Raw genomic sequence first — 144,179 nt, 5'->3', positions numbered from 1 at the left:
GACTGCTCTCTGGGTCTATAGCTTTACTGCTCTCTGGGTCTATAGTTAATTCATTTCTCTCTGGGTCTATAGTTAATTCATTGCTCTCTGGGTCTATAGTGTTACTGCTCTCTGGGTCCATGGTTTTACTGCTCTCTGGGTCCATGGTTTTACTGCTCTCTGGGTCCATGGTTTTACTGCTCTCTGGGTCCATGGTTTTACTGCTCTCTGGGTCCATGGTTTTACTGCTCTCTGGGTCCATGGTTTTACTGCTCTCTGGGTCCATGGTTTTACTGCTATCTGGGTCCATGGTTTTACTGCTCTCTGGGTCCATGGTTTTACTGCTATCTGGGTCCATGGTTTTACTGCTCTCTGGGTCCATGGTTTTACTGCTCTCTAGGTCCATGGTATGACTGCTCTCTGGGTCTATAGCTTTACTGCTCTCTGGGTCTATAGTTAATTCATTGCTCTCTGGGTCTATTGTTTTACTGCTCTCTGGGTCCATGGTTTTACTGCTCTCTGGGTCCATGGTTTTACTGCTCTCTGGGTCCATGGTTTTACTGCTCTCTGGGTCCATAGCTCACACTGTACTGGAGAGAATACACATACCTGTGTTAGTTCATTCAAAATAACACAAACTAAAACATAATAATCTTAATAGTCATGTTTCTGACACTGACCATGCCTTACTTAGGCCTCTCTCACACAGTTAAAACTCTCGTTTTATGGCTGCCTTATGCCTTACGTGAAGCATAAGGCCGTTCCAATTCATTACCTATGGAAGTTACGTGGTTTGATAAGGCCGTTTTTCCTTAGGGGAGGGGGGGGGGGGTAGAGCCAGAGGGCCGCAAACCACACATAGAGCAAGGCAAACATGTTCTAGGCAAAGGACCGGAAGCAGGGCGGGACTTCAGACGAGGCAGAAGGGTAGGATTTAACAGCCAATCAATAGGTAGAAGGGCCATGTTTAGATCCCACTGGGCGGGGTTTTGCGTGTAGTCCTCTTGAGTGACACAGAACAGAGCCTCGAAACGAAAATGATTATAAGTAAAGTAAAAGCAGACCTAAATGATTAGAACATGCTTAAACATTTGAACATTAAGGTCTAATAATTCTAATATTTTGTACAGTGAAACTACACAGAGTGATTGAATGAATGTGCTATTCTTTAAAAACTCGGAGCCTACTTTTTGTCATGTCAATCCGGAATTCAAAGAGTACAAAAGTATTGGTATCAAAATGTACCAAAAGTAGAAAGTACTGTACTCATTATGCAGAATGTCCCATTTCACAACTTTTGAAATAGCATATCTACAAGATCACTATGTGTCGCATCACAACGCATTGCAAGCTTGTATGGGCTATTTTCAAATGGTCGCCTGAATTAAGTGGGTAATGTATGTTTTGTAATAATAATCGAAATCTACAAAGTAACTTGTAACTAAAGTTTTCAAATAATTGTAGTGGAGTAAAAAGCCCTACAATATTTGCCTTTGAGTTGCAGTAGAAGAAGTAGTGCAGTAGAAGTAAAAGTATTGAAAATTGGAAGTACAGTTCAAGTACAGTTCTTGAGTAAATGTACTGTAGTTAATTTACACCACTGCTGCTATATCAATAGCACCGCATAATTTATGCTCAATTATGATCAAACATCACCACTGGATTTGTTACCTCCTACAAAAAACTACCTTGATGACAACAAAACCAAAACAAACCTTGTGAGCTTTGGAAGTTACTCAACAACCAACTAGGCTGCAGCAAAAAATTGAAAACCAGGTTTGCAAACATCAGCCTCAAGGTGAATGACACTCTCACTACAGCAAATTGGGAAGTGAGTAAAATCCTCAACATCTTCTTTACGACCATAGCCTCAGAACTGGTTGAAAAACTCCCCCCTCACTCTGGGAGCTACGGTAAAGAGCATGTTGACTCATTTTACGAAAAACTAGGTGTGCGCAAAAATGATTTTAAACTCACCAGGTGACAACAGATGAGGTGTTTAAAAAATTGATCGGGAGGACGCAGGCGGAGGAGCAGCAGAGGCAAGGGACGGCTACAAGTCTCCTCGCCGCCGCCGTCGCTGGACGCAGGCAAGGAGCATCCAGGTCGTCCTCCGCCAGGATCAGTTCCTGGGAACGTCCCTGCGGCTCCTTCGGTGCGGTGGACGTGAGGCTGCGCCAGGACGCCGAGACCCCCCCTCCGATCAAACCCTCCCGAAAGGGCCTCGGGACCGGTCGCAAAGGGAGGGGCAAGTGACAGTCTAAAGCTGATCCCGTCACGGCCACTTGGCCGGCATCATGCGGGGTCAGCTCCCCACTTGGGGACCAGAACTGGCGCTCTTCCTGCCCCGACGGACAGAGCCACGGGCGGCTCTGCGGGAACACAGAGACTATAAGAGACGCTAAAGACAATTCAATTGCCATGCTATCCTTTCAGTCTGATGTGTGTAATGTGCTTTGTGTGTGTGGAATAAACCTGTTGCCGAAACCACAAATGCTCATTTCTTCTCATACTAATGTTAGAGGCGGATCGCACCCCGGTGGGGTGCCCTGTCCTCGAAATTATGTTATGAGCCCTCAGTGTTCGGTTTGCACCCTGGACGGCATTCCGAACACTGCAGGGACAACTCCTGTGCGTGCCATGAACATGATGAATCAATCGCAGTACTACCATTTTCAGAATCTTATGTCACCAGAGTGTTGTTTTCACAATGTGAAACAGGGGCTTTCTGTGAATAAAACATTTCTATCTGCGGTCGTCAAGAGGCGGAAGTTGACGGACCAACGGACCCTGGTGTTACCCCTTCACCTCCCCCCGAGAGGGACGGGAGTTCCGTTCCGGGTAGCAATTCAACCGAGTGAGGGTTCCGCTGTCCAGTCGAAAGGAGTGTCGACGCCTCCGGTTCGCATGGAAACGGACTCGTCCTCCGAAGCGGTGAGTCCCTCGCGTCTGTCGAGACGCAGACGAGGGCCACCGCTACTGCCCCCCGTGGACGCCCTCCCACTGGCTACTACAGTCAGGCCAGCAGTTTCATCGGTTACCTTGGTAACGGGGCAGCGCTCTTCGGAGCTGATGACGTCATTGACCCCCTCCAAACCCACGAACCCTCTGGCTCGTTGCCTGGCGCAATGGAAAGATTATGGGGAGTGGTCCCTGAAACAGCAGGTGGCGAACTGGATTTGGTCCAGGTTCGGTCGGGCTCAGGTTGACCTGTTTGCGTCTGAAGAAAACGCAAAGTGTCCAAGCTTTTTCTCCTTGAGCCACAAGGATTCCTCCTTGTGGGTGGACGCGTTGGCACACGTCTGGCCGGACGTTCTGCTGTATGCTTTCCCTCCTTTGGAATTGATCCCTTCCATTTTGGAGCGGGTCAGGGTCCAGGGCAGGACGGTTCTGCTGGTGGCCCCGGCGGGGGGAACGTGGAGGTCAGGGATCTCTCCCCTCCTCTACGCTGAACCTTGGCCTCTTCCGCCTATCAGGGACCTCCTGAGGCAAGGCGGTAATGAGGTGTTTCATGAATCCCCCAGGGATTTGGGCCTGTGGGTGTGGCCTGTGAGGGGTCGGTAATGGACCTGAGATGGTCAAACCGGTGGTTCATGTCCCTTGTGGACATGATCTTTACTGCCAGTTGTCCGGCCTGGGGCCTTCGCTGTGGTGTGGTCTCTGTGGCTCTGATTCAACCAGAATGGCACCTACGGTGCCATGCATGGCATGGCCTGATTGAGGATGTGGTCGGGGACGGTTGGCACTAGTTATGGCTAGTTTGCCCTTCCCCTAACTGATGTTTCCTTTTTATGCTCCCTTGAGGCCGTGTATGTGTCCCATAAACGCTGGAAAACTAGGGGTTACGTAGGTAACCCCAGTTTTCTTAGTTTCGTAGTAAGACACTTACCAGAGACCCCCCTTCTGTGTGCTTCAGCTAGCAGGCAGAGTGAAGGGTTTCAGAGGATGAACCCTGTGACGCTGGGGGCTTTATAGCCCAACCGGTTTCCAGTTTGCGTCACAGAACCCTGTCCAATCGAAGATTGTTCTCGGTCGTGTATGTGTTGTGCTCTGTGCATCGCCAGAGGGCGATGATATCCCATAAGTAAGTTTCTTACTACGAAACTAAGAAAACTGGGGTTACCTACGTAACCCCTAGTTACTAGTTACTTTGTAGATTTGGATTATTATTACAAAACACACATTAACCACATCAGCCCTATATACATTTCGGCCATTTGAGTAGATCTGCTATTTTCAAAATATTTGTATACATTTGAAAACATGAAATGGGACATTCTCTATAATGAGTACTTTTACTTTTTGTACTTTAAAGGTAGGGTAAGTGATATTTTTTGGTTAAAACAAAAAGTATTTTGTTAAAAGGTGAAAGCACTATATTCTGATAGTAATCATTGCTATAGAGTGTTTGTTCAGTAACAGGAGTCTCCCCGTCTCTCCAGCTCTTTAATAAACAGAAAATACATTTTCCGGTAGGTGTCAAAATCTCAGCAAATCAGGAGAAAGTACCCATTTTTAAGCTTCATTTTTATAGTGTTCCAGTTCCAATTTCGTTTCTTAGTGTCGTCACTTCCAATTTCACTTGTTTAATCTATATCCTGATTGAGTTCTCTATCCTGATTGGATAAAATTGGAAATCAAACTGAAACTGAAAGGAAAATGCATTTTCTGTTTTATAAAGAGCTGGAGAGACAAGGAGACTCCTTTTACTGAACAAACACTCTATAGCAATGAGTACTATCAGAATATAGAGCTATTTAACACTTATTTTAACCAAAGAAAATCACTTACCCTACCTTTAATTACATTTTGATGCCAATACTTTTATACTTTTACTCAAGTACGTTTAGAATTTCGGACTTTTACTGAAACAGAGTATTTCTATATTGCAGTATTGATACATTACATTGCATTACATTACAGTCATTTAGCAGACGCTTTTATCCAAAGCGACTTACAATAAGTGCATTCAACATAGGTATGGAACAAAACTACTAATCACCAGAAGCATTAAGTGCATTCTCTTCTAAAACAAGCAACCAAGAGTATACCTAGCGCTAAAGTAAAAGTGCAATATATCATCTACCTACTTTCATAAACAGATGAGACAAAATAGGAAAATCAAATGAGCAAGAGCTAAAACAAATAAGTGTATTAAATAAACAAGATCCAATAAAACAATAAAACAAGAGTTCGTACTTTTACTTAAGTAAAAAAAAATAGTACTTTTCCCACCACTGGTTTCGGGACATACAGTGAGTAGCCAACAGTACAACTACAAGAATAATAATCATTCTCAACAGTCAACTCATGGACACTTCAAACCATGGCCATTGACAGGAATCGAACCCTTGACCTTTGGGACTCATATGCTGGCACGTTACCAGCACTTTACCGACTGAACTATTCGATCCACAGACAGACAGCAGTGAGAAAGGAGCACACAAAGATGATTTTTGTGTCTTTCAAACTGCTCAAAATGGCAGAAGATCTACCATTTGCTGGTTGCTGGTTGAAGAGACAGATGTGTTCCTCATGAGTCAAGGCACATGTGTAAGCAAGTGTCATGGCTATCGGCCAAACGTTTGGAATTTCAAACGATTGCTATAGCACCCTCCTTTGGCCGATTGGAGTAAGATCGGTTTCAGTGACATTTGGAGTGACCCTCTACAATACTACAAAGTTTCACAAAAATATATATGAATATGCATTTATGTGTTAGGGGCAGAAGAATAATTAAGAGAGAGATAGAGAGAGATAGAGAGAGAGAGAGAGAGAGAGAGAGAGAGAGAGAGAGAGAGAGAGAGAGAGAGAGAGGCAGTGAGAGGCAGTGAGAGAGAGAGAGCGAGAGAGAGAGAGAGAGAGAGAGAGAGAGAGAGAGAGAGAGAGATAGATAGAGGCAGTGAGAGAGAGAAAAAGTGAACATGCATTAATTAACAAAGTCAAGATTTTTGTTCAGTAAATTATATTTGGACTGGTTAAATTGGGGTTTGAACCAGGGACCTACAGACTGGCAGGTAGACAGTGTACTGACTGAGCCAGTGGATAGACAGAATTGGATTTCATGTGTGGTAAGTTATCATACAGCATGGATCTATTATACAAGCTCATAACGTGTCACATTGTAGATTGGCTGTATGTGGTTACTGTAGGTGTTATATTAATAATTAAGTAACTAAAGCTGTCATATGCTGTAATTGTAGTAGTAGAAGTGACAAAATGGAAAGTAAAGTAAAAGTACCTCAAAATTGTACTGTGCATTGTAAGCATTTGTATTGATACTTGAGTAAATGTACATAGTTACTTTTCAGCACCATTGAGGAGCCAATGACTGACAGGCTAGATATCACCAGGTGCACTGATTGCTAGAGTGCAGAGGGACATGGGTTGATATTAATGGTCTTAACTCAAAATGTATCACACAGCTTAGATTTTTTTGATTAAATCTGACAGTGATGTAAAAAAAAATCTTTAGTTTAAAAGTTTCACGTTCATACAATATGAATGTATATTGTTTCTTGTGTCTGGGTAGCTCAGTTGGAAAAGCTCTCAATTTTCAACCGCAAGGTCATGGAATCGAGTCCTGGCAAAAGCAACACAGCATATGAGTAATCTGATTCCCTGTTGTATAGAGCATTGTTACAGGTATAGGCTCATGTGTTTGTTAATGTTGCTACCCTTTAAATGGCCATGGCCAAAAATGTGGCATTGGGCGCTTAAAGTTAAATATTTGAAAAACTACACATTATTTCAAAGAAAAAGCCACCAGGCCACTAATGAGTTGTGAGTGAAGACAGGTGTGATTGGTGATGAGTGAGAGCAGGTGAGAGGGGTGGATCCAATCCATGGGAATAGGGGGAAGGTTGCTGACTAGATGACTCTTTTCTACACCCACCCTCACTAACCTTAACCTCAGTAAAACAACGACCTAAACTCAAGAAACACTATTTGTAAAATTAAGAATTCCAAATGATGATAACCTCAACAAATTGTTGGGGACAGGGATCGAACTAGCAACCTATGGACTCAAAGGTCCTCTCTTCTCATTGAACTAGAGATAAGGCCTCCCTGATGGTGTCTGTTGATCTATAACTTTTTCTGTCCGTTATGAACCAAGCCTCTGTTTCGCTAACTACTCTAGATCTCTAGTTCACAAAACATTTACCAATAAAGATTTTTTTTGTCTCCTCGGAATGGAAACTAGTGAAAATAGTTGATCTACAAGCTCACAACGCGTTCTGAAAGGTTATTGTAGATCGGCTATTTTCACAAGAAAGTATGTCATACATAAAAAAAACAACTACTCTCATTAAAGCATTTCATGTTTTTTTTTTTTAAATTGCACATGTCTTAATTAACAGGGTCATGTTTTGCAAAATGCAATTTAAATGTAACCTGTATTGAGTGGGGTTTCAACCGGGGACCTTCAGAACAAGAGGCTAACACTTTACTGATTGAGCTATTCAATCCACAGTTTTAGTCAGTGAGAAAGGAGAATCCAACAAAACAAAACAAAAGGGGGAATGAAGTACGTCATACATTGAAAATAACTGCTCTTAAATGCATTGTGTGCAATGCAATTGAAACTAGACGCGTCGCAATTCAGGGCAATTGCAGAGTGTGGTTGCGCCGACGCGAGTCGCGGATCGCTGCCGCCGGGACTCGAGGAATACGCTGGGAGGAATACCATCAGAGTCTGCGCCAATTACATTGTCACATAACTCCTGAGATCACTTGCGTTTCATTTTGAGAGGATTGATCCCCCCAACATAAGGTTTTTGCATCAAACGGTTACAGTTTGAGCATTTGTGGCGCCCCCTATGGATCAAAGTGGAAATGCTTTTGGGGATTTGTTGAGTAAACCACCCTTGACATGTGATTCAAATTTGGGATTGACTGGACGTTTCGTTCGTGATTTGTGGCCTTTTTTGTAAAACGGGCCCCTTCCGCTAACTTTGGAAGCCATTTACGGACGAACGGTATGGACTATCTGTTTCGGTCCAGATTATCGCATGGGTCCAGAGATCATGTGTACCGATTTTTGTGAAATTTGGACAAAATATATGGGAGGAGGAGCTAAAAGTGTGTTTTGAAGAAAATTCAAAATGGCGGAAAATCTATCCAGACGCAAATGGGCGTGGCCTATAGTTGCGTAATGACCCAAGGAATCCAGGGAAAAAGAAATTTTGATTTTACGACCTACGGTTCAAAAGTTATAGGCCAAAACGTAAAGGGGGCTGTTATAGCGCCACCATTAGGCCGATTGGTTTAATTATTTTTATAATTTCCTTTATTCCTCCAAATCTAGTAACTCTAGCTCTTACGGTTTCTGAGAAAAAAATACTTGAATTTGAGTTTTTTCACTTTTACATTAAAGTGGATGGGGCAATTTAATGCACTAATAAATCAATATCAATAAAACTATTTAACCAATCTCTTAGCAAAATACAAGCACACGATTCCCGGTGAGACCGGTCATTTTGACATATGGCACTAAATTGGGAAAAATAAACTGTGGGAGGAGATGCGGCTGAAAGTATTGTTTATCTATAATAATAATAAGAATAAAGTGTGAAGATATCTGTAGTCTGGTTGCCATACTAATGAAGTCTGCATGAGGTGGGACTTGAACCGGCAACCCTGTGGTTGCAAGGCAGATGGTTTAGCAATCAGCCATTGGACCAACAAATCTAAGGGCAGAGCTTACTGGTCAAAATGATAGATGTGTTCCTCATGAGTCAAGGCACATGTGTAAGCAAGTTTCACGGCTGTCGGCCAAACGAGGCATGACTTTTGCTTGTTTAAAGTTTGCATTTTCAAAAAATTGCCATAGCGCCCCCCTTTGGCCAATTATGGTTTCAGTGATATTTGGAATGACCCTCTATATTATTGCAAAGTTTCAAACAAAATTTGAGTCTGCATGTATGTGTTAGGGGCAGATGAATAATTGTTATAAAACTGCATTATACATTGGCTTATAAAAGCTTAACGTTTTCACTTAGAAAAAATCCAGCTGATCACATCTGTCGGCATAGGTCCAAAGTTCATGTGTAAAACGTTTCGTGCAGATTGCTCAAAGATCCCAGGAGGAGATAGATTTTGACTGTTTTTCATATAATTCAAAATGGTGGGAGATCTAAAGGTCAGAGGTCAAAAGTCAGAGTATGAAAGTTGTTAGGCATGAGGAGACGCATGTGTGTATCGAAGTTTCATGGCTGTAGGTCAAACAGGGCATGAGTTGCCCTGTTTCAAAGTTGGCATTTCAATTGAGTGCTACAGCGCCACCCTTTGGCCAATGGTTGTGAGTTTCGTGTCTTCGCCGTTTAGTGGGGTTCCGTGTCAATGCAATTTTTAATTTTCATTTCCGATTCTTGTGAAAGTTTCGTCTTCACTACTAATTTGAAGGTAAGGGTCTATAAAACAATTCTGGTCGAAGATATTTTCACCCAGATAAAAAATTGGCCTCTAGGGGGCGCCGGCAGTTGCCAGCCCTAGCAAAATATGTTAACTGTTGTAACTTTTGATTGGATTATCCGATTTGAACATATGAGATATGTATGCAGGATCAGGAGTAGTATTTGGTAATTCAAGCATATTACCCATAGCATCAATTTCATTTTCCAGTATTGGCGCATATCGACAAAAATAGATATAGTAGGGGACCGAGTATGGGTAATTTGTTGTTTTAATTGGAAATTGATGTGAAAGTTTCGTTTTCACTACTAAATTGAAGTTAAGGGTCTATAGAACTCTCTCTGGTTCGAGTGTCAAGCACTCAGATAAAGAAAATGGCCTCTAGGGGGTGTCAGCGGTTCCCAACCCCACACCAGCCATAGAAAAATATGCGAACTGTTATAACTTTTGATTGGATTATCCAATATGAACATAATGAGGTATCTATGGATTCAGGATCAGGAGTAGCAACTGGTACTTGACACATATTTCACAAAGATGCAATATTTCTTCTGCTATCTGCACATTTCCACAAGAATAGTCAGAAGAGGTCTATGCGCTAACGTATGTGTCGGAATAGAATTCCATTTTTGTCTCCACTACCCATATATCTACTTGAATAACTAACATTACAGTGTTTTGCTATGTCAATTATTATTAGTAGTATTACTTTCAATTTTAAGATAAATCATTCCAGAACAGCATGTTAAATGTCTTTCAATATAGGCAGGATTTCTATTAATTTATGGCATACATGTTTTTTGGGGGTATTAAGTGGTACTGAATCCAAATCTGCTGTATGCCCAGCTCAAAATTCACCATTTAAAGATGGCGGCCACCACTAGGCTGAAATATATTACGTAAAACATATTTTTGACTACACAAGGCAGAAACTTGATTGAATTTAGCTTTTTAGGTTTTCATATATGGGGAATCCAATCCCATATTCTGATTTGAGATCAAATGTGAGGAACGTGTTTAAAACATATATTGGGAAAATTGTCATTTATAGGGGATATTACAAACAATTTGGAACAAATTAGGCCTAAGGGAACCCGTGACAGCTGGAAGTCCTGGGTTGTCCCCCTTCTCCCCTGTACAGTTTTGATAAGCTCCAGATTTGAGGGCTGAGCAGGGCCATTAAGGGTATAAGTTAGATGGGCTCATCAGTGGGGATACAGTGAAGAGGCATGGAGAGGGTGTGGAGATCAGTGCAGAACTGTCAGAACATACAGTGTACTGGGTGTCTAGGAACGGGTAGAGGCGGAGTGTAGCAGGGATAGGGTTTACCGTTGCTTTTTATCTGGAGCTTTTTAACAGCTTTAGGGGAAAGGTGAACAGTCCATGATGCCCTGTGCTCCATTCTCCTCCATATGACGCATGGAGGTCCACTTGGGATGAACGTATCCAATGATCCAGACCGACATAGGGACACCCCTGTCGGCCGTACGGATAGCCATGCACTACATGGAGTTCTTAGAACCACCATCACTAGCAACCGACTCACATATCAACACTCTCTCTAACCGGCTATGAGCACTCCTCCTGGGCTCACAAGTGCCCCACTCTACAGCATTATTTCTTTAGCAGCTGTTATGAGATGGGAAAGGGAATCAGTGATGGAGTGCTTTCTTGGTCCCCATAACTTTGATCTTCCATGCTCCAAGTGCCCAGGGATCTATCCAGTGACCCCCATACTCCCCTTTACCCACCTGAGGGGCATCCTATGCTCACTAAACTCATAAACCAGACCCCCTATTACCTCCAAACCCACCACCCACTCCATACCCCCCTCTACCCACCTGAGGGGCTCCATAGTCCTGTTACACTCATCCAGACAGTGGGTTCTGATGGCTTTGCACCAACCTTCACACCCTGGCCCATAATAGGCCATGTCTCTTCACTGTATCCCCACTGAGTAGCCCATCTTCCCTATACACCTGATGGCCCAGCTCAATCCCCAGGTCGGGAGTTTTTCAAATCCATATATTGTAAGTACTTATTGTAGAGCAGATATGTCATAAAGTAATGGGGATAAAGTTAGTTGGAAAACCTATTCACCAATAAATGACAATTCATATTTTATCTCTAATCAGAATATGCCATTGTATTCCCCATATGAAAACCCAATAAAGCAAAATGCAATCCAGTTTATACCTGGTTTAGTCAAAAGTATATGTTGTTTTAAATATATTTCAGCATAGTGGTGGCCACCATCTTTAAATGGTCAATTTTGAGCCATTATCAGCCATTTCTGAACCATTTCTGAGCTGGGCATACAGAAGATTTGGATCCAGCACCCCTTATTACCCCTAAAATCATGTATGCCATAAATTAACACAATTTGCCTTCATGGTTAAGATTTTTGGAAATCTGACCTACTTGTAGACTAATTTCGATTGTTGCCATTTTGGAAAATGGGTAAAAAAAACAAAAACATTTCAATCTGGTTTCTTGACACTCAAACTAAAATTGTTCTATAGACCCTTATCTTCAAATTAGAAATGAAAACTAAACTTTCACAACAACTTGAAATGACTGACTGTCCAGGCCTAATAGAAGTTAGGTGTAATTTGAATTAATTTGATGACAGCCATCTTAATTTTTTTCCATACCAGAATATTCAAAACATCAATATTTTAACTCCAGTTGATTCCTCACACAGTATTGACGTGATATAACAATAAAAAAGAATATTACACAGCAATTGTGGGAAAATTAAGAAATTGATCAAAACATCATAATTCCGATTTTGGCCATTTTGGAAATGGGGCAAAAACAATATTTCTTTTTCAATCTGGCTCATATATCTTCGAGCCAAATTGTTCTATAGACCATTATCTACAAATTAGAAGTGAAAAATTAACTTTCACATGAATTTGAAATGACTGAGTGTCCTGGCACCCCACTATCTACCATATTGCCGAGTTTTGTAAAAAGTGACCACACGGTTAGGCCAGGACAGAAAAAACGGCGGAAGAATAGTGAAAGCCAACAGTTTCAAAGAGGTTTCGAGCCTTATAGGCCTCGAACCCTCAATAATAATAATAGTGAAAGCCAAGAGATGCAATAAGGCTTCGAGCCTTATAGACCTCAAACCCTTAATAATTTAATAAAAACCTTTATAAATTCATTTGATTTGCCATCTTATCCGCTCCTCACTTAAATCCAGTCGCTGCTTAATTTAAGGAGAGAGATAACTCTCAATGATACGCATTGGGAGGTGGACGAGCGTTTGAATAAACATTTATTTGAAAGATTGCAAACTTTGTCAAATAATCGATTCAGGGAAATATAAGAAGACATACAGTAATACACATTGTTTTCTGATACCGTGTTTTTCGATGTGCTCCCTGCTCAATGTATAATTTTGTTATACATTTTATTATTTTAAGAAATTATCATTATCTTTTCAAAATTACAAAGATAAATCTTTAATAAGATATATGTGGCTGTCATCGTGAGACTGCAGTTGTTGACCGCTGTAAATAGACAGTCTAGCGATGACAGCTGAGTTTTTTACCGTAGTTAATACGTTGTAGAGTGGACAGAGATATTTTTGTAAACGGGGCCGACGTGGACCTTTTCAAAAAACTAAAACAAAAAAGCTAAGTTTAAAAATATGCCTGTGAAAGTATGAACGAAGCCTTAGTAGCCAATGAAAGAAAGTACCATGTACATTGCCCCTTCCAGAACAAATATGTACAAATTCACACACTGCATCACATAAGACACAGTTAATTTATATTGCTTTGAAAGTCTTGCGGATGGAGATCTTCGCTCTTTAGAGTGCACTTTTCAAGTTTCACTCTGCTCTATTGTTAAGTACAGTTCAGTATTCAGCCTGATTAGTAAATATGGTTGTCAATCCCAAACACTGGCAACAGCTTTGTAACATGTGTTACTATAGGCTACTAGGAGTCTTTTTAATCAAATCGTAACTCCTAACTTTCAAGATTACTTTAGATATCCTACCACCGGACAGTTTCCTTGATTTTAACCAGTCCTGTAGAGTTGCAAATATGCAGAACTCTTAACAGTAAATAAAACAGAAAATACATTTTCAGACCAGGATACCAATTTGATACAATCAGGAGAGAGAACTCATACAGGATACAAGATAAACAAATGGAATTGGAAGTGATTAAACACTAAATGGGTTCTCTCTCCTGATTGGATGAAATTGGTGTCCTATCTAAAAATGTATTTTCTATTTATTTAAAAGTTGAAGAGATAGGGAGACCCCTGTTACTGAACAAACACTATATAGCAATGATGACGATTTTAACAAAAATATGACTTACTGTAGCACCTTTAACGATTTAACTTAAATCATGATTCATGTCACATGACTTATATATACTTATACAGTATGTAATACAACATGATAAAAGTAACAACAGTAGTAAGTACAAAACAAACCAAAAAGGTAAAAAAAACTATAACTATAAATAGTAATGATATGCAGGTTGATACTTACAGTCACCTTGTTGTCTAACCTCTGCTATGAATGGTATAGAGAACCTCTCTCTTCCTCTGGCTTTTATCTGACCAAGGTTGAGAGAATGAAATCATTTATTCGGCATTGAGAGTGTTACACCCAGGGATGCACCTACCAGAGTGCACCAATTTTACGACATGTGTGCGGTGTGCGCACGTCCAGTTAAGTAGTGGTTATGCAACCACTGTTCCTACTGTGGCAGATTTACATACATCATAAATCAACTATTTACTGTATAATTGACCACACAATCAAATGCTACACTGACTTTATGAACAGTGATATGAATAAAGAATATTATTATTGATAGTGCAATTTGACAAATATGAAAACATTATTCATTTCAGCTGGTCTTTAATAGTGAAATTTGTCATATACAGATCCTGCGTGTAAATTTAGTTTTCGCTGGATTATTTGGATCATCACACAACTCAGTATTGTGAGTGCATGTGACAATAACAACTTTGAACCTTAAGCCTGCTCCAAATTAACCTGTATGAGACCATTATCCTATAAAACCATGTTATCTGCTGTCTGCTGCCACGTAATGAACAACAGTGTGTACAAAGAGTATCTTGACACAAACCAGATAATGAAATACAAATTAATTTAACTTTGTAAGGTTGCATTTATGGGAAATGGGCTGAGAGTCCATGTCTCTTAGCATTATTTAACAATTATTATACCATTCCTGCTTTGATCTTTCACTGCATGGTTCGATTCCCTGGCGAGCTGGAATTTACTGCATGCCTCTACACCACTCTCTAGCCTTTCTTGTCTCTCTACACTGACCTATTAAAATTAAGCAGAAATGAAAAAATAAATAAGGAAAAAAATGAGAACATTGCTAAATAATGCCATTGAGGACCATGTCATTATTGACTTAGTACAATCCCTGTCTCTTCATTGAGTGGCAAAGTCAGAAGGAGCGAGTGCATTCTCCGGCAGTGGCGTCAGACGCGGCATTGCAGGTAACTGCCAACAACCGTGGCAGTTTCCTCAGCGCGGCAGTGTCTCCTAATCCGCGGGACCGCCGCATATATATATATATATATATCCAAAAAAAATAAAAAAAATATAAAATATATATATATATATATATATATATATAGCAAAACATTGTTCTGTTTTTATTAACATATTCGAAATAAACATGACTAAACTAATTGCTGTCCTTTCAGTGAGTGCAAATGTGTGTGTAAACTGCGTGCCATGGGTTAAGGGAATGAACTGGTACTTACTGGGTGTCATTCAACATACAGGTCTTGATCGCAGCTGGTGTCAGTGATGAATGAAGTCACCTGAACAGAAGACAGACACTTCAGTTACACCATCTTACACACAAAATGGACCTAAAGATTACTGTAAATGATATAAACTGTGTAACGTAATTGGTCATCGTTTAAATGTAGTCTAATGTCTAAATGTATGTGGGATCAGTTGCTCTAGCTATATTATGTGTCTCCTGTATGCGTACATCCTTATTATCTAACATAAAAGTCAAAGTGAATTCTAGGAGCCCCATACTGTTGGTATTATTCAGGTTTAGGGTTAGGGTTAGGTAAGCGGGGAACATATAGAACCCGGGGACATACACTCCCTCATTAAGATGAATATTAGGTATGCTTGTAAAACCTAATATTTTCTACACTATAAACCAAGAAAATTACGAATCATCTTAAGTGACAAGATTGTACCACACCGCACACATACATTAAGTAAAAACTACAGATTACACCCTATTAATTTATTTATACATGTAGACAACAAATTAGTGATTTGCTACCGCTATCTTGGATGGTATTGTCAAATATTTTCCCTTCCCACAGATCAATTATAAGAAGCTCTTAGTGACTTACTGTTTTCTGTTGGTGCTCCGAAACAAGAGATGAGGAAGATGTTCTCTGCAACGTCTTTATAAAGCCAGAAGAGAAAACCACTCCTACTCTGACGAATTGATAATTTCTCCCTTTCAATTGGGCCGTGGGACATTTTTGAACAATGTCCTGCTTCGCACTCACACAGTTATACCCATCAACACCTTGGAACTCCTCAGTACAACACTCCCACTTTGTAAATGTTGGTGCACCTATAAAAACATTTAAAACTAAAACATTTAGGGGAAGAAAAAAAAACGTTATGCCCAGTCACTACACTGGACCCGAGATCCTTTTTACTTAGGCCAAATCGAAAATAAGAATTGAATACATTAGATATCAATACGAAGCAACTGAAAAAATATATACATGTTTCTCAATGGTAGATGGAGAGGGACCAAGTGACAAACCTGAGAACAAGTGACCAAGATATGCCTGCATAATAGACTAGTATCAATCAAAAGAAAAGGTGGCATGGAGAGGTACAGGAAGAGTGCCAGGGGGGCTGTGAACAAAACAAAAACAATTCAGCTCTTCTGTTATTTTTTTATTCATGCACTGCATTGCTATTATATTGCCAGTTGAACAAATGTATTCAAATGGCAATGTAGCCAAATTTAACCAGGTGTGAAAAGGTCTCTACAGAAATTATGTAAAAAATACCATTTTACATCTTGAGAATGAGATGACATAAGGAACAAGCTGTTAGGAATCCATATGAATTCTACTAAGAAATAGTATACGTTCTATTCTCTCCGCATCTCCGACGTCTGATACTGTATATATTATATGATATCCTAGGGTCGCCAACACCTGCTGCATGTATATATTTTAATGTTTTCTTATGTTCTTATTATTATTTGAACTGTAATATGTGGGTAGCTTGTAAAAAATAAGAAAAAAAGGAAATACAAATAACTAAAGTGAAGTTGATTTGTGTCTGGCCAACAGAAACCTCATGAATTTTTCATGTGGCCTTCATGGAACATTATTGACACCCCTGATCTATGCAAACCTGTGCACTGGTGATAGAAGTAGAACTAGGACTACGCCAAAGTGTTTCAAATCTCTTAAAGGAGACACACCATGAATTTAAAAAATATATTTGATATTTAATATCATATGGTGTATGTCCCTCAAACCATTTTCAAAAGGTTTGAGCCTAAATCAACACTCAGATATACTCATCCAATTCTCTCAGGCTTATAAAGCACTTTCAGCTGCAATACCAAAACGTCCTGTTGGGCAGAGGGGTGCTACTGAGCAATTCTGTCTGTCAAAATACAATGGGCAGAAAGTTTCGTGATGTAAGCAAACTTGCCATTCTGAGAATGGCCTGTTCAGACACGCCCATTCTGAAAATCTCTGAAATGAGAATGAATGACTGAATGTTAAAAAAATATATTTTTTGGGGTACAAGAGACACTGGGGAGCCCAAAAAATACAAAAAAATGAAATTCATGGTGTGTCTCCTTTAAACATGTTTGTAATACAAGCTCAATGACAAGTAGGTTAACAATAACGAAGCAAATCATTGACAGCTTCCATGGGAAACAAAATTCTTTATTATTGTCTCCGCCAGGCCGAAGGCATGGCGAGAGAGTATGTTTTACCCCCTGTCCGTCCGTCCGTCCGTGTGTCCGTGTGTCCTGTCCGTCCGCGAGCAGCTAATCTCCCGCACCGTTGGCCCGCTCGCTGAGAAACTGTGCACACACACTCCCTGGATGCCAATTCAGAACCTCTGCCCCACATTTTTCACATGGGCCTGTTATAGCGCCCCCAGGAGGCTGACTTTTGTAAAACACATTTTTTGCTCTTACTCCTTCAGATTCTGTCCAAAAATCACACAGTATCTCTAGTCATGTGATCAAGACGGATGTGTCCGATATTTCATATTCCATCCTAAGTGGCTAATATTGGCTTCCAAAGTTTGCAGGATAGGTCCATTTTGAACAAAATGCCTCAAATCATGACGCAGTGTGCGATTTCCGTGAAATTGCGCACGCACATTCCCACTAGGCCGAGGAAGAAATGCCACCCTTTTCACATTGGCCTGTTATAGCGCCACCAGCAGGTCTAATTTAGCAAAACACATTTTTGGAACAAAATGCCTCAAATCATGAATGCATTGTCCGATTGCCTTGAAAGGCCTAAGAAGAAATGTCACCCTTTACACATTGGCCTATTATAGCGCCACAAGGAGGCCACAATAACCTACCTGACCAGGCGGAGACTTGTGCTCCGATGAGCACTTTTTCATCAAATCTGATCTATCTCTCTCATATAAAATATTCTTTATCATAACCTGTGTATCAAAGGTCGTTGGTTGAACACAGACTGTCTCCAGTATAGAGGATGTTTGGGCTTACAGCCAGGTGACCTGATGAGAGGCTGGTTAATGAGTTAAGATGAAAGGTGCATACCGTACAACGTGTGTTCATCTCAAATAACATGTATTTGAGAAGTGCCTTAAAACCTTTATTTACATACAGTATATTACATTATATTACATGTATTAAAATAATGTTATAATGTTAGAAATAGTAAACTGTACATGCTAGGTGAACAATTTAGTAGCCTAAATGACTAAGTATTGTGTCATGTTGCCTGGGTGGCAAGGCTGGGTCACACTGAGCAGTACCAAGACAGTACTGTGATGTATTAAGGTTTATTTTGGAGACATCCATCTGCTGCTCTGATGATGGGGGTCCAGACATTATGGAAAATAATACCCTACGGAAATGAGTTAAGGTCCAGTTTGTCAAACTAGATGAGACAACACAAGACTATACACATCCGTTCCATATATATTTGGTTATAAAGAAAGTGTCTGCTCTATCTCTGGGTTCTCCCAGTCATTATTAGAGGGTTAAAAATAAGTAACTTCGCTCCTCTTCAAAAAGTACAATATAAATGATTATCACCAGAGAACCAGTATGCAGATTAATAATCAAAGAATTAGTAGATTAAATACTACATATTTCTTTGCATCATGAATTAACATATTTTCAAAAAGTGTGTGAAAGTCAACTTTTGAATAACTAAATGCAAAAGTTGATTGCATAACTAAATGAGGAAACTCTGTAGAAGCAAATACTGTACATAACTTTACAACTACAAACAGTTGCATGTAATTCTTTTTTTATTTATTCAAAACCCTCCAATAATTGTGAACAAATTGAACAAAATACTGTTCACTGGATGTCTCAAAGATTCATTAATGAGGGTCCGGGACATGAAACCCCTGGCTGATTTTGAAATTAGTTTTCCAGTTCAGGTTAAAAGCTACATCAGATTAAAAACATGGCAGACTATTAAATAACACAGCTGCAACAACCAAATGAATAATGAGTGTGTTCCATTTTCAGTGTGATCATCTGTTCTGAGGTGAACCTTCTTAAATGAAGAGTAGAACAGCAAGGCAGAACATCAAGATGACATCAAGACTGCAGGGACAAGGGCTAGACCGAGGCAAAAGACTGAAAACTGGACTGGCATGACAAACAAGAGTACTGGACTGATTGTGAGTAAGGCAACACAGAAAAGAGTGGCACACTAGCAGGACAGAGAGATGCACAATCACACACACAGACTAACAGAAGGACTACGGATGGCGACCACGGGGGGGTGACGACGGAGTGCGGGTGGTGACGACGGAGAAAACGAGCGCTACTTTTTCACAGTGCCCCAATTATAAGAAACCTGCATTTGTTGTCAGCAGTGCATGCAGCTGAGTATGTGGGTTGTCTCCATGTAAAATGTATTGATTGATTGATTGATTGAATACTTTATTAGTCCGAAATGTAAAGAGCACGGAGGTACAGTACAGTAAAACGTGGGCTAAAAGGATAACACAAAAAAAGTCCTGGGGACTTGTTTCCATTGTGGTCCTATTTACGTGGTAGCCTATTTATTGTACCATCCATGGGTGAACCATATGGGTACAAAAAGTTAAATCAGTTGGATCCTCTTCTCCTTGTTTTACACCTGGAATAATAACAATGATACAAAGGGACTGAAGCCCCAGTTTGTACATTAACACCTCTATTACAAATACAATATACAGTAAGCCTACCTACCTGATATATCACCAGTGCACAGGTTTGCATAGATCAGCCGTGTCAATAATTTTCCATGAGGGCTACATGAGAAATGTATGAGATTTCTGTTATACAATGTGATACAAATGAACTTCACTTTATTTGTATGTCCTTTCTCTCTTTTTTTTGACAAGCTACCCACATTCATATTGCAGTTCAAATGATAAGAAAACATACAAAAATAAAATAGAGAATGCATAAGTCCCCTTCTTGTCAGTGCAGACGATTGCTGCAGAATCCACAAGGCATTCTTTTATAAATCCCCCTTCAGCTGATGGCTCGCTGTGTTTCACCATCTTGTGAGCCAGGAAATAACTAGTCCTGATGAGACATTTAAGCTTGGTATAATGTCCTTGCTGTTTCTGCAATTTTGTTAGTAACTCTTACTTTGCCACTCAGTGTGATTGTACTACATTTATAATGTCCTGGACTGCATTATTTGCACAAAAAAATTATTATATTTTCTTTTAATTAAATGTGTTTATGAAGGATTTAGAGTGGTGTGGTGACATGCACTAAATTCCATCTGGACCCAGGAATCGAACAGTGGCATAGATGAAAGATCAGAGAATAAATTGAGTTATTTCTAAATAAGGCTATGCAAACATGAATGAATATGAGTTAAATTAACTCAAAAAGTGCCTGGAACTCAACTATTAACTTAAGTAAAACCATCCATTAACTGTCACTCAGCCCATTTCCCAGAAATGCAACCCTGCAAGAAAACAAGTTCAAAGTCAAAGTAATACGTATTTTATTGTCTGGTTTGTGCCAAGATACTCTTTGTACACTGTTGTTCATTATGTGGCAAGAGGCAGCAGATAACAGTTTTTTTAATAGGATAATGGTCTCATATAGGTCAATTTGGAGCAGGTTTAAGGTTCAATGTTTTTTTTAATTAGCACATGCACTTACAATATAATTTTGCTTTTACAACATTGAAGTCCTCAATGGTGTGTCACAACCCGGCCCGTGGGGCCATGACAAATTGAGGAGGACACGGTGGTAGTGCTAAAAGTAACAATGATTAACTATAGAAAAAGTGCTCCTCGGAGCACAGGTCTCCGCCAGGTCAGGTAGGTTATTTTGGTCTCCTTGTGGCACTATAATAGGCCAATGTGAAAAGGGTGCCATAATTTCTCCCCAGGCCGTTCACGGCAATCGGACACAGCATTCATGATTTGAGGCATTTTGTGCTAAAAATGTGCTTTGCTAAATTTGACCTGCTGGTGGCGCTACAACAGGACAATGTTAAAAGGGTGGCATTTGTTCCTCAACATAGTGTGAATGTGCGTGGAAAGTTTCACCGCAATCAGACGCTGCGTTCATGATTTGCGGCATTTTGTTCAAAACAAGCCACTACTGCAAACTTTAGATGTTAATCTTAGCCAATCAGGATGGAATATGAAAAATCAAACAGATCCGACTTGATCACATGACTATAGAGATCATGTGTACAGATTTGTGTGAAATTTGGATATAATGGGAAGGAGTAATATCAAAAAATGTGTCTGCCTCTTGGTGGTGCTATAAAAGGCAGATGTGAAAAATGCACGGCAAAGGTTTTTCCTTGGCCTCTAGGGAGTGTGCATACAAAGTTTTATAAAGATAGGTACAGTTATAGGTAAAAACACAAATCGGCCTGTTATAGCGGTAATTAAAAAAAAATAAGTGGCATTTCTTTCTCGGCATAGTGGGAATACGCGTGCAGAATTTCAGGGAAATTGCACGCTGTGAGCACGATTTGAGGCATTTTGTTCAAAACTGAGCACTTCCGCAAAATTTGGAAGCCATTTTTTGCCAATCAGGATGGAACATGAAAAATCAGAAATACCGGTTTCGCTTAATGACAGAGATACTGTGTGCCGATTTACGTGATGTTTGGACAAAATCTGTAGAAGTACTGTCCAAAAATGAGTTTTGGAAAAAGCGGCCTCCGGCCTGGTGGCGCTATAACAGGCCCATGTGAAAAAATTGGGGCAAAGGTTCTGAATTGGCATCCACGGAGTGTCTGTGCACAGTTCCGCTGCGATCAAGCCAACGGTGTCGGAGATTAGCTGTTCACAGACGGACACATCGACACACACACACGGACGGGATGAGCAGTTCATTATGTGGCAACAGACAGCAGATAAAATGGTTTTATAGGGTAAAGGATCTGAAAAATCCTGTTCACTGGATGTCTCAAAGATTCATTAATGAGGGACATGAAACCCCTGGCTGATTTTGAAATTAGTTTTCCAGTTCAGGTTAAAAGCTACAGCAGATTAAAAACATGGCATACTATTAACCAACACAGCTGCAACAAACAAATGTATAATGAGTGTGTTCCATTTTCAGTGTGATCATCCGATCTGAGGCGAACCTTCTTAAATGAAGAGTAGAACAGCAAGGCAGAACATCAAGATGACATCAAGACTGCAGGCAGGGACAAGGGCTAGACCGAGGCAAAAGACTGAAAACTGGATTGGCATGACAAACAAGAGTACTGGACTGATTGGGAGTAAGGCAACACAGAAAAGAGTGGCACACTAGCAGGACAGAGAGAGATGCACAATCACACACAGACTACACAAGGACTACGGATGGCGACCACGGGGGGGTGACGACGGAGAAAACAAGCGCTACTTTTTCCCAGTGCCCCGATTGTAAGGAACATGCATTTGTAGTCAGCAGTGCATGCAGCTGAGTATGTGGGTTGTGTCCATGAAAAATGTATTGATTGATTGATTGATTAAATACTTTATTAGTCCAAAATGTAAACAGCACAGAGGTGCAGTACAGTAAAACGTGGGCTAAAAGGATAACAAAAAAAGGTCCTGGGGACCATTGTGGTCCTATTTACGTGGGAGCCTACTTGTAATTGTACCCATGGTTCACCCATGAATGGTACAATAAGTTAAATCAGTTGGATCCTCTTCTCCTTGTTTTACACCTGGAATAATAATAATGATACAAAGGGATAGGGAAAAAAAGAGAAATTGCAACCAGGAGCCCCAGTTTGTACATTAACATCTCTATTACAAATACAATATGCAGTGGTAGGGGGCTCAGGGGTAGAGTGGCTGGTAGAGCGGCCGGATGGAAGCTGTGAGGCTTCCAGTTCGATCCCGGGCTCCCCCAGAAGAGTTACTGTCGAAGTGTCCTTGAGCAAGACGCTGAACCCCTAATTGCTCCCGATGAGCAGGTTGGTGCCTTGCATGGTTTCCTCCACCGTCTGTGTGAATGGGTGAATGTAATGCACCATCTATGTAAAGCACTTTGGATAAAAAGCTATATAAATGTATATAAATTTACTGTACCATTTATTACAAATACAATATACAGTAAGCCTGCCTACCTGATATATCAGGGGTGTCAATACTTTTCCATGAGGGCTACATGAGAAATGTATGAGATTTCTGTTGGCCAGTCTGATATACAAATTAACTGACATTTTTATGTCCTTTCTCTCTTTTTTTTTTACAAGCTACCCACATATTGCAGTTCAAAAAAGAAAACATAAAAAAATAAAATAGAGTATGCAAACGTCCCCTTCTTGACAGGGCAGACGACTGCTGCAGAATGCACAAGGCATTCTTTTATAAATCCCCCCTCAGCTGATGGCTCGCTGTGTTTCACCATCTTGTGAGCCAGGAAATAATTAGTCCTGATGAGACCATCATTTGTTATTTAAGCTTGGTGAAATGTCCTTGCTGTTTCTGCAATTTTGCAGAAACTCTTACTTTGCCACTCAGTGTGATTGTACCACATTTATAATGTCCTGGACTGCATTATTTGCACTAACAATATAACAATATTTATTTTCTTTGAATTAAATGTTTTTTATGAAGGATTTAGAGTGGTATGGTGACATATACTAAATTCCATCTGGACCCAGGAATCGAACAGTGGCATAGATGAAAGATCAGAGAATAAATTGAGTTATTTCTAAATAATGCTATGCAAACATGAATTAACATGAGTTAAATTAACTTGTACTCAAAAAGTGCCTGGAACTATTAACTTAAGTAAAACCATCCATGAACTGTCACTTAGCCCATTTCCCAGAAATGCAACCCTGCAAGAAAACAAGTTCAAAGTCAAAGTAACACGTATTTTATTGTCTGGTTTGTGCCAAGATACTATTTGTACACTGTTGTTCATTATGTGGCAAGAGGCAGCAGATAACACATTTTTTAATAGGATAATGGTCTCATACAGGTCAATGTGGAGCAGGTTTAAGGTTCAATGTTTTTTTTATTATCAGATGCACTTACAATATAATTATGCTGTTACAACATTGAAGTCCTCAATGGTGTGTCACAACCCGGCCCGTGGGGCCATGACAAATTGAGGAGGACACGGTGGTAGTGCTAAAAGTTACAATGATTAATGAACAAAAGTAACTATAATGCTTACAAAAGGTATGAGATGTGAAATTCAGTAAGATCAGTGACGTCAGCAATGCCTTTTGCAGGATGAGAGGTAGGCTTAGTCTTTGCTTTTAGAGTGTAGCAATCAGCTTTCCAATGCCCTTTTTATGACAAAAAGTTACATATTCTCCTCACACGTGCCATGATCAGTTTTCACCTCTGGTGCAACCGCCATGCCTGAACTACCAGCAAAACCCATTTTGACACGTAGGCCATCATCCCCACTGTCATTACCAGCGTGCAGCTGGCCAAAGGAGCGCCACTCCCCATAAGAGCACTTGTGTCAACACATACTCATCTGCTAAAGCAGCCTGTTCTGCAGCAGTTTCAACTTTCTGAGGACTATTAGGTCACATAACCCATCAAAGTCCTTTACATTCAGTGCTGCACACCAGCGAGCAAAATAACATGACACATCGTGCCCAAACTCTAAATGAGGCTTCTGGAACTAGTTCAAAGGCTTTTAACACTGATGCTTTAACATGAGACATGAGTAGGCTTCCTGTGCCCTGCCTGTTAACACACATTGCAGCATAACATGCGGGCAGACTTTGGCCATTTACGCACCATGGCTACTTTTTCAAACATGAAAAAGAAGGTTTCAGGGTATTTTTCATAAAATTTGGGCACAAGGCGCATATTGCTGAAAATTTAAAAATCTTGAGACCCTGAAGCCGATGACCTACTACTTTTATTAACTCAGTTTAGTCCGCTCAACCTCCAGTCTAGACTGCTCTATTCGTAGCTCTATTCGTAGCCTCTCTACTTGCAACTCCTTCTATGACTGCAGCCTCTTCACTTCTGATTGCAACATAAGCAACTCTTTGTTGTTCAAATGTGAACTGACTAGTGGGCAGCTTAGACTGACAAACCACTTCAGCTGCCTTTTCCCCAGTAACAGGTGAATCCTCTTATAGGATCCCCATGTCCCTCAAGTTAGCTTTCAAAATTGACTTCACTTCCACCTTTTGTTATAGATTTCTATTTTATAGTGATCTGCTAGTCTAAGTAGCTGCTCCTTAGTAAAACCATCTAAAGACTTCTCACATGGAGTCTTCACAAAATCCTCTATATCAGACATTTTTCAAACCCCTACAATACATTCAAGCTGGTCAAGAGAGGAAACAAACATGTGACCGATTTTTTTTTTTTTTTTTTTACAAATATACTATGTTTTTTTTCTCATTATTTTCTTTTTTTAAAGGGCCAGATGCTCCCAATGCACCTAATTGGGAACCCCAAGTTGGCTGATCCTACAGGATCTGAGGGAGAAACACATACACAGGAGTACATAATACACAGATAACACAGGCTCTGCAGGCCAGGCCAAGGGGCTGTGTGTCTGTGTGTGTGTGTGTGTGTGTGTGTGTGTGTGTGTGTGTGTGTGTGTGTGTGTGTGTGTGTGTGTGTGTGTGTGTGTGTGTGTGTGTGTGTGTGTGTGTGTGTGTGTGTGTGTGTGTGTGTGTGTGTGTGTGTGTGTTATTTTGTTTTGTTAATATTTGATACAGTATAATTAACAGTGGAACTGAGGACAGAGTCCAGAACAAATGGAACACATGCACAAGTTGGTTGTGATGGGCAAATGGCCGGCCTTTCCAAAAGGAGGGCTAAACAATTAGCAAGGTACTGCTCAATATCAGCTATTAGGAAGCCGCTCAATTTGGAGGAGGCGTTGTTTCCTTTACACATGATTGTTGTCCGCTGTGTTTGACAAGTATGCCATCTTTTGTTTTGTATATAACAATGCTCTGCTTTACATGCACTTTACAACTGGCTGTTTTCCCTTTATCTGACTGCACTGGCAGTGTTTATGTCCTTTGTACATCTTGTACTTCTGTTCTATGTGGACATAAATACATATTTCAAATGTGTGTGTGTGTGTGTGTGTGTGTGTGTGTGTGTGTGTGCGTGCGTGCGTGCGTGCGTGCGTGCGTGCGTGCGTGCGTGCGTGTGTGTGTGTGTGTGTGCGCGCGTGTGTGTGTATACTTACTACTTACTAGTATGTAGTAAGTACATTTTATTTATATAGCAAAAGTGCTTTACATGCAGTGAGATTAAAAACAAAAAAAAGTATTAAAGCAGTTAGAATAGAAAAAGCCTTTACAACTAATCTAAAAAATCATGTAACATCTGCAAAATGCTTGTTCAATTAGTGATTATTGCATATAGGCACAGCTATTGTCTCAAAACCGGTTGAAACTTATCTAAAATGTTGTGGTTATTTAAAATGGTTAAAAGTTGGTTAGCAACAATTTTCTCTAAAATCTTAGAAATAAAAGGAATCTAACTGTTCATGAATACAATAGCTCATTTACAAGGCCAAAATATAGATGCCACGTTGAAAGTGCTTAATAATTATCACGTTTATTATTCATGCGAGTCCCTTTTGTGCCAGAGCCAGTTTGTGACTACTTTAACAAGAAAGAGAGTAACACTGCAACCTACTGGTGAACCTGAGCATAACAACAGAACAGTAGCTGACCTGTCAGTAGAACTGAAAGTTTGTGAGCTCTGAGACAGGAAGGAATATATTGTAGATAATACATCCATTGATAATAAAAATAATAATAATACAGTGTATTTGTATTGAGCTGTTCATTCACAGGTAATCACAGAGTGCTAAACAATTGATGTTTGTTTGTGTTTGCTTGTTTGTTTTAGATAGGCATATGGGTTAAATGTGTTGAATTGTGTTTTGTGCCACATCAGGATGTCTCCTGTTTCTCCAATTACAATTCTAAAGGTAATTCCTTGGTCTACTGGCAATGTGCACAAGATACTTGGCACTTATCAGTCCAACGGACACACACACACACACACACACACACACACACACACACACACACACACACACACACACACACACACACACACACACACACACACACACACACACACACACACACACACACACACACACACACACATTGTTCTAATACTGTAGATTTCAGTTATTCAGTAAAGTGCTGAATATGCTGCAACAGACAAAGAGCAAGTAGTGCCTCCAGTGATCGCATTACGTTTTATTTAGTTTAGGAATGTCATTGAGCACAGTGAACATTCACACCCGTCTGTACAACACAACTGTTCATGTTGGTTCTGTCCATGTGAGCTTCACTTCCCACACGAGCACAACCAATAGAAAACCAAACATCCTTCCTTCACTTGACCTCTTCTTTAGGGTAGTGGTTCTCCCTGGGATCCATATACCAATCATTTGAACCCCTTTATCCATATTTTAAAGGTTGGCTATTCAAAAATAGCAGATATACAAGCTCACAGCGCATCACTTTGTGCCAAGCTGCAAGCTTGTACAACTGCTATTTAAAAATAATCTTGTGTTTGAACATCTTTTAATAATATATATATATTTTTTACTCAAATCTTCTCTTCTGGGGGTCCCTGGCACACACAAAATTCCACATGGGCGTCCGGGGACAAATATATATCAATTCGGGGGTCCATGGCACAAAAAGAGAGAACCACTGCTTTAGGTGGCCGTGTCCACAGAAAGCATTTTTTTTTTGCTGCCATGGTCATTTCTATGGTGAAGACGCACTGGACTCAGGAGCGAGAGTTCTTCACTCTTCCCAGTGAAGAACGTCGTGTATCAGTGCTCTAAAGCACCCTGGGGCCTCTTCAAACAGAAACTTTTGGAGAGGATTGCTGGTCATCAATGTCACGTTTGATCCTCCTGGCTGTGTCTGACAACCCTGTCATTTACGACCTGACGTTGGATCAGTACCACAACCATGAGACATCCATGTTTACAATGTTCCAGCTAAGCTACAGTGTATCTGTGACAATAGTGCAGATGACGTGATGTTCGATCACAACAATGGTTCATAGGATTGAACAATGCGGGTGTCAACAAACACTACATGAGAGCGCTCTGGACATGATGTCCAAAGACCTCCTCTGCTCATAAAACACTTTCAGTGGACAAGGCCCTTAAAAATATGTTCAACTTATAAGTTCAACTATAAGACAACTTAAGACACTTCAAGAGACTCCATTCTGAATGGATGTGGAAAATGATGACCTTTTTTAGTGAAAATTAACTATAACTATAACTAACACACCTCTGCCAAGCTAACCATCAATCATGGCTTCATAAAAGATTAATATAAAGATAGTGACATGTTTTACTGTGGTGTTTATCCTGTGGCTGACAGTATAACAGTCTACCAACATGAACCTGGTTCAAAGGAACAGCAATGACGTTGTGGTCATATACATACAGCAGACATTAATGATGATGGATTTGTCTCATGCTTGAATGTACTGTACTTTAAGTAACTTTCACCTTGGGAGAGATATTTAGTCACTTATTCTTTCATTTCTGTCCACATTTTGCATTAGCATTTTTCCTTAGGTAAGTTCCTGTGTACAACACACAGATGATCTAGACTTTGTACATTTTGGATAAAACCCTCAAGAGGAAAACCGTTCTTGCCTCATCCTGGATCCTGGATTATCAGTGTCAATAAACACACTCACACCTCCTCTTGATACCGTCTGTCTCTCCTACACTGTCTCCCTCTCAGCTCTCCTACTGTCTGTCTGTCTGTCTCCCTCTCAGCTCTCCTACAGTCCGCCTCTCCTACACTGTCTCCCTTTCAGCTTTCATACTCTCCTACACGTCACCTGTGGGTGAGTGAACCGACCAGTTTTCTTTCAAGGACCACAAGGAAGAGATCGTCAGACTGGCTTCAATTTATTGGGCCCTGGTAGATCCATTGAAGATCCAACAACTGAAATTCAAACTATATTAAACTATATTAAACACAACAAAATAAATAAACACTAAGTTTTCTTCTATGACATTTTAAACAAGATTGCCTACAGATATTTAGCTAATACATGAGGGAGCCGCTCCCAAAAATAGAAACAATAAACAGAATATTTTGACAGGAAATAAAGATCCTGGATTCTCTACCAGATCTACACTAAATGCTTGTAACAGGCATTTTGTAACAGGCAAATCTTGACACAAAGGCAATTAAGAAAATACAAATAAATAAAATAAAACAATATAATAATGAGTTTGACTTTTGACACAAACATATTCTCTGCTCAACAAATGCAGGTTAGGCGAAAGGCGAATTGTGTGTTAAAAAAAATGATTCTACTAAAAAAGATTCTACTAACTAAAATGACACCCTTTAAAGAAAACTAAACTATACATTTGGCAAGATAGTTGATTAACTTTCCTTTTTCTTCTCCCAGTTTCACTTTTCAGGCATACAGTAGCTGTACTTTAATTACATTTGTGTCCTTCAGTTGGTACTTTTATCCAGATTCATTTATAGACTTATTATAGTCAGATTGAAACTGTCTATAGTTTCTTTCTCAAGGTCTCTTTGGGCACTTTGAGGTAATTCTGGGATAATTTATTTAACTGTATGCGACATGAACCAGTGATGTTAGGATTACAGCCAGGCCTCTCTCACCACTACAAGTCAGCTGTAGGGAAAAGTAATGTAATTGTCACTAATCAGTCATTTAAAGGGATGAGTTCTTCATAAGATGAATAATTATGCTCATTGACGGGGTGTGTGGTTCTTTTCAGTGGCTGTACTGAGCCAGGCCTATACTGGTTCAACTGGTAGAGAATTTTTTGTCTCCGCCAGGCCGAAAGGCATGGCGAGAGAGTATGTTTTACCCTCTGTCCGTCCGTTCGTCCGTCCGTCCGTCCTTCCGTCCTGTCCGTCCGTTAGCAGCTAATCTCTGGCACCGCTGGCCCGGCCGCTGCGGAACTACGCACGCACACTCCCTGGATGCCAATTCAGAACCTCTGGCCCAAATTTTTCAGATTGTCCCGTTATAGCGCCACCAGGAGGCCGATATGTGCAAAACACATTTATTGATACTACTCCTACAGATTTTGTCCAAACATCACACAAATCGGTACACAGTATCTCTATAGTCATGTGATCAACACGGATTTATCCAATTTCCCATATTCCATCCTGATTGCCTAAGATTGGCTTCCAAAGTTTGCAGGAGTGCTCCATTTTGAACAAAATGCCTCAAATCATGAACACAGCATGCAATTTCCGTGAAATTTTGCACGCACATTCCCATTAGGCCGAGGAAGAACTACCATTTGACTTTTTCCAAATCAGCCTCATGGTGGCGCTATAACAGGCCGATTTGTGTTTTTACCGATAACTGCACCGATCTGTGTAAAACTTTGTATGCACACTCCCTAGAGGTCAAGGAAAAACCTTTGCCCTGCATTTTTCACAGCTGCCTTTTATAGCGCCACCAGGAGTCCGACTTATGTAAAACATGTTTTCTTATATTACTCCTTCCGATTTTATCCACATTTCACGCAAATCGGTACACATGATCTCTATAGTCATGTGATCAAGGAGGAGCACTTTTTCTAGTTGTCTTTGGTTTCCCACTGTAACACACACACACACACACACACACACACACACACACACACACACACACACACACACACACACACACACACACACACACACACACACACACGCTGTGATTAACAAACATGACAGAACATGACCTTTCTGAAGTGGAACTGACCGTTAAACATGCTGCATCAGACACAGACAGAAAACATGGTAACACTGCAGACGCTCTGGAATGCATTGTGGGGTTTTGGTCCAATAAGAAGAAGACCCTCCCCCCCTCTCTCTAACATGTTATTGGACCTGTAGTTTCAGGGGACAGCGATCACGAAGATCACATTTACATGCCAGCAGCCAACAGTTTGACACTTGGGACACACAGCAGCAATATATTAATCGAGCAAGTCGGGGGATTCGATAGAGTCGTGTATAGCCAGAAGATCAAAGATTCAACCCAACTGATACGTCTGGGCAAATCTATTGCTGTTGGGCAGAAACCTCTTATCTCCATATTCTAACTGTTCGTAAACGCCCTACTTGATCATACAGCGTCACACAACTGTCCCCTGTTTCAGGGGACAGTTGTCATTCTGAGGAGCTAGCGTTACGCCTGTTCAGTAGCCCGATGAGCAGCATGATGCAGAAACCCAGCAGGATGCCCGCGTTCTGGAGCAGGAAGAACCCACAGTGACTGAAGCCCTGGTCCCCCGTGTGGCGCGTCGTTGTGTAACATCTCTGGTATCTGCACGACAAAACATAATATTACACACTGATTCTATACTATGACATACTAATTAGATGAAATAGTAATTAAAGGTCAAAACTAAAAGGTTTTCATTAGTAATCATTGCTATAGAGTGTTGGTTCAGTAACAGGAGGTTATATACATTTTCAGGTGGGTCACCGATTGTTTGATCGGAATATAGAGCTATTTAACATATATTTATTACATAAGGGTAATAATAATAATAATAATAATAATAATAATAATAATAATAATAATAATAATAATTATAATTATAATAATAATGATAATCACTTACTTCTCCTTCAAATACAATGAAATATTCTATGAAAAACAAATACTGTGAAATGCTATGCAATACAAAAAAATATAATACCTAAGGAATTGTTGTTTATTTCTTAATGAACAACATGGGTTTTGCATCATCATCATCTGTGGACCATCATGTTTTATAGTAGTACAGCTGAGCAGACTCTGGTAGGATCTGATCCTAGACAAGGCAAGGGGCAACATTAGTAACTGACTGGCTCTACTTTGTTGAAATTAATCCACCAAGACATACCCTGTGAGCTTGTAGATCTGTGATTTTTGCAAATCGTCGTAAACATTAATAAATGTTAATAAGACAGTATATTGTCTGAGCTGGTTTCAATCAGACTGTCCGGATGTTTTTTTTCCAAATTTGGGAAGGTTTCAGCCCGGTCTGATGACCATTGACTATTATCTAAAATTAAGGTTAAGTCATTTTAAATGACTTAACTTTTTAAGTTTTTTAGTCATTTTTCAAATTAAGTTTAGTCATTATTTCATAATGTACTATATTTAAAACATAAGTTACAAAATGGATGCAGGTGCATGGAGGTACTTATTTTGGACACGTACGGGCGTGCATACACACACACACGCACGTACAGAATTATCTGTGCGCTCGTGGGGGCTCAACTCGAATCAAGCACCCCCCCCCCGGCCCACATATGCGCGTCAATTTGTGACTTTGTCACTTGTAGCAAGTGAGTGCCCGCACACACACGCACGCACGCACGCACGCACGCACGCACGCACGCACGCACGCACGCACGCACGCACACACACACACACACACACACACACACACACACACACACACACTGACAGACTCAACAGCTATTCGCAAGTCACGTCACTTCAGTAATTTGATTCATGAATCCGAACATTATCCATTCTGCCATTTATGCCTCCTACAGACAGACTACAACAGGCTACTTAACAGGTCACACATGGACCATTGATATGGACAAATCGGCAGCTTTTGTAGCTTGGTAAAAAGTGCGAATGGGGCAGCCAATGTATGATACATTGGCCTACTACAACAACCCACCAATGAGTGGAGACACACACACACACACACACACACACACACACACACACACACACACACACACACACACACACACACACACACAATCAATCAATCAATCAAACTTTATTTATATAGCACATTTTTACACAACGTTAGTTGAACCAAAGTGCTGCACAGGTAAAAGCAAAAAAGCGAAGAAAAGAAAACAATACAACAAATCAGTAAAAAGGACATTTTATGATTGGATGTGGTTAAAGGCCAGAGAGAAAAGATGGGTTTTAAGTAAGGTCTTAAATATCTGGATGGACTGAACAGATCTGATGTGGAGGGGGAGATTGTTCCACAACTGTGGGGCTGCCACCGCAAAAGAGCGATCACCTCTGGTTTTGAGGGTTAGGTTTGATGGCACAGTCAGCAATGACTGGTCAGCAGACCTTAGTGCTCTGGGTGGGTTATGGGGTGTTAGGAGTTCAGCCATATATGGGGAGGCCAGACCATTGATGGATTTAAAAGCAAATAATAACATTTTAAAATCAATTCTGTATTTTACCGGAAGCCAATGGAGAGAGGCCAACACTGGAGTGATGTGGTCATATTTTTTGATACCTCTGAGAAGGCGAGCAGCAGCGTTTTGGACAAGTTGTAAGCGCCTGAGTAGGGAGAGGTCGATGCCATAGTATAGTGCATTACAGTAGTCAATCCTAGATGTGATGAAGGCATGGATTACTAATTCAAATTGTTTGAGGGGGAGATATGGTTTGATTTTGGCCAGGAGTCGTAAATGTTTTTTATGGTTTTTATGACTGAGCTAATCTGTTTATCAAATTTGAAGTTGCTGTCAAAAATAACACCTAGGTTTTTTGCATTATTGTGGATATTGGAGGTGAGGGGGCGTCCAAGTGGAGGTGGTGTCCAAAGATGATGATTTTGGTTTTATTGTTGTTAAGGTGTAGGAAATTTGCATTCATCCAGGATTTAATGTCATCTAGGCAGTTGGTCAAGGGTGTGAAGGAATTATTGTTATTATTAGACGCAAGTGGCATGTATATTTGTACGTCGTCTGCGTAGCAGTGGAAGGCAATATTATGTTTAGAGAGGATAGATCCGAGGGGCAACATATATAATAGGAACAGTAGGGGGGCCAGAATAGAGCCCTGGGGAACCCCACAGGTGAGAGGGGCTGCGGGAGATGAGAACTCACCCAGCTGGACAGAGAAAGTCCTGTCAGTTAAATATGATCTGAACCAAGTTAGGGCCGTGCCAGAGATGCCAACCTGATGTTCCAGTCGTGAGAGCAGGATTCTGTGATCCACCGTATCAAAAGCCGCCGAGAGGTCCAGCAGAACCAAAATGGCGGGGCTACCAGAATCCACAGTTAAAATTAGGTCATTAAAAACTTTTAAAAGGGCTGTTTCGGTGCTATGGCCCGGTTTAAAACCTGATTGAAATTTTTCATGTAGGTCATTATTGGTTAGAAATGATTGTAGTTGGATATAGACAGTTTTTTCAAGGACTTTAGATAGAAAAGGTAGCTGGGTGATAGGTCTGAAGTTGGATAGAATAGATGGGTCTAGGTTTTTCTTTTTGATTAATGGATGGACAGTAGCATGTTTGAAAGTGGCTGGGACATGTCCTGAGAGAAGGGATGTATTTACTATTGATACAAGGCTTGGGTCGTGGCTGGGCAGAACACTTCTTTGAGAAGACGGGGGGGATGCTATCTGTGGGGCAATTTGTGGGCCGGAGATGAGAGACTATGTCGGAGAGTGAGGAGAGTGATACCAGTTCGAAGTGATCGAAAGCAGCAGGGCAGGGTGAAGGTGCAGAAGGTGGAGCAGTGAAGGTATGCAATGACCTAAGATCTGATATTTTGTCAGTGAAGATTTTTTGAAAGTTGTTGCAGAGGGTGAGTGATGGGGTGAAAGGAGAGATATCGCGAGGATTAATAAGGGAGTTAAAAATGTCATTAAGCACCTGGGGTTTGTGACTATTGTTTGATACTGTGTTGGAGATGAAGGCCGATTTTGCAGTTTTAACGGCTCGCTGGTAAGTAACCAGGCATCCGCGCAGGATTTCCAAACTAATATGGAGTCTGTCATTTTTCCAGCGTCTCTCCGCGCGTCTGCAGGCGCTGAGGCCTCTGGTGGTGTCATTGAGCCATGGCTCAGAAAGTGCCTTAGTGCGTGTTTTTCTGAGTGGAGCAATAGTGTCTAAAATGCGAGTGCATGTGGAATTAAAATTCAGGAGGAGTGCCTCCGCAGTAGGGATATCATTTGTGTCCATGACAGTAGGCATAGAATCATTAAAAATGTCGGAGAATTGTGCTGCAGTGGATGGGTTTATCGCGCGTGTGCGACGCAAAGATACATTAGGTTTGGTTAATGAGCAGGGGATTGTTGAAGTGAATAAAATTGGAAAGTGATCTGATGTGCATGGGGGAGTACAAATATCGGTAATAATGACGGATAGTCCCTTAGTTAAGATCTAAAATATGGCCCTTTTCGTGAGTAGGATTGGATACAGATTGCGTGAGACTAAAAGAATCAATGAGAATTAAAAAGTCCTTGACGAGGGGTTTTGATTGAGAGCAGACCTGGATGTTAAAATCTCCAGTAATTATGCAGTGGTCGTATTTGATCATAGTTTCTGACAGAAAAACGGCAAATTCATTTATAAAGTCCTTGCTTTTTGGTGGGCGGTATATGATTGCGCAGAAAACTGGCGGGGACGATTGTAGCTCAAAACTTAAGAAGGTGGTTACAGGTTGAATCAGATTGCAATTAGTATTGTTTTTAAAGATTGAGGCTAAGCCCCCTCCAGTGCTAATGGTTCGGGGGGTGCTGAAATACGTTCGATCTGGGGGGAGTAGTTCAGAAAAGGATGTGGAGTCGCCAGCAGGGACCCATGTTTCAGTTAAAAACAGAAAATCAAGGTTGTGAGTGGTGATAAAATTATGTAATAAAAATGTTTTTTCCTTTATGGATCTCGTGTTGAATAGGGCCATATGAAAATTAATACTAGGGCTGGGTGATGTTGTGGCGCGTTTTAGCGGGCGGAGATGGATAGGCACAACGCTGCGCTTGGAGATGTGGCCAGGTTTGTGTTGTCTCGGTCTGATCAGAGCTGGGATATGGAAAACAAGTGGAGCTATATTTACACAAGTACACAAAGCATCAAAATCGTTAAGAACAGTATGAGCATGTTGTGATCCGATCCCAATGAGAGGGGGACAGGGAGGTAGGGTGGAACTAGTGCATTGGGCACTGGGACCGGGGGGAAGTCAATTTGTGCCGGACAGGTCAGTAGTGGACAGAGCAGTGTGGTGACTAACACCACGGGCTAGGTTAGCCCCAAGCATTTTGCTTCCTAGTCTATTTGGGTGAAGTCCGTCGTGGCTGTAAAAAGAGGAGCGGTCCCAAAACAGGTTAAAATTGTCTATGAAATTAAGATCGTGGGCCCGACAGAGTCGTAAGAGCCAGGTATTCAGGCTAGCGATGCGACTGAAGCGCTCGTCACCGCGGGTGAGAGTTGGGAGAGGACCGGAGATACTACTGCCTAAGAGATCGATGAGGTGCAAAAAAATTATTTTTGACAACTCGGAGGTATGAAGGGCTGTATCATTAGTCCCAATGTGAACCAGGACCCTTGTAATCGACAATGGGAGCTCATTGAGGACACCTGAGAGCTTATCTAAAAGGATTGGGACAGTCGCACCGGGGAAACAGCGTGTTATAGCGTTAGGGAAGTGGATGTGTTTGACAATAGAGTCGCCGACGATTAGTAATGAGGGGGGTATACAGTAAGTGGGGGGATGGTGGCTGGAGTATTTGGGGTGGTTTGGGGACAATGGATACCAGGAGAGACAGGCGGCTGAGGCTGCTGTGACGAGGAGGACAGCTGTGGAGTAGTGCACACGGTGGAGGCACCCATCCGTAATTGGGTTTGAGGCGGAGTGGGAGCCCCGGACTGGCGTCGGACAGCCGCTTTTAACATTAAGTGGCGGTCGTTTTGCTGGCCAGGGGCGGACCGACCTGGCCTGGCCGAGTGGGGCGTGGAGGCGTCAGGAGAAGACCCCGCAGGAGGGAGAGAGTCATGGACATGGACAGAGAGTGGGGGGAATTCAGCAATGGACAGAGGGGAGAATGCATTGCTGGTGGTGGTGGGTAAAGGAGCATGGGGTGGAGATGATGGAGCGTGGGGGACCCCCATGTTTACTCCGTGCCACCGTTGTCCAAGGGACCGGAGTCGAGCTGGCCGGGGGTGGGCGTCTGGGCTTAGCCTCTTTCTTGCGGGCCCAGTAGGCAGAGGCATCGAGCCAGGGGACAGTTTTTTCCAGATCTCGGGCAATTGATGCGACGACAGCTGGGCACACACACACACACACACACACACACACACACACACACACACACACACACACACACACACACACACACACACACACACACACACACACACACACACACACACACACACACACACACACACTACCTTCAACATAAGACACTTTAAGGGACTCACTTCTGAGTGGATGTGACATCACTGATAACATTTGCTGAATTCAGGACCTTGTTATGGTGAAAAACGTGAATATTTTACATTCAACCCAAACAAAAACTATGCTTCCTCTTAGTTTAGCAGACATGGAGAAAAGAGGAAACATTATTGTGGCTCTCTGGCTTTTCGCAGTAAAAAATAATGTTTTTATCTTCCAGTAGATGTCAGTCATGTGCAGCAGAAGGCAGAAAGGCCTCACGCTCTTGGTTCTCCTTGGACTTCAGCCTCCTCTTAACCAAAGCCTGAACCTCCTGACCTCACTCTGCTACTCAGAGACTGAAACAGTTTGACAAAATTACTCATAATTCTATATACATGACAGTATGACAACACACTAAGTTACTAAACCAACAGAATTACACGCTTTGTCCTTATAGGACACTATTTAGTCATTTTAGTGTCCTTAGAAACACATTCAATGAATGGCGTTGGAACAACAGATGTTCAGGAGGCGGAGAAACACAACTTTACTCCGCCCACACACCAATCTACCTGGCGCTATTTATACCCTGTCAGAACTACCCAGAAACCCCTTATTCGCTTTCGTACATCCGTACTCAAGCTCATAACGTTTTCAGCAGCAGGAGCATCTAGAGCACTTTACCTCTTCCAGCCAGTCCCAGTCCCGCCGTCCCATTTCTCCCAGCACCTCCGTATCCTGCTTCTCCAGACACCTCAACTTCCACGCCGATCTACCATCATCCCACCATCCAGCCAAACGGCGACATCATTCAGGTCGGTCCCACGCATCCACACAACATCGCCCGACTCCTTGGGAACGGGAGCGGGGCCGAACCGCAAGGAGGCCACCACCAACCACTGAGCAGCTTCGGCGTCCCCGACGGCCAGCAACGCTGGAACGCAACAATCCCCGAAACGCTTGCCTCGCAGCTCCCCCGGCCCGTGCCACCATGGCTCATCCAGCTGTTAGCTAGTAGCTACCAGCTACAGCCACAACGCTAACTACAACAGCCGGCACAACAACACCGGGGCCTTCGTCGCGCCAGTCGCGGTCCAATGACGTCACGCGTCACAAACTACCGCGGCGACTCCGGACGACGTCACCCGCTGCTCCGGGAGGCTTCAGGGATGGCCGGGCCGCGCCTGCCCAGAATAACACCGCCTCCACCAGCCTGCATATTTCTTTTCCAACTACTACTCCTCCAATACATTTCCAACCATTAACCCTGTGCCTGCCACCCACCCATTGCTCAGAAATGTTTACATTTGCTATTTCCGTAGCCTAGCTTCATGCTCCCTCGCTAGCTTTCTTACCATACATGCTACCAACATTGCTCACGTGGTTACAGCTGCTACTGCTATCATTACAACGTTCTTACCGAACTAACATTGTTTCCTTCTTAACACTGCTGCTCGCTCCATTCATGAGCTTGCTAGCATCATGCTCCCATACTAGCATCCATACACATACTACCAATATCGCCCCCTTTGTTAGCTGCTACCGCTATTATTACAATGTTCCTACCGAACTAACATTGTTTCTTTTCTTCCACAGACATTGCTGCTTGGTGCTATAACATTGTTCACTTCACACATTGTTCCTCCACACAGACATGGCTGCTTGGTGCTACTAACATTGTTCCTCCAGTTGTTTTTCTCCACAGACATCGCTGCGTGGTGCTGCTAACATTGTTTCCCCCATAATAATAAATGAATATTTAAGGCCATAAATAATGGTGTTAAAAGGCTTACACTTGTTCCTCTGCGTCATACAGTAAATCCAATCATCCATCTAGATATATTTCAATAATTAACCAATCTTCCCCCTATTCCCCTCATAGCCTTCCATCGCTTATTCATCCACCAATTGGATGTTATCACCACAAATGCATCGATCACTACCCATTCATACTATCACGCTAGCATTCATACTATGCATACTACTGCACCACTGCTATTAGCATTGTTGCTCCCTCCTTTCATGCGCGATACTAGCATCATGCTCCCATGCTAGCAGTTACCATACATGCCATCCTTTGCTCTCGTGGTTATAGCTGCTATTGCTATCGCTACAGCGTTCCTAATTCATGTAATATATGCTATATGTAATATATTCCGTAATATATGTCACCCCTAATGTCTTTCTTGTCTATCTTATCATCCCTCGTACCGCAGGTTGCACTTTCATCCCCCCCCCCCCCCCCACCCCACCCCACCCATCCCTACATCCATTTCAGTTTCCTTCCATTTCTCCTACCACCCAAAACCCAAGCATTATCATCCCTCGTACCGCAGGCTGCACTTTCATCCCCCCCTCCCCCCCACCCATCCCTACATCCACCTCAGTCTTCCTCTGTCACTTTTTCTCAAATACCTAGCGCTGCCGTGGCCACACCTGGCACCAGCACAACCCAGGCCACGCCTGCTTTCAATTTCTTTTCCACTCCAGGGCATGCCACCCAGCCAAACATCGCTGCCGCTAACAGTGGTGGCATCGCCTCTCTACCACCCTCCTTGCTGTCCTGTCCTCCTCTCAATAACCCCTCCCCCCACATCCCTACCCATCCCTACATCCATTTCAGTCTCCTTCCATTTCTCCTACCACCCAAAACCCAAGCACTGCCGTGGCCGCACCAGCGCACCCCAGGCACCCCCCCCGAACCAATGTTTGTACTGCACTGCTTCTGCCACAGACATGGATGCCTGGTGCTACTAACATTGCATACTCCACAGACATGGCTGCCTCGTGCTACTAACTTGTTTCTTCCACAGACATGGCTGCTTGGTGCTACGAACATTGTTTCCTCCACAGACATGGCCGTTTGGTGCTACTAACATTGCTTCCTCCACAGACATGGCTGCTTGGTGCTACAAACATTGTTTCCTCCACAGACATGGCTGCTTGGTTACTACGAACATTGTTTCCTCCACAGGCATGGCTGCTTGGTGCTACAAACATTGTTTCCTCCACAGACATGGCTGCTTGGTGCTACTAACATTGTTTCCGCCACAGACATGGCTGCCTTGAAGCCATAGCCAGTGTCTGTCCACTCGGCTTCCAGCACTACACCACCCCTCCATCCCCTCCCTGACACTCCTAAAGCCGTTTCAGGCCAGCAGCCTTAGCTGGTGACGGCTTCCAGAGCTACACCACCCTTCCCTGCCACTCCTTTGCCTCGCCCTTCTATCCCCCACCCCTTTCATGTATCAGTATCATGGTCAGTAACCATGTCAGTATCGCGTTTATGTCCAACATCACGTCAGCGTCATGTTAGTACCATAGTAATTATCATGTCTGCATCGTGGTCAGTATCACGTCAGTATCATTCCACTCCAACAGTGGAACTGTTTCCCAACTCTCCCCCCCCACTCTAGCCCTGCCACACGGTAACGACGGCTACTTTCTTCCATCCTCCGTTCCCACTCCTCCACACCCTAGTCTCTCTCATCAGTTAGCCACTCGGTCATTTTCAAATTTCTTCCCCAGTCTAGACCAGCTATTGTGTTTTTTTTGGGGGCCCGTCAAACAGAGCAGGCTAATCCTTAGTCTGCTACCTCCATACTATCGCCTCCACAGTGCGCTCGCCCCACAGCGCTCTGCAGCGCTTCGCACCCACAGCACTCCCCACAGAGCTCTCGCCCCACAGCGTTCTTTGCGTTGATCTCGCACCCACAGTGCTCTCCAGTGTTCTCCACAAAACTCTCACCCCCACAGCGCTCTCCACAGAGCTTCTGCCCCACAGCGCCCTCTGCAGCGCCCTCGCCCCCACAGTGCTTCCTGCAGCGCCCTCGCCCCTAGCGCTCTCTGCAGCGATCTCGCAACCACAGCACTCTCCTCAGAGCGCTCACCCCACAGCGTTCTCTGCAGCGATCTCGCACCCACAGTGCTCTCCACAGTGCTCTCCACAGAACTCTCACACCCAGAGCGCTCTCCACGGAGCTCTCGCCCCCACAGCGCTCTCTGCAGCGCTCTCCACAGAACACTCACCCCCACAGCGCTCTTGCAGCGCCCTCGCTCCCACAGCGCTCTCGCCCCACAGCGCTCTCTGCAGCGATCTCGCACCCACAGAGCTCTCCACAGAACTCTCACACCCAGAGCTCTCTCCAGAGCTCTCGCCCCCACAGCGCTCTCTGCAGCGCTCTCCACAGAACACTCACCCCCACAGCGCTCTCCACAGGACACTCACCCCCACAGCGCTCTTGCAGCGCCCTCGCTCCCACAGTGCTCTCTGCAGCGATCTCACCCCCTCAGCGCTCTCCACAGAACACTCACCACCACAGCGCTCACCACAGAGCTCTCGCACCCTCAGCGCTCTCTGCAGCGATCTCACCCCCTCAGTGCTCTCCACAGAACACTCACCCCCACAGCGCTCTCCACAGAGCTCTCGCACCCACAGCGCTCTCTGCAGCGATTTTGCACCCACAGTGCTCCCCACAGAACACTCACCCCCACAGCGCTCTTTGCAGCCATCTCACCCCCACAGCGCTCTCCACAGAACACTCACCCCCACAGCACTCTACACAGAACACTCACCCCCACAGCGCTCTCCACAGAGCCCTCGCACCCACAGCGCTCTCCACAGAGCGCTCGCCTCTCAGCGCGCTTGCAGCGCTCTCGCTCCCGCAGCATTCTCGCCCCACAGCCCTCTCCGCAGCGCTCTCCGCAGCGCTCAAGCCCCATTGCTCTCTGCAACGCTCTCGCCCCACAGAGCTCTCCGCAATGATACCGTCAGTATCATTGTCAATATCATTGTCAGTATCATTTCAGTATTTTGTCAGTATCATGGTCAGTATCAGTATCATGGTCAGTATCAGTATCATGGTCAGTATCAGTATCATGTCAGTATCATGTCAGTATCAGTATCATGTCAGTATCATGGTCAGTATCCGTGTCAGTATCACATCAGTATCGCGTCCAACATCACGTTAGTGTCATGTTGGTACCATAGTCATTATCATGTCTGTATCATGGTCAGTATCATGTCAGTATCATTCCACTCCAACAGGCTCCTGCCTCAGAGTTTCCACAGTGCGCTCCGCAGCTCTCTCGCCCCCATAGCTCGCTCCGCAGCGCTCTTGCCCCACAGCGCTCCCCGCAATGATACCGTCAGTATCATTGTCAGTTCCACGTCAGTATTATGCCATTATCACGATCAGTATCACATCTTCATCTCGTCAGTATCATGATCAAGTAGTTGCCCTTTTGTATCTCTTTGGGGGTTTCAGTCCACGTGTGCCGTGCTGACGACGCCATCGGCTGTCCGCGTTGTGCCATGCTGACTACGCCATCGGCCGTCCGCGTGTGCCGTGCGACGACGCTAACGACCTCCTCCCCAAAGACTCCAGGGTCGGCGACCCTCCCCCGGAACCCTCCACCCCTCCATTCCATTCCATTATCATTACTATATTACATTACAACACATTCCATTACTTTATCTATTTCCATTCCTTTCCATTTCATTCATTCCATCTTATTCAATAAAACCCTTAAATGTCCATAAAGGTGTGTTTTCTTTGCCTAGTGAAATGGCGTTGGAACAACAGATGTTCAGGAGGCGGAGAAACACAACTTTACTCCGCCCACACACCAATCTACCTGGCGCTATTTATACCCTGTCAGAACTACCCAGAAACCCCTTATTCGCTTTCGTACATCCGTACTCAAGCTCATAACGTTTTCAGCATCCCTCCACCACCCCTTTCACCTCCACAGGTTGTGTTTCCACCACTCCTCTCTTTTCTCCTTCTACGACCCTCCCTGTCTCTCGCTCCCCGTCTCTCCCTCTCCGTCCTTCTCTCTCTCGCTCTCTCCCACTTCTCAGGTTCCTGCCGGGGGGTTTCAGTCCACGTGTGCCGTGCTGACGACGCCATCGGCTGTCCGCGTTGTGCCATGCTGACTACGCCATCGGCCGTCCGCGTGTGCCGTGCGACGACGCTAACGACCTCCTCCCCAAAGACTCCAGGGTCGGCGACCCTCCCCCGGAACCCTCCACCCCTCCATTCCATTCCATTATCATTACTATATTACATTACAACACATTCCATTACTTTATCTATTTCCATTCCTTTCCATTTCATTCATTCCATCTTATTCAATAAAACCCTTAAATGTCCATAAAGGTGTGTTTTCTTTGCCTAGTGAATAGGTGGTGTTCTACAGAACGAGAAGGTCACCTTTGTAATTACATGATTGCTGTATTTTGTATTAATTTCTTTGTACAGCATGTAATGAGGATATGACAGGATACAAGACACTTGGATTACTGTATGAGAGTTGTGTGAGAGTTTATTAATTTAGTTTTGATATAGTTCTGCTGTTTTCCCCTATTTTCTTCAATTCATTCATTCAAGTAATGTGTTTTGTTTGTCTTGGATTCTTCATTCACTGTGACAGAAATGTGACAAAAACAAATGTTCTCCATGAATTCAAGGCTTCATGGGGTGAGTAAATTGATGGAGGAAAAAAGGGCATCCTCGGTTGAAATATCCCTTTAAGGCTAATTCAAAGTAAATTAGCTATAACATCCTTGTATCCTTATGATGTAATTATACACTGTTTATGTTTTCTTTTGTTGAATGCTTGCATACAATGACAATAACAGGGATTCTAATTATGGAGGGTTATATGGGAGGCATTAATGGTAGACCACTTCCTGATACCCCAGAAAATCTGCCCCACTTCCACACCTCCCAGCATGCTTTGAGAGACAGTTGACTGTAGCCTTTTTATGGTGTTGCTCTGCAAGAGGCTATCCACATAATGTTCCTAGGGGAGCTTACTAGGGAAAAGGGGTGTGTGCATTATGGGCATCACTTCCTGTTGTCAGTCTTCAATTCATTTGAGGGATCCGTGTCAGTCAACATAATAATGTGGGAACACAAAATTACAGAAATCAAAAAGGGTCATAGTAGTGCCTACTTACCCTAAAAAATCTCCCCCCATTTATTAAATAAAACAGTAAAGTTTTATTATGATCATTTTCATGACGTTGTATATGTTTACACATACAGCATGTTATGATGGTGATGATGATGATGATGATGATGATGACGACGACGACGACGACGACAACGATGATGATGATGATGATGGTGAGGATTATAATGTTCTCAGCTATTAAGTTAAATGCACTGTATGTTAAATTACTCAGCCAGTACAACAATATAGATGCATGTTACAGTACATGAGCAACATTTCGCTCATGGTGAGTCTGTATATGAGCAAAAGATCTGACGCCACGGAATGAGGAGCTCTTGTTTCATTGCAACGAGGCCTAGAGGCAGTGTGATAACAGCTAATAACAAACAAAACCAGCAGCTAACTGTCCACTTACTGCTAATAAATGAACTCTCCCTTCCATTCAAAGTTGTCAATTTAAATCGATTTAAACCGATGACTTAGGTGCAGGACAGAAACTTGAAACCTAAAAAGTGTTAAATATTTGGGTGTCATAATGGACCAGCCTGTTTCTGGGAAGGAAATGTAAAGACAGGTTGGATGTCTTGTTGAGTCAGTGTCATTTTAACTATGGTTGCTCTGAATGGTATGCCTAAAACAAAACAACTAAAAAATTAAATGCAAGTAGTTCAAAATAATCATTTTGAAACATGCTAGATGCATCTCCCAGGAGACACATTGGTCCAACACAAATGAAACAAGTAGGTCTACTGCTAACTGCCTGTAGAAATCGGAATGAAACAGCTGAAACTTTATGATATCCACAAAAACTCCCCAGAGTACATATTAAGATTTCACATAAACATGGTTATGAATACACATAGTTGAGAGAAAAGCATCATACAGTATTCCTGTAGTGAGGTGTAAAGCAGTTAGAATTCCTTTTTTCTATACAGTGAGTTCATACCAAACAAATCATATCAAAGGTTTTTTTTCTAGAGTGAAGGAGGCTTTCTGGGAAGAGCGATACATGACTGATGGCTTTTAAATGAGTGCTTATATGTTTTAGTTCTATTTAATTATATTTGTTGGCAAATTGAGTTTGATTTTAAGTGAGATTAGAGGGTTTTTAATCTGTTATATGTTGCATATTTAATTTAGTGTTATTTACTGTCTTATGTTTTGCGTTTGTCTTTCACAGAGGGCCACTATGAAAATAAGTATTTTAAGTAATGCTTTTAAGTTCTATCCTCTGTATTTTTTATCACCCCATGCTGGGAAATCAAACAAACCACACAGGAAGACAGCTGAGCCATTGATGCAGGTAAAATAAGTATAACTTTTATTCAGCATTCACCAGGTCACATTGACAGTTAATGAATACAATTCATCTTGTCAGATTATACAAATACATTTGAACAGAATACTATATAGCGTTACAAAAGATTGATATTTGATATTTGAGAATGATTTTTCTGAACAGATAAAATACATCACACATTGTTGTTACACCTCTGATTTTGTGGATATTGATTTTCATCATCACTTAAAGGGACAAACCGTCAAAACAGCATTGTCATCTATTACAATTTTACAACATTCAAAATGCAGATGTAGATTGTAGATTTGAGATAATGGAATGGAATTGGTCAACTATTTTTATTCAACAAAGACTAATCTAAATCTTGTTTGAACGCTCAGCACATCATACTAGGAGTTCAATAAAATCACTTCAAGTGTTTTTTTTCTTTTCTGCTTTGCAAAACGAAAATAGAAAGAAATGCACATAATTGCTGTATTTCATGCCTCAGTTGGGAGGACCAAGAGGAGGATCCAGCATAGTATCAACAGTGTGCTGTATCCCTTCTGATACCCAGAACTATCCCTGAACCAATGGTCAGATTTTCTTAGAGAAATTTTTCTCCTTTTTCTACCTTAGCCATGGTTAGCGCTTTTTGTTTCATTTTCTCCAGGGACCTAATGCGATCCTTGTAGCCTGGTTTGCATTCAGACTTCTCTCCCTCAATGAGCAGGTCAATGTACTCTGGAGTGGAAAGTGGATTGGGCTTCAGTGCAATAACTTTCAGTCTGTCTAAACACTTGCCTGACCTCTCCATTAGTTGGACCACCTGCATCTGCAGGTCATCAAACTCAGCTGTTAATTTAGAGATCATGTCCTGAACAGACATCTTACCCTTTTTGGCATCTTGATATTTCTCTTGTAGGTCTTTATATGTTCGAGTTTCTGTAACTGTTTCGGTCCCCCAGTTGTACTTCTGATTAAAATGTGCACTCCAGTGGCATTTATCTGGGCAACTTCTGCAGTTCCCATCTGATCCCATTGCACCACATGAGGCCTTATCTGCATCATTGCCATATATACAGGGATAATGGCATGTTGTGTAGCACTTCTGACAGTTGGTGTTATATCCGTCTTTTTCTATTTGAACTGGCTTTGGGTAGGAGACCTCATACTCAAAGTTTTCATTGGTATGGATGTTTGCTTCATGCTTTTCAAGTATTTGAGTTTCTTGTCTTATACCTTCACTCTTGGCTAACCCAAGTACGACCCTCTTCTGCAAGTTTTCAACAGTGATTTCGAGTGTCTGACGTTCTTGGAGAACCTCCTTTGTTAAAGTCAAACTTTTTGTCTTAATTAGGTTCAAAGCATTGAAGAACTTTTCCATGCTTTTGTAACCCATGTCCCAAAACATTTTGTCAAAGGAATCATCATCATCATCATCATCATCATCATCATCAGCATGCACACCAGATGAGTTAGAAAACAATGCAGAATTGTTGAATTTGAAATGAAGTGGCATTCCTTTGATTGTTTTGGGACATGGGACCCCTGACTCTTTGATTGCCTCCAGGACTGGTGGGGCCTTACCATCTGCAAATGTCACCAAAACCCTGATGTTCTCTGCTATGTCTTTGCCAAAGATTGAGAGCACAGAATCAAACACATATTTCTGTGTCGGTGTTAGCCGTGCAAGAGCGGCCTGAGCAACAAAACAAACTGCATCAATGTCAGAGACACCATGTTCGGCTGTGAAAAGTTTGTTCAGCTGCTCTGAGATCTCCCTGTCTCTATCTATTCCCCGAGTGTCACCAAAACCTGGTGTGTCAATGATGGTTAGTGAATAGTCAATCTGAAATCCCTCTTGGTGGTTAATTTTGTATGCAGTGACTAAAGATGTCTGACTCTCAGCTTGAGACTTTGTTTGACCCTCATCGACTAACACAAACCGAAATGAATCCTCCCATTTGACACCGAGGATGTAGTTGATCATCCCATTGATGAGGGTGGTCTTTCCTGCCCCAGTTGCTCCAAGAACCAATATGGTGCGATTAGGTTTAGCTGAATGTTTAGACTCTTTACCAACACTAAATCGCTTACATCCTTTTATTTCTATGTTTTCCTCTTTCATGGGAACGATGCAAATAATGGGGGCTTCTTTATGATCTTCTAGCTTTTCTCTCGTATTTTTCATGTATTCTTGCAATTTCATTGGGCCACCCCCGAAGGCGTCTTTGATGCCATTTTTTATAAACCCAACCGCAGACTCTGCTTTAGTTTTCAAATCATGCAGATTTTTACAGATTGATTCCATTTTTACAGCAGTTTATGCTGTGTAATTAATTTAGATTTACAGTACAAAGATCTTTTTACTACTACTGAGAACGTCTTGTCAAGTCTTGCTTTCAATATTGTAAGATGTTGCTGTGAGTCTTTGTGTGTCTTTGGAGTTCTTGTTGGTCCAGCCTACAACACACAATAAATCTGTTCAAACTCTGGCTGTCAAACAACCAGTTTGTCTCTGAGATCAACAACATCATATTTTTTAATTTAAAGTTTAAAGTTTTATTTCAAAACACACAGATTCCTTTGTGTGTGGCTATTGGTTAACATTATTATAGGATACAATGAGAGGTTCTTGTTTAGTGATGGCCCCTTCCACTTTGTCAGTATATATCATTTACGGAGCAAGAATATGATTGGAGTTGTCAAGATAAGTTTACAAATAATTATTACTTGAAAACATTCTGTTGAGTATGTTAAATGTTGTCAGAACAATGTAGGGAAAAGGAAGTGGCTGTAGCGCTAAACCAGAACCTCCAGTTTAGCCCACATAATCACCCACCTCCCCAAGAGACAAATCATCCATTAAACAAACAAACAAACAATCAACGGATGTTTTTTTTACATCAAACTCTGCATTAAACTAATGACAATCAAACTTGTGATGGTGGAAAAGTAGACAATGTAAATGGATGGAGGATTTTGTTTTTTATTTTATTTTTTGTCATAATGTACTGTAGATCTGTGAACAATGGACTTTGATTTAACTGATTAATTATGCACTTAGATAAGTGACAAGAACAGTGATATATAACATACAACATACATTTGGGGCAGCGGTGGCCTAAAGGTAAGAGGAGCACTGATTTGATTCCCTGGACTGGCAGTTAATAACTGCTCCAGTGGAGCTGGTCAGTGGCCAACAGTATAAGACTTTGGTTGCACTGGCCAGCTCCCAGGTTTTAATGTGTGTCTGTGGGTGCGGGGCATTGCTGAAAGGGAGAGGGGGGCATTACCACATAGTGATCGTGATCATGAGGGTGGTGGTGGTGCTTCAGTGAATAGTACATTTAAATGTCAATTCAGATGTTCACAGATTGTTTGTTTTCACTTTATAGTTTCAAAGAAGACAATGTGTTAGTGAATGACATCATACCTGTGCTGGCTGCTCTTAGTTCAGTTGTTGCACTCTGGTGTCCCGGTAGGCCTATCAGGATATCAGCACTGAGGTCTTCAATTCTCCTAAAAAAAAACAATGAGCACATGTTACACATTATGCAAGATAAGTAGGAACAGTGACTCTCTTTGTGTTGAAAGTTATTTAATAGTGATTAATGGACAGGAACTATGTGGTCACACTAGCTACAGTATGTACCTAACAATGCAATTTCCCCATCCAATAAGTTTAGGGAATTACTGGCAAACAGTAAGAAATAGCAAAACCCTGTTTAACGGTCATTGTCACATGACTCAGTCCATTTCTAACTTGGTAAAAAATAAAGTAAAACTGTGACTTTTGTAGCATTTATGTGAATTTGGCTATGCATTGTTTAGAACAGGGGTCCCCACGGACCCCATTCGCTGAGGGTCCATGAAGCCATGGCTCATGGAAATTCCCTTTTTTATTTTATATATAATATACTATCCACAACCATTGTTTATCTGAAGCCTTCAGCCCACAATTGGCCTGTGTTTGGGGGAGGGATGCCGGGAGGGGAGGCTGATAATTGCCACTGACTGCATGTAATCTTACAGGCTGCACGGGGTGGCACCTGACAGCAGGGAGTGTTGGGCAGGAGGAGTAGGAAGAAGGCTCCTCACTGGCAGTCAGTACGACACAACTGCAGTGACAACACAGAAATGTGTGTGGGGAGGAATCAGTTGGGGAGAAAAGGGGTAAAACAGCAGTTAAAAATATATATATATTGGTAGAACTCGGTAGATCTTGGTAGATATTAGCTAGCATGTATTCACACAAACTAGTTTTAGATAATGGACAGAGAATTTCCCTAGTCAGATATATATGTAGGATTTATATTTTGAGATATATAATTGAATACTATATCTTTATAAGAGTAGCATAATGTGAAGCACGGAAGCCTCACTCCTTTTCGGATATGTTTAGATTACTTTTTTTTCCTTATTTGTTTTCCTCTTGTTTCTTTTTTTTGCTATATTTTGATCTGATATTAATTTTAATAGTTTTTTTTTGGTGATTTTGAAAGTGCAAAAAATTGTTCTGTTTAATTAACATATTCAAAATAAACAGTCACCTTTCAGTGCAAATGTGTGTGTAAAGTGTGGGCCTTGGGTTGGGGGAATGAACTGGTACTGTACTTACTGGGTGTCATTCAACATACAGGTCTGATCACAGCTGGTGTCAGTGATGAATGAAGTCACCTGAACAGAAGACAGACACTGCAGTTATACCATCCATACACAAAATGCACCTAAAGATTGCTGTAAATGATAATATCATTTACAGCGTGTAGCGTAATTGTGCATGGTTTAAATGTATGGTTTAATTGCAGGGATCAGTTGCTCTAGATATATTATGTGCCTCCTGTATGCTTACATCTTTATTATCTAACATAAAAGTCAAAGTGAATTCTAGGAGCCCCATACTGTTGGTATTATTCAGGTTTAGGGTTAGGTAAGCGGGGAACATACAGAACCCGGGGAACATCGCTCATTCATTAAGATGCTTGTCAAACCTAATATTTTCTACAATATAATCCAAGAAAATTACGAATCATCTTAAGTGACAAGATTGTACCACACCTCACACATACATTAAGTAAAAACTACAGATTACACCCAATTGATTTATTTATACATGTAGACAACAAGTTTGTGATTTGCTACCGCTATGTTGGATGGGATGGTATTGTCAAATCTTTTCCCTTCCTACAGATCAATTATAAAAAGCTCTTAGCGACTTACTGTTTTCTGTTGGTGCTCCGTAACAAGAGATGAGGAAGAGTCTTTATATAGCCAGAAGAGAAAACCACTCTACTCTGACGCTATCTGGTGAAGATAATATAGCGTATCTTTTTTATGTATTCCTTTAGTTAACCATTGATAATCTTCTCCCTTTCAATTGGGCCGTGGGACATTTTTGAAAAATGTCCTGCTTCGCACTCAGACAGTTACACCCATCAACACCTTGGAACTGCCCAGTACAACACTCCCACTTTGTAATATGTTGGTGCACCTATAAAAACATTTAAAACTAAAACATTTAGAAAAGAAAGAAAAAACGTCATGCCCAGTCATTATACTGGACCCGAGATGTAACTTTTTACTGAGGCCAAGTCTAAAATAAGAACTGAATACATTAGATATCAATACGAAGCAACTGAAAAATATATACATGTTTCTCAATGGTAGATGGAGACTTTTTCAAGTGACAAACCTGAGAACAAGTGACCAAGATATGTCTGCATAATAGACTAGTATCAATCAAAAATAAAAGGTGGCATGAAGAGGTACAGGAAGAGTGCCAGGGTGGCTGTGAACAAAACTAAAACAATTCAGCTCTTCTGTTATTTTATTTTTATTCATGCACTGCATTGCTATTATATTGCCATTTGAACAAATGTATTCAAATGGCAATGTAGCCAAATGTAACCAGGTGTGAAACGGTCTCTACAGAAATTGTGTAAAAAATACGATTTTACATCTTGAGAATGAGATGACATTAGGAACAAGCTGTTAGGAATCCATACAAATTCTACTAAGAAATAGTATATCTGTCTATCTTCTATTCTATTCTCTCCGCATCTCCGACGTCTGATATGTATACTGTACTGTATATAGGATATATAATATCCTATGGTCGCCAACACCTGCTGCAACAACAAGAAGGGGACGTTTGTGTACTCACTTTATGTATATTTTGTAATGTTTTCTTATGTTCTTCTTCTTCTTATTTTTTAAATAAGCTTGTAAAAAATAAGAAAAAAAGGAAATACAAATAACTAAAGTGAAGTTGATTTGTGTCTGGCCAACAGAAACCTCATAAATTTCTCATGTGGCCTTTCTCATGTGCACCGGTGATAGAAGTAGAACTAGGACTATGTCTATGTGTTTCAAATCTCTTAAAACATGTGTTTGTAATACAAGCTCAATGACAAGTAGGTTAACAATAACGAAGCAATTCATTGACAGCCATGGGAAACAAAATGATTTATTATTTAATGGATCATATCTGATCTTTCTCTCTAATATTTCTTATCATAACCTGTGTATCAAAGGTAGTTGGTTGGACACAGACAGTATAGAGGATGTTTGGGCTTACAGCCAAGTGACCTGATGAGAGACTCGTTAATGAGTTAAGAGGAAAGGTTAATACTGTACGACGTGTGTTCATCTCAAATAACATGTATTTAAGTGCCTTAAAGGAGAATTTTGGACTAAAGTTTTATTACCTTTTCTATGATGTTATGATATCTTAGGATGAATGGTACAGTAGAAAAAAATCATAACTCCACCCCTGGTCCGCCACAGCTTAAAAGCCCTCTAAGCTGCCTCATTCACTAGAATGGGGAATCTCACTTACAGTTGAAGCGGATAGGCCTTAGGTTAGATCACATATTTTAATAGCTTTTTTTTTTGTGAGATCTGATGTTCATAGTGACAGAACACTATGCAACCAAAAAAAAACAAAAAACAGAAGTCTCGCTAGACGAGATTGAAATCTCGTCTAGCGAGACTCCTGTTTTTTTTTTTTTTTGGACAGTGTTCTGTCACTATGAACGTCAGATCTCTCACAAAAAAAAAAAAAAAAGCTATTAAAATATGTGATATAATGTAAGGCCTATCCGCGCACCTTTTTAAGCTGTGGCGGACCAGGGGTGGAGTTATGAAAATTTTCTACTGTACCATTCATCCTAAGATATCATAACATCATAGAAAAGGTAATAAAACTTTAGTCCAAAATTCTCCTTTAAAGCCTTTATTTACATACAGTAGCCTATGTTACATACTGTATATTACATATATTAAAGTTAAGTTATAATGTTAGAAATAGTAAATACTTTAGACATGCTAGGTGAACAATGTAGTAGCCTAAATGACTAAGTATTGTGTCATGTTGCTTGGGTTGCAAGGCTGGGTTACACTGAGCAGTACCAAGACAATACTGTGATGTATTAAGGTTTAGACAATTTTGGAGACATGCATCTGCTGCTCTGATGATGGGGGTCCAGAAATTATGGAAAATAATACCCTACGGAAATGAGTTAAGGTCCAGTTTGTCAAACTAGATGAGACAACACAAGACCCTATACACATCATCCATTCCATATATATTTGGTTGTATAAAGCAAGTGTCTGCTCAAGCTCTGGGTTCTCCCAGTCATTATTAGAGGGTTAAAAATAAGTAACTTTGCTCCTCTTCTAAAAGTACAATATAATCCTAATTATCACCAGAGCACCAGTATGCAGATTCATAATCAAAGCATTAGTAGATTAAATACTAAATATTGCTTTGCATCATGAATTAACATCTTTTCAAAACGTGTGTGAAACTCAACTTGAACCAGGATGAACTGTCCCACATGTCTTCTGAGTCCGGCCTTCATTTTAGTAATCATAAAGAGTATACAGAGTCTGTAAAGTGAAAAGGCTTCCATCACTCAGCCCATTTACCAGAAATGGGATGAGCAGTTCATTTTGTGGCAACAGACAGCAGATAACATAGTTTTATAGGATAATGGATCTGAAAAATCCAGTTTTCTGGGAGAATGTACAAAAAAATTATCTTGCAGAATGCTATTTGTTAATGATACCCTCCATCACATAATATACTATTGTTGGATTTCTCAACTATAGTATGTGTTAACAACACTGATATCTTATCTCAAATGCAGGTAGGAGGTTTTACCCTGCTTTTCCTGGATAATTTAGCAGATAGGAGACTTTTGCACTGCAATGATCAGTGATTGCATAACTAAACTAGAAAAAGTGCTCATCGGAGCACAGGTCTCCGCCAGGTCAGGTAGGTTATTGTGGCCTCCTGGTGGCACTATAATAGGCCAATGTGAAAAGGGTGTTTTGCTAAATTAGACCTGCTGGTAGCACTATAACAGGGCAAAACGGACCAATCCTGCAAACTTTGGAAGCCAAACTTAGCCAATCAGGAAGGAATATGAAATATCAGACAGATCCCTCTTGATCACATGGCTATAAAGATACTGTGTACCGATTTGTGTGATGTTTCAATAAAATCTGTAGGAGAAATATCCAAAAATGGGTTTTGCACAAATCGGCCTTCTGGTTGCGCTATAACAGGCCCATGTGAAAATTTGGGGCAGAGGTTCTGAATTGGCACCCAGGGAGTGTGTGTGCACAGTTTCGCATCGACCGGGCCAACGGTGCCGGAGATTAGGCGCTCGCAGACAGATGGACACACCGACGGACACACGGACGGACAGGGGGTAAAACATACCTTTTGGCCTGGCGGAGACAATGACAGAGTACTGGCTGTAAATAAACTCTGTAGAAGCAAATACATAACTTTACAACTACAAACAGTTGCATGTAATTATTTTTTTATTTATTCAAAACCCTCCAATAATTGTGAACAAATTGAACAAAATACTGTTCACTGGATGGCTCAAAGATTCAATAATGAGGGGCATGAAACCCCAGGCTGATTTTGAAATTAGTTTTCTAGTTCAGGTTAAAAACTACAGCAGATTAAAAACATGGCAGACTAGTAAACGGGTGCATTTCTCCTTTCCGACGTTGACTAACCCTATACCTAACCCTAACCCTAACCTTAACCGCACGCGGAAGCCACTAGTCGGAGTGGTGAGATGTCGGAATGGAAGGAGCACCCCCTAGTAAACAACACAGCTGCAACAAACAAATGAATAAGGAGTGTGTTAGATTTTCATAGGTGTGTCCAGACTCCAGAGCCTAGCCCTAGGGCATGCTAATGTACAAGCATGATACAGTATCTGAGGTGAACCTTCTTACAGTTTTTCACAATTGTTAACACACAAAAAGCGAAAATTCGGCAAAAAAAAATTTTCACAACCTTAACTTCATGTACTAATTGCTCCACCCAATTTGGCACTACTTCAAACTCCCTTATCTGCATTAGACTCTGATTTTCCTTCTTTACACTCTGATGCCAATTACATTATCACCTTGTTGTCCAAACACTACACACAATGTTCAGTTGTTGCACACACTTCTCACATAAAATCTCAAAGCATCAATCTACAACACACCTTGTTGTCCAAACACTACACACAATGTTCAGTTGTTGCACACACTTCTCACATAAAATCTCAAAGCATCAATCTACAACACACCTTGCTGTCCAAACACTACACACAATGTTCAGTTGTTGCACACACTTCTCACGTAAAATCTCAAAGCATCAACCTACAACACACAAATAGTCAAATCTCTAAACATTCAGGTCTGGTGAGCAATTTGCACCACCGGGCTGCTCCAGTGTGTGAGTGGTTCCAGGACCACCCACATTTTTCCGTTCTGTACCTTCAACCTTATTCTCCTTTCCTGAATCCCATTGAGGAGTTATTTTGAGCTGGGAGGTGGAAGGTAAATGAACGGAACCTACAGAGCCGGGTCACACTGCTCCAGGCCATGGAGGAGGCTTGTGGCGACGTCACTGTTAGGGTGTGAATCTTCTGCTATCTCACGATTCGATTCGATTCCGATTCTTGGGGTCACGATTCCGATTCTTTTACAATTTTTTTAAAACAAACGATTCTCGATTAGTAAAATATGTTTTTTCCTATTCAAAATAAAAAAATGTCATTGTACAAAAATCGTGAAAATCGATTGCAGCTCTAGTCACTGTTGAGGTCTGTCAGGGCTTCATGCGCCACTCGAGGCGTTTCGTCCAACGCTGCTTGGACAGGGAGAAAATTGCCTATGATGTGGATGAGGCCCTCTAGCCAGACATGAACCAGAGGCATGATGCCTAAATCATGTAGAGAAATAAAACATTTTTGGCTGCATATTTGTGTTTTGTTTTATGTTTGACTATGAAAAAAGTCATTTTAACACACAAAAAGCAAAAATTCGGCACAATTTTCACAACCTTAAGGTCATGTACTAATCGCTCCACTCAATTTGGCACTACTTCACACTCCCTTATCTGCATTAGACTCTGACTTTCCTTCTTTACACTCTGATGTCAATTACATTATCACCTTGTTGTCCAAACACTACACACAATGTTCAGTTGTTGCACACACTTCTCACATAAAATCTCAAAGCATCAATCTACAACACACCTTGTTGTCCAAACACTACACTATGTTCAGTTGTTGCACACACTTCTCACATAAAATCTCAAAGCATCAATCTGCAACATACAAATAGTCAAATCTCTAAACATTCAGGTCTGGTGAGCAATTTGCACCACCGGGCTGCTCCAGTGCGTGAGTGGTTCCAGGACCACCCCAGGTATTTCTGTACCTTCGACCTTATTCTAATTTCCTGAATCCCATTGAGGAGTTCTTTTGAGCTTGGAGATGGAAGGTATATGAACGGAACCCACAGAGCCGGGTCCCACTGCTCCAGGCCATGGAGGAGGCTTGTGGCGACGTCCCTGTTAGGGCTGTGAATCTTCTGCTATCTCACGATTCGATTCGATTCCGATTCTTTTCAGATTTTTTCAAAACAAACGATTCTTGATTGAAACATGTTTTTTTCCAATTCAAAATCGAAAAATGTCATTATACAAAAATCGTGAAAATCGATTGCAGCCCTAGTCACTGTTGAGGCCTGTCAGGGCTTCATGCGCCACTCGAGGCGTTTCTTCCAACGCTGCTTGGACAGGGAGAACATTGCCTATGATGTGGATGAGGCCCTCTGGCCAGACATGAACCGGAGGCATGATGCCTAAATAATGTAGAGAAATAAAACTTCTTTTTTGGCTGCATATTTGTGTTTTGTTTTATGTTTGACTATGAAAAAAGTAGGCCTACACTGAGTCATTTTACAAAAGGAGAAATGTCTCATCCTCCAGAGTCATTGTCATTCATATGGTGTGTTCCATTTATATGATTGTGTTTTCAATTTTGCCCTGCAGTGTGCTGTAAATGTTTGGTAGTGTGCAGCACATGCTTAGTTGTGTGTACTCAATGAATGGTATGTGTGTGTCATTTGAAAATATGGCTGTGTGTACCAAATGAAAACACGAGTTCCATTTTGTGAACAGTTAAAAGATTTGATGGCAAAGTGTCATTTTGCAAAGGGAGAGTAGGGTTTAGCATGTTGTGTGTGTCATTTGAAAATATGGCTGTGTGTACCAAATGAAAACACGAGTTCCATTTTGTGAACAGTTAAAAGATGTGATGGCAAAGTGTCATTTTGCAAAGGGAGAGTAGGGTTTAGCATGTTGTGTGTGAGATTTGCAGTTTTGGTGTGCAGTTTTGAGAAAGCCGTTATTGTTTTGAGAAACGTGTGTTAACAATTGTGAAAAACTGTAACAATTGTGAAAAACTGAAGAGTAGAACAGCAAGGCAGAACATCAAGATGACATCAAGACCGCAGGGACAAGGGCTAGACCAAGGCAAAAGACTGAAAACTGGACTGGCATGACAAACAAGAGTACTGGACTGATTGTGGGTTGTGTCCATGAAAAATGTATTGATTGATTGATTGATCGAATACTTTATTAGTCCGAAATGTAAACAGCATGGAGGTACAGTACTATAAAGAATACATCACATGGATGCACCTGGGATGTATCATCAGTGTTGTAGCCTGGGGTCATAGGGTGTTTCGCGTCTCGCAACATACACCCTCACCCCAGCCGGGGTTGATCAAGCCCCAACTTACATCCCAGGTAGCTACCCACGGTCAGTCCTATAGGGAAAGACAGGGCTACTCAGTCCGCTTCTCCAGAACTACTCTGGCTGAACACGGGGAGGCTCTGGCACGTGGAGGGACTAGGCTCTGTGGGTGGCTTCCTGGCCGGGCTCCTCCTTCGTCTCACCAGTTCCATGACCTGAGCGCTGTACCAAATCATACCAAATCCGCTGCACCAGATCTGCTGCACCAGATCCGCTGCACCGCCCCGATCCAAACATTTCCTTCTGGCGTGATGGTTCCATGGGCCGATACCACTAGATTGGGCCGTCTAATGGTATTAGCTCCACTTGCCGTTTGCTGGAATGGCCGTCCTAAAGGCCTCACCGTGGGTTTGTTGGGCTTTTCCTCACGGAAGACACAGCCTGGGGCGCCAACCCATACTGCTCCCGGTATGCTGTCTACATTCCGGCTGTTACCTGTCTCTCCGGTGGTCACCAAACTATTCCTGGTTGTCACGTAGTCTAATTCCTATGAGCCACTATAAATAGAGTCACTAACTATAAAGAATACATCACATGGATGCACCTGGGATGTATCATCAGTGTTGTAGCCTGGGGTCATAGGGTGTTTCGGGTCTCGCAACATACAGTACACCCTCGCCCAGGTGACCCAGCCGGCGTTGATCAAGCCCCAACTTACATCCCAGGTAGCTATCCACGGTCAGTCCTATAGGTAAAGCGTGGCTAAAAGGATAACACAAAAAAAGTCCTGGGGACTTGTTTCCATTGTGGTCCTATTTACGCGGTAGCCTACTTATTGTACCATCCATGGGTGAACCATGGGTACAATAAGTTAAATCAGTTGGATCCTCTTCTCCTTGTTTTACACCTGGAATAATAATAATGATACAAAGGGACTGAAGAGAAAAAAAAGAGAAATTGCAACCAGGAGCCCCAGTTTGTAGGCTACATTAACACCTCTATTACAAATACAATATACAGTAAGCCTACCTACCTGATATATCACCAGTGCACAGGTTTGCATAGATCAGGGGTGTCAATCATTTTCCATGAGGGCTACATGAGAAATGTATGAGATTTCTGTTGGCCAGATAATGAACTTCACTTTATTTTTATGTTATTTTTTTACAAGCTACCCACATATTGCAGTTCAAATGATAAGAAAACATTTTTTTTAAATAGAGTGCGCAAACGTCCCCTTCCTGTCAGGGCAGACGATTGCTGCAGACTCCACAAGGCATTCTTTTATGAATCCCCCCTCAGCTCGCTGTGTTTCACCATCTTGTGAGTCAGGAAATAACTAGTCCTGATGAGACCATCATTTGTCATTTAAGCTTGGTGAAATGTCCTTGTTGTATCTGCAATGTTGTTAGTAACTCTTACTTTGCCACTCAGTGTGATTGTACTACATTTATAATGTCCTGGACTCCATTATTTGCACTTAAATAAAAAATAATTTTATTTTCTTTTAATTATGAAGGATATAGTGTGGTGTGGTGACATGCACTAAATGCCATCTGGACCCAGGAATCGAACAGTGGCATAGATGAAAGATCAGAGAATAAATTGAGTTATTTCTAAATAAGGCTATGCAAACATGAATTAACACGAGTTAAATTAACTTGTACACAAAAAGTGCCAGGAACTCAACTATTAACTTAAGTAAAACCATCCACTCAGCCCATTTCCCAGAAATGCAACCCTGCAAGAAAACAAGTTCAAAGTCAAAGTAATACGTATTTTATAGTGCCAAGATACTCTTTGTACACTGTTGTTCATTAGGTGGCAAGAGGCAGCAGATAACACATGTTTTAATAGGATAATGGTCTCATACAGGTCAATTTGGAGCAGGTTTAAGGTTCAACGTTTTATTATCACGTGCACTTACGACAGAATTATGCTGTTACAACATTGAAGTCCTCAATGGTGTGTCGCAACCCGGCCGGTGGGGCCATGACAAATTGAGGAGGACACGGTGGTAGTGCTAAAAGTAACAAAAATGAATTAACAAAAGTAACTATAATGCTTACAAAAGGTATGAGATGTGCAATTCAGTAAGATCAGTGGCGTCAGCAATGCCTTTTGCAGGGTGAGAGGTAGGCTTAGTCTTTGCTTTTAGAGTGTAGCAATCATCTTTCCAATTCCCTTTTTACGTCAAAAGTTTCCGTTCTGTACCTTCAACCTTATTCTCCTTTCCTGAATCCCATTGAGGAGTTATTTTGAGCTGGGAGGTGGAAGGTAAATGAACGGAACCTACAGAGCCGGGTCCCACTGCTCCAGGCCATGGAGGAGGCTTGTGGCGACGTCACTGTTAGGGTGTAAATCTTCTGCTATCTCACGATTCGATTCGATTCCGATTCTTGGGGTCACGATTCCGATTCTTTTACAATTTTTTTAAAACAAACGATTCTCGATTAGTAAAATATGTTTTTTTCCTATTCAAAATAAAAAAATGTCATTGTACAAAAATCGTGAAAATCGATTGCAGCTCTAGTCACTGTTGAGGTCTGTCAGGGCTTCATGCGCCACTCGAGGCGTTTCGTCCAACGCTGCTTGGACAGGGAGAAAATTGCCTATGATGTGGATGAGGCCCTCTAGCCAGACATGAACCAGAGGCATGATGCCTAAATCATGTAGAGAAATAAAACATTTTTGGCTGCATATTTGTGTTTTGTTTTATGTTTGACTATGAAAAAAGTAGGCCTACACTGAGTCATTTTACAAAAGGAGAAATGGCTCATTCTCCAGAGTCATTGTCATTCATATGGTGTGTTCCATTTATATGATGGTGTTTTCAATTTTGCCCTGCAGTGTGCTGTAAATGCTTGGTAGTGTGCAGCACATGCTTAGTTGTGTGTACTGTAATGAATGATATGTGTGTGTCATTTGAAAATATGGCTGTGTGTACCAAATGAAAACACAAGTTCCATTTTGTGAACAGTTAAGAGATTTGATAAAGAGTCATCTTGCAAAGGGAGTGTAGGGTTTAGCATTTTGTGTGTGAGTTTTTCAGTTTTGTGTGTGCCGTTTTGAGAAAGCTGTTATTGTTTTGAGAAACGTGTGTTAACAATTGTGAAAAACTGAAGAGTAGAACAGCAAGGCAGAACATCAAGATGACATCAAGACCGCAGGGACAAGGGCTAGACCAAGGCAAAAGACTGAAAACTGGACTGGCATGACAAACAAGAGTACTGGACTGATTGTGGGTTGTGTCCATGAAAAATGTATTGATTGATTGATTGATCGAATACTTTATTAGTCCGAAATGTAAACAGCATGGAGGTACAGTACTATAAAGAATACATCACATGGATGCACCTGGGATGTATCATCAGTGTTGTAGCCTGGGGTCATAGGGTGTTTCGCGTCTCGCAACATACACCCTCACCCCAGCCGGGGTTGATCAAGCCCCAACTTACATCCCAGGTAGCTACCCACGGTCAGTCCTATAGGGAAAGACAGGGCTACTCAGTCCGCTTCTCCAGAACTACTCTGGCTGAACACGGGGAGGCTCTGGCACGTGGAGGGACTAGGCTCTGTGGGTGGCTTCCTGGCCGGGCTCCTCCTTCGTCTCACCAGTTCCATGACCTGAGCGCTGTACCAAATCCGCTGCACCAGATCTGCTGCACCAGATCCGCTGCACCGCCCCGATCCAAACATTTCCTTCTGGCGTGATGGTTCCATGGGCCGATACCACTAGATTGGGCCGTCTAATGGTATTAGCTCCACTTGCCGTTTGCTGGAATGGCCGTCCTAAAGGCCTCACCGTGGGTTTGTTGGGCTTTTCCTCACGGAAGACACAGCCTGGGGCGCCAACCCATACTGCTCCCGGTATGCTGTCTACATTCCGGCTGTTACCTGTCTCTCCGGTGGTCACCAAACTATTCCTGGTTGTCACGTAGTCTAATTCCTATGAGCCACTATAAATAGAGTCACTAACTATAAAGAATACATCACATGGATGCACCTGGGATGTATCATCAGTGTTGTAGCCTGGGGTCATAGGGTGTTTCGGGTCTCGCAACATACAGTACACCCTCGCCCAGGTGACCCAGCCGGCGTTGATCAAGCCCCAACTTACATCCCAGGTAGCTATCCACGGTCAGTCCTATAGGTAAAGCGTGGCTAAAAGGATAACACAAAAAAAGTCCTGGGGACTTGTTTCCATTGTGGTCCTATTTACGCGGTAGCCTACTTATTGTACCATCCATGGGTGAACCATGGGTACAATAAGTTAAATCAGTTGGATCCTCTTCTCCTTGTTTTACACCTGGAATAATAATAATGATACAAAGGGACTGAAGAGAAAAAAAAGAGAAATTGCAACCAGGAGCCCCAGTTTGTAGGCTACATTAACACCTCTATTACAAATACAATATACAGTAAGCCTACCTACCTGATATATCACCAGTGCACAGGTTTGCATAGATCAGGGGTGTCAATCATTTTCCATGAGGGCTACATGAGAAATGTATGAGATTTCTGTTGGCCAGATAATGAACTTCACTTTATTTTTATGTTATTTTTTTACAAGCTACCCACATATTGCAGTTCAAATGATAAGAAAACATTTTTTTTAAATAGAGTGCGCAAACGTCCCCTTCCTGTCAGGGCAGACGATTGCTGCAGACTCCACAAGGCATTCTTTTATGAATCCCCCCTCAGCTCGCTGTGTTTCACCATCTTGTGAGTCAGGAAATAACTAGTCCTGATGAGACCATCATTTGTCATTTAAGCTTGGTGAAATGTCCTTGTTGTATCTGCAATGTTGTTAGTAACTCTTACTTTGCCACTCAGTGTGATTGTACTACATTTATAATGTCCTGGACTCCATTATTTGCACTTAAATAAAAAATAATTGTATTTTCTTTTAATTATGAAGGATATAGTGTGGTGTGGTGACATGCACTAAATGCCATCTGGACCCAGGAATCGAACAGTGGCATAGATGAAAGATCAGAGAATAAATTGAGTTATTTCTAAATAAGGCTATGCAAACATGAATTAACATGAGTTAAATTAACTTGTACACAAAAAGTGCCAGGAACTCAACTATTAACTTAAGTAAAACCATCCACTCAGCCCATTTCCCAGAAATGCAACCCTGCAAGAAAACAAGTTCAAAGTCAAAGTAATACGTATTTTATAGTGCCAAGATACTCTTTGTACACTGTTGTTCATTAGGTGGCAAGAGGCAGCAGATAACACATGTTTTAATAGGATAATGGTCTCATACAGGTCAATTTGGAGCAGGTTTAAGGTTCAACGTTTTATTATCACGTGCACTTACGACAGAATTATGCTGTTACAACATTGAAGTCCTCAATGGTGTGTCGCAACCCGGCCGGTGGGGCCATGACAAATTGAGGAGGACACGGTGGTAGTGCTAAAAGTAACAAAAATGAATTGACAAAAGTAACTATAATGCTTACAAAAGGTATGAGATGTGCAATTCAGTAAGATCAGTGGTGTCAGCAATGCCTTTTGCAGGGTGAGAGGTAGGCTTAGTCTTTGCTTTTAGAGTGTAGCAATCAGCTTTCCAATTCCCTTTTTACGTCAAAAGTTTCCGTTCTGTACCTTCAACCTTATTCTCCTTTCCTGAATCCCATTGAGGAGTTATTTTGAGCTGGGAGGTGGAAGGTAAATGAACGGAACCTACAGAGCCGGGTCCCACTGCTCCAGGCCATGGAGGAGGCTTGTGGCGACGTCACTGTTAGGGTGTGAATCTTCTGCTATCTCACGATTCGATTTGATTCCGATTCTTGGGGTCACGATTCCGATTCTTTTACAATTTTTTTAAAACAAACGATTCTCGATTAGTAAAATATGTTTTTTTCCTATTCAAAATAAAAAAATGTCATTGTACAAAAATCGTGAAAATCGATTGCAGCTCTAGTCACTGTTGAGGTCTGTCAGGGCTTCATGCGCCACTCGAGGCGTTTCGTCCAACGCTGCTTGGACAGGGAGAAAATTGCCTATGATGTGGATGAGGCCCTCTAGCCAGACATGAACCAGAGGCATGATGCCTAAATCATGTAGAGAAATAAAACATTTTTGGCTGCATATTTGTGTTTTGTTTTATGTTTGACTATGAAAAAAGTAGGCCTACACTGAGTCATTTTACAAAAGGAGAAATGGCTCATTCTCCAGAGTCATTGTCATTCATATGGTGTGTTCCATTTATATGATGGTGTTTTCAATTTTGCCCTGCAGTGTGCTGTAAATGCTTGGTAGTGTGCAGCACATGCTTAGTTGTGTGTACTGTAATGAATGATATGTGTGTGTCATTTGAAAATATGGCTGTGTGTACCAAATGAAAACACAAGTTCCATTTTGTGAACAGTTAAGAGATTTGATAAAGAGTCATCTTGCAAAGGGAGTGTAGGGTTTAGCATTTTGTGTGTGAGTTTTTCAGTTTTGTGTGTGCCGTTTTGAGAAAGCTGTTATTGTTTTGAGAAACGTGTGTTAACAATTGTGAAAAACTGAAGAGTAGAACAGCAAGGCAGAACATCAAGATGACATCAAGACCGCAGGGACAAGGGCTAGACCAAGGCAAAAGACTGAAAACTGGACTGGCATGACAAACAAGAGTACTGGACTGATTGTGGGTTGTGTCCATGAAAAATGTATTGATTGATTGATTGATCGAATACTTTATTAGTCCGAAATGTAAACAGCATGGAGGTACAGTACTATAAAGAATACATCACATGGATGCACCTGGGATGTATCATCAGTGTTGTAGCCTGGGGTCATAGGGTGTTTCGCGTCTCGCAACATACACCCTCACCCCAGCCGGGGTTGATCAAGCCCCAACTTACATCCCAGGTAGCTACCCACGGTCAGTCCTATAGGGAAAGACAGGGCTACTCAGTCCGCTTCTCCAGAACTACTCTGGCTGAACACGGGGAGGCTCTGGCACGTGGAGGGACTAGGCTCTGTGGGTGGCTTCCTGGCCGGGCTCCTCCTTCGTCTCACCAGTTCCATGACCTGAGCGCTGTACCAAATCCGCTGCACCAGATCTGCTGCACCAGATCCGCTGCACCGCCCCGATCCAAACATTTCCTTCTGGCGTGATGGTTCCATGGGCCGATACCACTAGATTGGGCCGTCTAATGGTATTAGCTCCACTTGCCGTTTGCTGGAATGGCCGTCCTAAAGGCCTCACCGTGGGTTTGTTGGGCTTTTCCTCACGGAAGACACAGCCTGGGGCGCCAACCCATACTGCTCCCGGTATGCTGTCTACATTCCGGCTGTTACCTGTCTCTCCGGTGGTCACCAAACTATTCCTGGTTGTCACGTAGTCTAATTCCTATGAGCCACTATAAATAGAGTCACTAACTATAAAGAATACATCACATGGATGCACCTGGGATGTATCATCAGTGTTGTAGCCTGGGGTCATAGGGTGTTTCGGGTCTCGCAACATACAGTACACCCTCGCCCAGGTGACCCAGCCGGCGTTGATCAAGCCCCAACTTACATCCCAGGTAGCTATCCACGGTCAGTCCTATAGGTAAAGCGTGGCTAAAAGGATAACACAAAAAAAGTCCTGGGGACTTGTTTCCATTGTGGTCCTATTTACGCGGTAGCCTACTTATTGTACCATCCACGGGTGAACCATGGGTACAATAAGTTAAATCAGTTGGATCCTCTTCTCCTTGTTTTACACCTGGAATAATAATAATGATACAAAGGGACTGAAGAGAAAAAAAAGAGAAATTGCAACCAGGAGCCCCAGTTTGTAGGCTACATTAACACCTCTATTACAAATACAATATACAGTAAGCCTACCTACCTGATATATCACCAGTGCACAGGTTTGCATAGATCAGGGGTGTCAATCATTTTCCATGAGGGCTACATGAGAAATGTATGAGATTTCTGTTGGCCAGATAATGAACTTCACTTTATTTTTATGTTATTTTTTTACAAGCTACCCACATATTGCAGTTCAAATGATAAGAAAACATTTTTTTTAAATAGAGTGCGCAAACGTCCCCTTCCTGTCAGGGCAGACGATTGCTGCAGACTCCACAAGGCATTCTTTTATGAATCCCCCCTCAGCTCGCTGTGTTTCACCATCTTGTGAGTCAGGAAATAACTAGTCCTGATGAGACCATCATTTGTCATTTAAGCTTGGTGAAATGTCCTTGTTGTATCTGCAATGTTGTTAGTAACTCTTACTTTGCCACTCAGTGTGATTGTACTACATTTATAATGTCCTGGACTCCATTATTTGCACTTAAATAAAAAATAATTTTATTTTCTTTTAATTATGAAGGATATAGTGTGGTGTGGTGACATGCACTAAATGCCATCTGGACCCAGGAATCGAACAGTGGCATAGATGAAAGATCAGAGAATAAATTGAGTTATTGCGAACGCGGAAGGAGGCGCGGCGAAGCCGCGACTCCGCCCAAGTGGAGCCTACTATAGAGACACACGGGCGGAAACGGAAGGCCTACAAATTCACGCCCACTTTTGAGACAGCGCTGCTACTCGGGGTCCGTTAGAAAGATGAACTGCAGCACTCAATGCAATCTTTATGAGAGGCATTGTAAAATACCGTCATTTCATTGGTTAACTACTGAGGCTGTAGCGACTTTTTTGGTGTTCTAATAAAGTGTCCCATTTGTTTGATTTGTCCTTTTTAATGTCCCATATCTGTCATCTCGATATACTACCCACAATATACTATAATATACTCCATCAGTATGTCAAAACCGCTAGCATCGGAGATCTAGACTTTAAGTGGTCGCATGGTATATACATCACGGACGCATCCCTTGAGGTTTTCAATACCCAGAAAACTGGCGAAAGTGGACGTTTTCAATATGTTTTGGTCATTATCTCTGGAACAGAAGGTCCAATCTGCTCAGTTCAAAGCTTGTTGGGTGCGTGACTTTGAGGACATTAAGCACGCTATGACACATTTTCGGTTTTTTTAATTTTTTTTTAGGGGAGGCGAGATCTTAGTTGGGCAGGCGACCGCCTGTCCTGCCTCTACAGTGTGGGTACACCACTGGTCGGCGCTCGGCGCTCGTAAAGACAGTGATGTCACTGAAATGCGACAACTTCTCTGTCTGCCGTCTACCCTCTGCTGTGTTAACATTATGGGTAACTTGTTAAAGTGGCAAATTAAATGTGAAACACATCAACTATTAAGAAAACAAGAAGATATGTTGACAAAGACACTCCATACATTTGGAAACATATTTTTATTTAAATCAATATCGTCTCCAGTTAATGCAGGATAATTTTAAAAGTAGGCTAATTCTCATATCCTCTCATAGGGAATGCATTGAGAGCTGCAGTTCGTCGTTCTAACGGACCTCGAGTAGCGGCGCTATCTCAAAAGTGGGCGTGAATTTGTAGGCCTTCCGTTTCCGCCCGTGTGTCTCTATGTAACTCGGCTCGGCTTGTGTGTCTGTCTGTGTGCAGTATGTGTGCAGCCGCGCCCCCGTGTGACTCACGCTCTCATTGGCTCGTGCCCCCATGTGACTCAAAACTCCGTGACTGAAATATAGCAGCTGCACTACCTGTGTGCAGCCGCTAGAGTGCGCCAGAGTTCACTACTACAGTGTGGCTGAAATATAGAACTGCGTTCGCTTCCAGCGTTCGCGCGTCCAATACTTGTTTCTAAATAAGGCTATGCAAACATGAATTAACATGAGTTAAATTAACTTGTACACAAAAAGTGCCAGGAACTCAACTATTAACTTAAGTAAAACCATCCACTCAGCCCATTTCCCAGAAATGCAACCCTGCAAGAAAACAAGTTCAAAGTCAAAGTAATACGTATTTTATAGTGCCAAGATACTCTTTGTACACTGTTGTTCATTAGGTGGCAAGAGGCAGCAGATAACACATGTTTTAATAGGATAATGGTCTCATACAGGTCAATTTGGAGCAGGTTTAAGGTTCAACGTTTTATTATCACGTGCACTTACGACAGAATTATGCTGTTACAACATTGAAGTCCTCAATGGTGTGTCGCAACCCGGCCGGTGGGGCCATGACAAATTGAGGAGGACACGGTGGTAGTGCTAAAAGTAACAAAAATGAATTAACAAAAGTAACTATAATGCTTACAAAAGGTATGAGATGTGCAATTCAGAAAGATCAGTGGTGTCAGCAATGCCTTTTGCAGGGTGAGAGGTAGGCTTAGTCTTTGCTTTTAGAGTGTAGCAATCAGCTTTCCAATTCCCTTTTTACGTCAAAAGTGACATATTCTCCTCACACGTGCCATGATCAGTTTTCGACCTCTGGTGCAACCGCCATGCCTGAACTACCAGCAAAACCCATTTTGACACGTGAGCCATCATCACCACATCCATTAACAGCGTGAAGCTGGCCAAAGGAGCGCTCGTGTGTCAACACATACTCATCTGCCAAAGCAGCCTCTTCTGCAGCAGTTTCAACTTTCCGTAATTGGCAATATGTTCAGGCAAAGTGTTGTTAAATAGTTCAAGGACTATAAGGTCACATAACCTATCAAAGTCCTTTACAAACTCTAAATGCGAAAACGCTTGCGATAGGCTTCTGGAACAAGTTCAAAGGCTTTTAACACTGCTGCTTTAACATAAGACATGAGTAGGCTTCCTGTGCCCTGCCCGTTAACACACATTGCGGCATAACATGCGGGCATACTTTGACCATTTACGCACCTTGGCTACTTTCAGGGTCTTTTTCATAAAATTTGGGCACAAGGCGCAAATTGCTGAAAATATAAAAATCTCGAGCTTGAGATCCTGAAGCCGATGACCTACTACTTTTATTAACTCAAGTTTAGTCCGCTCAACCATACAGTCTAGACTGCTCTATCTATTTGCTCCTTCTCTGACTACAGCCTCTTCACTTTAGATTGCAACATTAAGCAACTCTTTGTTGTTCAAATGTGAACTGACTAGTGGGCAGCTTAGACTGACTAACCACTTCAGCTGCCCTTTCCCCAGTTAGTGGACACTCCTCTTATAGGATCCCCATGTCCCTCAAGTTAGCTTTCAAAATGTACTTCACTGCCTCCTTCCACCTTTTGTTAGATATTTCTATTTTATAGTGATCTGGTACTAGCTGCTAGTAGCTGCTCTTTAGTAAAACTTAGTTTTTTTTTTACAAATATAGTATGTTTTTTTCCTTTCTCATTATTTTCTTTTTTAAATAGAGAAAAACAAAAATTCCGAAATGGAACAAATGCTCCCCCTCTGACACTGCCAAGCCAGGACAGGTGAGACAGGTGCGCCTACAGGTGCAGTGTTCCCCCTACCTCAGCTGCCTAACCAAAACTGAACACACACAACTCAACCCTGGTTTTCAGTGGCCCTCCCGAGTCCCCCTACCACAAGGCATCCCAGTGGCACCACCCCATCCCAGCATCTGTGGGAAATAATCTAAAAAAACCCAAAACAAATAAAACAAAAAACACCGCCCCTCAGACTATCCAAGATACACCTGTTACACCTGTCTTAATTACCACACTAGTGGTAACTAAATGAAAGCACAAAACTAAAAACTAAATTGTATTTAACCAAACTAATCAAACAATTACTCAGATTGTTACTCTAACACTACCATGTACCTCCTCACTAATGCTGTGACTAAAGTTGCCAATCTAGGCTTTAAACAATACAGGCAATTACTTGTACACAGTGTCACGGCCAACCCCAGTATCCCTTACTTGAAAGCGGCAAGAGCTCCCAATTTGCCACATATGAGATGTGCAATAGTGTGGGGTGTTGCAGAGTGTGTAAACTAAAGGGAAACAAGCAAAAGGGTGCTGTCATCTGCAGAGCGAGACATGGAATGGCTCGCTCTTTTATAGGGCTCCAGGGGGTACTGGCCAGGAGCTCCTAATTGGGAACCCCAAGTTTGCTGATCCTACAGGATCTGAGGGAGAAACACATACACAGGAGTACATAATACACAGATAACACAGGCTCTGCAGGCCAGGCCAAGGGGCTCTGTGTGTGTGTGTGTGTGTGTGTGTGTGTGTGTGTGTGTGTGTGTGTGTGTGTGTGTGTGTGTGTGTGTGAGAGAGAGGGAGGGCATTTTCCTCAACCAAAAGACATCCAGGCAGACTGATTGGAGACCAGCTCAGACATAAAACATTTAATGTTAGGATATATTTTGGTCAATCAATGTTTTTTGTTAAAAAGTTAAAGCTCTATCATTTGTTATCATTGCTATAGAGGGTTTGTACAGTAGGCCTACATCTAACCAGCTCTTTAACACACACACACACACACACACACACACACACACACACACACACACACACACACACACACACACACACACACACACACACACACACACACACACACACACACACACACACACACACACACACACACACACACACAAAATACATTTTCAGGTCGGTTGCCATTTCATCCATTCAGGAGAGAGTATTCATTTATCAGCTTGAATTGTATATTGTTCCAATTCCTATTTTGTCTGTTAATTTCTTTGTGTCATCACTTCCAATTCCACTTGTTTCTTCTGTATCCTGTATTAGTTATCTCTCCTGATTCGAAATAACTGGTATCAGGACCTGGAAATGCATTTTCTGTTTACCAAAGAGCTGGAGAGACAGGTAGAACCCTGCTCGTGAACACTCTTTAGTAATGATTACTAAAGAGAATATTGAGCTATTTAGCATTTATTTTCACAATAGAAAATCACTTACTATACCTTTAACTGTTGAATGCAATACAACATGAAGACAATAGCCCATTTCCAAGGCCAAAATATAGATGCCAGCTTGAAAGTGTTTAATAATTATCACGTTTGTTATTCATGTGAGTCCCTTTAGTGCCAGAGCCAGTTTGTGACTACTTGAACAAGAAAGAGAGTAACACTGCAACCTACTGGTGAACCTGAGCATAACAACAGAACAGTAGCTGACCTGTCAGTAGAACTGAAAGTTTGTGAGCTCTGAGACAGGAAGGAATATATTGTAGATAATACATCCATTGATAATAAAAATAATAATACATTTGTATTGCGCTGTTCATTCACAGGTAATCACAGAGTGCTAAACAATTGATGTTTGTTTGTGTTTGCGTGTTTGTTTTAGATAGGCCTATAGACCCCTTAACAGACGACGTCACTCTGATAAGAACCAGTATGCGTGCAACCAGTATGCTCTTAATGAAACCCATTCTGTCAGGTCTCGCTAGGACGCGCCTCACTAGCCAACACACAAGAGGGGGTTGGGGTGTGCTGAAACCAGCGCACCCCGAAACAACAGGTTGAGAATTGATTGCGTGAAACTATCACCTGTGCGTCCAGTCTCAATGTTAGTAAACAAATAATTGGTCTATGGGCATCAGGATGTCTCCTGCTGTTTCTACAATTACAATTCTAAAGTGAATTCTTTGGTCAACTGGCAATGTGCACAAGATATTTGGCACTGATCAGTCCAACGGGCACACACACACATTTTTCTAATACTGTAGATGTCAGTTATTCAGTAAAGTGCTGAATATGCTGCAACAGACAAAGAGCAAGTAGTGCCTCCAGTGATCGCATTACGTTTTATCTAGTTTAGGGATGTGATTGAGCACAGTGAACATTCACACCCGTCTGTACAACACAACTGTTCATAGTTGTGTTAGTTCTGTCCATGTGAGCTTCACTTCCCACATGAGCACAAGCAATAGAAAACCAAACATCCTTCCTTCACTTGACCTCTTCTTTAGGGTAGTGGTTCTCCCTGGGATCCTTGAGGGGGTTCCAGGGGGGTTCCCAGCTAGTTAATATAGCATATACCAATCATTTGAACCCCTTTATCCATATTTTAAAGGTTGGCTATTCAAAAATAGCAGATATACAAGCTTTTTTTTTATAATATTTTTTTTACTCAAATCTTCTCTTCCGGGGGTCCCTGGCACATACAAAATTCCACATGGGCGTCCGGGGCCAAATATATATCAATTCGGGGGTCCATGGCACAAAAAGAGAGAACCACTGCTTTAGGTGGACGTGTCCACAGAAAGCTTTTTTTTTTGCTGCCATGGTCATTTCTATGGTGAAGACGCACTGGACTCCGGAGCGAGAGTTCTTCTCTCTTCCCAGTGAAGAACTTCGTGTATCAGCGCTCTAAAGCACCCTGCCGGGGCCTCTTCAAACAGAAAAGAGAAACTTTTGGAGAGGATTGCTGGTCGTCAATGTCACGTTTGATCCTCCTGGATCCTCCTGACAACCCTGTCATTTACGACCTGACGTTGAATCAGTACCACAACCATGAGACGTCCATGTTTACAATGTTCCAGCTAAGCTATCTGTGACAATAATGCAGATGACATGATGTTCGATCACAACAATGGTTCATAGGATTGAACAATGCGGGTGTCAACAAACACTACATGAGAGCGCTCTGGACATGATGTCCAAAGACCTCCTCTGCTCATAAAACACTTTCAGTGGACAAGGCCCTTAAAAATACATTCAACTTATAAGTTCAACTATAATTTAACTGTGGTGTTTATCCTGTGGCTGACAGTATAACAGTCTACCAACATGAACCTAGTTCAAAGGAACAGCAATGACGTTGTGGCCATATACATACAGCAGACATCAATGATGATGGATTTGTCTCATGCTTGAATGTACTTTAAGTAACTTTCACCTTAGGAGAGATATTTAGTCACTTATTCTTTAATTTCTGTCCAAATATGCACATTTTGCATAAGCATTTTTCCTTAGGTAAGTTCCTGTGTACAACACACAGATGATCTAGACTTTGTGCATTTTGGATAAAACCCTCAAGAGGAAAAACGTTCTTACCTCATCCTGGATCAGTGTTGTCAATAAACATACTATTAACCATTCCAGACCACGACTGGAGCGGTGTACAACACAGATAGGAGGTCCCCTTCACTCAGGGACCTTTTAAACAAGCAACACACAGAAGTGCAGAAAACTGTATATTTACGCGAGAACTACCTTTTCTCCGCCATGGTGAATTCAGAGCAAACTCGACCGTGTTAGCAGGCCCGTGGCCTCCGGGGAAATAGCGGCTACTTTTGGGTCTAAGTCTGGTCACCACCCGTAAGCCCTTTAATAACTTGATCCACTACCATAATATCCAGTCCCCGACTTAAGACAACCTATGGATCTGAGAATACTGTGTTATAAGAAAGGCAGGAGACAGAGGGGCCCCCTAGACTTACTGGCCAGCTTCAACAGAACATCAACTTGACCTTCACTCAGTCAACTTAATCCTCTGACTAGAGAAATGCATAGAAGCTCATGCGTTACAACAACCCATTACCTCCCTATGGCATATCACCCTGAACTTCACTCATTCTTAAGTCCAGACACACATAGGGACAATGAGTCCCTCTTCACGCCAAAATGCCAACTCTCAGCACATCATCATAGCACACAGTCCTCGCAACACACCTAAATGCTTACAATTCATCGCATACACAACATTGCGCTCTTAAAACGAGTTGCTCAATACATTACTCCGCATAGCATTGCATCAAACGTTGGCATCTGTATTTAGCTTCAATTACAAATCTCCACCTGTATGGGGTGTGTATTGAATGTGTATATATGTTGCCGTAGTGTGGAATTCTCATACTCACCGAGGGCTTGGTGGTGTCCTTCTGAAGAAACCCCTAGTCTAATTATCTTTATAACACTAACTCAGAAAATGAGGCTTTTTGGAAGATTAAAAGCTTCCCTTTATTTGCTCAGTTCATAGTGGGATTACAGATGTGTATTTAACAATACAAAATACAAATACAAAATACCAATAGAAATGAAATCTAGTAATGTTTCATGTCTGTCTGGTTTCCAAATGCCTTAATTTAGGCTTGTCCTAAACTAATTTAGAATTTAGATTAAAAAGAGGAGGTTCCATTTAGATCTCATTCAGCCTGAAATACAGGCTAGTCTAAATTTGGTCATTCCCAAAAAATCCTTAAAGTAGCACTAAATAGGTTTAATCTCAAAATAGAGAAATCTACCCTTTTTGGTTTAATTCATTATTTAAGTAATATTTTACCTTCTTAATTTAATTAATTCTTTACCTTCTTAATTTATTTAATTCTTTACCTTCCTCCATGTGGAGCCAAGACTGCTTAACATCTGAGCAAGGTGCAAGAGAAGAAGCCCCAAAAACCTAAGAGCCCAAGGGGACCAAAGGGCCCCCAACAGCCGTCCAAAACCTCCCAAGTCTCCCTCAGCCTCTGTCTCCCCAGCCTCTCTCCTCTGATGCTCTCGTGAGCGCCCCTTTATACGGTAGTAGGTCTAAAGGAAGTTCTCCAGACATCAGTGTGTGTATGTGAGTGCACGTAAGTGTACACGTGGGTGACTTTTAGAAAGTTAAGAAAGTCAGTGTGTGTGTATTTGCGTGCACATAGGCGTGATTCTTAGAAGTCAGACGCTATAGGTGATTCTCAGAAGTCAGTGGCCCTCATTTATCAACGCGGTACAGCCCAAATAATGAGCGTACGGCGTAATCACCGCACCTTTCGGCATTTATCAATATATCCTGACGTGGGCTTCACCCTACCGTACGCTGAGATCTCACGTCTGGTCGAGACCAGTTGTTGACGTTGGCTGCACCCGTTTATTCCATCCTAGACCTGCGGAGCAGCATTGTCTGACTGTCTGACAGGCATCTAGACACATAATCCACTCCTAAATGTGTATATCTACACTAATAAATAATCGCTGTGAAAATATATCATTTTATAAAGTAATTTAAACAAACTGCTTTAACAGTCATTCAGATAAGATTGTAGATCTGTCTGTATTGAAAATAACAGATCTACAAGCTCACAAGCCAGCGTTGCATCGCGACGCGTTGTGAGCTTGTAGATCTGCTATTTTCAAAAATATACGAGCGCTTTTGCGCCGGGAGTCCCGCGGTCGGGACGGCACCTTTTCATGGACAGTGAGGTCTACAAACTTACAGTAGCTTGTCCTATGTTATGGAGTTATGTCATAGAGTTATGTAGGCTACACAACCTGGCTGGGTTAAGGATATAAACCCGCCGCTCCAATATTAACGTGGCGGCACGGAATCACTGCATTCCGCCCGAGTCTCATGTACCGCTACGCTACGGAAAGACGAAGTTGGGCGGGCGCATGTGTGTGTGTGTGTGAGAGAGAGAGAGCGAGAGAGCGAGAGAGAGAGAGAGAGGCGTGTGCGTGTGTGGCGAGGCGAAACTATTTCTTATTGGCTTTTCATGTCTTTGGTCGTATTCTGGTTCGTCTTCATGTCGTAAAATCGGGGCGTTTTGAGAATATTTAAGGGCGTGTTATTTAAATGACGCTCGGTTTCAGCCGTGACATTTATCAACGCTGGGACCAAGTGTACGCTCGGATCAGCTGTGTAGGATGCGTTGATAAATGTGACTTCGACGTTGGTGTACGGCCGAATATATGGAAAAATATAAGCCGGTTTATACGCTGCGTTGATAAATGAGGGCCAGTGTGTCTGCATGTGGGTGTATGTGTGACTTGTCCAACAGCTACCCACACACACAAAAAACGCTTACTTTGCACCTTGCACGACATTATCAGCATGGCCATATATAGGCATACTGAGGGGTTAAATGTCCCCCGAAATGTTTCTTATACCTGAGCATAATTCAGTAAATGCAATTATACTGCATATTATCAGATTAAATTAAATCATTAATCAGAAAATCAAATGATTCACACTTGCATGTGTGCATGTAACATTTGGTTAAAACTATCAGATCTTGGTACTCTTTGACCTCACTGATCAGCCATAGATGCAGGCTGTATGTCACGTACGCCGCAAGTGCAGCTCACATACAGGAAATGCACATAAAGGAAATGCAGGCCTCTGCCTGCTGCAAGCCTTTGAGTGCACCTCAGCAGTCATTTCAACCAGTCAATATCATATTCTTTCTTTAGGCAAATCAAGTGATAACATCATTTAAAGCCTATATCCTAAAGTGAGCTGTTCAACATAAATTACGTTCAAATACATTTCCAGATGTTCAACAATACTCACATACCTCTCCTCTCCTACCGTCTGTCTCTCTACACAGTCTCCCTGTCAGCTCTCCTACTGTCTGCCTCCCTCTCAGCTCTCCTACACTGTCTCCCTCTCAGCTCTCCTACTGTCTGTCTGTCTGTCTGCCTGCCTCTTAGCTCTCCTAAAGTCCGTCTCTCCTACGCCGTCTCCCCTTCAGCTTTCACACTGTCGGTCTCTCCTACACCGCCATCTGTAGGTGAGTGAACCGGACAGTTTTCTTTCAAGAACCACAAGGAAGAGATTGTCAGACTGGCTTCAATTTATTGGGCCCTGGTAGATCCATTGAAGATCCAACAACTGAAATTCAAACTATATTAAACTATATTAAACACAACACAATAAATAAACACTAAGTTTTCTTCTTTGACATTTTAAACAAGACTGCCTACAGATATTTGGCAAATACATGAGGGAGCCTCTCCCAAAAATAGAAACAAAACTAAAGAAACAGAATATTTTGACATGAAATAAAGATCCTGGATTATCTACCAGATCTACACTAAACGCTTGTAACAGGCATTTTGTAACAGTCAAATCTTGACACAATGGCAATTAAGAAAATACAAATAAATAAAAGAAAAAACTATAATAATGCTCATGTTGATAAGTTTAACTTTTGACACAAACATATTCTCTGCTCAACAGATGCAGGTTAGGCGAAAGGCGAATTGTGTTAAAAAAAGATTCTACAACTAAAATCACACCCTTTAAAGAAAACTAAACTATACATTTGGCAGGATAGTTGATTAACTTTCCTTTTCTTCTCCCAGTTTCACTTTTCAGGCATACAGTAGCTGTACTTTAATTACATTTTATCCTTTAGTAATTTTATCCAGATTCATTTATAGACTTATTATAGTCAGATTGAAACAGTTTCTTTCTCAAGGTCTCTTTGGGCACTTTGAAGTTATTCTGAGACTGGAACCAGCGTTTATTTTACTGTATGTGACATGAACCAGTGATGTTAGGATTACAGCCAGGCCTCTCTCACCACTACAAGTCAGCTGTAGGGAAAAGTAATGTAATTGTCACTAATCAGTCATTTAAAGGGATGAGTTTTTCATAAAATTAACATGTTCATTGACGGGGTGTGTGGTTGTTTTCAGTGGTTTGTACTGAGCCAGGCCTATACTGGTTCAACTGGTAGAGAATTTAATGTCTTTGGTTTCCCACTGTAACACTGGTCCTACGTGCACGTGCACGTGCACACACACACACACACACACACACACACACACACACACACACACACACACACACACGCTGTGAGTAACAAACATGACAGAACATGACCTTTCTGAATGACAAGTGGAACTGACCGTTAAACATGCTGCATCAGACACAGACAGACAACATGGTAACACTGCAGACGCTCTGGAATGCATTGTGGGGCTTTGGTCCAATAAGAAGAAGACCCTCCTCTCTCTCTCTCTAACATGTTATTGGACCTGTAGTTTCAGGGGACAGCGATCACAAAGATAACATTTACATGCCAGCCAACAGTTTGACACTTGGGACACACAGCAGCAATATATGAATCAAGCGAGTCGGGGGATTCGATAGAGTCACGTAGCCAGAAGATCAAAGATTCAACCCGACTGATACGTCTGGGGAAATCTATTGCTGTCGGGCAGAAACCTCTTATCTCCATATTCTAACTGTTGGTGTTTTTTTTGTAAATTAATGCCGTACTTGATCATACTACAGTGTCACACAAAAGCATCGAAAGTAGCAGATCTGCGAGTTCGAAAAGCGCTGCGAAGCGGCACGTTTTGAGCTTGTAGATCTACTTTAATGTTATTTTAATCCTGAAAAGTAGCGGTTTTGGACATATGAGGTCCTGACAGAGAGGATTTATTGAACGGGCTTGGAAGCCAGAGTAAACCAGCGACAACAAACCTACTGACCAATCCTGATACCGTCGCCCCTAAAGTCATTGCACTGGTTCTGCAATGCAGTTATTTTTTTTCCTCCAAATTCAGTAGATCTCTGATCACCTGGCTACACGAGACCGGGGGATTCAATGACTTTTGTGACACACGTTGACAGGACATGGGAGGAGGGTGGTTGGGTTACGGGGGAGCACAGTAAATGTAGCGCCCGATTTATACTTAGTTGCACACCAGCGTCTGAAAATAGACGATCTAAAAGCTGACAACACGTTTCCACGCATTGTTGTTTTGTAGATCTGATTTCAGGACTCCGACATCCGCACGCAACTGTATGTGTACCGTATATCTCAGGCTTAGCAGCTTGTTCAGAAGTCGAGCGAGCAGGGAATTCCATGACTTGTGACACACGATTTGACAGGACTTGCCTTGGGGTGGGGCGAGGGATCGAGGGGGGTTAGGAGACAGTCATAGAGTACCGAAGTCCTGACGTCACTCCCGCTACACCCTGGGTCACGGAAGTATTTTTTCTAATGAAAATCCCCATAAAACAAATCATCCGGGCGATTCTGTCAGGTATGTGACTGTGTCGTTTATGATATTGAGTTACATTTGATAACGTCTGTGTGGATAATTTAGTACTTTTTCACCGTCAGCTGATGCTTCATATCCATATGAGTAAAATCGCCCCGGCTGACTTGTTTATTTTTGTAACAGTTCTTATGACGCAAACTATGATTTCTCTATGGGGAATTTCAATAGAAAAAAAAATACTCTGTGACCCGGGGTGATTGCGGCCTCTAGCGGCAATGATGTCAGACTTCAGTGCTCTATTCTTAGGAGCTAGCATCATGTTTCTTCAGTAACCCAGGTCCAGTTGGACTTGAGGTGGGGGTAGGGGGGGGGGGTTAGGAGACAGTCATTCTGAGGAGCTACTGTTCAGTAGCCCAGGTCCAGTTGTATTTTGTGTTCAAAGACGGCGATGAGCAGCATGATGCAGAAACCCAGCAGGATGCCGGCGTTCTGGAGCAGGAAGAACCCACAGTGACTGAAGCCCTGGTCCCCCGCGTCGTTGTGTAACATCTCTGGTACCTGCAGGACAACACATAATATTACACAGGGATTATATCGTTGTTGTCGGGCAGAAACCCATTATCTCCATATTCAAACTTTGTGTTTTTTTTTCCATAAATTAGCGGCCTACTTGATTATACTACAGTGTCACACAAAAGCATTTCAAGTATCAGATCCACAAGCTGCGCGTTTTGAGCTTGTAGATCTGCACCTTTTGCTACTTTTGAATTTGCATCAAGAAAAGTAACAGTTTTGGACATATGTGGTTTCAACCTGACAGAGACAATATACTATGACATACTAATGATATGAAATACTATAAATTACTTATTATTATTATGAATAATTAATGACTAATTATATGAAATAGTAATTAAAAGGTTAACAACTAAAACGTTTTCATTAGTGATCATTGCTATAGTGTTTGTTCAGTAACAGGGGGTCTCCCTGTCTCTCTGTCCTTAATAAATGGAATACACATTTTCAGGTGGGTCACCAATTGATTGATTTCCATCAGAATATATATGTATTTAACACTTGCTAAATGCTATTAAATACAAAACATGAAATACCTAAAATGCAAGTGATATGAAATCAAAAATGATATTCTACATAATGACAGTATGTTTCTTAATTAACAACATGGGTTTTGCATCATCATCTGTGGACCATCACTGTTATGAATGTTTTATAGTAGTACAGCTGAGCAGACTTGGTAGGATCTGTTCCTTGACAAGGCACAGAAGCATCATGAGCTACTGTCAACCACCACAAGAGGTCAGACTTTGACAACATTTGTGCTATTGCTAGACTGAATAGTCACATCTGTCTTAGTTGAGAGATAAGTAACTGAATCAAATGTGTCGTGAAATGTTCATAGAATGCACCACGACTTGTACGAGCTTGTGCGTCAGTGATTTTTGCTAATCATCGTAAAAATGTTAAATAAAAATCACACCCAGTGTGAAGTGGGCGGTGTGTGGTCATCACAACATGACTCACTTTAAAAAAAAGGATAAATGACTTTTTTTTAAAGTCCATACTGCTATTCATAGGGCTGCACATGTGTCATGTGTTTCGCTAGCCAATCACAGTCCTGAATTTGCAAAGTGAGCCAATCACATTACAGTTAGTGGTGATGACACTAGCTGTAATGTGATTGGCTGATATGAAAAAAGTATCGATTTGCATTAACAATGGAAGGGTTAGGGGGTACACACATTTTTTGGTCGGTGTCCAAAACTCACTTATAGGGGGCGGCTACACCGCCCCAAAAACTGTATAGGGCCTATGACTAATCCTTCCACCAGAACAGAACAGAACAGAGATTAGATCATACATACAAATGGAAGTCACAGGTTTCAGTTCCTGGCAGCTGTATCAAGGCTGAACTCAGAGAGAGTGCGTGAGTGAGTGAGTGAGTGAGTGAGTGAGTGTGTGTGTGTGAGTGTGAGTGTGAGTGTGAGTGTGTGTGTGTGTGTGTGTGTGTGTGTGAAGTGTCCAGCTGCTTCTGAAGGCCACAGGCTGAGCTACAGTACTCTCATTCTTGTACAGTAAGTGTGGAGGGTTAGTTAGATGTTAGGTCAAAACCTGGTTCTGATGACTCAACACTTTATACTGAGAATTCAATTAAAGACTATTAGACTCAAGAAACAAAAGACTAATATAAGTCTACTGTTAGAATGAACTATAATACCATTTTAATATTGGTTACAATGAACTATTAAAACCATTTTAATACTCGCTAGAATGCTCCCCACTTATTCAGGCAAGAAGATGAAGAAGGTCTCATACCAAAATGTTGCTAATTGAATAAAATGGTTACTTTAGTTGGCAAGTGAGGCCGTTTTATTCAGAATACTGGTTCAAATGAAAAGTGGTTCAAAAAATGATGCATATGTATATTTAAAGTGTGCTCACCATATCCACCAGGGCCACATACATGAAGAGCCCTGCCGTGAGTGCAAATATCCACATGGCGATGTTCTCGGCGTAGTGTCCAATGAGGATGCCCGTCACCAAGCCCAGGTACGCCATCATGGCCGACAGCACATTGTACAGGATGGCCTGACGCACCGTCATGCCGGCCTTCAATAGCACTGCAAAGTCACCTGGGAAATGGAGTCCAAGCCATCAGACAGGTCATGGTTATCATAAGGCAGACAGTCTTTTTGTCTGTTTTTAGCTACAATTGACCAATTGGGGCAAAACGTTAATGGTCGTGGGTCTTGGGTTGAGATTAAACACTTTCAACCAAGTGTCCTTTTTTGGACAAGTCATTAGAGGCGAATATTTCCAAATATTAAATAATGTTACCAAATAGCCGATCTACAAGGTCAACGCATTGTGAGATTGTAGACCAGCTATGTGCGCTATTCCTTGTATGACAACTTATCTACTGTATATATGTTGGGGTAACAAATTCTACACGCTGGTAAATTTGGGGCAACAATGATTGATAAACGTTATGCCGCACTCTAGTTGGTATTCAAAGCAAGACAAATTACTAATTGATGTATAACCAAAAACAATATGGCATGCAGAGCTCCACTTCCTAAGTGACATGTATCGTTGTCGCTTAAGTGCAACAATTTTTTTCCTGAACAATGATTCATAAACCTTATGACACATTCATGTAGCCTACTCTAGCTGGTATTTCAAAGCAAGAGAAAGATACAATAAGTGTGGAATGTGGAACCAAAACTAACATGGCGAGCAGAGCTGCACTTCTGTATACAAACCACAGAAGCAGTGACTGTGTACTCACCCAGTTCATGGGGCAGCTCGTGACAGAAGACGGCCACAGACGTACTGAGGCCACTGGACAAACCTTCAGTGAACGCAGCGCCTGTGGAGAAATGACATGACGTCGCCCTTATTGTCTCTTCTATGACTACTAGTTGATGTAGTGTAGGTGATATTCGTTGGTTGAAACAATGTATTTTGTGTAAGGGAGTTAAAGCTCTATAATATATTGTGATATCATTGCAATAGTGTTCAATAACAGGGGTCTTCCCATCTCTCCAGCTCTTCGTAAACAGAAAAAACTAGACGCGTCGCAATTCCGGGGAAATTGCAGAGTGTGGTTGCGCCGACGCCGGTCGCGGGTCGCGGCCGCCGGGACTCGAGGAATACGCCGGGAGGAATAACGTCGGAGGCTGCGCCAATTACATTGTGTCGTCACTCCTGAGATCGCTTGCGTTTCATTTTGAGAGGATCGATCCCCCCAAAATACGTTTTTTGCATCAAACGGTTACATTTTGAGCATTCGTGGCGCCCCCTATGGATCAAAGTAGAAATGCTTTTGGGGATTGGTTTAGTATACCACCCTCGACATGTGATTCAAATTTGGGATTGACCGGACGTTTCGTTCGTGATTTATGGCATTTTTGGTCAAACGGGCCCCTCCCGCTAACTTTGGAAGCCATTTACGGACGAACGGTAAGGACTATCAAAATTCCGCTTGGATAGGTTTATCGCATGGGTCCATAGATCACGTGTACCGATTTGTGTGAGATTTGGGAAAAAATTGAAGGAAAAGGAGCAAAAAGTGTGTTTTGAAGAAAATTCAAAATGGCGGAAAATCTATCCTGACGCAAATGGGCGTGGCCTATATGGGAAGATGCGTCGTGACCCAAGGAATCCAGGGAAAAAGAAATTTTGATTTTACGACCTACGGTTCAAGAGTTACAGGCCAAAAGGTAAAGGGGGCTGTTATAGCGCCACCATGTGGCCGACTGGTGTGATTCTTTTCATAATAATTTCGCAAAAAACTATTAACCTCCCCACCAAATCTTGTAACTGTAGCCCTTACGGTTTCCGAGAAAAAAATACTTGAATGGGAGTTTTTGCAATTCCCATTAAAGTGGATGGGGAAATTTAATGCAGAAATAAATCAATATCAAAAAATCTATCCTGACGCATGGGGAGATGCGTAGTGACCCAAGGAATCCAGGTGAAAAGAAATTTTGATTTTAGGACCTACGGTTCAAGAGTTACGGGCCAAAACGTAAAGGGGGCTGTTATAGCGCCACCATGAGGCCGAATGGTGTGATATTTTTTTCAATAATTTCGGACTTAATTATAAATTATCCCTCCAAATCTGATAACTCTAGCTGTTAAGGTTTCTGAGAAAAAAATACTTGAATTTGAGTTTTTTCACTTTTACATTAAAGTGGATGGGGAAATTTAATGCACTAATAAATTAATATCAATTAAACTATTCAACCAATCTCTTAGCCCTATACACGCGCACGATTCCCGATTTAGACGGTCATTTTGATATATGGCACAACATTAGGGGATAAAAACTGTGGGAGGAGATGCGCTCTAAAGTATTGTTTATCTATAAATAAAGAAATAAAGAAATAAAGAAATAAAGTGTATAGAGTACTATAGTCTGGTTGCCCTGTTGGGCAACCACACTAATAATTCATCCAATCAGGAGAGAGAATTCATCAGCTTCAATTTGATAGTGTCCTGATTCCAAATATGTCTGCTCAATTTTGTTTTTGTTTGTTTCATTATTTCCACTTTGTTATGCTGTATCTTAAACAGGTTCGCTCTTCTGGTTGTATGGAATTGGTATCCCGACCAGAAAATGTATCTTCTGTCCACACTAGAGCTGGAGACACTCCCGTTACTGAACAAACACTCTATAGCAATGTGTGCTGTACACTGCTCTCAGATCAGATTTAAAAGCAGCAATGTGGTTCATAAACAGACCTATGGCCAGGCCGTACACTGATCTAAGATCATATTTAAAAGCATTGCTGTGGTTCATAAACAGACCTATGGCCAGGCCGTCGCTGAAGTTGTGCAGTCCGTCTCCCATGATGACCATCCAGGCCAGCGTGGCGACTCCAGCCTGCTGGAAGTGCTGCTGGTTGTACTGCTGGTGGTGGCTGTGGCTGTGAGGGTGGTGGTTCTGTGAGGGGTGACCACAAGGTTAATATAGTGCATAAAACTAACCACAGAATCAAAACTACAATATTAAAGTAATTAAAACATTTGAAATGAATAAAATAAACTGTATTGTGTGTTTACAAAACTAACTAAAACAAACTCAAATCATAGAGAAAATGTCAGTTTTAGTCTTTGTCAATATTTCGTACATATTGGGCGTAAGATTTTGGGTGGAAAGTTTTAAGCCCCGTTGTCGTTGTGAGCTTGTAGATCTGCTATGTTTGCAGTTTTTTTCTGAGCTTGCTGAATCTCGCCATTGACTAATCCCTATTACGAAAAGCAAACGCTAAAACTAACATTAAAAACTAAACTAAAACTCCGCTTTTTCCACAAAATAAATTAATAAAATAAACCAGAAATCCCGCTTTAAAATCTAATAAAAGCTAAAACTTTTTGAAAAATTGAAAACCAAACAATATGTATAAAAACTAATGAAAAATGCTAAACTATAATAATAACCTGAGAGTGGTGGTGGTGCAGGATGTGGTGGTAGTCGTGGTGATGGTGGTGGGCGGGCCCCGCCGCGGGCCCCACCGTGTCGTGGAAGTGGGAGTGGCACTTGTTCTCGCAGTCCTCCCCCGTGTAGGCGGGGCCGCCGCTCGCCCCGCCGGCGGCGCCGGACGACCCCGCCCCCGGCGGGCGGGGCGGAGCCAGCATCACCTGCTCCTCCTCGGCGACGCTCGCTCCGTCTGCGTCGTGGAGGCAGGTCACCGAGGCGTCACCGTTGATCTCCACGTCTGGGGGGGGGGTCCATTACAACATAATAGGTTCAGAACCATTAGAATAACTCTTATTTACAATCAACATCATTAGCATTTTAACCACTTTCAACCTGGCGTCCCTATTTTGGGACGTGTCTGTCGTCTATCTCTATCTTATGTCCAATATGTCCTAAGGGGTCCGCAGAGTTACTACAGGGGGTCCTCCAAATCTTTGTGTGATAGGAGCTCACAACGCCTCGCGTTGGGAGGCGTTGTGAGCTTGTGTATGAAGATATCTATGAAATCTATGAAAAGGTTTAATGTGCAACACAATTGTACAATATGCAGTGGGGGTCCCTGCTTTATCTCTCTCTCAGCTAAGGGGTCCTTGGCCTGAAAAACATTGAAGACCCCTGCTCTAAACCCTTCATCATTATTAATATCATGACTGTACCTTCAGTATGCTTGAGGTCGTTCTCCTCCAGTGCTGGAAGCTTCTCCGGATCTCCTTTGTCATTCTTCTACAACGGAAGACAATTAAACCTCATGAACATCTCTCAACATCTTATGCTCATATATTTAAAGAATATATACACGAATATGTAGGGCTGGGCAATTAACTGAAAATGTATTGAAACCGATATTGAGAAGTTGAACCAATAACCGACCTAACCAAATAATCAAGAATCAAGATTTGTTTGATCATTATTTTCTCTTAAATAGCAAAGAATCAACACGAAAAAAAACAAACAGGAAAATAGTACATCTACAAGCTGTGATCTTGTAGATCTGCTGCGGGTGGAAACCTCATACTGTATGTCTATCTATATAGAGATAAAGTTTCAGCTCTGACAACAGCGATATATTCACTCATATTAGGAATATCTACAAGCTCACATGGCGTCCTGACGTGACGTGGTGTGAGCTTGTAAACTGACTATTCGTCACACAGCAAAGTACATAGTGCTTAAGCGGTTGACATGACCGTCACTGTGAGCAGAGCAGACTGAAGTTGTGACCTTGTGCTTCTTGTCCTTGTACATCTTGCCCAACGTCAGGAAGTGTTCAATGAGGAACATGACGTAAACCCCCGACAGCGCCGTCAGACCCTTCCACACCCCGTCCAGACTCTCCTCGTGCTCTTCGTGAGGCGCCAGCTCCATCCCAGAATCCTCCTGGTGATGGTGCTGGTGGTGGTGACCGCCCTGGGACTGAGGGTTGCAGGGACCAACAAAAAAAAAGTTAGCGGGAAAGGCGCCGCCCCATACTAGCGCTCTGTTTCCTAAACAATAGGCTCTATGCACAGCAGCCATATTGGAAAGAAATTGGGCCTCTTCCTTACTTCCTTCACAGGTGTTACCAATGATACGAATGAAGGCTCTGTTCCATTCTGGTCAAAAATAGTCAGGGTGCTGATATTGTTGCATGTTGGCTCACTGGAAACACTCTCTCCTTTAGGGGGTTCCAAATGGCCCCTTACGGGTGTTTAACTCTGAGAGTGTACAAATGTAACCACATGGACCCGTAATTGTACACTCTAAGAGTTATGTAGGTCCTTGAAATTAAGTTTTGAGAACCACTGTGCTACACTAAATGGAACAGAGCCTTCATTAGTATCATTGTTAACACCTGTGAAGGAAGTAAGGAAGGGGCCCAAAGTTTTTCCAATATGGCTGCTGTGCATAGAGCCTATTACTGTGGCACGATATGTGGAGTTGGTACTATCATTCTAAAGCAATGTTCTTGCTGTGCGACATACAGCCAACCAGTTGAAGAAATTGCAGATTAAGGCTTTAAATAACCTTTGCTTTTATGAAATATCTGTGACCATTAGGGTTCTGAACGTGTATTCTATTGCTACTTATTATTGTAGGGCTTGGCTTTACCAGCCACAAGGGTTAGGTGTTATGCCTGGTTTACTGTATACTTGGTTGTGCGGCGTGTTGCGCACCGGAATTAGCTGATCTATAAGCTCACAACGCGCCATGCTGGGACGCATTGTGAGCTTGATGATCGCCTATTTTCGGTGCAAGACGCGCCGGACAACCAGTGCACAAGAGAAAGCCCAGTGTCAAGCCAAGAGAACGACATGCAGGCCTCTATGGAATCCAAATGATTGAAATCAGTAATGGCGACTGAGAACTTTAACCCACGCTGTTGAGACAAGGAGTAAGAAAACAATATGCCTAAGAGACACTGTCCAAGTCCAACATGACTGTCGTTAGGCTCATTAAAACAGCGGTTCTCAAACCTTTTCATGTAAAAGGACCCCCAAATGAATGTCTATTTGGCTGCAAATATTTTGTGCCAGGTAACCCCATAAAAGATGTGTTAAATCTTTCAGAAATATTAAAAAAATCGCACCCTGTGTGAAGGAAGCGGTGCCTTTGATGAGTGGCCTCCTGGTGGCGCTATAATAGGGCGGGGCGGGGCTTCAGCAATTAATGCTCGTCCCTATTGGTGGTGTAAGTCCACAAACCAAATTCGGACTGGGTGGCATGCTGCTAACTGGAGTTATGGCTGTTTAAAGCCCAGCCAATAGGAAGACAGAGGGGGCGGGGCTTACTACATTTCAGTTCGTCCCTATTGGTGGTCTGAGTCCACGTACCAAATTTGTACTCAGTAGCATGCTGTGAACTGGAGTTATGGCTGTTTAAAGCCCAGCCAATGGGAAGACAGAGGGGGCGGGGCTTATGTAATGACAGTTGGTCCCTATTGGTGGTATTAGTTGGACTTGGTGGCATATGCTGCAAACTGGAGTTATAGCTGTTTAAAGCCAGTGGCCTCCTGGTGGCGCTATAATAGGGCGGGGCGGGGCTTCAGCAATCAATGCTCGTCCCTATTGGTGGTCTAAGTCCACATACCAAATTTGGACTTGCTGGCATGCTGCGAAGTGGAGTTATAGCTGTGTAAAGCGCTGTTTAAAGCCAGTGGCCTCCTGGTGGCGCTATAATAGGGCGGGGCTTCAGCAATCAATGCTCGTCCCAATTGGTGGTGTAAGTCCACATACCAAATTTGGACTTGCTGGCATGCTGCGAACTGGAGTTATAGCTGTTTGAAGCCCGTGCTCAAACGGACATCCGGGCAAGCCAGTGGCCTCCTGGTGGCGCTATAATAGGGCGGGGCGGGGCTTCAGCAATCAATGCTCGTCCCAATTGGTGGTGTAAGTCCACATACCAAATTTGGACTTGCTGGCATGCTGCGATCTGGAGTTATAGCTGTTTGAAGCCCGTGCTCAAACGGACATCCGGGCTCAGACGGACAAACGGACATACGGACGGACATAGTCAAGACTAGAGCGGCTGGCACCGCTAAAAAGAGAGAGATCTCTGTCTCAGTGGTGCTGAAAGACGCACGCAATAGAATATATGGATAGACTGACTCTGATTATTAATTAATTTCTGACCGACAACAGCGATTTACCGTTACCGTGCTTAATAAAAAAAAGGTAACTCACGTGGGGGATGAGATGAAGGAAAGCGTCTCCACTGAGCGTGCCCACCGCCAACGCCACCAGGAAGCTGACCAGGAACTTGAAGAAGACGCGGTTCATCAGAGGGATGAGGACCACGCCCAGCAGGGACAGGAGACTGATCACTGTGATGGACACGAAGCCCCCAGCCCACGCTGCAACACACACAGGTTTGTATTACTATACTTGAGAGGACAGTGACTTCATGAATGGCATTTTAATACATTTTGCCATTTTAATCAATAAATATAGCATATCTACAAGCTCACAACAAGCTTGTAGATCAGCCATTTTTGGTAAAAACACACACACACACACACACACACACACACACACACACACACACACACACACACACACACACACACACACACACACACACACACACACACACACACACACACACACACACACACACACACACACACACACACACAGTAAAGTTGTTAGCTTAGCTAGCAAGCAGTCTTGTGAGCAGTGCTTTTTTAATTTCAAGGACCCCCAGTTAGACATGCATAAGGTAACAGACTCCCATTTGATGAGATGTTTTCAGATCTGGGACCTCAAGCCACACGGCCAAATTCAGTGTTAATTTACCCAAATAAGGGTCCATTTGGTTCCTAACTTATCGTCCATGTTGTCCTTACCAAGAGGAAACGGAAACAAATACAAATGGACCCTTGATCCTAAATATTGTCCATTTCGTTCCTGCCAACAAAAATGGAACCAAATGGACTGTTATGGACTTTTACTGGTGTCGGGTAGGATGCCTACTGGCTGACAGGTAGTACTGCCTGAAGCTCATAAAATATGCCCAATATGTCTCCCCCTGGACAAGCGGGAAATTTCCTCTATCGTTGATTCCTTTAGGATCAACAATAGATGTTTGGTCTACGACACAGGAGATCTGGGTATGAATCCCGCTGAGGACGTGAAACGTACAGATTGTAGCTTTAAATTTCACCTAAATACAGTAGAGGCAGGTCTTACCGATGCCGATGTTTTTGATGCCGTCACCGCTGAGGTGGTCACTGGTGTTGTCATGGTGATCGGAGTGGTCGTGGATACCGTGGAGACTGTGATCGTGGTGATGATGTTTATGGTCTGTGTGGGAGAGGAACAACAGAAAAGATATGACGCACATGCACACGATGTTGACATAAAATCTGTTTCAGGGATCTTGTTTTATTAAGTCATATATTAATAATTAGCTTTTGGGGACAGTTTCATTGTGTATGTGTCCTTTTTCAACATTATCTCCATATATGGTCACTATGCTCACTATGGGATGACACAATAACTTGGACGTCATTGGTACGCAGGTTTCTGAACTGACCACAGCCCACCAGTGAGACGCAGAGTCATTGTACATACATTATGGTAATTATCTTATAATGAGCATTAGTGGGGCCCAATTACATAAAGACAATATTGAAAATGGGTGATGAGTGTGGGTGAGACGAGACTTGGTGCGACATTGCATTAAGTGGCGTGAACAGGGCGACGCAAATCAAACGTCGCCCTGACCAGCTGATCAGCGTGACCAAAGTGGAGCGATTCAAGCGTTCCGTGGGTACGCACCTTAAGTCACATCCTGATTCTTAACACATTGACTGCCAGGCCCGTAGTCCTACGGGCCGTTAAATCCAACCGTTAACTGCCGTTCCCGTAGTCCTACGGGGCGGGTGTTTTCCCATGTTAAATCGTGCAGGTGCAGATTCCGGATTTTTTTTTGCACTTCCGGTTTCGAAGGGGGCGGACCGGAAACGAAATAATACTGTTTCCGGTTTTTGTCCCGCCTCCGTTTCCTGTCTAGCGATCAACTTTGGACGCCATTATCTCGGCTTGTTGTTTTTCTCTCCGCATCCCCCATTGTAACGTTTTGCTGTCGTTCTCCAAAATGGCTGGTCGGATCGCGGCACGGTTTTCAGCCTTTTGTTCCGTCGGGTCCCGTGTTTGTGTCGAACCAAATGAACGCGTTGGCAGTGGATGTGTTAAGCATTCAGAAATACCCCTCAGTTGCTTAATATTACAACTTCAACATCTTAGCCAGTCTCACTGCAGTACCGGCCCCTACATTGAAATTAGATTTCACAGCAGGTGGAGGTCTCTGATCACCTGCAGCTACGGGAGACTACATTCATATAGCACTGTATGTGTACATAGCATTAGAAGATTAAGCCTGCATTGTGAGAGCATTAGAAGATTAAGCCTGCATGGTGAGAGGTATAAACTCACAATACCATTTAGTATGCGATTATCAAGGCGCAATCATTTCAGGTGCGTACCTCACATATACTCAGTTACAGTGCCAGGAGACCGTTAACTAAAAGTTATGATTCAGAGGTTTCTGTTGAGAGCCAACTCCATTTTAACAGAAAGATCAAAGACAGCAGTTTAGCATTTCTATGGTAAACACACGCTGGAGCGCTCCTGTTCCTAGTGCCACACATCGCGTTTAAGTGCAGGTCTTTGATCGAAACCTTGCATTCTTGAATAGAAGTTTCTTCTTTTATTAAACAAGTGAATACAGTGTCTATTCTTTGATCTGCTCCACCAATGTACCAGACTTCTGATTACAGGTAAGCTTCAAGAACAATTTAACCACTTGAACCCCAGCAATCATATTCAGGGGGAAACCTTAGCCAAAAATAGCCGATCTAAAAGCTCACAACGCGTCGCAAGACGATGCATTGTGAGCTTGTAGATCTGCTATTTTTGGCTAAGACATATGGTATAGACGGGGGGGAAAAGCGGTCCTAGTAGAGAGCCAACTCAGGTCGAGTTTACTAAGTCAAGAGGGTTTTAAGTGTGCTAAACACAAAAAAAAACACAATTTGGGGGCATCTTTGTGAGGTCAAGTGGAGTGGACAGACCTTTCCCCGTGGGTTCAGGCTGCTCGCCGTGTACCAGACACGACTTGGTGTCTATTTGGTTGAGGAGGGCTGGACACAGGAAGCTGAAGTCACTGAGGGACAGGACGATCTCCTTGGACATGCCGTGGGACATCAGGATGGTGGACGCATTCATGCACTGAGGGGGGGGGAAACAATATAAACCATGCTTCACATTATTATAATGTGTTGCTGTCGGGCAGAAACCTAGTACGTATGTCCATATTTCACCTTTTTATGTTTTTGTTTTTCCGTAAATCAATTCCCTACTTTGTTGTACATGAGTGGCACACGAAAGTAGCGATAATGGCTGTACTACAATCTACTGCCTGTGGGTTTTATAAATATTTAACTAATGAAGATTATTAACTCATTCAGTGCCCAGCTTATTTATGGAATTTTGGCTCTGAGTCCCACAGCCAAAATTCATTGTAAAAAAAAAGTGCCGAGGAGGAGCCGAGATACAGCCTTTTTCAGTAAGGTACTTTTTAAAAAGGTTTAAGTACTATATTCTGATAGTAATCATTGCTACAGAGCGTTTGTTCGGTCACAGGGGTCTCTCCAGCTCTTTAGTCAACAGAATATACGTACATTTTCAGGTAGGTGACAACATTTAAGCCAATCAGGAGAGAGCACTGAAAATGCATTTTCTGTTTAATAAAGAGCTGGAGAGACATGGGAGACTCATTTTACTGAACAAACACTATAGCAATGAGTACTATCAGAATATAGAGCTATTAAACACTTATTTTAACCAAAGAAAATCACTTACCCTACTTTTAAAAGCACGGTTGATGTATGATTTAAATTTGATCATTTGCTTTCATAACAATGTTAGTACAGTTTCATGGAATTATAAATGTTTACCTCGGTGGAGTTCAGCTCCTGGTCGTGACTTCCGTTGTGCAGAGCCTCGTGGTCAGCGTGGTCGTGATTTCCGTGGTCGTCGTGGAATCCGTCCAGGTCCCCGTCCCCCAAGGCCGCCCCTCCCGTCACGTCCAGGGCGTCCCTGCGGCGCCGGCGGTGCTGATGGGGCGGGTGCGGGTGGGTGCTGTAGCCGGGGGTGGTGCTGAGCTCCTGGGCCTCCGTGGTGCTGCTGGTCCTCTTGTCGTACAGGTTGTAGCGGACGTCGGGGTTCTCCGCTTTCTTCCCCGGAGCCACAGCGTCCTCCTGCACGGGAGCCTGAGCGGTCGGAACAATTGGAAGGAAAACAAAAACATGAATTAACCTTCCATTTCGCAACAGGGAGACAGGAGCATGTTTCAAAAAGACACATACCATTAGATTTTCAGGTTGCTACGCGGCCTTCAAGTCTTAGTCCCATATTGCGCTGATCAGAGCAATGATCACTGCATTATGGCCATTTGAACACTGCTCCTGGGGGGCCTGGCAGGACCCCTGTGGGCCATTTGGCCCTTGCACCAGTGCGCCAATCCCACCATGTGCGTTCCCACGTGTGACTATCCTGATGGCAGTCCCCTGAATCCACAAGTAGGTCCTCATGGACCTACTTGTGGATTATACCAGGGTCAGTCTACTTTATGTGGATTATGCAGTCGACACACACTGACATTTTGCACCTTAATCCCATGTATAACGCACTGACTTTTGTCTTTTATTGTGCTTTTTTTTCTAAGCACCTAAACTAACGTCCATAAGTATATCATGCACAGTATACATTGCTGCTATGCTCAGGCACCTTTTATATCTTACAGTATCTCAGGTACTAGTGTAAATATGTAGATAACTTGTTTTTTTTGTTCTCTTGTTTGATCTCCTTTTCCACTTGCCCCCTCCCCCCCTTCTTCCTCCCCTTCTTTCTATGGAAATAGCGTTACGATGGGAACTAAGCACAAAAACTAATTTCTGATTCTGACAGTTGTAGCCTTAATGAAACGTTTTGAGCTCTTGGGGCCCTGGTGAGTAAAGGGGGTGTAAAAAAGCACCTTGGGGGTCTTGGGGGAGAACTTCCCGGGCTCCGAGGCATTGTCGCGGCTGTGTTTCTGGCGGTGCGTGTCGTTGTTGCCGTGGTGATGCTGATGGTGAAAGGCGTGATGGTGGTGATGGTGGTGATGGTGCAGGTGGTGGTCGTGGGGGGTTTCCTGGCCGGGCTGCTCGTGGTGTTGAACCATGACCTTCCTGATGCGGTCCAGACCCACGCTGTGCAGCAGCCGCCTCAGACCCGCCAGGGAGATGGAGCCGTTCTCACCGTACCTGTTGGGAAGTCAAAGGGCTCACATCAGTGATTGATTGATTGATTTCATATTGTATTGGCATTCTTTTTAAGTACAGGAGTACATCAAATTAAAAAACGCCAAATGGATGAGGCACAAAAAAAAGCCAAAAGGTGTGTTTACGTTGTGGAAACATTCACACAACTGGACAAACAAAGACACAAAATATAAAATATTAAAATACGCAGTTTCAAAACAATTCATGAAAATAAAAAGGTGGTAGCCAATTATTTTTTTTACCCCTTTTTCTCCCGAATTTAGTTGTTTTACCAATTGATTCCTCCCCACACACATATCTGTGTTGTCACTGCCGTCGTATCCTACTGACTCACCTGCCAGTGACGAGCCCCCACCAGGAGGACATAGAGCCTTTGTCCTACTCCTCCTGCCCAACACTCCCCGCTGACAGGTGCCGCCCCAGCCCGTAGCAGTACGTGCAATGACCTTTACCACCCTCCCCGCCCGGCTTCCCTTCCCCAGAACACGGGCCAATTGTGTTCGTGTAGACGCTCGACAATCCACCACGGTGGATTCGAACCCACAACCTCCGTGGTGGTGGGCAGGGACATTACCACAGTGAGCTTTAAACTTTAAAGGGGAATAAAAACATGTAAAATAGCCAATCTATAAGCTCACAACACGTCAGCTATTTTCAAAGCATAAAACAGGGCATGAGAGGTTAATCCATTCGCTGATTTTAATAATCGTAATCCGAGGCAAACCTTTGAAATAATCGTGATATTATTTTTTTTAACTCATATCGCCATGCCAAGCCCCCTTTTTCTTGTTTGTCCACAGCAGGCACCAACCGAACGGTTGAATGCCAAGCCCCCCTTCTCTTGTTTGTCCACAGCAGGCACCAACCTACCGGTTGAATAACGCCTGCAGGTGTTGTCGCTGAGTGTTCTCTGCCTTCTGGCCGTCCACCACTGCAGAAACCGTCTCCACTGCCCCCATCCCCACCTCCGATGGGTCGGTGGTCCTCAGGGTTGTAGCAGTAGTATAAGCACTACCACTGCTGTTCAGGCATGGTAAGAAAAGTGCAAAGAGGTACAGCTGGGCCACAGATCTCCTTGTTCTCTCCATCATCCTTTGGATAAAGAAACAAAAAAATAATAATAATTTTACTTGACAATTAATTGTCATATGAAAAATTGCGATTATTATTAACTATTTAATTGTGTTTTTAACGTTGAACATTGGAACATAATGAATAAAAATGACATTCCTGCTTTTAGGCTACGTAAACAAAAGTTGCACAGGGCAGAAATGACAAATAACTTATTAATAAGTATACAATCATTAGTGGAAATAGCCGATCACAATCAGTGGAAATAGACACTCACAAGCTCACAATTTGTGAGCTTGTAGATCTGCTATTTCCAGAAAATGTTTGAAAATATATGTTTCAACATGGAAACGATTATGATGGTTACGCAAAATAATTGCAATTATCTCAACTAATTGTGATTAGGCAATTATGTAATAATTGTTCCAGCAGCGTCGGGCAGTGTTTACAGTCAAGATCAAACCAAGCAAACACACAATGTTGGACGAGTACGTTCTGAACACCTGATGCACACTGTGAATATCTGAACTAGGTATGATGTGATGACAAAATATACAACTATCAAAATAAGGAACTGATTAATGAAAGGCTTATGTACTATACTGATCGAACTATCACTGTTTCAGTAATGCAACCTTTAGGAGCAGAAAAAATACAACATTTAATCAAATACCAGACAATATCATCTACTCTTGTATCATCACAATATCCATATTTCTGTATAGAGCCACACTAGCTCTATCGGTTGTTAGTGGATAAATGAATCAATGAATCCACAGTAATGTAACTGAAACCAACTTGTGTTTGACTGAATTATGGTGTTTGACTGAATTATGGTTAACTTGAGTTTATGTTTTAACACAGTCCTCATGTCACTGTCAATATTTTACCAACCACTTGTTTTTTTTAAGATTCTAACCCAACCTCCAAATGATGACTGGTAGCATGTCACAGAGTACAGTACAGCAGATAAGCCTAGCAGCTGCTGGAGTACACATAATCTGTCAGCATTTTGGCAGGTGGTGATTAAAATATTTTTCACAAAGCTTAGGTCCAGCCAGGTTGTCTACAGTTCTGTTAACCACTTAAAGACCTACATGTCATGTTACTTGCCAGTTGCCACAGACATAGGCGATCTACAAACTCGCATTGTGAGCTTGTAGATCTGCTATTTTCACTATTGCAAATAATAAGAAAATTGCTAATAATACAAATAATAAGAAAATTGCCTATAACAGGCCCAAATATCTCAATGTGCTATAAGAGTAATCTAAGGACACCTGTTTGTTTACTGCAATGTGCTCATTTGTGAATAATCTCACCTTTTGACTTCTGAACTTGTGATTTATGTTGACTAACAAGCTAAATGTAGCCTATATTTGACCAAAGCAATCAGCAAGTCTCTCTCTCTCTCCCTCTCTGCAAAATATAAATGTACAATACTGTAAATGTATATGCCTATAGACCAATTATTTGTTTACTAACATTGAGCCTGGACGCACAGGTGATTGTTTCACGCAATCAATTCCCAACCTGTTTCGGGGTGCACTGGTTTCAGCACACCCCAACCCCCTCTTGTGTGTGTTGGCTAGTGAGACGCGTCCTAACGAGACCTGATATAATGGGTTTCGTTGCGCGCATACTGGCTGCACGCAGCCAGTATGACGTCGTCTGTTAAGGGGTCTATAAGAAGAAATAAAGATGTTGGCAGAGCTGATGCTGATGTGATGCTGATCAGCTGTAGAAGGTAAAATTCTCTTAAAAATACACTGAAACATGGTGGGCCTGCTGTTAAAGAAAATAGTATAAAAACTTTGATGGTAGAAGTTAGCCTAAGTATACCCTAGACTAGTAGAGATGAAACCCAATGATGTAGCTTGTAGCCCAATAAATCTTTCTCTCTCTCTTCTGCATCTTCACAACAGCACAGACAGGATGGCTTTGGGCCTAGTGTGTGGCCATGATGACACCGGCCTGTCTGGCGTTTATTAACCATTTTATCATGAACAACGTTCAGTAACGACATTAAAACAACCATAAGAACAACACCAGCAACAGGACATGTTTGTGTTTATAAACAGCGCTATGGAGCGCCAGCAGCACGCTGCTTCGGTGCACTCTGCACTAGGAGTTAATGTGCCGTGTGCATAAGAGAGGGAAGCTTCAAACACACCCGGTGTCACGACCACATTGGTGACCAGTGCAATTGCGTGACTTGAGTCTCGCTGTTTGCCCGTTTCCGCACATCCGCGATTTTCCACTCAGATTCTAGATATGAAAAGCTAGAAATTGTGGGTAATTATATGAAATATGCATTGTCTTCTAAGACACTGTATTTAAATACTGTCAAGATTACATTTAAGCACAAAGAAGAAAGATGTTCGGCACTCAGACTGAAGACAATTGTGAATTTGTGACGATTGATAGGCTACCTTTTCCAATTTGCTTGGGTTAACAGACCAAATAAATGTAGAAGTATTCCTTTAATCTTTCACCTTAAGCAGCCATCTGACATTTAAGGACCAAAAAGTAAACATGGTTGATAGTTACCGACGAAGACAGATACAAATAAATAACTCCCAACAGTAAATATAGCCAATAAGCCAAAGAAACAGTGCACTCTGGCCAAAGAAACATGGAAACAGTGCCCTGGCCTCTGTCGTCACGGAATTCTACAAGTCTCCATATGCGGTGCAACCGCTGCCACTGCCGGGGCAGACGGTGGCGTGCTACCGCCGGGGACTGTTCGTTAACCAGTGGTGAGCATTAAGATGAGAGCAGGTGAAATAACATGACAATAACGTCCAGTGGACGCTCACTCACGCGCTGTCGTGTTCCTCTTCTATTCCGGCAGAACAGCGTTATAACGCCGTTAATGTCTCCCGTTCACTCCCTGTCTGCCGATGCAGGCTAACTGCTACTGTTGTAGCTTCCTTGAAGAAGAAGGGAAGTGCTCGCATCCCATTGTGCGGACGGATGATGACGCTGTGATTGGCTGGCTGGTGGTTGTCAGGCAACCACTGTGGTTCTCAAACTGATTATGTATTTGGCCATGTACCCCCATGTTAGTTGAATGTTCTTCTAGCTAGGGACCCCCATACGAGTTTTTTTGTTTAAATGATTCTAAATTTTCGAATACACGAAGTGTAAAATAGGGTTATAGTGGTGTGCATTTCGCAGGACCCCCTGCAAAATGCATTTTGAGAACCAACACTGCAGGGCATTCTAGGAACTCTTGTTGATTGCGACCGTAGGTCGCATTTACTATAGAAACCTGCTCCAGGTGTCCGTCCGTCACCCCGTCCCTCACACACGTCCCGTCACACTTTTGCCCTGCTCATATCTCCGCACCCGTTGCCCCGATCCATGCCAGATTTTGCACACACACTCCTTACCTGCCAAACTACACCCTCCAAGGACCCCCGGAGCTCCAGGGACCCCCAGCTGCCTCGGGGACCCCCAAGTGTAAAAAATGAGCACATGTGGACAAATTACCAAATGACCACCCCAACGGGGCTGCTCACGGGGCATTCCCGGGGACCACCCACTCCTGGTGCTCCAGAACGGATGCAAAAGTGGTGGCGCCCCCAGTGGAGGACCCCCTGCCACTGCAGCTCACATAAAATGCCGTAACTCGGGCTAGGAGCGTCCGGGAGAGCCGCGGCCGGTACCTATTCGTCCGCCAAGGCAACGCGGACACCCCACCCCTAATTTCTCACATGGCCCTCTTCTAGCGCCACCTTCAGGCCGCTTTTCACAACACATTTTTGCCCACTACTCCTACAGTTTTGCCCCTAAAAACACGCAAATTGCTACACACTACACAGTATGTGTACACTCATGTCATCAACATGCCTGCCACCACATTTCTTAGACCACCAAACAAAACTATACATTGCCCACACAACTAGGAACCAATCGCCGTTACAGCCCTCTTCTGTATACATGTGACCTACGGTCGCTTATCTCCCGATTAGGGAGTCTTACTGGTTGTTCCTTGCCTAGTGACTAGGTAAGTAAGTAAGTAAGTAAATTGTATTTATATAGCACCTCTCACAGAGATGGCTCACAAAGTGCTTCACATACATAGAGATTAAAAACAAAACAAGGTATTAAAATAGGTAGTAAAAAGCTTGTACAATAATCTCAAGTATACAGCAAATAATGATACAACGTGGCCATAAATTCAAATAACATTTACAAAAGCTTGTTCAAATAATAGCGTTTTAAGATTGTTCTTAAAAGGCAAAATAGTAGGCAATGCCTATCACACAAATCTTTGTGTGATAGGGACTTTATTTGTTTTTATGTTTACAATAAACATTAGCCTAAATTAGCCGAAAATTCATTCAAGGCAAGCTCACAACGAGTCAGACGCATTGTGAGCTTAATGTAGATCGGCTATTTTCGGTGAAGAGGTTTTGGTGTGGAGGGGAAAAAGAGCAGACCAAGTACGGAGTGAAAAGTCAAGTATACAAAGTATTGAGGGTTTAAGTTGTTAAATATCTCAAAACACAAATTGAACATGAATCCATGTAAGTGGGGGGTCCCTGCTTCATCTCTCTCTCTCGGCTAAGGGGTCCATGGGCGGAAAATAGTTGAAGACCCCTAGCCTAAGTGCTCAAGTAAATAGAGTGCAAAGAAACAATTATAGTCCCTCAAAGAAACACCAGTGACAAACACCAAACCTATAGCCTCTGTGTAAACAACATAATAGTTCTTATTGTGTTGCATAAAGCACTTTGAATTACCATGTTGAAGTGTGCTCTACAAATAAACTTTAAATGACTTCAAATGTTATTGGATTAGTTTCCTTTTTTGTCACACTGTGTCACGCTATTCTTTTTTTCCCTGCATCATCCAGCAACCAGCCAATCACAGCGAGCCAGCCGACCCCCCCTGGCTATGGGATCTAGATTCTACCTTGAAGGAGATGCTGGGATGCTGCTGCTGCTGATGATGATGAGAGGGGAGGCACGTGATAGAGCTTTCATTACCAACCATCATGTGACTGTGGTCAGGTAGCTGCTGCCTACACACATTAAAGTATTATGTATAGCAGTGTTTCTCAACCTGGGGGGTTTCCAGATGACAGTGAAGTGACAATTTAAGGACTTTTAAGACCTTTTTAATACCAAAAAAAATGTAATCAACAAACCATACTATAAACGTGTGAAACAATGGCCGAATTGTCAAATAATATAAGAAAGATTTATTTGGAAAATAGCCGATCTACAAGCTCACAACGCTGTGGAATCGAGTCAAATAAAATGTAATGCCTCAACTCCTACAATTCCAAGTGCTTGTCAGGGTGGGGGGTCCCCAGTTCAAATATGATTATTTTGGGGGGTCACAGCCTGAAAAGGTTGCTGATGATGATGAGAGGGGAGGCATGTGATAGAGCTTTCATTACCAACCATCATGTGACTGTGGTCAGGTAGCTGCTGCCTACACACATTAAAGTATTATGTATAGCAGTGGTACTCAACCTGTAAAGCCCTAACCCTGGTCCCTGACTGATGTAAAGGACCACTTCGCCAATTTTCAACATAATCTTCATATAATTCAGTGACTCTCAAACAGTGGCTCACTAGCTCTCAAACACAAACTAGTTTAGTTTAGTTGAGTTTAGTTGAGTTTATTTGCACATGCATTTAAACCATAAGGTAAAACAAAATGTAAAACGATAGAGCAATATGTTTAAATGGAAATAAACTAAAATAAATATAAAAAGATTATTCGCCGGAAAGGCAAAAAAACAAAACAAAAGGGCTTGTCGGGTTTTCATGTTCAAGGACCCCCAAATGAATATGTACCCCCCATCTTAAAATATGTGCCAGGGGACCGTCTATACAACTTGAACAACACATTGAAGTTGTTAAAAAAAAATTACATTTTTAAAACACATTTTGTCAAGATTCTTTTAAAATACCCAATCTACAAGAACACAATGTGTCGCATCGCAGTTCATTGTGCAGTTGTAGTTGTATATCTTTGTATCTGGAAGTTGAACCCAGCTCAACTTGGATTTGTAGCTATGTATCCTTTGTTGCAGCTACAGACGTCGGATGTTGCTTTGTATCTTCATGTCGCTGGCTTCCACTGAAAATGAATGGTACACTGTATGTTGTATCCGCCTATGCGAACACAGAATAAGCCTCACTCTAAAAATATGTTTCTAACCATAAGACATCCATTTCTCTTATGAGGACCAGGAAAATTGTCCTGTCTATTTCTCAAATTCTACTTGTAGGAACAAGGACATTTGGCCTAACATAGTAACACATTTTAACCATTTATTTATGTCCACACAAAGGAGAGTATACAAGGACACAAATATTAAAGGTGCAGTGAGATTACATCACAAAATCATGGAATACGTCTTCATGATACAATAAGCATGTCACTCAGTTTCTCTATGGGTATAAGTAACAGCGTCTCCGCCATATGTGACGGCTGCCAATTATAGCAGAAATAGAACAATACTTTGCCAGCCTTTTTGCCTCCTTTTTGGGCATCCCAAGTTGTTGGAACCCTCTAACAACCAGTCTGTGGGTATGTCCTAGGCTGCCAAATATAAAAACAAATAGTCTGCACCTATAGCCCAGCTCTGAGATGGTATGTAGAAGTGGTTGGTATTTAATGACCTTGGTCATAAAGGCTTCCTCTAGGCTAAGGTCAAAGGTGCAGGCTATCTCTAATACAAACACCTCTCTGGACTCTTCATCAACCACAACAACATCTGGTGTATTAGCTGTCAAAGATGTAAATAAGTCTGGGTTATCACAGAGATGAAACATGGATGAAATGACACAGGAATGTTTGTACATTCTCACTGAGGGTGCATGATTTTTTGATATGTCCTTTGCGATGAGTTCCACTATTCTATCGTGGATCTATCGCAATGTACATCCCTTTGTATGCATAACAGCCATTCAAGATGTGTGACAGTGTTTCAGTGATCTGTTCTGTGGTGTGGTGCAGACAATGAGGAGTTCGACTGGTGGGAAACCATATGGAAAGGTTGAGTCTGGTGGGAAGGACTTGTAGTCTGGCTTTTATAGTGAATGTGATGATGTCCTCATTGAGTGCAGTGTTCTTAAGGAATGAGTGTGAGACAGAGTGATCAGCATAGGGAAGACAGGCGAGTTTCCCTTGGAGTTTTAGTCCAGTCCAGTGTTGTTGTTGTTGATGTTGGTGTAGATCCATGAGGACTCGTCTGGCACCTGTAGCTGTTAGCAGGTGACTGTGACCAGCATAGGTGACTGTTGCCCTGACCTGGGTGAGGAGGTCAGTTGTAATGTCCTCTGAGACCCTCACAGTCTCTGAGTCAGACCGCACCCACTCTAACGACACTCCAGTGCTGGACACAGAGGTCGTTCAGGTCTGGCCAGTCCGACCAGACACCAAAACCAGCGGAACGGGTGTCGAGTTTTCCGCTGGGTTTCCTCCTGAATCCGAGGAAATGGGGCTCTGACTCCCTGGCCAGTGGGACCTTACGCCTCCTTAGGTCCAGGAACAGGGAGGATCGAGCCAGCTCCCTGACATCCTTGTCGTCGTTATTCAGCATTTTCAGAAGATGTGAAATCCGCATGCTGGTGTAAATCCATTCCACGTTTGGCAGCCCCAATCCTCCCTCCCACTGTGGATGAAAGATAATGTCGTGTGTACACACACACACACACACACACACACACACACACACACACACACACACACAGACACACACACACACACACACACACACACACACAGACAGACAGACAGACAGACAGACAGACAGACAGACAGACAGACAGACAGACAGACAGACAGACAGACAGACAGACAGACAGACAGACAGACAGACAGACAGACAGACAGACAGAGAATATATTTCTGCAAGCTCTGCTCACTCCACCCATAAAGACAACATTGGTAGAGTCAGGTCAGGGCGGGGTGGTTGTTTGTTTTGGATGTTTGGAGAGAGATAAGATAACCTCTTGAAAGAAGCAGCGTGGGAAAAGTAGTCAGATTTATTTTATTTATGTATTTATTTTTACTTTTTGCCCCCTTTTCTCCACAATGTAGTCATTATGACATTTCCTCCTCACACACATTTGTGTCTTGTCTTCACACATTTGTGTCTTGTCTTGAGGAGCCCCCACCGGGAGGACCTAGAGCCTCCGTCCCACTCCTCCCTTATTATGCAGAATGTTTTTCTTTTCAAATTTAAAACATGTGTCCAAAGCACTAACCTGACGCTACCAGATCCAAACAGCTTGCTCCACACATTGTTTCACAGCTTATTGAGGAACCTGGTTACTCAATACCGCCACCTCTAGCAGGGTCAGGTTACCAAAGCACATCTACAAGCTCGCAATGCAACTCGTAAGCTTGTACTTTAGATCGGCTATTTCCGTTAGCTGAAGTATAAAATAGCGTTCAAGTGGTATATGTAGCTATGTTTTGTAATAATAATCTAAATATGCAAAGTAACTAGAAGTCATTAACGTTTTCAAATAATTAGTAGTGGAGTAAAAAATACATGATTTGCCTCTGAGATGTAGTAGAAGTATAAATTATCGTAAAATGGAAACACTCAAGTCAAGTAAAAGTGCCTCATATTCGTCCGTATACCCAGCATCCCTATTCTGGGAGGAACATTCGGCAAAAATAGCAGATCTACAAGCTCACAACGCGCCACAACGCAACAAATCCGTCTCTTTATGAACTCCCTGAAGTAATAGTTGTGCAGTATATCACACAAACGTGTTTAAAGACCTTAACATTATGAATACTAAATTATGTTTCTTTAAGATATTGCAGTAGTGAGGTTTCTGTCAAATACCTTGATGGCTCACTTGGAAAGCTGTTCCATGGGAATGAGAATCGCCACTGAATCGTAAAACAACAGCTTGTGAAACATACAGTGAAGGTAAAGGAAAGGCCTGAACTGTTGAAAATGTTGTAGATTAAATTTGATTGTGAGTGTTTTTTTTTTTTTTTTTGACTCAAGCTGGGGGGGTGGGGGGTCCGCACCCGCGCAAAGCGCGTGCGCACGATTTATTTGTTTTTTTGTGGGGTATTTTTTCCCACACACAATGGCGTAATAATGAGCACAACAACAAGCCCACAACAGCCTGAAAAAAACAACTGCACACTGAAGAGAAACGATTGATGATTTAATATTACAGCCACGTTAATTATGATTCAATATGCTATTACAGACAAACTGAAACTGCACAGCGGCAGACTACGTTGCAAAGAAAAACATCAGCCTAATAACACGTCCTGCTCCTTGTATTTGCACAGCGGCACCATTACAAGAAAAAACTAATATGCTATTATTACAGACAGACCAACTGAAACTGCACAGTGGCAGACAACGTTGCAAAGAAAAACTTCAGCCTAATAACACGTCCTGCTTCTTGTATTTGCACAGCGGCATCATTACAAGAAAAAACTAAAACACACAGGTCCTGCGGCAGACTACGTTGCAAAGAAAAACATCAGCCTAATAACACGTCCTGCTCCTTGTATTTGCACAGCGGCACCATTACAAGAAAAAAATAATATGCTATTATTACAGACAGACCAACTGAAACTGCACAGTGGCAGACAACGTTGCAAAGAAAAACTTCAGCCTAATAACACGTCCTGCTTCTTGTATTTGCACAGCGGCATCATTACAAGAAAAAACTAAAACACACAGGTCCTGCGTGAATTACGCATTGCAAAGCAGCATAATGCACACATTAAATGTGTGCATTATGCAAATGTTAAAAACAGTGGTCATCTAATCACGTGGTCATCAATGACCACGTGATTAGTAAAAGCAGCACCTTTTTCAACAAATATTTTGCTCCCCAAAGTTATAGTTAAATATATATATATACTAGACCATACCCGGTGAAGTGTGCAGGCGTAAGTAGTTGCAATCGTGGGGTTATTGTATGTCCTGTCGCGTGAGCAGTGTGCAGTGGTGTACAATGTAGAAAGTTAGACCAAATGGCAGGAGATGAAGTTAGCAGTTTATTCGTATAAAAGTGAGGTAATAATGTCATGGTGGGAAAGACAGTGGCAACGTCGTCAGGTCCACAGATTGTCATGGCAGGGCCTGCGGAATGGGAGGAAAGGAGAAGGAAGGAGTTAAGCACACAATGTGCCATGTTGATCAGGTGAAATGTAAACCAGTGCTATTTCTGTTAAGAGGTTAATCAGCAGCGTCATTGTCATCATCAGTTATGTTGATTAATGAGAAATAGCACATGTAACAATGCAACAGATGTACCTATATATATATATATATATATATATGTATATATATATATATATATATATATATATATATATATATATATATATTCCTGCGCCACTGGACACAGAGGGACAAGAAGAAATAGAGACAGAAGAGAGACAGAGAGAGGTTGAGACAGAGACCAGTGGTGGACACAGTACTCAACCCATCAAGAATCAAGTTTTATTAGTCACTAACTTACAGCAGTGAGATGTTGTTGTTCCACTAAAGATTCTGCATCATCCTAGACATAATAATATATTAAGGCGGCCCTGTAACAATTTTTTATGAATACAATTTTATTTTGTCCAATCTGTATGTTAATACTATATAATATTTTGTCTCTCTCCTCTTCTATTGAGACATTTAGATCGTGTCAAAGGTCATGTCTCACCTTGACACAGGATATGACATGAACTTTGACCTGAAGGTCGAAATTCAACTTATCCCCTGAACAAGCTCAATGGTAAAAAAAAAATCAGCACATGCGCAGGAAACCAGTTTCAAATCCGGGGTAGAAGAGGAAAGTTACTTTTACTTTAGTGTAGCTTTGAGTAAGAGAAGAAATAATAATATCATATTATTTTTATATCTCAGTCAGGTACATTAGCTTATCAATATGCAGCAGTATGTATCTAACCACACAACACAGTGTGAGCTTCTAGATCTGCTATTTTCAAAAAATATGTATACAACTTTTGAACAATTTTAGTATTTTCACTTTGGTATAAGTATATTTCGATGCCAACACTTTTGTACTTTCACCAAAGTCCAATTTTAAATACAGGCCTTTTACTTGTAACATTTTTACATTGTGGTATTACTTGTACTTCTTCCACCACTGCTGAAAAGTGATTCAGTGTGATTTGGCTGGTGTCTTGGGCTTCGGTGTCTGTCTGAAGGAGACATGGCATTGACCCCGAGCCCTCTCTCTGTGACATACTATAATTGCAGTGCCACCCTGCCAGTTGGTTGGGTGGCACTGCTGAAAACAGTAATTATCTCTGGGATTTCGTTTCTGCTGTGTGGTGCCAAGTGAGACAGCAGAACAATAGGGTAATTGTCGAGTGTTGTACTGTTGAGAAGAGGACCTTCTTTATTGAAGGCTGGCGCCAGATCACAGGGTTTTGTTAATTACCCGGCCAGCAAGTTTAGTTACACTAATTAACTCAACTATTCACCCATCTGTTCCTGTATTCATCTTTCCTTCGTTCATCTGTCTACCAATTTATCAGTCCTTCTATCTTCCTACTATTCTTATTCTAGTTATCTGTCCTCACATCAATCCAAATATCATTCATTTTCTTCAATCACTTACCATTACAATGGCTTAAGAACTTTTTGAGTAACTAGTGAGTTATAGTTCTTTTATAATTGGTCCCACGACTGTGTCGACCAACAAAAATGACACATTTTCAACATTAAGAAAAAGTGTCATTAAGTAGGCCTGCTGTGTTCTGACGTACAGTTGAATTCAGTTCAGTTTTATTATAGTGCCAAATTTACAATTTACAATTTAAGCATTTAGCAGACACTCTTAATCCAGAGGTAAACACAAGGTAATACATCAAGTGCCTCAGTAATCTAGGATCATAGGTAAACCAATAACAAATAATCATCAGTCTAAACATTATAATATAGAAAAATGTATGTACATTGAAACTATACAAACTATAGGATGCCAGATCAACAAATACACCTGGCATCTGCATAAATAACATGCTATAAAATTACATTTTAACCTTTGCATAAGACTGCATGGTCGTCAAGGCTAGGGCAGGTGCTACGGGTCAAGGTAGAGTCTGAAGAGGTCATACTGGGCGAAAAATTGGGAGTGAGTCTGCAGTTCTAACTGCAATGGAGAGTTTGTTCCACAGTTTGTGAGCCAGAAGGGAGAAGGGTCTGGGATGTGTGGAGCGTTGTCCCGGATGTTTGTCACAAGAAATTGTCAAAATACAATTTTATGTAGTGTAGAGCATGTAATATAGAGCAGAGACACAACGTTCCCCCCTGAGAAGCATTTGGCGACAGGCGAAAATGGGAAGGAAAAACTCCCCTTTAACGGAAAGAAACCTCGAGCAGAACCAGGCTAGTAGGGTGGGCGGCCATCTGCCATCTTGACCATGTTGGGGGGGCTAAAGCTGTAATCCGGAACTTATGAATACAATGATTATTTTAATCTGCATTAAGACCGTACAAAGTAGCCCATCTGATCTGCAGTGGTTGGAGGTGGTCCCAAGCCCCCAGAACCACGGTAGAACTATGAAACTGACTTCGCCAATCTGGGATTGCAATACTTCCGTATTTAAAACGCAACTGCATAGGTGGGGGCCGGGGCAGTCCGTTCTCTAGACATACTATAACTCTATGGGTGGTCCCCCTACTCTTCCGTTGAGATGTTTACACCCTGGTGTCTGGTAAGACGCCTTCTGGTTGACTGCCTGAAGCTCATGCAATGGTAAATTATGCACCGCCCTTATCCAAAGCACATTACAATGTAATTCACATTCACACACACCTACCACCTTATCTGGATCAGTTAGGGATTCAGTGTCTTGCATTCATGTAAACCACCACAAGGGGGCGGTGCATCACAACAGAAAACCTCTACAGGGCGTCCAGTGATGTTATGTTGCAGTCAGAAAGAATCCACATATTTCAACTTTGTGTGTGTGTGTGTGTGTGTGTGTGTGTGTGTGTGTGTGTGTGTGTGTGTGTGTGTGTGTGTGTGTGTGCGTGTGCGCATAAATTAATTATACAACACATTTGCAATTCTCAGCCCGGACTCCCAACAGTCATTTAAGTCAATCTATCAAGTCTACAAACCATTGCATATTTTGGGGATCTCTGTCAGCACAGGGCCCTCAGAATCTCACTGATAGTTATGCCAGAAATTATCCCAACTCTGCTATAATAAGTCTGCTGTGGACACCAGGTCAGATGTATCAACTGTACATTGCTGCCTGTGCTGGTAGAGAAGATGATGACCAGCACACAACTGGGTCTGTCAGTCGTCAACTAAAATGTCATGATCGTGACAACCCCCACACAACAGGTTGATGATGAGAACATTAAGAGAGAGATATAGACCATTAAACCCCTGCATGACATGGGTTAATAACAACAGTCTGTCCTGTTGTTATTAATTAATTAATTAGTGACAGTCTGTCACTAACTAAAATATTGTTCATTGGTAATGGTGTTTCTGTTATGTGTGATAGTACTTTTTCTTTGCCCTGTAACTGTATCTTAAGCTGCTGTGCTGCCTTTGGTGACTGAATTTCCCTTGTGGGATCAATAAAACTCTTATCTTACCAGTCCATGCCATGCTCTGTTCTCTGGCCACAAGGGATGATAAGACGCTGTGCTGCTGGGTTTCCCTGTCTGAATGTCTGGGGTGTCTTAGAAGTTAGAGCAAGGCAAAGATTTGGCTCGCAACTCACTTTGATGCTCCAGGTTTTATTTCAAACAAACAGCTGATACGACGTTTCGACCCTTTCGGTCTTTTTCAAGTATAAACAAGAAAACAGGAAATGACCTCTTTTTATACAAGAATGAATGATTTTGGTTACCAGCCCCACCTGGTGATATAAAAAGAGGTAATTTCCTGTTTTCTTGTTTATACTTGAAAAAGACCGAAAGGGTCGAAACGTCGTATCAGCTGTTTGTTTGAAATAAAACCTGGAGCATCAAAGTGAGTTGCGAGACAAATCTTTGCCTTATTACTACTGTTTTTACAGTTAAAGCTCAGCATCAAGGAACGGAGGATGTGCGTTATTTGTGTTTTAGAAGTTAGAGCAGCCACCTGCGAGCCAGAAGGTTCCCGGTTCCATTCCCCGGTCTTCATGTCGAAAACTTGAGCAAGACACTGAACCCCCTAACTTCTCCTGATTAGCAGGTTGGTGCTTTGCATTGTCTCCTCCGAGGTGTGTGTGTGTGTGTGTGTGTGTGTGTGTGTGTGTGTGTGTGTGTGTGTGTGTGTGTGTGTGTGTGTGTGTGTGTGTGTGTGTGTGTGTGTGTGTGTGTGTGTGTGTGTGTGTGTGTGTGTGTGTGTGTGTGTGTGTGAATATGAAGTTCATTGTAGAGTGCATTTGATTGGTCGAAAGGCTAGACCAGTGGTTCTCAAAGTGGGGTCCGGGTACCCCCAGGGGTCCTTAAGAGCATTCCAAGCAGTCCCCAGAAAAAGTAGTTAATATGGCATCAAAATCTGTTTAAACAATTTGGATCTGTTTAAACAAAGAAATCCATACATAGCAGATCTACCAGCTCACGGCGTGTCCCAATGTGACATCTTGTGAGCAGGTATAGATCTGCTATAATAAAATTTAAAAAAATCCATGCATCAGGTATTGAAAATAGCAGATCTACAGTACTACAAGTTCACAACGTGTCACAATGTGATGTCTTGTGAGCTTGTAGATCTGCTATTTAGGAAAAAACAATCTTGAATTTAGTTTTAACAATTTTAAATATTTGTTGTAAAAAAATGAACACAAATCTTGTATGGGGGTCCCTGCGGAACTATTGCGGAACATATCAAATATATTAATTTGGGAGTCCTTGACATGAAAAAGTGCATGAGAACCACAGCAGTAGGGTGAGGAGGGTCTTTCAGGAACTGTATTTGGTATGGGTGATGGGGGGTTTGGGGGACGTCAGGTAAGAATTTTATTATGGGTTGAAATAAAAATCACCCTGTGTGAAGGAAGCGGTGCCTTTGATGAGCCCCGTATTGATGTTGTCATCAATATTTGTTTATAGCCCAGCCAATAAGAATACAGAGGACACCCGGACACACGGACACACGGACAAAGTCAGATATAGAGCGGTTGGCACCGCTAAAAACAGATATAGCAAACAAACAAAAATGTGTATTTACTGACAACACATACAAATGTGTCCGTGATCCACATATTGGTCCCGACCCATTGTTTGAGATTGTTTGAGAAACACTAATCTAGAAGCTCCGGTACCTTTGGTCTGGAGCAGGAGGACTCCCTCTTTCACTGGCGTGTCGCCCAGGTGGCACCTAAACCCTAACATTTAACTTCACAAAAACAAAACCTAACCTTAACCCTAACCTCACAGAAATTATGCCTAAACCTAACCTCAAAACCCTGTGCACCTGGGCGAAACACCGGGAAAAGAGACTTACCCCTGGAGCAGGGTTCCTTTTGCCATGAGCGCCGATTTACATTTCTGCTGGTTGGTGGGTGCTGATAACAGAGACCAGAGATCTCTTGGTTGCACTAGTGTCTTTGCAGGTGCATGTGTCTTGGTCATTGACTGATCCCAGTATGATGTCCTACCCATAGTCACTTAAAATAAAAACTTAGTCCCAAATCTCTCAACCCAGTCACTTAAAATAAAAACGTGTGGAATAGGCTACTGTACATCCAAGCTAGTCCCACATCTCTCAACCCATAGTCACTTAAAATAAAAACTTGTGGAATACTGTCCAAGCTAGCCCCAAATCTCTCCACCCAGTCACTTAAAATAAATAAAAACTTGTGGAATAGGCTACTGTACATCCAAGCTAGTCCCAAATCTCTCAACCGATAGTCGCTTAAAATAAAAACCTGTGGAATACTGTACATCCAAGCTAGCCTAAAATCTCTCAACCCATAGTCACTTAAAATAAAAAACCTGTAGAATAATGCCAAGCTAGTCTCAAGTCCCCCTTAATGGTCAACAGACATTGATGTGACGATCAGCTAAGGGGAGCTTGCTTTGAAAGCCTCTCATCAAGTTGCATGGAACGCTTTCTCAAAAATAAAATAAATGACAAAAAAAGTAGTTTGCAACACAATTTATTAAGTGCAATTCTGCAATATATGTAGTAGAGGTCCCTGCTTCATCTCTCTCAGCTAAGGGGTCCTTGGCCTGAAGAACAATGAATGTCCCTGTTATAGCCTTCTTGTTGAGCTTGAAAGATCCGGAAGCTCTGGAGCAGGGGTCCTTCCTCGCGAGGGTCTTATCAGCGATCTTGATGTGGCTGTCGTTATTCTCAGCGTCGTAGGCTACTGTATGGATTAGGGTTGCAACAGCTAATTGAACCAATCGATTGATTGTTTGAAAAAAAAGTAATTGACCTATTTTAAGTGAAAAGTTTAAAAAAAGAAACAAAAAAAGTAAAAAATCTACAACCTCACAACACGTCGCAATTATAAGTGAAAAGTGTAAGAAATAAAAAGTGAAAACAAAATATAAAAAATCGTGTGACAATTATAAGTGTAAAGTGTAAAAAAAAACGTGAAAATAGCCGGCCAACAGTCTCACAAGTTGTGAGCTTCTACATTGGCTATTCTCACAATTTTTGCACGCCGCCACTGTGCAACAAAGTATAAAAATAATGCTTGGTTAATCGCTTCATTGATTCTAATTCCATTTTCAAAACTGATGGGTCAATCTAATTAAAAGTTTGCTATGATTATCTGCTTTCATGTGAAATGGAGAAACAAAAATGCTAAAGGACTATCTTTTTATCAAATCCAGTCACATACAAAAAATTATATAATAATTAATCAAACAAAGTAATCGACGGAATAATCAAAAGAAAATAATCCATAGTTGCAGCCCTAACAACCTGGAACCCAGCGTCCATATTCTGGGGGGAACATTAGCCAAAAATATCCGATCTACAAGCTCAGGCTTTGGTGTAAATGGAAGTGGCCAAAGAACAGTTGTAACTCAAGTCCGGTCCTCCAAGACTACAGGGGTTCAAGTGGCTAATATGGATGCTTACTCAACCGATACGGCACGCCTTCTTCTCCTTCTCCTCACCTGCGTCTTTGGCGCGGGCCTCCTGCGACGCCTGGTGGACCTTCTGCGTCTCCTGGTGGTTGTGGCTGCAGCTGCGCGTCTCCTCCTTCTCCTGGGCCTCGCGGACGCAGCGCGTCTCTTGGCGGTGGTCCTCCTCCTCCTTCTCTTGGGACCCGCCGCCTTCACGGTTCTCCTCCTCCTCCTCCTTGCTTCTGCTTTCGCTGGGGAAGCAGCAGCATAAACTGGGACGACATCCATTATTCTCTGACGCTTAAACACTTAATTAATTTAAATTGAATTAATTAATGTTGCAGTTACCTAATTAAACTTTAAAAACGAGTTACTTCTAAAGCAGAACTGTGGTTATGAGCAGAATCGGCGCATTGCCCATTAATATAGTACCTGGGGGCCACTCTATGACGTCATACATGTTATGTTTGAGGTGGGTTTACAATTAAAATATTCAAGTTGGGGTTAGACTTGGATTAAGCACATAGAGGTTCGTTTTAGAGGTTAAGGTTATGATTAGACATTTAGATGTTAGGTTTAAGGGTTGGGATTAGGATTAGACATTTAGAAGGTTTAGTGGTTAGGAGAGGTTAGGTTTAGGGGTTAAGATTAGGAATAGACATTTAGAGGTTAATTTTCGGGGATAGCATTAGGATTAGACATTTAGAGATTAGGTTTAGAAGGTTAGAGTTAGAAATAGACATTTAGAACTACAAACATCTGCATTATTTCATTATAAGTACCTCGCTCATTACTGACAAACTCACTGAGAATAGCTCTTTTTCAGCTCTCCTGTTCTCCTCTAAGGAATATCCAGCGCACCTATTGGGAGACAACTTTATTCTGGTAAATTCAATCACAATTTTGAAACAGGTAAAAAGAGTGCTCTCAGTTCCTGAACTGTCCGTACACTCTCCTATTTGTTTCAATCATAATTGTATTCCACTCAGGCAGATAAAGCTTTTACATGTTGAAAAGAAAAGGGTCTGATAACCTTTTCAGATCTATATATAAATAACCATTTAAATCATTTACTGAGCTGAAAGAAGCATGTTCTCTTCCACAAGCCCACTTTTTTCATTTTGTTCAAAATCATTTCTAAACACCTAATATCCAAATTTATCTCATTGTTTTTGTCAACAAACCATATCAAGTCGCCATGGGAGGCTGTCAGGCTGATGTTGGTGTGGAACTGTCTGATGAGATCTGGAGCGAGGGTTTGAAGAGGATTCACTCGGGCTCAGTCAATGCCAGATTGCAGCTTGTCCAGTTCAAAGTTATGCACTGTTAATAAAACATCAACTGATGCACGCATTTTGACACAACACATCAGTGTTGTTACCTGGAGTCAATGGGTGTTTCAGGTCTTGCAACGGACACCCTCCTCCAGGCGACCCGACCTAGGCTGATCAGACCCCGGCCTGTGTCCAAGTGGCATGCTACTGCCCCCACTGTCTCTTGGGGGTAGTTAGAGACGGTGCTAATTAGGGGTTAGGGTTAGCCTGGCACTGGCCAGACCGACTACGCAGATCCACGCATGCTACAGCTACAGCCTGCTACAGCCTGCTGCTACAGCCTGTATCCACGCCATCAGTTTGGCCGATGCCAGGCCAGGTTAGTTGAGATGTTGCAGCTGGTGTCAACACTAGGAGGCTCTAGGCACGTTGTCTGACCAGAAGTGGATTTTCTGTGTGTTGTGTCTGCCTTGATGGATTAAACCCTCCCTGTACCTGTATCTTTTGGTTTTCCTCACAGAATAAGTGGTTTGGGCTGCCAACCTTCTCCACCCCGGGTTGCTGTCGGCAGTGGCTCAGGGATGGGGCGGCAGTGGGCGGCAGTGGCTCAGGGTGGAGTGAACTGGACACCGCAAGGTTCCCAGTTCGATCCCGGGCTGGGGCCCTCCCCGAGAGTTAGTGTCGAAGTGTCCTTGAGCAAGACGCTGAACCCCTAATTGCTCCCGATGAGCAGGTTGGTGCCTTGCATGGTTTTCTCTGCCATCGGGGTATGAATGTGTGTGTGAATGGGTGAATGTAATGCACAATCTATGGAAAGCGCTTTGGATAAAAGCGCTATATAAATGCACCATTTACCATTTTGCTGTCTCTCCGGCCGTCCTCTGTCTCTCCAGATGTCACCACACTCGTGGTCGTCACCCAGTCTATTCCTGGTTGACAGAGATGCCACATCTCCAAGGGCATGTTGGATCACACTTTCTGTCCTGCCTAAGGATTGTTTTATTCTGGCAATTTATTTTTGCTTAGTATAGCAGAGTATACCGTTTTCATATCGAACCTGATGCACTAATAACTGCCTTGTTTGGTTGCTCCGAAGCTTCTCTCGCTCTGCCGTACTCTGTCCAACAGCCTCTTATGCTTGGTACACTTGGTAGCAAAGAGAATTATTTTAACAGAGTCGAAGACTTCCATCGTTCCTTGTAGATGGCTTAATGAGTTTGTATCGCGGATACATCTGGAGAGGCTGTGTTGCAACAAACACAGTCTAGCAACATTCAAGTACATCTGGGGTCCTATCACGGGTCATCTTGACTCTGTTGTGTGACTGCTCTGTTTTGAACAGGCCCAATTGTTAATATGTCCTACATGTTGCATTGTGGTTTCCTATACAGTACCACATTATCAGTGGTGGAAAGTAACTAAGTCAATTTACTTAAGTACTGTATTTAAGTACAATTTTGAGGTATTTATACTTTACTTGAGTATTTCCAATTTCCAATACTTCTACTTCTACTCCACTACATCTCAGAGGCAATATTGTGCTTTTACTCCACTACAATTATTTGAAAACTTTAGTTACTAGTTACTTTGTAGATCTTGATTATTATTACAAAACATACAACCACTTCAGCCCTATACATTTCGGCCATTTGAAAATAGCTTGTAGATCTGCTATTTTCAAAAGATTTTATACATTTGAAAACTTGAAATGAGTACTTTTACTTTTGGTACTTTAAGTACATTTTGATGCCAATACTTTTGTACTTTGACTCAAGAACATTTGGAATTCCGGAGTTGTACTTGTAACAGAGTATTTCTACATTGCAGTATTGATACTTTTACTTAAGTAAAAAATGTGAGTAGTACTTTTCCCACCACCAACTCTCAGAGTTAAATTAACACTGGTAAATTGGCCCTGAGGGGGCTGTGTAAATTGTATCTGTTGTAGCCTACACGTGCAGGGGGGGGGGGGGGGGGGGGCATGCTCACCTGCCATATGAAAACAATCAGCGGCAATGTGGACTGGGCTCGGAGGTTCCGACACACAAAAGCTTAAAACCACTGAAAACGAAGCGATTACTAATGGGATTATAGAGGGAAATGTATGCTTTTATTTTAAGATATTCTTTATTCTTTATAAATAAAGTGTGGGGTTGGCAAAAAAAATCTCATAAAATGCTTTGTGGAATAAAAAAGTTTGAGAACCTTAATGTAATAAAATAATTAACAATCAATCCCTATTTTGGGCATGTCAGTCTAGGTGAAAAGTTTAAAAAAAAAAACTTTAAAAAAAAAGGGTGAAAATATACAACCTCACAACACGTCGCAATTATAAGTGAAGAGTGTTAAAAACTAAAGAGGTTAAAATAAAAAATAGTGCAAACAGCTGATCTACAAGCTCACCGCAAGCTCACAAGTTGTGAGCTTCTAGATCGGTCATTTTCACTATTTCTGCACGCCGCCGCTATGCAACAAAGTATAAAAATAATGCTTGGTTAATCGCTTCGTTCTAATCTAATTAAAGGTTTGCTATGATTATCTGCTTTCATGTGAAATGGAGAAACAAAAATGCTTAAGGACTATCTGTTTATCAAATCCAGTCATATACAAAAAATGTATAATAATTAATCAAGGGAATAATCAAGGGAATAATCAAAAGAAAACAATCCATAGTTGCAGCCCTAACCACTTGGAACCCAGCGTCCATATTCTGGGGGGAACATTAGCCAAACATATTTGATCTATGCTACAAGTTCAGGCTTGTAGATGGGATTTGGTGTAAATGGAAAAAGTGGCCAAAGAACAGTTGTAACTGTTCTTTGGCCGTAACAGGGGTTCAAGTGGCTAATATGGATGCTTACTCAACCGATACGGCACGCCTTCTTCTCCTTCTCCTCACCTGCGTCTTTGGCGCGGGCCTCCTGCGACGCCTGGTGGACCTTCTGCGTCTCCTGGTGGTTGTGGCTGCAGCTGCGCGTCTCCTCCTTCTCCTGGGCCTCGCGGACGCAGCGCGTCTCTTGGCGGTGGTCCTCCTCCTCCTTCTCTTGGGACCCGCCGCCTTCACTGTTCTCCTCCTCCTCCTCCTTGCTTCTGCTTTCGCTGGGGAAGCAGCAGCGTAAACCGGGACGACATCCATTATTCTCTGAAGCTTAAACACTTATTAATTGATTAAACTAATATTGCAGTTACCGAATTAAAGAGCTAGTTACTTCGGAAGCAGAACTGTAGTTAAGAGGAGACTCTGCGCATTGCCCATTAATATAGTACCTGGAGGCCACTCTATGACGTCATACATGTTTTGTTTCTTTTTTTTAAATAATTTTTATCCCGCGATTTTTGTAACCCATTTTTTTCACCCGGTGTCAATTTCCTAAGTGATCCTGGGCGCTACACCAGCCCTACACCAGCGCTACACCAGTCCCCCACAGCCAGGGAGGCCAGGGCCGAGCTCATGCTTCCTTCAGTGCATGAGAGCCAACTGACCTTCTTGTCACCTGACATGGGGGGAGTTTCCCTGGGTGGGCTTAGCGCGTGGAAGGAACACGTTATTCCAACCAGTTCCCTTCCCCTCCATCAGGCGCCCCGGCTGTCATGGGGGAGGCGGTATAGCGACCAGGATTACTACATGTTTTTGTGAGGGTATTAACTACCCTAGGAGACACGGGGGGAACATGCAAACTCCACACAGAGTAGGCCCTTTCGCCAACCCCACCCTGGGTATGGGCGCTGACATACATGTTATGTTTCAGTTGGGTTTACAATTAAAAGATTCAAGTTGGGGTTAGATTTGCATTAAGCACATAGAGGTTCGTTTTAGAGGTTAGGGTTACGATTAGACATTTAGATGTAGGTTTAAGGGTTGGGATTAGGATTAGACATTTATAAGGTTAGGTTTAGTGTTTAGTATTAGGCATTTAGAGGTTAGGTCTAGGGGTTAAGATTAGGAATAGACATTAGGTTTAGAAGGTTAGAGTTAGGAATAAACATTTAGAACTACAAACATCTTTATTATTTCAAGTGGCTCGCTCATTACTGATAAACTGATTTTCACTACCATTGCTTGATTGATTGATTGAAATTTTTATAAAAAAAAAGAATGTAAAACAACACAGTTACATTTATAATACTTTTATCTAAAAGGTCCGACAAAAAAAGTCCTTGCGGACTTGTTTCCGTTGGGGTCCTTGGTATTCATTTCATAGACATATATAGTAGCAACCAAACCGTTCAAATATCAACATAGAAATACAGAGAAAAAATACCACTATTTACAAAAAAAAGCAGTCGGTCTCAGTAGTACAGATCATATCCAAGCTCACTATGAAAATCTAGGGGTTCGCGACTCTTCGCGTTCTCATTTAAACCTGTAGAATCTGAAGATGTACTAAAATAATTCATTGCCCTTCAGCAAACCAAGGCCACTGGCCATGACAACATCCCCACCAGATTCCTTAGAGACACAGCCCTCTCAACCACCCCCATCCTCTGTTCCATCTCAAAGGTTGTAGAGAGATTAATTTACTAAAGATATTCTTCACTTCAGCAAGCGACCAAGGTCTGCTTATTGACTCTCCACCAAGCAGACCATATTCAGACTACAACAGACTGGCAGTCTGTTGGTAATAGTTGGCATTTAGTTCAGCACAAACTGTTGGCCGACGGCACATTGTTGTGTGCATTCGTTAGAACTGGCAGTGCTGGTCTGCAAGAGCCTGCCAGTGTTGCCAGGTCTGCCTATTATAAGCGAGTAAAGTCGCTTGTACATTTTCATAGTTGCGGGTTGCTTTAGTTTGGGCTTGTTTCTGAAGTGTTGCTTATTTGGTCTCATTTTCATTAATATCTCAAGAACAGATTCTGCACTGCGTTGGAATCTGTCCTGAAGGTTCGTCAGAACGTGTACACACTGTGTGGGAGTGGGCGTGCCTTCAGATCAGGAAGCAGGCCGCGCTTTACCCAATCAAATGTAGTGGGTGGGATTCACGTGTCCGTCGATCCTTCCGTACTGGACACTAACCGAAACTAATTTAACAATAGCTTCCGCGGAGCAGACAAAACCACAGAAAGATATTCACATTTGAACTTACTCTTTCATCAAAGAAACAAGTGGGCTTATAACCAAAACGATCCATGTTCTCTGGGAGAAGTGGTGTTAGTGTTCCGTGTAGAAATATTGTTAGTGGGAATGAAAACGTAGTCGCACCAACCGGAAGTGGAGCGGTGAAGGCAGACTTAAACCCCGGTTTCCTTGCGCACTGGTGCTACGTCGGCATTGTCCCAGAGTATAACTGAGGAGGAACGAACAGCAGAGGTCGCTGTTTTTCCTTTTCAGTTGTCTCTGGGTTCCGAGATTGCATTTTCATAGACCTGGTCGCTTGTTGAAGTGAAGAATAGCTTTAGTAAAGCTATTCAACAAACAAGAATAGCTGAAGAATAGCTCTCTTTCAGCTCTCCTGTTCTCCTCTAAGGAGTATCCAGCACACCTATTGGGAGACAACTTTGTTCTGGCATATTCAATCACAAATTTGAAACAGGTTAAAAGAGTGCTGTCTGTTTCCTGAACTGTACAATCTCCTCACAGCCACAATTGTGGAGTATACAACCATCGGCGACGTCCACCGCCGCCCCCGACCCCAGAACAGCTACAGCTGCTGCCTCCTACCGCGCTCACTCTTGTGGGTAGCTTTGCGGTCCTGCTCCTGGGGCGCGCCCCTGGGGCCTCTTGGTGAGCGGAAACGTTGCCCTGCCCCCTGATTGTAGCCCTGGCCCCTGTGGCCCCCGGATCTGTTGGCCGGGACGGCGGTCGACACCGAGTGCCGTGGTCTGTTACTACGGACCACACCCGGGTGGTCCGCCGCTCGGTGAAGTAGCTTGTGCATGTTAGCGTTGTCGAGCTCCAAGCCTGGCTCAGACGCCGGGAGAAGCTTCTCCTCCCCTGGAGAATCAAGGTAGACTTGGGCGTCTCCGTCGTATTCATCCATGGTCTCGTTCTCGTAGGGGTCGAGGGCCCGTCGTAGCATATCCCCGTTGGCAATTGGCTCCGCCGCTCCCAGTATGCAGCCCCAACTCAAAGCTGGGGACGGGCCAGCTTGGCGAACTTGGTGAGTTCTCTATGGGGAATTGCTACATGCGTTGGCGGAGGATCTTCACGTCCGTGTCTCCGCAGACCAGACGGAAGTCCTCCCCCTCAAGCAGCCCCCGCTCACCGTGAGTGAGGCCCAGGCAGATCACACACTTGGTGTGCCTGTCGGAGTCTGGCAACTCACTGTCGCATCTTTCGCAATGCTTTTGCGGGGAGGTTGGATCGAGTCCTACGCCTAGTCCTGGACACCATGCTTGTTAGCTCGGCCTCTGGGGCTTTGCTAAGGCCTGGGTGGGGAGTGATATCGACTCTGAGCCTATACGCGCCGCTTGGGTAAACTCTGAGGAAGGTTCCGAGCTAACCTTAAGTTTTCCGTCAGGCTAGCCTTGGTGGCTAGTAGGCCGCAACTTGTGTAGTCAAGATTAGCTTGTGGGCTAAACGAGCCGCAGCATTGTCTAGCCTAGCACGAGTGCTACTTAGCTAAGCTGGAGTTAGAAAGTTAACTTGTTAGCAATCGAAGCTGACATGTAACAACAAGCTAGCGTGGGTGCTAGCTCAGAATTTTTATGGAAAAAAACGTGTGTTTTTCACTTACTGTAAAGGTCAGAAACACCTGGATCTGTTCAGCGTCTCGCGGTCACAGAAATCCTGGCCTGTTGAAACCTAGTTAAGACAAACACATCTTTGGTGAACTGAGGGAAAACGCTCTGCTTCCAGGCGGAAAAGGAACGAAAGGACTGAATGAAGATCCGCCCCCAGACTATATAGGCGGAGGGCAGGACCTCGGGTCAGGGGAACGAATCAGAATCCAGCCAAAAGGTACCTTGTCTGGAATTACATCAAAAAAATGCTTCTCTGTTTGCGCTAGGGCTTTCACGACTAGTGATTATTACTGGTCGACTAATTTGACCCAGTGGTAGTCGACTAGTCGAAATTTACATTACATTTTTTAACCATTGTTTTAATGCCATATCCTACAACTATATTACTATTATTATTATACTCCTCCCTTTATTTTTATGCCGTTTTAAGGGAAGCGCTTCTGGCACAGCAGCACAGCACCACAGCAGCGTCTCCAAGGATCCCCATACTTTTGACCCCCTTTTGATAAAAATAAAGTCCGGAGGATAATATTAATAGTAATGGGCCATTACTATGGCATTCAAATAAAACAAATTAAAACAATTAAAACATAAATAAAAAGGTCTTTTTTTGTTTTGTTTTACTATTCGACTAGTACCAACAAGGTCGACTAGTGGTTATACTAGTCTAGCCCTAGCTAGAGGGTGCTCTCCCATAGCGAGACCTCGAAGCGGAGTATTGACTATAGAACCAACTGTTTACGATACTTGTGAATAACAAGTACCGGAATAACATCACCAAGTTGGGTCACACTTTCTAGTCCTGCCCAAGGTTCGTTTTATTCTGGCAATTTATTTTTTGCCGTTTTCATATCGAACCTGATGCCTTGTTTGGTTGCTCCGAAGCTTCTCTCGCTCTGCCGTACTCTGTCCAGCAGATGCTTGGTACACTTGTAGCAAAGATAATTATTTTAACAGAGTCGAAGACTTCCATCGTTCCTTGTAGATGGCTTAATGAGTTTGTATCACTGATACATCTGGGGAAGCTGCGTTGCAACAAACAGGACAGTCTAGCAACATTCGAGTACATCTGGGGTCCTATCACGGGTCATCTTGACTCTGCTGTGTGACTGTACAGGCCCAATTGTTAATGTGTCCAACTGTTGCATTATGGTTGCCTATACAGTACCTCATTATGATAGGTTAATTACTCATGTTTATCATGCATTATAGTCTGGTCTTTGTTTGTCTTTTTGTTATGTCTTGTTGATGTATCTGTCTGTAAAATTCTCATTCTACTACTCCACCAAATGTGGATCACTGGCTTCTTTCAAAACAGAAAATGAGAATGAGAATGAGAAAAATCTTTCTCATAGAAAGTAAATTGTGGCATTCTCTGCTGACATTTTTTTTCTTTTTTCTTATTTGTTGATTATATATATTTTTGTGATATTTTTATGCTATGTTGATGAATTGAATACATAAGACCACAATGGAAACAAGTCCCCAGGACTTTTTTGTGTTATACTTTTAGCCTAAATGTCTGACTGTACCTCATGCTGTTTACAATGTTGTCTAATAAAGTATTCAATCAATCAAAAAGAAGGTTAGCTTTAGGGGGTGGGCTTGGAGTTATTCCTGATATGTATACATAGTTGCACGCTGGTGTCACACTCCGCAAACAGCAGATCTACAAGCTCACAACGTGTCATAGCATGACCCGTTGTGAGGTTGTACATGTATATTATTGTTTATTACACGGCTTGGTTGAATGCTTGGTTCAGATTGGTCAATCATCGGTCATTATTTCTTGATAATGACTGATGAGCTCTATCACGGACCGCTGTCTAATCAGAGACTCAGAACACCTGCTCATGGCAACCTGCGCTGCTTGGTTTGATGCTTTATCCAACATGACAGCCATGTAAACAAACAAACAATGTCATTTACAACTAAATGTTAACCGTGAGAAATAGACGATGCAATAACCGACAAGTAATTCTATTTGGTCCACTACACTTCGTTGTTTATCGTGGCGCATCAACGGGGGAGTACCAAAACGCTCGGCCCAAAAAACAGTTCCCCCGGGGTAAATCCGGCGGTATTACAGGCAAATTGGAGGTATATAGAATGGGGGAGAGTGTGTTTTGGGCCGAGTATTCCTGTTACCTTATTGACTATTGTCATTTGTTTTCCGAGGCGAACTTGTCCGCCCAGCCCAATACTTATGGAATACTTTCATTGTCGTAAGCAAGGAAATACGTCGTTTTGTTGTTACTTTTGGCTTAATTTACTTATTTATTTATTAAGTAGCCGTGTAATAAGCGGGACAGCCTTGCATAGGCCTAACTATAAATTATTTTATATAATTATATTATATAGGCTAACATATTCGAATATATTCAAATATTAAAAATAAAAGCAGGGAAATTCTAATGGGATTATAGAGGGAAATGTGTGCTTTTATTTCAAGATATTATTTATTTCCACTTTGAAATAGCACTAAAAATAAACTGTGGGGTCGGCAAAAAAAATCCCCACAAAATGGGTTTGTGGTATAAAAAAGTTTTTTGTAAATGTAATAATCCCTATTTTGGGCGTGTCATTCTAGGTGAAAAGTAAAACAACAAAAAAATCAAAAAGGGTGAAAATATCCAATCTACAACCTCACAACACGTCGCAATTACAAGTGAAAAGTGTAAAAAACTAAAAAGGTTAAAATAAAAAAAAAATTGAAAACAGCTGATCTACAAGCTCACAACAAGCTCACAAGTTGTGAGCTTCTAGATCGACCTGCTCACTATTTTTGCACGCCGCCGCTGTGCAACAAAGTAAAAGAATAAATAAATAGACGGTTAATCGATTCGCTGATGTATTAAAACAATTTAAATTAATTAAGCAAACAAAGTAATCGATGGGATTATCGAAGAAAGAAAATAATCTGTTGTTGCATCCCCAATATGGATGCTTACTCTTCCACTACGGCCCGCCGCCTTCTCCTTCTCACTTGCTTCTTTGGCGCGGCCCTTCTTGCGGGCCTCCTGCGACGCCTGGTGGACCTTCTGCGTCTCCTGGTGGTTGTTGTGGCTGCAGCTGCGCGTCTCCTCCTCCTCCTGGGCCTCACGGACGCAGCGCGTCTCTTGGCGGTGGTCCTCCTCCTCCTGCGTCTGACCGTTCTCTTGGGACCTGCCGCCTTCACTGTTCTCCTCCTCCTCCTCCTTGCTTCTGCTTTCGCTGGGGAAGCAGCAGCGTAAACTGGGACGACATCCATTATTCTCTGACGCTTAAACACTTAATTAATTGAAATTGAATTAATTAACTGAATTTAAATTAATCAATTTTGCAGTTATCGAATGAAACTCCGGAAACAGAACTGTAGTGAGCAGACTTGGTGCAGTGCCCATTAATATAGTACCTGGAGGCCACTCTACGACGTCACACATTTTATTTTTGAGAAAGGCTTACAATTTGAAAAAGATTCAAGTTGGGGTTAGAGTTGGATAGAGGTTAGTTTTAGAGGTTAGGTTTAGGGATTATAGGATTAGACATTTAGATGGTTAGTTTTAGTGGTTAGTAGTGATGCCGACCCGTAGCCCGCAGGTGTCGCAGGTTGAACAGCGGGGCGGGCAGACATGTCAAGATTTCAAACGCAATTATCCCGGGACAGGCGGAGCGGGTCAACACAGCCTCTTGTTGCATGGAAGGCTTTCTCAAAAATAGAATAATACATTTAAAAAAAAAGTTGTATAGGCCTATGCAACACAATTTATGTAGCGCAATGTATGTAGTGGGGGTCCCTGCTTCATATCTCTCCTTGGTCCTTGGCCTGGAGAACATTGAGGGTCCCTGCTTTAGCCTTCGAGTTGAGCTTGAAAGATCCAGAAGCTTTGATATGTTTGGTCTGGAGCAGGGGTCTTATCAGTGATCTTAAAGGACAAGTCTAAAATAACATAATTTTTCTTCCTTCTTATATTGATCCCAAATGACTGGCCATGGGGTCTATTTGCAGAATTGCCCATGGCATCCAGTTTCCCCAGCAGCCCCCATATAGAGAAGAGCTCATAAGCATATCACTACTTAAGCTATTTGTTGCGGTCAAAAATGTTTTGCTTTTTTCATGAATCTGTTAGTAGTTGTCATTACACACGCATCCATGCCTTGGTTGTCCCACACGAGCCGCCGTAGTCAGACCAACAGCTGTTATGTGTTTTGCCAAGTCCCAGAAAAGACGTGCTGTGAATGGCATTTGATATCAATATAAATAGGGAAAAAAAGGACTTGTCCTTTAACGTGGCTGTTGTTCTGCTCAGCATCGTAGGCTACTGTATGGATTAGGGGTGCAACAGTTAATCGAACTAATCAATGTAATTGATTAATAAAAAAAGATGATTGATAATTTAATAAAATAATCAATTAACAATCAGTCCCTATTTTGGGCATGTCATTCTAGGTGAAAAGTGTAGAGGGAATCAGACCCTGGGCGAGTTAGACCCAGACTCCCTCACCAGAACCCCTTCGAGGTGTGCTAATTCCTCTCCGGTTACTGGAATTTTAACCTTACTCCTACTTATCGCTTATATCTAGAATGGATAAACTCTTGTCTCTGGAGTTCAACCTTAAGGATCTATTCTCGGTAGATTACAAGTGGCTTCCGACAACGACTAGACTCAGACTTGGACTAGACATTGCTCAAACAAATCTAAAATAAGATTTAATAACACTCAGTGATCGGAGACCAATACTGTTTCCTTGGCGTCTTTGACCGGCAGTTACGGGACACAACTACTGTTGTATCTACGTGTGCTTCAACATCAACTGTAACAGACCTAATTTCATTCCTGGCTCTGCGTTATTACACAGCAGCTAGTATCTAGTGATTTCTCGTGAGTAGCCCTCTGTATCCTGCTTTTATAGGAAATAAATGAGAGTCACTCGTTGAGAAATGAACCTAGCACCAACCACCTTACTTAGTAATAAATAGCAGAAAGCTGAGAATGAAACTTTAGACCGTTGACAGGGCCTGTCCCAACCCGTGTCAGTTAGAGAGAAACTCTCAAACACGGGTTAGCTCCTATACTAATGTAGTAATATGTGTTAGCAATCTTACCACAAAAATACAGGAAAAGGACAAAATACCCGGATATCTTTCTTGGCTAATGAGGCAGTGGGGAGGCAGCCGTCACACGAAAAAAAGTCTCTAGATGCAAAGTCCAGGAAAAATCTGCCCATCCCTGGGCGACCGGAGGTTAAGTACATCAACCCCTGTGGCAGAACACTGTCATTACATGGCATCATCTCACCCCTCCCTTCCAGTCCAATTTCCAACTCTCGAAGCACGTGGTTACTTCCTGTCACGTCTCACCTCCGCCAAGCAGACAGTGCGTGACCTTGGCTGTCTGGCCTGTTATCAGCTTACACAGGCAGCTGGTGAGAAAGTGTGTGGGAAGCGATCTAAGCAAAAACATAGCAGAGCTATAATGCTATAAGCTAAATATCAGTTTTGCATGTTTCAATGATCTCTAATAGTATGGACCATGTTGGCTTCTTGGATCGGGTCGGTATTGGCTGGGGGGTGCCCCGTAGAATCCTGTTGTAGGATCGGGGCTGGGGCAGGGTCCTTGCTGGGGTTCCCTCGATGCATACGGGTGGGGGTATGGTGGTGTAACCCATGGTAAACACCCCCCCCCCCTGCTGTAGGGACAGCGTTGTAGGGAGCATTCCAATTGCTCCATCGCTCGCTGCTTCCGGGCCAGCCAGCGGCAGCAGCAGGTGCCCTGGCAGCACGGTTGTGTTTCAGCTTCTCTCTTTTCTTCTTGCCGGCCGACACGGCAGGCGCTTGGGGCAAGGGCCTTACAGGAGCTCGGGGTCTAGGGGTCACATTGATGGCTTGGGCCTCGCTCTCAACAAAAAGTAAAAAAGTTTACAAAATAAATCACTCAAAAAGGGTGAAAATATCCGATCTACAACCTCACAACACGTCACAAGTAGGCCTATAAGCGAAAAGTGTAAAAAAAAAAGGTTAAAATAGAAAATTGAAAAGTGAAAACAGCTGATCTACAAGCTCACAACAAGCTCACAAGTTGTGAGCTTCTAGATTGGCTATTTTCACTATTTCTGCACGCCGCCGCTCTGCAAAAAAAGTATAAAATAATGCTTAAACGGTTTATCGATTCGCTGACATATTAAAACAATTTAAATTAATGAATCAAACAAAGTAATTGATGGGATTATCGAAGAAAGAAAATAATCCATAGATCGGCCATTTTCACTTTTATTGCACGCTGCCGCAATGCAACAAAGTATAAAAAAAAGCATTCAAAAATGTATGAATAAAAAGATGGTTAATCGATTCGCTGATATTTTAAAACAATTGAAATAAAATAATCAAACAAAGTAATCGATGGGACTATCGAAGAAAATAATCTGTAGTGGCAGCCCCAATATGGATGCTTACTCAGCCGATACGGCACGCCTTCTTCTCCTTCTCCTCACCTGCGTCTTTGGCGCGGTCCTTCTTGCGGGCCTCCTGCGACGCCTGGTGGACCTTCTGCGTCTCCTGGTGGTGGTTGCGGCTGCCGCTGCGCGTCTCCTCCTCCTCCTGGGCCGCATGGACGCAGCGCGTCTCTTGGTCCTCCTCCTGCGTCTGACCGTTCTCTTGGGACCTGCCACCTTCACGGTTCTCCTCCTCCTCCTCCTTACCTCCGCCTTCGCTGGGGTAAATCCAGTGGAAACTGGGGCCACATCTGCCATTATTCTCTTATGGATAAACAATGAATGAATTGAAATTGAAAGTAAATCGTAGTTAACTGGTTGAGCAACTAATTACTTCTAAAGCACAACTGTAAGTCTGAGCAGACTTGGCGCCCTGCCGATTTATATAGTACTTGGAGGTCACTCTATGACGTCACTAATTTATTTTATTTTATTGTTACATGATTAAAATAGGCTAGGTTTAGACGTTATAGTGTTAGGGTTAGATATTTAAGGGCCTGATAGACATCACCTTACCCCTTGTCCATACACTTAGTAGCCATATTTTACTATTTGAATTGACTATTTGAACTATTTAAAAATGTTTTTCAAAATAGTAAAAAATGCCCAAAAAGTTTAGGCATAACGGGTAAGTCACGTAAGCCAGGGCCCTGAGAGGTTAGGTTTATTGGTTGGGCTTGCAGTTTCTGTATGCCTGATTTATACTCAGTTGCACGCTGGTGTCACACACCAAAAATAGCAGATAGTCCATGGGCCAAGACCCCACATTTAACAAATCGGTACCATCTGGGCGGGCAAATTCTGATTTATTTTTATTTTTCATACCTACGTCCCTGGATTAGACCTTTCTGATTGGTAGCTGTATTAGTGTTTATCACCTCTTAAAGTAATGGACTGCTGTTGTTCAAAAAAGGGAAAGCGCCTTCCCTGGAGATCGTCTCTATTTCATCTCTCCCCTCTCCCTGGGGTGGGGTGTGTCTCATAGACTTTTTGGCAAGGATCATATATCATAATTCTTATAGTTATATTATATATATATATTATATTATAATGATATTATAGTTTATTATACTGATTGTTATAGTGCATTATAGAGTCCACTGTAAACTGCGTAACAAAGTTCAATAAACCACTCAAATTTCAATGGTGGGGTGGAAATCATGAAGTCTTGACTTGATTGATTGAAATTTTTATTAGGCAAAAGAATGTAAAACAACACAGTTACATTTATAATACTTTTGTCTAAAAGGTCCGACCAAAAAAGTCCTTGCAGACTTGTTTCCGTTGGGGTCCTTGAATTAATTTCATAGACATATATAGTAGCAACCAAACAGTTCAAATTAACATAAAAATACAGAGAAAAAATACCACTATGTACAAAAAAAAGCATCTTCAGGCAATCGGATTAAAACTAGAAAATGTGCTCCTCGGAGCACAGGTCTCCGCCAGTACTGTTCCTGATTAATCCTGTCTTACCTATTTATATTACATATTGTCACGTGTCACTTGACCAATGTTAGCTTGGCTGATGGAAGCTCACTTCAAAAAATATAAATGATTTTTTGAAGTGACACACCTATTTATAGGTTTCTATTTCGTCATGCGTCTCGCTAGCCAATCAAAGCACACCCTTTCAACATATTGTCACGTGTCACGTGAAGCTTGACCAATGTTAGCTTGGCGGACACACGGAAGGACGGAGACGAAAACATACTCTCCACCTCTGGCGGAGACAACAATAATTAATGTGGGATTTTACATCTTCCAACATGAATTCTTTTCGAGAATTCCTCATTCACAAAAAGATTTGTGAGTGATATCATGTTGGAAGATTAAAAATGCTCCTCAGGGCTTCTTCCAGGAGGTGAACCTCTGTGTTTGCCCTTTAGCCAGAGAAGGAAGCCTTTCCAGGCAAGTCTCGTCAATGCTTTGTAGACAAGCATGTGCTGCTCTGTTGTACTTTATGCTATCACTATACTGAGTACTGACCCTTCCTCAATAACACAAGACTCCACACAGAGGTCCTTCAACCCTGCATCTTGGAATCCTTTCCCTAGAATGGAAATAGATGGTGTGAAACAATATTTCTATTACCTTGACAAGATGCCCGGTCAAACAAACAGATGATTGGCTTTCTTTCTTTTCTTTTTCCAAAACAACAACATTTGTACAGTATGTAGATTCAAACACTATTCTTCTATTACCTTTTATAAAGGATTTAGTTGCCTTAGGTTCAAGATAAATATGGTATTGGCAGCTTGTGGAAACAATGATTATGCTAATAGGGGAAAATAACAAAATGTCCAATTCATATGAAAAGCTACTCCTGTTAAAAGGCTACAATCATATTAATTTACTTGTATTGACCCTATAAGCAATTTAATATAATGTTTTGCCTACTCAAACAGTACCGATATCTGGTCTGGCCCATGGACTACAAGCCCACAATGTGTCACAGCATGACCCGTTGTGAAGTTGTAGACCTGCTTTTTTCAGTGCACGAAAAAAAAAAAGCATTGCAAAAGGGTTGTACTTATGTCGTCTCAAATCACAGCAGGTGCATTTATTGACTGACAAATAAACCTGTACACACTGCTCTGCTTTCATGACTGGAGCATTTGTAACAGATAAAATAAGTGGTTATCACAAATAAAACACTGTGACTGTGATAGTGCAAAAAAAACATTTTAAGTGTCTCAAGTGTCAAAATGGCACAATTGTGTGGCTTGTGACAGTATATATTTAGTTCAGGGACCATGGGGCTAATGAATGGTTCAGAAGACGTGTTCACGTTTTTTGATTGATTGAATACTTATTAACAGTTTGCAAAAAAAGGTACAGTGGTACAGATTTATACAAAAGGCTGCTAAAAGGATAACCCAAAAAGCCCAGCACTTATTTCCATTGAGGTCCTGTATATTCAATTCATCGAGACATTTAAAGGCAAACAATAATATAAAGTAATATGCAAAACATCATATATACGAGTAGTAATAAAAAAGAAATATGTACGGGGGGGGGGGAGTCAGTCAGTAGAACCAATTTGACCCTATTTTTGTGCCGAATCTGGGTTCAGTGAGATCAGTGGAGCTCCTTCTGGTGTTGCGCCTGTGTGTGTCTTTTGCGCAATTGAAGTAGTCTGACAGATACACGGGTAATCCCTGTTTTGAAGACCAGGCCCATTGCAAGTTGCTGTACTCTGTCCTCTACCCTGAGCCATCCTATTCTAGCATAAGGAGCAGGGGTTAGATTAGTTCTGGGTGTAAGGCCTAGTAGCAACCTGACCAGTTTGACTGGTTTGACATTCACTCACCCACTGGAATGAATTATAGACTCCAACGTAATTCCGGTCTCCTAAAAAGGAGGCCACAGCCGTACCCGCAGATGGCATGTCTTTCTTTCTTTTTCGTATTGGTTTCTATGCACCGCAGCCATATTGGAAAGAAATTGCGCCTCTTCCTTACTTACCAATGATACTAATGAAAGCTCTGTTCCATTCTGGTCAGAGTCAGGGTGCTCATATTACACCAGTGGGTCCCAAAGTGTGGTCCAGGGACCCTCATGGTCTTGACGGGGTTCCAAATGGCCCCTTACGGGTGTAACAAATAGAAACAAGGGTACGGGTCCATTTATACACTCTCAGAGTTATGGGGGTCCTTGAAATTAAAAAGTTGTATTACCATTGTGCTACACTAAATGGAACAGAACCTTTAGTATAATTGGTAAGACCTGTGGAGGAAGTAAGGAAGCGGGCCAATTTCTTTAATACTGCTGTCAGTGCTGTGTATATAGAGCCTATTGCTGATTTATAAAAGTATAGGTTTAAAGTGGTTAAACTTTAAAGCATTAATTAATAACACATTTAGCTGGGGACCCCCTGGAACCTCCTCAAGGACCCCTGGGGGTCCTCGACCTCACTTCTCAACATGTGGGCCTGCTGGGCCGGGGCCCACTGGTGGGCCACGAGGGTATTGCAAGTGGGGCACGAAAATATTGGCAAAACACAAAAATTCGAATGATAATATGACATAAATATAAAGAAAAGAAGAAAAGATATATAATAAAAAAAGTATATACTATGTTAATTCTATTGATCCAAGCCGGAATACAATCGATTGATTAATCATAAAAATAAAAAATGCTCTGAAAAGTCACACAGCCCACCCATCTAACCGCTTAACACGGCTGGTGTGTTAAGTGGTCAGATGGGTTGGCCGCAGGCGCTTGACATTTTCAAGTGGGCCCTTATCCAGAAAAGGTTGATTGGCTCTAAGCCAATAAGAAGCTAGAGTCTAAATTTAACTCCGCCCTCTGCTTCCTTGTTGGGAGATTATTTCCTAGAAAGAGAGCACAGCACATGTGAAACAGAGAAAGTGAAACAAAAATAACTAGACAAATGTGCTCCTCGGAGGTACGTCTTGATGACATGCCTATAGATATAATGTGGACCGATTTGCGTGATGTTTGGATAAAATATGTAGGAGTAATAGCAAAAAAAACAGTTTTGCAAAAATCGGCCTCCTGATGGCACTATAACAGGCCAATGCAAAGTTTCGCACACGGCATTCATGATTTGAGGCATTTTGTTCAAAACGGACCATTCCTGCAAACTTTAGATGCCAATCTTAGCCAATCAGGATGGACTATGAAAAATCAAACAGATCCATCTTGATCACGTGACTATAGAGATATAGAGATTTAGTGTGTACCGATTTGCGTGATATTTGGACAAAATCTGTAGGAGTAATATCAAAAAAATGTTTTGCAAAAATAGGCCTGGTGGTTCTGCTATAATAGGCCAATGTGAAAGGGTGGCATTTCTTCCTCAGCCTAATGGGAATGTGCGTGCAAAGTTGTACGGCAATCGGATGCTGCATGCGTTCATGATTTGAGGCATTTTGTTCAAAACTCCTGCAAACCTTGAATGCCAATCTTAGCCAATCAGGGTGGAATATGAGAAATCGGACAGATCTGTCTTGATCACATGACTAGAGATAATGTGAATCGATTTTCGTGATGTTTGGACAAAATCTGTTGTGTTTAGCAAAGATTCTGGCATCCAGGGAGTGTGTGTACAGTTTCATGTCGATCGGGCCAACGGTGCCGGAGATTAGCTGTCCACAGACGGACGAACACACGGATGGAAAGGGGGCAAACAACCTCAATTACATTCACCGTTTTGGAAGTAATTGAGGGGGTTTACAGAGGATAAATCACTACTGAGCCTTGTCATGAAATTCTCACCGGATTCAGTGGACTGGGCAGGATTTGTGGACCCATCCGATATCTCCCTGGACAGCAGGCTGAGATCCTTCCTTCGTCTCCTTCTCACTTGCTTCTTTGCCGCTGTCCTTCTCGCGGGCTTCCTTGCGGGCTTCCTGGTGGCCTTTCTGCGACGCTTGGTGGACTTTCTCCGTCTCCTGGTGGCCGGTTTCTTGGCCGCTGAGCGTCTCCTCCTCCTCCTGGGCCTCGCGGACGCAGCGCGTCTCTTGGCGGTGGTCCTCCTCCTCCTGCGTCTGACCGTTCTCTTGGGACCCGCCGCCTTCACCGTTCTCCTCCTCCTCCTCCTTGCTTCTGCTCTCTCTGGGGAAGCATCGGTAACTGATGTCACATCTGCCATTATTCTATTATTGAAGTTAAAGAATAAATGCAATTATTACTTCTGACACACTGAACTGTAGTTATGACAAGAGGCTCTGCACAGTGCTCTTAAATATAGTACTTGGAGGCCACTCTATGACGTCACACAAATTCATCTTATTTCATTATTTTGGGGTTAGGATTAGGCATTTATAGGTTAGGTTTAGGGGGTGGGCTTGGAGTTATGCCTGATTTCTCACTCAGTTGCATGCAGATCTATAAGCCCACGATTTGCAAGCTTTGCAGTCTCAAATCACAGCAGGTGCATTTATTGACTTTTATTGGCAAATATACCTGTACGCAGTTCACTGCTACCATGACTGGTGCGTCTCTAACCCAGATAAAATAAGTGCTTATGCTTATCAAAAATAAAACACTGTGTGCCGGGCAGAGGTCAGGGTCCAAAAGCAATAAAGTCTGCACACTGGCTCACGATCCAAAGTTTAACATTTATTGGTTTCCACAATTTGGACGTGACGTTTCGAGCCTCACCGGCTCTTCATCAGACTAAAAGTAAGCTAAAAGCTGAAAATCTGCTCATTCACGGCTGTGGAAGGATCAAGGTTTTTTCTGAAGAGAAATTGGTGAGTTTTCTGAAATGTGCTTGTTGCACCTTGTCTTTAGCACTTCCTTGCTGCCAGGCAGAATCCATAGTAGCGGGAATGTGTCTCAAACTTAAATGCTCTGCCTCCTGTTCTAACTTTTTGGGGGTTTCCTGGAGCCTAAGCATTTTTTCATACTGTGGGCGCAGTGGTGTTCTGGCTGGTTTATAGGGCTCGATTAGTTCTTTGAGATATACTGGTGCCTGTCCATTGAGAGCCTTGTATGTGAGGAGGAGAACTTTAAACTCGATTCTGTATTTAACCGGGAGCCAGTGCAAAGAGGCCAATGAAGGAGTGATATGATCTCTTCTGGTTCCTGTCAGTATGCGCGCAGCGGCATTCTGGACTAGCTGCAGGCTATTTAGGGACTTGGGCAGCCTGATAGTAAAGCGTTGCAATAGTCCAGCCTAGAAGTAACAAATGCGTGGACAAGTTTTTCTGCATCATTTTGGGACAGAATGTGCCTAACTTTTGCAATATTACGCAGGTGATCAAGACGGATCTGTCAGATGTTTCATATCCCATCCTCCTAATAGGCTAAGATTGCCTTCCAAAGTTCGCAGGAGTGGCCTATGACCAAAGTTTGTTGTCCCTGGGTAAGTAACCCGGCCTGGCGGGCCACACTTTTCTAGTTTATTTTGGTTTACTTACTTTCAAAGAGAATAAAGCACAAATAAGTCAAAGTGTTGTCATCCATGTTCTTATGGAATATTGGTTCTTCTCTGTTTGGACCAGGTATCGACTAGGCAACGTCTCAAGATGTCCCCATTATCAGAATTCTGCAGGAGCTGGGAGACGAGGACTTCAAAGTGTTCAAGGTGTATCTCCGTGAATATGAAGCCATCACCTGGAGCCAACTGGAGAAAGCTGACAGGCCGGACACCAGTGTTAAGATAAAGGAGACCTACCCTGAGACAGCTCTGGAGATCATAATGAACATTCTGAAGGACATCAACAGGAATGATCTGGTGCAGAGGTATTCATTCACTGGTCCTCCAAGCAAAGGTAACTAACTTACAGGCCAGGTAGGTCAAGGGCACATGTCCCCAGACTATTTAAACACTTCTATAACATTTGTTATATTACTTCTGCTATGGCGTGGTGTAAAATTTAGACAGCATGAGCTCTGTTTAATGTGATTTTCTACCTCTTACTGCTCTAGTCAATGTGCAGAAAGATGATTCATGACGTTCTTAGGCCGCAAAATGGTTCAAAACTGTATTCATATAATGATGAATCACCATATCCTTGTAACTTGAAAGGGTGTGCCAGTTGATCCTAATTCACATACAGTAGGTAGACTCCCCACCAATCCTAAAACTCAGTCCACATCAATGAGTCACAACGCAAGTAGTTGCAATTCTGCACCATAGACTCACTACACCATTTCATTTAGACACTTCAGCTCAGGAATAAACAATACCATTTATTAACCATTTACGATATTGCATATATAACTGTTTACTGCAATATTAACCATTTACTGCAATGATATTACATTCAGATTTGGCGGTGTGACTCTGCTCATGTGATATTGCAGATTACCTGCACAAGCAGGACAACAGATCTGAAATCACAAAACCCCCAGAGCAGAGCATAAAATACAGTTTTACATAAACATAACATTGAACCTTCAATGCATAATTAAACAACCACATAATCATAGTACAATCCATAGAACCACAGTACATTACACAGAATCATAGAACCACAGTACAAACACAGAATCAACCTATAACAATATGAACTAAATGCCACAGGGAGGAGGCCGGGGAGGTGGAGGGAATTTGAAAACAAACAGCTCTACAACCAGCTTAGAAAGCGAAGCACATACTGAACAGAGAACAGAGCTGCTTAAATGAACCGCTGAGGAAATGAGGGCGTGAGTGAGTTTGCTTGTAACGAATGAGAATGGTGTGAGGATGACCCCCAGGGGACCTTGAGGGGGTTCCAGTGGGTCCCCAGCAAAATCAGTTAATAGCATCACACTCATTTTAACCACTTTGTCCATTTAGATGTTGGCTATTAAAAAATATCAAAAATGTTTGGGATTTTTTTAATAATTTAGATTTTCTTTTTTTATAGTGGTCCCTGGAACAAATCCTTTTCAGATGGAGGTCCACGGCCAAACATATATGAATTTGGGGCTCCTTGGCATGAAAAAGTTTGAGAACTACTGCACTACACAACATGCATTTTCCATTTCAGGTTGGTTATGTGGGTCATCAACTGTATTTCAGCCTTAGGCTACACTGTTAAAAATAGATTAACAAAATGTAAGCGTTAATTGACCGAATAATGATCAAAACAATCTGTTGTTTGACACCCCAACTCTTAGCAGAGACCCGAGCTGGCCAGACCGAAGACACCACCGGGCGAGGAGGACGCCATCACGAGAGCGAGGGAGCCAGTGCTGAACCGGGGGTGCAAGCGAAGCCGGGAAAACCAGGTTAGACACTTTAACAAACATTATTCCTGTGTTTGATATGCCAAGTTGAATGAATTTGGAGTGTTATAGGTAGAGCCTAGAGTAGACAACGACGAGCTAATTAGCAAAGTTAGTGCTATCGAGAGCACTTGGTTAACTCAGATGTGACAGTAGTGTCGTGCACTTTTGATCCAGTTGGCCTCATTTTGGTTTTGGGGAACTGACAGATGTCCCTATTAGCGTTCCTGGTAGGACGTCGCCTACAGATATCGTAAGTGCAGGTTACACACCAAGTTTAACAGGCAGGTTTGACAGCACCGAGGCGAGATCCATGCTTGTAGGGAACAGATGTGCAAAGGCAGGATGTGACAGCAATGAGATGTGAGAGCAGTGTTCCTCGCGTGACATGATGACTCCTGAACATTAATTCTTATGTCATGTAGAGTTGTTTATGAGCGAACCACTATCATGGCATAAATCTGATTACATGAGAAAATGTAACCTTGATATGTCTCATAAAGTAGTAAATAGAGAGCATCGATTTTGGTTAAATAATAATAAGAATAGGCTACACAAGAAAAAAGTAAGTAAGAAAAAGAAAACCCTTTAGAAAAGTGTTATTATGGGGGATTATTATGGGGGAGTTGACTCTTATATCCAGTGTCACCATCATTTTAAGGAAATTATGCCACGCTCAAATGTTCAATCTCTATCTGCTGGATAGTTTGGAGTATCAGACCAGGTCAGGTTTGCTACATGAATGCCATCATGAGACTGATTGTCATGAGACTGATAAACTGGACGATTCAATCCAGCGGGAATAGAACATAGTAAGAGAGCTCAGCAAAACATGGTAGAGCTGAGAGAGAGGGGGGGGGCAAAATGCCAGGATACATTGCTTTTTCACAGCACACAATGCCATGCCATCTCAGCCCTACTATCTGCTGACTTTATCAATGTACTTTACAGCCCAGCAAAAATGGGCATTGGGCAAGGCGAAAAACACACAATCTAACAAAGGGATCCGCCAGGTTTTTAACTTGTCCGTCACTTCCACTCATTAGATGGCACCAAGGGGACAACAGGCAATCAGGTTTAAGTCTGGAGATCATGGATGTACTGGGGGATGCTGGCATTACATACAGGGAGGACAGGAACCAATCATCTTAGCATACATATCTGCACAGCATACACAGACAGAACGTGTAATTGCAGTAGACATCAAATAGTGTTACGGAATTGGCACAGTGTACTAATTTCCTGTTTGGTTTCATCATGTCCATGAACCCTCCGTAAAGCTAGTTATAGTTATTTACAACAGCTAAAAAAAATCTATAATACCAGATATAGTATAATAGTACCGTATAAACAATCTTAGATTAGATGTATAGGCCTATTTGATAGTGCAAAGGCATAATTGCTTTGATGCATGTCACATTAACGAGCGTCAACGAGCATCAGCTGACACACAACACCTCCCCTCTGCATCGTTTTTTTTTATAAAAAAAAATATTAAAAAAATATTATGATACAGTATGACATCATGACAATACCTATCATCACATTGTAATACCACGATAGGCTATATCGTGACACTTCTAGGCAGGGAGGGTTACTCTTTTTTTTGTAATCACTTGGGGAGGGTCATTGATTTTTTTTTTTTTGTCAAAGGGAGGGTCATGGCATTTTAGATCAGGGCACATACATTTTCTTTAAAAATCGACCTGTCCATTAAACAATATTTTTGGATTTCGCTTTCTAGAGGCGATAATGTTAGCAAAATAAGAAGCCTGCACATCCTTGACTTGTCACGGAGTGGTTCTGGAGTGTTAAAGGACTCAGGTGCAGAACGACCAGGCACAGGCAGAGTAGTAAGGATGCAAAGTGTCTTTATTAGCAAAAACCCACACTGGAAAAATCAGAAGGAACAACATTCTCATAGACTAGAAATACTTGGAATACAGTAACTTGGAATACATAAGGAACAAGGAAACCACGTCACTTATGACGACGAACTGACAAGGGACTATAAATACAGGGGCATACATACAGACAAGGACTAACTAGACACAGGGGAACTCAACAGACAATCAACACTGGGATAGGCTAGGGGACTAAAAGGACACAGGTGGAAACACTGGGAGTCACAGGACTGGTTAGACAAGACAGGTACGGATAACTAAGCAGACAGGAAACAATTGGAACTATACTACATAATAAGACACAGAACGAGAAGACCAAAACAGAACAGGAATACATAATAAAAGTCCCAAACTAATAAACACAGACAAAGTCCAAGGGCTGAGGAGCGGACCATGACATGACTAGGTTAATATACTGGATTAAAAGTTCTCTTAAAATAATACGGTCGGCCTGGAGCTTGGTGGCTTTCCAGAGGCGCTCTGCTTTTCGACATCTCCGTCTAAAGCAGCGAGTCTCCTCAGTCAACCAAGGGGAGGAGTTTACAGAGGGAACAGATCTAGTTTTTAAGGGAGCAACCTCATCTAAAATGACCAAACAGTGTGAATTAAAAGAGTTAAACAAGCTCTCAGCATCTATTTGCAACGGCTGTCCTAAAACTAGTCTGCTGTCAAAAGCGGCAGCACATTTCTCTGTAGAAGACTGGTTTAAAAAACGTGTATGCTTCTCTCTCTTACCAATTAAACAGTTAGAATTAAAAGACAGATTAAAATAAATAATATAGTGATCAGTCAAAGAGAGTTCCTCACTATACATTGTGAATGTCTAAACCTAATGAAAAGACACAGTCCAGAGTATTTCCCTTTATGTGTGTGGGGCCTGACACATGAGCTCTGTGTATGTGATTTTCTACCTCTTACTTCTCTAGTCAATGTGTAGAAAGATAATTCATGGCATTCTTAGACCACATAATTGTTCATAACCGTATTCATATAATGATGAATTACCATATCCTCGTAATTTGAAAGGATGTGGCAGTTGATCCTAATTAACATACAGTATAGACTCCCCACCAATCCTAAAGCTCAGTCCACATCAATGATTCACAACGCAACAAGTTGCAACTGCAACCACTTGCAACAGAATTCCAAAACTGTTATGGGTTAATGCAGACCACAGTTGCAATTTGCTACTCGTTGCGTTGTGAATCATTGGCGTGGACTGGGCTTAACCCATTAAGACCTGAGGGCGATTCTACAAATCATCTCTGTCGGGTGGAAACTCCAAAACTGTTACTTTTCAGGATTCAAATTCAAAAAGCAAAAGTAGCAGATCGACGAAACGTGTCGCTTGGTGCCACGTTTTGAGCTTGTGGATCTGCAAAAAAAACTAAATTCTTCACCATAGACTCACTACACAACATGAATTTTTACATTTCAGGTTGGTTATGTGGGTCATCATAACTGTATGCCTTAGGCTACTCTGTTACAAAATGTAATTGTTAAGCGTTTTTGACATCCCTACTCTTAGCTGAGACCAGCGCTGGCCAGACGGAGGACACCACCGGGCGAGGAGGACGCCGTCACGAGAGCGAGGGAGCCAGTGCTGAACCAGGGGTTCAAGCGAAGCCGGGAAAACCAAGTTAGACACTTTAACATACATTATTCCTGTGTTTGATATGCCAAGTTGAATGAATTCGGAGTGTTATAGATAGAGCCTAGACAACAACGAGCTGATTAGCAAAGTTAGTGCTATCGAGAGCACTTGGTTAACTCAGATGTGACAGTAGTGTTGTGCACTTTTGATCCAGTTGGCCTCGTTTTAGTTTTGGGGACCTGACAGATGTCCTTATTAGCGTTCCTGGTAGGACGTCGCCTACAGATATCTACTTACAACACTACTCCAGCAAAAATGGGCATTGGGCAAGGCGAAAAACACACAATCTAACAAAGGGATCCACCAGGCTTTTAACTTGTCCATCACTTCCACTTATTAGATGGCACCAAGGGGACAACAGGCAATCAGGTTTAAGTCTGGAGATTATGGATGTACTGGGGGATGCTGGCATTACATACAGGGAGGACAGGAACCTATCATCTTAGCATACATATCTGCACAGCATACACAGAACGTTTGTAATTGCAATAGACATCAAATAGTGTTACGGAATTGGCACAGTGTACTTATTTCCTGTTTGGTTTCATCGTGTCCATGAACCCTCCGTAAAGCTACAGAGTAAATGCTCAGTAACGGCTATCAACATTGATCTACAGTCATATATGACTAGTATCGGTGTCAAGCCTTGATCTCTCTCTCTCTCTCTCTCTCTCTCTCTCTCTCTCTCTCTCTCTCTCTCTCTCTCTCTCTCTCTCTCCTCTCTCTGTCTCTCTCTCTCTCTCTCTCTCTCTCTCTCTCTCTCTCTTAGTCCGTCCAGCTGAATTCTACAAACAGACAGGCAAACTAATACATTCAGGGTCACTGTCAGTTTACAAGCTGCCTCTGGAGAAAAACAAGTTGGACATTGATGGATGCAAGAGCTACAGTTTTGGCAAGAAAAGCACGAGGCGAAATCGCACCATAATGGTTCTTGGAGCAACTGGGACAGGAAAGACCACTCTCATCAATGGGATGATCAACTACATATTTGATGTCAAATGGGGGGATTCTTTTCGGTTCAAGTTAGATGATGAGGAAACAAAGTCTCAAACTGTGAGTCAGACATCTGAAGTCACTGTGTACAACATTAACCATCAAGAGGGATTTCAGATTGACTATTCACTAACCATCGTTGACACACCAGGTTTTGGTGACACTCGGGGAATAGATAGAGACAAGGAGATCTCAGAGCAGCTGAACAAACTTTTCACAGCCAAACGTGGTGTCTCTGAAATTGATGCAGTTTGTTTTGTGACTCAGGCTTCTCTTCCACGGCTAACACCGTCACAGAGATATGTGTTTGATTCTGTGTTCTCAATATTTGGCAAAGACATAAAAAAGAACATCAGGGTTTTGGTGACATTTGCAGATGGTCAGCCCCCACCAGTCCTGCAGGCAATCAAAGCCTCAGGGGTAGAATGTCCAACAAAAAAAGGACAGCCACTTCATTTCAAATTCAACAATTCTGCATTGTTTGCAGCCAACAAATCACCCGGTGCAAACAATGCAGGTGCATGTGATGATGATGATGATGATGATGATGGTGATAGTGATGATGATGATGGTGACAGTAAAGATGACACCTTTGATAAGAGCTCTTGGGACATGGGTTTCAAAAGCATGAAGAACTTCTTCAAAGCTTTGAACCAAATGCAGACCAAGACTTTGACTTTAACAAAGGAGGTCATGAGAGGAAGAGAGATGTTTGAAAACTCTGTTGAAAGCTTGCGGACGCAGGTCACACTTGGGTTAGCTAAGATGGAGCAGATCAGACTAACCACTCAAATACTCGAGAAGAATGAATCAATGGCCAGAGCCAATGAGAACTTTGAGTTTGAGGTCAAAATCCATATACCAGTTAAAATACAAGATGCCCAGTTGCACTGTCTGCAGTGCAACTGTTACCCTTGTTACTCTAACTGGTCTTGTGGCAATTATGCAGATAGGTATAAATGTCCTGTATTTGGATCAGATGGTAAATGCACTGCGTGCCCAAATAAATGCATCTGGTCAGTGCACTCGCTTCAGAAGTACAGATGTGTTTACGAAGAAGTCATAGAAAAGCGAATGATACAGGAAGTGAAAGACAAATATGAAAAAGCGAAACAGGCTAATGTACCTTTCCCGGATCTAATCTCTGAATTAAAAGCAGATTATGAACTCCTGCAGAATGAGGTGGTAAAACTGTTGCAGGAGTCAAGCAAGTGCTTAGGCGGGCTGAAAGAGAAAGCACTGAGGCCCAATCCCTTGTCCACTCCAGACTACATTGATCAGCTCATTAAAGCACAGCAATCTGAGTGCAGACCAGGCTACATGGATCGCATTAAGTCCCTGCAGGAGATGAAGGAAAAGGCAGAGTACAGGGCTAAGGTAGAAAAAGGAGAACCTCTCCTCTCAGACAAAATGTGACCAACTGTTCAGTTCTGGTTCTGGGGGGCAATGCTATTATAGTTGAAGGTAGGGTAAGTGATTTGCAATCATTCAAATAATTGCAAAATGGGTCTATGTTCTGATAGTGCTCGTTACTATAGAGTGTCCTGTCCATATAAGGAGTCTCCATGTCTCTCCAGCTCTTTATAAAACAGAAAATGCATTTTTGTTTCAGTTTCAGTTTCATTTCCAATTTTATCCAATCAGGATAGAGAACTCAATCAGGATATAGATTAAACAAGTGAAATTTGAAGTGATGACACTAAGAAATGAGCAGGCAAAATTATAACTGGAACACTATAAAAATGAAGCTTAAAATGGGTACTTTCTCCTGATCGGCTGAGATTTTGACACCTACCAGAAAATGTATTTTCTGTTTATTAAAGAGCTGGAGAGACGGGGAGACTCCTGTTACTGTTACTGTTACAGTAAAACTATCAAAATAAGGAATGATTTGAAAAACAAGGTTTAAAAAATAAAAACAGAACTAAATCAAACTGTATCATGTATTTACAAAAGGAACAAAAGAAAAGTCCAAAGTCTTCTGACATTTATACCATCCAGAATAATGTGATCAGTGTGCTCATAATTGTCAACACCTCCTGTTATCTAATGCTTAGAATGGCCATGTAGTGTGGTGGGGGCCAGTGGTTTACAATATCCAGCTGTGTGGTATAGACTGTAGAGGATGCTGTGGGCTTCCGGGGATATTTTGTTTGTATTTGTTCTATTTTGTTTTACTTTTGGTCTTTGTGTTTTGTTGATTGTGTTTTGCATTTTTTCTATTTTGTTTAAGGTTTGTTTCTGTTTTAAAAAAAAGGAAAGAAGGAAATGGCATGTTTTTTTTCTGGACATTGAGATGTAATTCCTGTCTGCCATATTTCTTCATACATATAAATCATAAAAAAAATAATGTTCCTGTGGTTGTCTTTTTATGTTGGCAGGACAAAACTAAAAGTGTTGAACATAATACATTTGTCAATGAAGGCGACCCTATATCTCCAACCACTATAACGTGTCCCATAGCAACAGTACAGGTGTTGATATTGCCTATTTAGTATTGATCCATTAATCTATTAGAGGAGACAGACCTAAAAACATTGCCCCAGGGGGAAACTTATGGGAAAAATACAATGTCAATACAGCAATGCAATGAACAATGAAAACAAATGTACTTTATGTATTTTGTATGCATGTGTGTATCTATTTATAGCTTAAATGACCTTTAAAAAGCCATTTAAGCTATAACTAGGCTAAGTTTGAACTTAGTGTGAGGTGGTGCAATTGGCTCCAGTACTTTAACTCAAGAGCACATTTGACTGAGAAACTTTCACTTGAAGTAGAGTAATATTTGACCAGAAGTATCTATACTCAAGTAGGCTACTGGTGTTGAGTATTTTGTCCACCACTGCTGAATATACAAGCAGCCCTTCATGTGTGGACAACAGGCAGCATTAATGTAAAACACCACAAGGGAGCGGTGCATCACAACAGAAAACCTCTACAGGGCATCCATTATTGTGCTGAGTTGCTGTCAGGCAGAAACCTTGCATTTCCATATTTCAACTTTTTATAGTTTTGTTGTTGCAAATCTATATGTCTGTCTGTGTCTGTCTGTGTCTGTCTGCCTGTCTGTCTGTCTGTCTGTCTGTCTGTCTGTCTGTCTGTCTGTCTGTCTGTCTACTTATATTTTGTCTTGTATTTATGTGTAATTGTAACTCAATAAACATACTTTCTTTTTTGTTTTTGCCCTTTCCGTGGTCCTTATGGTATATTGGACCTCTCTCATCCTAGAGTTTACAAACGTCCAAATGGATCCAAATGGAACCAAATAGACCCTACAACCCATGGGGTGTTACGGGCCCATTTGGTTCCATTTGTACACTCTCACAGTTAAATGAACACGGTGGATCTTACTGTGTGGCTATGCATGTGGGACACGACGTTGCTTTCAGTTTCACACGCACGCACGCACGCACGCACGCACACACAAACAACAACAACCCAGTGAGTTATTGCTTGCATTCCAATGAGCTGCACGTCTATGTGGATAAAATGTCACCGTGTCATATTTCATCAATCAACCTGTAACAGAGCAAGGTGACACGGCAGATTGTGTCCTCCTCAGACATGTGACATGTTGCTGTTGACTGTTGAATTCAACTGAATAGAAACTTTATTGGAGAAACTGTTTGGAATGTATTTTAATGTCAATGATGTTTGAGAGCAGGCATCATGTAGGCACCATTATCAAATGGTGTGAATTTAATGGTGTGGTAGATCTATAGATACACATGGGAATGTTGTGACTCAAATGTGGATCTTGGACTTCATGACAGCATCAGCATGTGACGTCATACAGGTACTGTATGGGATATCTATGACGTCACTGCACCTACATGTCATAGATATCACATAAACCCCCCATTGTTGGGTGGGTGGAGTCCCTCAAGGCTCTATACTGGTGACTTTTCTGTTTTCGCTCTACATTACATATCTACAACACGGCTTGTCGATCTGCTATTTCCAGCAAACGTTTTCCCAGAATACGGACGCTGGCGTTTAAGTGGATAGTTCCTTGTGCGTTAAAGGCATAGTATAACTCTGCCCTACATAATGAAGCAACACAAAATGTTTTACCCATCATTTCCCTCTACACAGCAGTCATCAGGCACTGGAGTAGTGGTGATGTTAACCTGCAGTTTTCACTGTTTGTTTTGGTAGATGCCAGTGTTGCAACGCTGAATTGGAACGTGGTTGCACCCTATTTTAATGACACGTGACGCGCACGTCGCTTAACACCTACACTACAGGTCACACGTTGGACAATTGATATGCATCTAGACTCATTCCTATATGTTAATTCACCTGGTGTGAGTCGGGAGCCTTTGTAAACTTTGTTGAGGTGTGAATTTAAATTTGTTTTAAATCTATGCGTGTGGCTACGCGTGCTCCTGGTCAAATAGGTTCCTGCACGGCGTGCAAGGCCGTCTCCCATGAGCAATGCAACCCTGGTAGACGCTGCCAAAACGTCACTGTTTTGAGTGAAAACACCAAAATACAGCGAGATGAAATTAATTGTATAATTATTCTTTTTTTAAAACCTGTATTTATTGTTTTGTTATGTAAACACAGGGCAAAGTTACATGGTATGCCTTTATGTACAAAACTGCACACGGCACAACCGATGCCCTGGAAACACAATGGAAGTGCTCCTATAACAAGCAGTTGTTCAAAGTCATCCCCCTCCTCCCTCCACCCAAAGACAGGTCATTATAGCGTTGTGCTGCGTGCGTTGTTTTGTGTACGTCCCTGTAGACGGCGGGCTGACCCCCGTTGGCTGGAGCGATCAGCAGCACGTTGAGCCTTGACAGCACCTTGAGAGGCTGATCAATACAGACACTACTGAGAAGCAACACTTTGTACTGATGAATCAGTCGTCATAAAAATCGTTTGCTGTCGGATGGGTACTTTCTATGTTCAAAACTTCTCCTTTTGTATAATTATTTTAAAAAGAAAAAAAATAGTGAAAGTAACCGATCTACAAGCTCACAACGTGTCACGTTGTGAGCTTGTACAATAGATCTGCTATTTTCACAATTTTTGAGCGACACTCTTGTATGATGAAGCAGGGCATTCATTTACCAAAAAACATGAAAAGTTGAAATATGGAGGTTTCTGCCCCACAGCAACAAAATGCAATTTCGGCATCAAAGCGATATCAAAATATTGGTTTTAGCCGATATCTTATTTTATAATAGCCTATGTATGTTTTAAAAGCTTTCGCAAGGGTCAACAAGTTGGAAAAATGTTATCTACTGCTGTTCATTTAAGTTGTTTGAACTAATATTATGTGCATCAGTATGCCTAATCGTCTTCTTTCGGCTCATTCTCATCAGGGGTCGTCACAGCGGATCATCTGTTTACATCTGCTTCTGTTCTCCGAATCTTCCTAAGTCACTCAAGCCACCTGCATGCACTCTCTCACCAAATCCATAAACCTCCTCCTCTTTTGGCCTTCATCTACTCCTCTTGCCTGGCAGCTCCATCTTCAGCATCCTTCTACCAATGTACCACTCATCCCTCCTTTTCACATGTCCAAACCATCTCAACCTCACCTCT

At 42.2% G+C, this 144,179-nt stretch overlaps 2 protein-coding genes across 6 annotated transcripts; one reads left to right on the top strand and one right to left on the bottom strand.

Annotated features, from left to right (window-relative positions):
- Window positions 1-29,723: 29,723 nt before the first annotated feature.
- Window positions 29,724-96,884, bottom strand: slc39a6 (solute carrier family 39 member 6). 5 transcript variants are annotated; one of them, XR_014600846.1, is made up of 16 exons: window positions 96,768-96,884; window positions 93,744-93,965; window positions 92,588-92,855; window positions 91,509-91,823; window positions 90,624-90,780; window positions 88,738-88,851; window positions 87,733-87,902; window positions 85,295-85,486; window positions 84,730-84,796; window positions 84,034-84,311; window positions 83,401-83,536; window positions 81,377-81,457; window positions 80,530-80,720; window positions 76,871-78,627; window positions 76,773-76,832; window positions 29,724-29,916 (listed from the first exon to the last, which is right to left on the bottom strand). XR_014600846.1 is itself a non-coding variant. In XM_084058419.1 (14 exons), the coding sequence occupies exons 2-14, from the start codon at window positions 93,962-93,964 to the stop codon at window positions 78,475-78,477; spliced, it is 2,343 nt and encodes a 780-aa protein (XP_083914545.1). In that variant the 5' UTR covers window position 93,965; window positions 96,768-96,884; the 3' UTR covers window positions 75,886-78,474. The 5 variants fall into 5 exon arrangements, 1 of the variants encoding a protein (XP_083914545.1); XR_014600845.1 differs by having other exon boundaries at window positions 76,773-78,627; XR_014600847.1 differs by lacking the exon at window positions 29,724-29,916 and having other exon boundaries at window positions 75,886-76,832.
- A 35,311-nt stretch (window positions 96,885-132,195) lies between these two features.
- On the top strand, window positions 132,196-140,036 carry LOC311044931 (uncharacterized protein; the record flags this gene model as incomplete). The annotated part of the gene is made up of 5 exons (XM_084056741.1): window positions 132,196-132,219; window positions 132,370-132,628; window positions 137,502-137,612; window positions 138,397-139,484; window positions 139,797-140,036. The coding sequence occupies 5 exons, from the start codon at window positions 132,196-132,198 to the stop codon at window positions 140,034-140,036; spliced, it is 1,722 nt and encodes a 573-aa protein (XP_083912867.1).
- Window positions 140,037-144,179: the final 4,143 nt, after the last annotated feature.

Source organism: Gymnoscopelus microlampas (assembly GCF_963454915.1).
Source record: "Gymnoscopelus microlampas genome assembly, chromosome: 5".
Lineage (NCBI taxonomy): Eukaryota > Metazoa > Chordata > Actinopteri > Myctophiformes > Myctophidae > Gymnoscopelus > Gymnoscopelus microlampas.
Note: the sequence above shows the minus strand (reverse complement) of the source record. Positions and strands in the feature narration are given on the sequence as shown.

What these genes read in the sequence shown, in the direction of transcription:
- slc39a6 (XM_084058419.1), bottom strand. Translation starts at nt 93,964, where the DNA reads ATGATGGAGAGAACAAGGAGATCTGTGGCCCAGCTGTACCTCTTTGCA. An exon ending in TCCTTCATCTCATCCCCCAC is followed by an intron (nt 85,487 to 87,732) that starts GTGAGTTACCTT and finishes TGCAACCCTCAG; the next exon opens with TCCCAGGGCGGTCACCACCA. An exon ending in CGAGCTGCCCCATGAACTGG is followed by an intron (nt 80,721 to 81,376) that starts GTGAGTACACAG and finishes TCCATTTCCCAG; the next exon opens with GTGACTTTGCAGTGCTATTG.